General features: G+C 39.5%; 1 protein-coding gene across 2 annotated transcripts; it reads right to left on the bottom strand.

Annotated features, from left to right (window-relative positions):
* Positions 1 to 51,408: 51,408 nt before the first annotated feature.
* LOC128660001 (oocyte zinc finger protein XlCOF6-like) lies at positions 51,409 to 118,640 on the bottom strand. 2 transcript variants are annotated; one of them, XM_053713592.1, is made up of 4 exons: positions 118,624 to 118,640; positions 81,265 to 81,356; positions 60,769 to 60,935; positions 51,409 to 54,246 (listed from the first exon to the last, which is right to left on the bottom strand). In XM_053713592.1, exons 3-4 carry the CDS (start codon positions 60,785 to 60,787, stop codon positions 51,800 to 51,802), a joined length of 2,466 nt encoding a protein of 821 aa, XP_053569567.1. In that variant the 5' UTR covers positions 60,788 to 60,935; positions 81,265 to 81,356; positions 118,624 to 118,640; the 3' UTR covers positions 51,409 to 51,799. The 2 variants fall into 2 exon arrangements, with proteins under 2 accessions (XP_053569567.1, XP_053569568.1); XM_053713593.1 differs by lacking the exons at positions 81,265 to 81,356; positions 118,624 to 118,640 and having other exon boundaries at positions 60,769 to 60,949.
* Positions 118,641 to 144,179: the final 25,539 nt, after the last annotated feature.

Here is a 144,179-nt window from a genome sequence, read left to right as displayed (position 1 = left end):
ACACTTATACATGCAGATACACACACACACTACATAGCATACACTTACACATACAGATACATGCACACTACATAGCATACATTTATACATGCAGATACACACACACTACATAGCATACAGTTACACAAAAAGATACACACACACTACATAGCATACACTAATACAGGAAGATACACACACACACACACACACAGATTACATAGCATACACTTATACATGCAGCATACACTTATAATTGCAGATACACAGACACTACATAGTATACACTTATACATGCAGACACACACTACATACCATACACTTATGCCGATACACACTTATACATACAGATACACATACACACACTACATAGCTTACATTTATACATACAGATACACACACACAGTTATGGATACAGATACACACAGATTACATAGCATACACTTATACATGCAGCATACACTTATAATTGCAGATACACAGACACTACATAGTATACACTTATACATGCAGACACACACTACATAGCATACACTTATACATGCAGATACACACTTATACATACAGATACACATACACACACTACATAGCATACACTTATACATGCAGCATACACTTATAATTGCAGATACACAGACACTACATAGTATACACTTATACATGCAGACACACACTACATAGCATACACTTATACATGCAGATACACACTTATACATACAGATACACATACACACACTACATAGCTTACATTTATACATGCAGACACACACACACACACTACATAGCATAAACTTATACATACAGATGCACACACACAGTTATGGATACAGATAGACACAAACACTACATCATATATGGGTATCTGTAATTCATTGTATGGGGTCCTGGGGTTGGCAAGCACATTAGCTGGCAGTCTGCGGCTGCCACTGTTCGTTACCCTGGTGTTAGCACTGCTCATTGTATAAAACTGAAGGCATGCTAGTATTATCACCAGGGGTTACACATTATCACTACCAGAGGTAGGTTAGAGAGGTCACCATTACCCGTGGTCAGAGTGTATACAGCCTTCTTACCCCTGCTTAACCCACACACCATTCCTTTTCCACAGGGAATGTAACAGGTATCTAACCCTGTGAAAGCAAAGCCAGCTGCTTCTGAGTATGGGCCCAATAGAATTTAAAAATTTTTTTTTATTTTTTTTAAATGCCTGGGGCAAATCGGGACAGATGGCTAGCAACCCGGGACAGGGGGACAGACCTCTAAAATCGGGACTGTCCCGCGAAAATCGGGACAGTTGGGGGGTATGCATTCACTAGCACAGAGAGCTGCACAGTGTGTATTAACCCTTCACTAGCACAAAGAGTAGCACAGTATGTATTAACCCTTCACTAGCACAAATAGTAACACAGTGAGTATTAACCCTTTACTAGCACAGAGAGTAGCACAGTGTGTATTAACCCTTCACTAGCATGGAGAGTAGCACAGTATGTATTAACCCTTCACTAGCACAGAGAGCAGCAGTGTGTATTGACCCTTCACTAGCACAGAGAGCAGCACAGTATGTATTAACCCTTCACTAGCACAAATAGTAACACAGTGAGTATTAACCCTTTACTAGCACAGAGAGTAGCACAGTGTGTATTAACCCTTCACTAGCATGGAGAGTAGCACAGTATGTATTAACCCTTCACTAGCACAGAGAGTAGCACACTATGTATTAACCCTTCACTAGCATGGAGAGTAGCACAGTATGTATTAACCCTTCACTAGCACAGAGAGCAGCACAGTGAGTATTAACCCTTTACTAGCACAGAGAGTAGCACAGTGTGTATTAACCCTTCACTAGCATGGAGAGTAGCACAGTATGTATTAACCCTTCACTAGCACAGAGAGCAGCAGTGTGTATTAACCCTTCACTAGCACAGAGATCAGCACAGTGTGTATTAACCCTTCACTAGCACAGATAGCAGCACAGTGTGTATTAAACCTTAACTAGCCCAAAGAGCAGCACAGTGTGTATTAACCCTTCACTAGCACAGAGAGCAGCCATTTTGTATTAACCCTTCACTAGCACAGAGATCAGCACAGTGTGTATAACCCTTCACTAGCACAGAGAGCAGCACAGTTTTTATTAACCCTTCACTAGCACAGAAAGCTGCAAAGTGTGTAATAACCCTTCACTAGCACAGAGAGTAGCACAGTGTGTACTAACACTTCACTAGCACAGAGATCTACACTGTGTATTAACCCCTTCACTAAGACAAAGAGCTGCACAGAGAGCAGCACACTGTGTAATAATCCTTCACTAACACCAATAGAAGAATAGCACTTCGTATCCCATTGCCTGGCACAGGTAGATGAGTAACATGCATTAAAAAAACACCATTTATAACAATGACTAGTCCTAAAGCCCGTGCACACAGGCCATTTTTTGTAGTACAGCGGCCCCACCCCTTGCTCTCTCTCTTCCCCCTCTCTTTAGTGCTCTCTCCCCCCTCTCTTATGTGCTCTCTTTACCCCTCTCTTTTGCGCACTCTCTCTCTCCCCTCTCTTTTGAGCTTTCTCTCCCCCCTCTCTTTTGCTTTCTTTCTCTCTCCCACTCTCTCTTAAGGAATTTAAACTTTATTAACTGTATATAAATGGATTTCATTAGCTATCACCTTCTGCTTCCAAATCCTGATGCCATTAAAACTTCTTAGGAAATGGGGGGGCGGAGCTATCTAGCAGAGAGAGCAGACGTGTTTGTCTGTAGCTCTGCTATCAATGCAAAAGATTCAAAATTTATAGCAATACCACAAAAAAAATTAACAAGCCCTATCTGCCTTTCTACGAGGTATACCCTTAAATAGTGGGACATTTCTTATTTTTTTTTGCCCCTTCAAATCGGACCTTACTTAGGAGCCTGCTGATTTCCCTGGAGGACTCCCCCGAACATCCTGCCACTGAAGCTTCGGGATCAGTGAGCAATTTCACTTTGCAGGGAGCTCGGAGCCCTCTCAGCAGCGTTGTGCAACAGGGGACCTGGTGGAGATCGACAGTCTGCTGCATCCGCTGGCAGGTCTTGCTTAGAACACCAGAGCCTAGAGAACTTGAAGGTACTTATCCCAACAAACAGCCAGGGTGCTACTTTGGACGTGGCTGCAGTCCATCTCAACTCTACTCACCTTAGATCATCACTCTCCAACTTTCCAGCTAGCAGGGGGACCTCTCAGCTGCATCTAGTCCCTTGGAGAGAGCTCCGGTCACCCTCGGTGTCTACGGGAGAGGCCTGTTCTTTTGGCGTGGGCCGCCATCTTGCCTAACTTAGTAAGTGCGCAATTCCTCCAGCCCACACCTGCACAAGGCCTTCACTAATTTACACTTACCTGGGCCTCTGGGTCTACATTAAATCAGTTGGGTGCGGGAGTGGAACAACTGTATGGGAATTAAAGGAGGCTTCACATATCTAAAATTAATAGAAATGTAAATTACTAGCCCTGCCTTCACTTCAGAGGCCTACAATCATTTCTACAACTATAGTTCTGAAGTATACGTCCTTTGACTGTCACTTGTTGTTAACAGATTAAGAGACACAGGGAGCTTGCGGTAAATCTACTTCTTTACTAAACTCCTCCTGCCAGTGGACAAAAAGTTCTCTTCCCTACATTTATACTGCAGCAGATGCAGGCCTATTAGTATCCGTACTATATCCTTGGCTTATGGTACCTTCTGACTGACTCTTCTCCTCCCTTTTCCACTGGCACTCTTGCCTGTGGGTCATATCCACACCCCTTCACCCACATTGCTCTGAGGGAGCATCTCCCCAGGAGAAGAGGTCTAAACATCTTTGTCACCAGGCTGCTCCCCCCTATCATTACATCCCTTGTTTATCTGTCTCACAGTGGACATTTAATTATGCTGGAGTAGACCACATAAATACGGGGTACCGGGTACACTCTCCCCCTTCAACCTAGTCTGCTATTTCATGGAATTAGCAACCAGCAGTTCCCATATTCAACTTACTGTTATAACTATCCACATTTCCAAATGGTGCATTCTCAAAAGAAAAAAACAGAAACAGACAGACAAACCTTAGAGGACCCTAGCGGATCATTTCAACAGTAAAATCCTGCCAGATCAAGAGGGATCAGATGAGGATTCCAGGTAATCAACATTCTCACTTAAGGGTACCCATAAAACGGATTATCACTCTATGGACAGATCTATATCCTCACACTCTTCCATTATGGAGTCTATTAAGGCCTTATTGGATAAAATGGACACACATTAAACATCCTTAAAGCAGGATCTTAAGGCTTCTGTTAGAGCTTAAAAGGGACATTTCTTCCTTGGGTGTCATGCATATACCTTTAAGGAGATTTATCACCTGCTTGCATCCTCCCTATAAAGCCTTACCTTTCCCATAATTCATTGCTTGGTAATTTGAATCCTTGCTAGATTCACTAGCTGCTCTTTTGCCCAGCCGTTTCCTGAATTGAGGATTATCCTTTTGTATCTTTATCTCCCATTCGGATACAACATATCATTTCTTGCTAATACTGTGAGTATTTTGGGACTTCCACTCAGAAAGACTTTTACTCTAACTGCATAATTCTACAAATATGTGTAACTACGAACTAAAGGAATCATTCTAAACTTGTTGCAAATGTTACCTATCTTCATCAGCTAACCCCCTGGTTCAACTTCACAGCTTCAGTTGCAATTACCATTGTTTTTCAGTCTCACTATTTCCTTCCACTGTAGTGCCGGATCTACTTTTCTGTGTTGCAGTCACACAGCGTGCTCTCTCCACTCTGTCTCAGAGCAGCACCGGAGCATAACGTTCCTCTCACTCTCTCTCAATCTGTTCAAGTCTCCAAGTTATAAATTAACAAAAGTAAGTACCGGACTTACAGTTATTCTTATCACTCTGTCATATATGCAGACTTAAGTTATGTGTACACATTGGTTAACCATTTCAGAAATGTTCACTCTTAATTACCTTTACAATGTAACTTACCTTGTAACAATTGTTGCTGTTAAATAGTGTGCTGCCAGAAGTGATTTACCAGTAGTTCTTATAAACACTTCTAAAACACTACTTATATAGTAATTGCTTGCTTCACAAATTCTGTCATATTTCAGATCTGAATCAAGCTACAAAAAACATAATTTGAAAGCATAAATATATTATGTTAACCAAGTTCTTTGTATCTCTCATCTGCAAAAATAGATCCAACACTGCTGCTTAGCATTACATATTGCCAAGCCTAAAAAATGGATCCTGCAGATATCACTACACACATGCAAAACCTTTCACAGAGAGTTGACCAATTAGGACAAGGTTTAAGGGAATTGCAGATACAAAATGAAACATTGAGAACAGTAATTAAAGATACTGTAACTACAAAATCTGCTACTACAGATTCACATCCTGAACCCATTGTAAGCCCCCCAGACAAGTTTTATGGGGATAGATCTCAATTTCGTAGTTTTACAAATGCATGTTATTTGTTATTTGATTTAAAACCCAGATCTTACTATAATGACAGACAAAAGGTTCTCACAGTTATTTCTTTTTTACGTGCTGAACCAAGAGCATGGGCAAATACATTCTATGAGACGAATGACCCTATTCTAAATTCATTAGACTCCTTTTTTGCAGCCATGTCAAATCTGTATGATGATCCACAAAAACAATTAACCGCTGAAAATAATTTGCGATCATTAAAACAACTAAAAAGGCCAGTAGAGGAGTATATTTCAGATTTCAAAAGATGGGCTATGGATAGTGAATGGAACAATATAAGTTTAAAAAACCAATTTCGGTTAGGCTTGTCTGAAGCTTTAAAAGACGAGTTAGCTAGAACAGAGCTCCCTGAAACTTAAAAAAACCTTATGACACTATCGATATCAATTGATAGGAGATTGAGAGAGCGGAAAAAAGAGAGGGGGATAGTAGACATACCCAAACATAAACAGTATATACCCACACAAAAATCCTCAGAAGAACCAATGGATATTGGCGTGGTTAGAGGACCACTTACACCAGAAGAAAAGGCCAGAAGGAAGCTGAACAATCTATGTCTGTATTGTGGATCAAAAGCACATGGATTGAAAGACTGTCCTAATCTCTTAAAGAATAAAAGAGGTAAAATACACCAGAATTATTCAATGTTCAATTCTCATATTGCTACTTCCCATTACTGTTCTCTTTCTGTTATTTTACAGTGGGACCATCATCAGATTAAGGTTCAAGCCATCATTGATTCTGGCGCATCTGGTGCTTTCATTGATTGTTCTGTTGTTAACATTAATAAAATACCCACTATAAAAAAATCTTCTCCGGTTGTTTTGCGGGTTTTTGATGGCACTTCCTCCTCATACGGACCTTTCACTACACATACCATACCACTTCTTGTTTCAACTCATGAAGGGCATAGTGAGTATTTATCCTTTGATGTTACTACCTCACCTCTATTCCCTATAGTACTAGGGTTGAATTGGTTGCGTACACATCAACCCCATATACAATGGTCTGACCTATCACTCACATTTCCTTCACAATATTGCAAAAAGCATTGTTATTCTCACTGTAATTTATCGGTAACTAATATTGAGACCATTCCTAAAGTATACCATAACTATCTAGATGTGTTTGATAAAAAGGAGGAGACACTTCCTCCGCATAGGAGTTATGACTGTCCAATTGAACTCCTACCTGGTTCCCCAATTCCGGTTGGACGTATTTACCCTCTCTTACAGCCTGAGTTAAAAGATTTAAAGCAATATCTTGATGAAAACCTCAAAAAAGGGTTTATCACACCCTCAACCTCTCCAGCAGGGGCTGGGATGTTCTTTGTTTGGAACAAAGATGATACACTAAGACCTATTATAGATTACAGGGCTCTGAATAAAGTTACTAGGAAAAACAGGTACCCCCTCCCACTCATCCCTGAATTACTGGAAAGACTATCCTCTGCTAAAATATACACCAAATTAGATCTCAGAGGTGCCTATAATTTGGTTAGGATACGTAGTGGGGATGAATGGTTAACAGCGTTCCGTACCAGGTATGGCCTATTTGAGTACAGGGTCATGCCATTCGGGCTTTGTAATGCCCCTGCGACTTTTCAGTTTTTTGTTAATTATATTTTTCATGACCTTCTAGATGTATATATGATCATCTACCTAGATGATATCTTGATCTATTCACAAACTTTAGATCAACATATTCAACATGTCAGGACTGTATTGGAGAGGTTAAGAAGGCATCAATTATTCACAAAGCCCGAGAAGTGTTTATTTCATGTCACAGAATTGTCCTTTCTTGGTTATCGGATTAGTCCACAGGGTATTAAAATGCAAGATGACAAGGTGTCCACCATCACCAATTGGCCAACACCCACATCTAAAAAACATGTCCAAAAATTTCTTGGATTTTCTAATTTTTATAGGAAATTCATCGGTGGATTTTCCTCCATTGTGAAACCACTCACTAGATTAACAGGAAAAAATACAAAATTCATTTGGACCACTGAAGCTGAAGACGCCTTTCAGTTACTAAAAAACAAATTCACTACTGCACCTATATTGCACTTCCCGGATAATACTTTGCAATATGTTCTCGAAGTTGATGCAAGTGACTACGCAGTCGGTGCTATCTTATCACAGAGACAGTCTATAGAGTCACCTCTACATCCAATAGCCTTTTATTCCAGAGCTATGACAACTTCTGAATTAAATTACCCCATAGGGGAAAAAGAGCTCCTTGCCATAAAAACCTTCTAGAAGGCACAGAGAAACCGATAGTAATCTATACTGATCACAAGAACATCGAGTATCTACAAACAAATAGAACTCTCTCCGCGAGACAAGTTCGTTGGAGTCTATACTTCGCTAGATTCCATTATATCATCGTTCACCGTCCAGGTTCTCGTAATGGAAAGGCTGACGCTCTGTCTCGACTGCCTGTCTCTCTAGCATCACTTTCTAAACCCTCAACTGTAATACCGACAGAACAAATCATTGCCTTAAATAGCACCATTCAGGACCAAATACGTACTGCCCAAGAAAATGATACCGACCTTCCTCGTTTGTCCCTGAGAAAGGATACTGATAATCTGCATTATTATGATAATCTCTTATATATTCCTCCATCTGAACAAGACAAGGTAATCCATCTAGTACATGATACACTACTTGCTGGACATCCTGGCATTAAGAAAACAGCGGAACTTCTACAACGCTCTTTTTGGTGGCCTAGGATGATTGACAAGATTTCTGCTTACATTAGATCATGTCCTACCTGTGTTCAAACTAAACCTCAGAAACATAAACCATATGGGCTGCTTCTATCTTTACCCATACCCTCTTCACCATGGTCTGAAGTAGCTATGGACTTTATCATCGAATTGCCTAAATCCTCTAATCACACCACAATCCTCGTTGTCGTAGACCATTTCACTAAAATGGCACATTTTATTCCTACGTCTAAATTACCTTCAGCTTCTTTAACTGCTCAATTGTTCCTCACCAACATTGTAAAACTGCATGGACTTCCTAAATCAATTACTACAGACTAATAAGGTATACCAAAGCGCCAACTATACGAAGGCTGGGTCTGGACCTAATGCAATATTGTCAAACGATTACAATAAACAATTTATTGAGTACACAAATAAGTTAAAAACATGGATCCATGTATAAACAATCAAATTTATACAACAATAATAGCTAAATGAATAGTTAAAACAAATAGTTATGTAACGGATATAGCATTTAAAATTGTGCAAACATTGCTCTTAAAAATATTCATAAAAAATTCCAAATTTAGTATAAGGCTCACAACAGAAATTCAACTTTGTGTTTACCATATACACATACACAAATTTGTACAGCAATAATAGCTAAATGAATAGTTAAAACAAATAGTTAAATAGCAGATATGGCATTTAAAATTGTGCAAACAATGCTCTTAAAAAATATTCCTAAAAAATTCCAAATTAAGTATAAGGCTCACAACAAAAATTCAACTTTGTGTTTACCACATACACATAATAGGTGAAATATATTAATCAGTTATATAATATTATCTAACCAATAATGTTCTCGATTCTATGCAATACTAAATATTGCCAATAGTGACTAATGTGTAAGGCTCTGAGTAAAACCTTTAACTGTGTGTTTACCACATACGCATTGTCAAGTAAAAAATATTGTGACAGCAATAAGTCAATGTAAAGAATGTGTATCAAAAAAGTTGTGTGCAAAAATTAGTCTACAAAAGATATTAATGGTCAAAAAATAGGTTGATCTTCAAAAACCGTGAATTAAGAACAAAGATTGTGGAAAATGAAAAACCAAAAATTTACAAAAACATTGTGGTTCCAATAGTAACTTATATACATGTAAATAATAGTCCAAAAAATAGTCCAACAGTGAAAACTTAATAGAAAAAATAATCCAACAATAAATTATAATAAGTAGTGTGTCTCTTTAAGAAAAAACAATAATCCTTAAAGTGTTGTGAATCCTAACAGCAATAGTAATGGTGATTTTCCAAGTGTTTTATACTGAATAGCAGTGTCAGTATTTGCTAGCCGTTTTCCAACCCAAAATTCTATCTTCTTGGCAAATATTTTGTTATAATCCCTGGATGATCCTTCTGTAAAAGAAAGATATGATGGTGTAGATTGTTTTTAGATCAATAGAAAATGAAATTGTGCTTACCAGTCGACGCGTTTCGGTCACAAAGAGACCTTTATCAAGACTCTATGTCCTAATTAATCTATTAACATCTAGTAGTGTTGAGAACAAATTAAAGTCTGCTGTGGGGACAAAATTCAAACCTTTGTTCAAAACCTTTATTTCAACCTCTGTTAATATATGTTTAGATAAATTGATAACATTTTCACCTGCTTTTATTGATATTTTGTGTGATACCCTCTTTTCTACTACTAGATGTTAATAGATTAATTAGGACATTAACACTAAAAAAACACTTTAAACAAGACACACAGGATTCAACAGATGAAAATGTTAATCCACCAATTGAATCTGATCTCACTTTCAGTGAAGATTGTGACGTAGTAGCTCTTGATGAACTATATGCACAAGGGGCTGTGGGGCAAACTAACAATATTTCTTTACCCAAATTTAAAGGTAATTCTACGTTTTATCCTATACAAAGCAGGGGACACATACTAGAAATTTTCCAGAAAAGGACCTCACAACACTCGCCACCACAACTAGTTTTCAGGGCAAGAAAAAAGCAAATTTATCTTTGAAAGAAAAAGAGGCCCTGATAGGGTTACAGAAAAATGAAAATTTAGTCATAAGAGCCGCAGATAAGGGCGGCTCAGTTGTAGTGATGGACAAAGACCAGTTCATCAATGAGGCCAAAAGACAGTTGCTAGATGAGAAACAATATATCCAATTGAGGAAAGACCCCACAGATGAATTCAGATTTGAATTGGAACATCTGTTAGACGAAGGCAGGGAAATAGGATTATTTGATGATGATACCTTCAATTATCTACAAGTAAAATTCCCCATCAGGCCTACTTTCAATCACTTGCCTAAGGTACATAAACCTGGAGCAGAGATCCAAGGCAGACCAATCATTAGTGGGATTGGTTCACTCACAGAAAGACTCTCACAATGGCTGGATGCAATACTCCAACCTTTTGTGGAAAATTTGCAGAGCCACCTAGCAGACACAAAACATCTACTCAACCTTCTAAAAGATGAAGGTTGGAATGAGAACAATGTTTGGTTAACCATAGATGTTAAATCGCTCTACTCTTCCATACCTCATAAAGAAGGGATAAAAGCAGTTAGGCATTTCCTGGTAAGATCAGGCCAGTTTGAAGACGAACAAATTAGCTTTATACTACGGGTTACTAACTTTCTTTTAACTCACAATTATTTCAACTTTGATGGTGTATTCTACCTCCAGAGATGTGGGACTGCTATGGGGGCCAAGTTTGCCCCCTCCTATGCCAACCTTTACATGGGTTGGTGGGAGCAGTCCCACATCTATGGAGATAGGAACCAATACAGACCAAATATCACCTTTTACAAAAGATTCATTGATGATCTTTTGGTAATCTGGCAGGGTGACACAACAGTAATTAATCAGTTTATTGAAGGATTAAACAACAACACCCTAGGACTAGGTTTCACGTTTGAGTTTAATACCAAAAGCATTAATTACCTAGATGTAACATTGGTTGGGGAACCAGACAAAGAGAAAGGAAGTATAGCAACTAGTGTTTTTAGAAAACCCTCAGCAAAGAATACCATCTTGCACGCTAAAAGCAATCATCCAAACCGGGTCTTCAAAGCAATAGCTAAGGGTCAGTTCGTTAGGACCTTTAGGAATTGCTCTACAAAATCTACCTATGAAACACAAGCAAATAAACTGGTAGGCAGATTAGTCTCTCGAGAATATCCCAAATCTATGGTTACAGCCATAAAAAAAGGAGGTGAGCAAAAGAGATAGAGTTACTATGCTAACACAAGATAATAGAACCAAACAAAAAGGGGAGATTCAAAAAGTCACTTTTCTAACTAAATACAGTGACCAATTTGGGGAAATTTGTGACATTGTCTCCAAACATTTCCCACTACTAATGGCGGATGAGGGCCTTGTTGACACAGTAAAAAATGGCTCTCGGTTTGCTTTTAAAAGGGGCACTACCGTTGGTAATAAGATTGCTCCCACACAACTCCGTAATACAAACATCAGAGAACAAAACACATGGTTAACTACAAGGGGAGTTTTCAGATGCTATTACTATGACTGCATAGCTTGCAAACATCTTTCCCCCGGTAGTGAGTTCACCAGTGTAAAAACAGGTGAACAATTTGCACATGACAGATGTTACAACTGTAGAGCCACCTATGTGGTTTATGTTTTGACGTGCTCTGAATGTAACCTACAATATGTAGGTATGACCACACGGGAGGTCAGATCAAGAATACGGGAACACGTCAACAACATAAAACAGGGCACACTCACAACGCCACTAATAACACACTTCTGCCAACTGCATGATAAAAGTCCAAAAACTCTTAATTGGACCATTGCAAAACACATCCTACCCCCAATCAGGGGTAGAGATAGGTTGACCCTTTTGGCAAGGGAAGAAGTCTATTGGATTTTGAAACTAGGCACTAGATGGCCCTCAGGACTAAATAGTGAATTTGATTTAATCAATTTCTGGAAATAAACTCATTGAAACTCAAGTCAGAGTATCAATTAAATATAGTGATTTAATATGTCATCAGTGTCATTAATATTGGCATTAGTCGAGGTTTTGTTCACCAGTGCACACTCTAAATGGGGTTTCCCACTAAACTTAAGGATATTAACATTTATTAATAATCAGCCTAGACACTTTCAAACTTAGTTTAGACTTGGAAATACATCTATACTGTGAGTTCACTTAAAATCTTTTAATCACACAGATCTATAATAAAAATAATAATAACTAATAAGCTCAACATCTATTACAGTCACAGACCAAAGTCACTATGTCAAATACAGGTTAGTGTGTAAAAATTAATTTTAATTTTGAGTTCCAAAGGGGTTTCAAAACTAGTCTCGTATCGATTGGAATTTGGTCAAATTATGACACACTCTCTCAAACACAAAACAATCCTAGTACACACCTAATTATCCCTAGAAAGAAAAGGGAATACGTTTCTAACATGTAACAATTAGCTAGTTTCCAACAATGGAATCAAGTAAACAAACTAATAATTATCTAAGCTGTTTTTAAGGTGAAAAACATATTAACCTAACTTTTGAGAACAGACAATATCTACAATTCAACTTGTTAGCAACAAGAATATCCATTTCAAATCTAGTATAAAAAAATATATAAAAATATAATTAATCAAGGGAGAGTTCGAACCTCTTAGTCTACTTTTAGACACAATCATCCTAAACTTCTTTAGTAACTATTCTATTTCTATCTCTAATATATTCCTTAATATCTCATATCAGAATTAGTCAGACGAGTTTATATGCTATATGTTTTTTGTTTAATGCACATCAATGTTTTGCAGCTTTAATAAGGGTGTGTTTTTGTTTTACCCAATAGGAGGCAACCTTTGCCTTTTTAAACTCAGAGCAGTGGTCACTAAACATGCTATGACTACGGCGGACAAGGCCGAAACGCGTCAGCCGCAGTGACCACTACCCTGAGCTGCAGCTTTGTATACTCTGTAACACAAGAGTTGTTGCCTTTTTGTTTTAAACAAATAAAAGCCTTCAGATTTATTCACAAGATACCGGGACTCCTGACTCCTTCTTGTCAAATTATCAAAGCCAGAGGTCTTATTTAGTAGGCGCTAGGTGTACTCCACTATCAATTACTACAGACAGAGGATCCCAATTTACATCCAGATTCTGGAGACAATTGTGCACAACTCTTGGGATCACAAGGAACCTATCCTCTGCCTACCACCCACAATCCAACGGCCAGACAGAAAGGGTAAATCAGGTACTTGAGCAATATTTAAGATCTTATTGTTCTCACCAACAAACATCCTGGTTTGATTACCTACCCTATGCTGAGTTCACATATAATAACACAATCAACTCATCTACTAAATACACTCCATTTTTTGCGAATTATGGATTCAATCCTGCCTTTCATCCATTTTCAAATCATTCAAGCAACTTAGTGTCTGTTCAAGAACTCACTAACAGCCTCTCGCAGATCCACACCAACCTCAAAACTAATATCGCTGAAGCTCAAGGACAACAAAAACATTACTACGATCTTAGACATAGTAAACCACCTGAGTACAAAAAGGGTGATAAAGTTTGGTTGTCAACCAAACATCTACGATTAAATGCTCCCAGTAAGAAAATGACTTCCTTATTCATTGGTCCCTATCAAATTACTCGTGTAATTATCAGTAATGCTGTTACATTGGATCTCCCTAGTGAATTACGAATTCATCCGACGTTTCACGTCTCGTTACTGAAGCCCTATACTCTCATTAGGGGTGAACCATTACCACTCAAACATTCTGTTATCACTGATCAACTTGACTATGAGGTCGCTGACATTTTGGACTCAAGGAAACGAGGGAGACTTCTTGAATACTTGGTTCATTGGAAGGGTTACTCTCATGATGAGGACTCCTGGGAACCCTCCATGAATCTTTCTGCCGATCGCTTGGTTGCCTTGTTTCATAACAGACACCCTGATAGACCCTCTCCTTGAACCCCGGAGGGTTTCCTTTTGAGTGGGGGTACTGTCATGCATATACCTTTAAGGAGATTGATCACCTGCTTGCATCCTCCCTATAAAGCCTTACCTTTCCCATAATTCATTGCTTGGTAATTTGAATCTAGATTCACTAGCTGCTCTTTTGCCCAGCCGTTTCCTGAATTGAGGATTATCCTTTTGTATCTTTATCTCCCATTCGGATACAACATATCATTTCTTGCTAATACTGTGAGTATTTTGGGACTTCCACTCAGAAAGACTTTTACTCTAACTGCATAATTCTACAAATATGTGTAACTACGAACTAAAGGGATCATTCTAAACTTGTTGCAAATGTTACCTATCTAACTTCATCAGCTAACCCCCTGGTTCAACTGCACAGCTTCAGTTGCAATTACCATTGTTTTTCAGTCTCACTATTTCCTTCCACTGTAGTGCCGGATCTATTTTTCTGTGTTGCAGTCACACAGCGTGCTCTCTCCACTCTGTCTCAGAGCAGCACCGGAGCATAACGTTCCTCTCACTCTCTCTCGATCTGTTCAAGTCTCCAAGTTATAAATTAACAAAAGTAAGTACCGAACTTACAGTTATTCTTATCACTCTGTCATATATGCAGACTTAAGTTATGTGTACACATTGGTTAACCATTTCAGAAATGTTCACTCTTAATTACCTTTACAATGTAATTTACCTTGTAACAATTGTTGCTGTTAAATAGTGTGCTGCCAGAAGTGATTTACCAGTCTAGTTCTTATAAACACTTCTAAAACACTACTTATATAGTAATTGCTTGCTTCACAAATTCTGGATTATTTCAGTCATATTTCAGATCTGAATCAAGCTACAAAAAACATAATTTGAAAGCATAAATATATTATGTTAACCAAGTTCTTTGTATCTCTCATCTGCAAAAATAGATCCAACACTGCTGCTTAGCATTACATTGGGTGAGCGCACAGAAACCCTTGAACGAAAGCACGAGGACCTTGCAGTGGACCACGCTAATTTACTATCATATACCCAATCCTTATCTGAGATAACAGACCTAGAATCTAAACTGGCTGACCTTGAGGACAGGGGAATACCGGAGGATGTGAGTTCTGCTGACCCAATTTTTTGTTAGGCCTTTTCAAGGAACTCTTGGGATCCCTGCAGGATCATGATCCCCTTATTGATAGGGTTCATAGAGCTCTCCGTCCACGGAATTCTAACTCAGATACCCCAAGAGACGTCATCATCCATCTGCATTATTATACCTTTAAAGAGAAGTTGTTGAGGGCTTCATATCTAAACAAAAATTTGAAGGAGCCCTATCAGGCAATTCAGATCTTCCATGATCTTTCCCCACACACGCTCGCAAGAAGGCGCTCCTTCCAACAGGTCACACAGTCTCTTCGAAAGAATAGTGTCAAGTATTGGTGGGGTTTTCCTGTGGTTTTCTTTCAGCATGAAGACCATTCCTACATCATTTCCACTCCAGACCAGGGGATGAAACTTCTTTAATCTCTAGGCCTGTCTCCTTCTTCGGAATAAAACAGAAAACTTTCAGACACCCCCAGACAACTCAGCACTGAAGCTCCAGAATGGCAACCTTTACCTAAAAGGCCTCAACAACAACCAAAGAGGAAAGATAGACCAGAACCTAGAGAAGACATTTGAGTAAAAAAATAATGATATCTCCCCATATCGGGGAAAGTCCCAAGGACTGGGGACCACATGTATCCTTTTGCTATGTGGTTTCTTATGTTTCATGTTCAATGTTTTTTGTTTCTGGCCTGACTTTTTCTTTTTTCAGAAACTAACAGTTATACAGGCACTTCCAGGAGTGCTGGTCCAGAGGAGATCATTGATCATAGAACATTTAATGGACTATGGGGCTGGCCTGCAGGATCCACAACTCTTAAGGAGATGAACTGTAGTACTTTCATAATCATAAGGGCATTTGTCAGAGTCAGCTGTCCAGATGATCTTGAAGGTCAAGAGCACAGACGAATAAGCCTCCCCAGGGAAATTATTTCATTTCATACCATAAATCTATTAAGCTAACTTATTGGAAATGTTTCATTGTTGTTTGGATGTTATGTTATATCTTGTTCGGTCTTTGATAATGGTTATTTGCATGTAGAAGCCTTTTTGTGGGTCCCTCTCTTCCTACTCTCATTCCTTAGACCTATCGAGTTTGGGTCCCTCCTGCTAAATTCTCCTCCTTACAAGATGCGATACACAACAATATGGCCTGTTGGCCAGCTGAGCATACAGTCGTCTGGTCCCAGGTAAAGGTATCATATGTCCTTCCCCCAGCCCCTTGGACTACAAATAACTCCACCATCTTTTTAAAAAAACAAAACACTTCACCCCTTTAATTGGCTTATCCCACTCTAAGTCCTACAGACCTTTCACTATTCCTCTGACCCCCAACCTACTCCCTCCCACAAACAGGCTCTATATGGTCCTTACTTATGTGAATTATGTACTTGTTAGGATATATTCTTTATAGCGTTTAATTTTTATTCCTTTCAGTATATTGTAACTAGAAGGTTATGTATAATAGCTTGCACGCTGGATGGTATCAAGAGCCTTTAACCAATAAGCAGTTGGCTTAGAACTAGAACCTACAGGTTAGAACATTAAAGACCATATTGCACTATGCACACAACTCAACAACTCCTCATGGGAGTCCAATGGAAATTCATTATTTACCTCATTGGACTCACACCTTGTAGCTTACTAGTCCCCTTGCCCCCCCTCCAACTGTCCATTTGGATTATCATACTTCTGTTTCCTAGGTGTCTAGTCAGGTCCACTTAATTTAAGACCTGTTCTATGACGCATTGTAGCCATAACTCTCTTTAGATCTTAGAAATCCATTGGATTTGACAGACCCTCCATATGGTCCTCCCTCTGCACTAGTGTTACTCATTTCACACATACTAGGGGTGGGTGTCCACCCCTGTTGGGGCGGCACCCCCATTCTCTTATTACTAACACTACTAAGGTACTTTCATTAGATCTTCAAAACACCTCAAGCATTACAGGTGTCGGCTTCCCTTGAAGCCTTCGTAGACTCCTTTCTCTCACCCCTTCCTCCGCCCCCACATAGCATAATTAAGTGTGTTTGAAGGATTGTTTATACTATGTTTAATTAGAATCTGGAGCTTTATCTGCAGGACATAGTGCCTCACAAGGACAGCCAGCAATGGCTCAGGCTAGTTGGTATCAGTCCATAACCTATGTCATGTCTATACTAAATATTATAGACTAGTAATGTATAATATCCTGCACTGTTATTAGATACTGCCTCTAATTGTATAAATAGCATGTTTACTTACCTATCTAATTTTTATTTAGATGGCGCTCTTATAGTTTGTCAAAGGCTTTCTTTATTACACTGTATATTCCAGATCTCACTGTTTGTTTTGGGTGGAGGTTTGTAGAATATTGATAATTAATAATGGCCTTCAAATATCGCCAAACAGAGGGTGCCACGCATAGGGGAGGTAGATACACTACTCACTGATCAACATAGTATCTTACACAGCTAGCAACATTAACCGTTGTAGTGGTTAATTTCACTATTATCTTATACAGGGGATAATGCTAGATTATACACATATAACCTACTTTTAGACCATTACCTAGGACCATATACTCCTTTTACTTAATTGATGGTCTCTCACTACCCTGATCTATGATATCCCCAACTGAGACCTTAAAGCGTACTCTTGCCCTTATTTAAACACAACAGTCCTTGTCCTATGGACAGCGGCCGAGTCTGTGGGATAGGACAAGTCAATCCCTTCACAGGATTAATACATATAGGTGAAGGAGAGACTAATATATCTGTTATATATTCATACTATGGAGCTAACTGTAACTATTTTAAAGATTTCACATTGATCTAATACTTATATTCAAACAGTTACATCGGGTAGTTTTACCAGCAGCACATACTTATCTCTAGGAGATGTTCTAAGCTTTATTTCCGTTCAGCCATGACAAGCTCCTATCATCCTAGCCCCTTGATAACAATGTGTATACAATAGCTCCCTACTCATTTGTAACAATTTCTGTGAGTATGTGCCCCTCTATAGATAGGACCCCTATAGTTACTACATTTCATTATACGCAGTGACTGATTATTATGATACCATACCTCCCTTGGCTATATATCATCTGTTGTGTACTAATGCCCTTGGTTTAATAGTAGGGTATACTAATATGCTTGGTTTAACCGTGGTCTCTCAGTTTTTATATGTCAATGATGCTGGATATTTTGTTGTATGTTATTCACCCATGCCACTCAGGTTTTATTTTACAGGTACTTTTGTATTAATTTTAGCTAGGTAGTTATTAAATAGATAATAACTATTTAGTTAAGTTAGGGGGTGTTAGGGTTAGACTTAGATTTAGGGGTTAATAACTTTAATATAGTGGCAGCGACGTTGTGGGCAGCAGATTAGGGGTTAATAAATGTAGGTAGGTGGCGGCGATGTTAGGGACGGCAGATTAGGGGTTATTGATATTTAACTAGTGTTTGTGATGCAGGAGTGCGGCGGTTTAGGGGTTAATATATTTATTATAGTGGCAGTGATGTCCGGTTTGGCAGATTAGTGGTTAAAAAATTTCTGTTAGTGTTTGCGATGTGGGAGGGCCTCGGTTTAGGGGTTAATAGGTAGTTTATGGGTGTACTTTTTAGCACTTTAGTTAAGAGTTTTATGCTGCGGCGTTGTACCATAAAACTCTTAACTACCGACTTTAAAATACCAGTCTTGACAGGAGAGGGTGTACCGCTCACTTTTTGGCAGACTCGTAATACCGGTGCTATGCAAGTCCCATTGAAAAAAAGAGGATACGCAATAGACGTAAGTGAGCGGTACACCTGTACCTGCAATACCAGCGAGCATTAAAAAGCAGCGTTAGGACAGGCTAACGCTGCTTTTTAACCCTAACGCAAAACTCATATTCTAGCCGAAAGTTTTTTCACAATTTCTTAGCAATTACCCTGTTCCTTGGAGCCATTTCTGCAACAAAGAAAAACTGCTCTGCTCTGAAACAAAGAAAAAAGGTTAGTGATCCCTTCTTCCTGTCTCACCCTTATCAAAAAAGACAAAATTATTTTTCTGCCTTGGCATGGTGTTCATCAGCTTATATCCCCTATGCAACCCCTCCTTTTTGTGACATCACGCATATTAATTCATCAATCCAGTAGAAGCATGAAACTGTACACCTGGCTTATTCCCCCACCCCTTATCTGGCTTACCTAGCTTCTAAACAATGACCTAGCTTAAAACAACTATGAAAAGGGGTGGGTATATGGTGCGCAAATCTGCCCCTTGCAATACACACTAATCTGCTCCCATAAAGCAGATTATAAGGGAACTAGTGCAAAGAAAAAAGAGAGAAGTGTGTGTATGCGCTAAACAGCTACGGGGATAAGAAATAATCTACAAATAATATATTATAAAAACACTTTGTGTGACATACAAATATAATATAGGTGTATTATCTTAGCAACTGAGATAAATAAATAAATAAATATCAGAGCAACTGAAATGAATAAAATATCAAAGCAATAAGTATATCAAGATAAAATTTATTTATCACATATAAAATAACACGAAAATAATATGACCGGTCATATACAATATCAAACACTACGCTAAAATTATGTAAATTATACTAAAAGTAGCTAAAAGAAGTTGAATATTGGTAGAGACCTCTAGGTCTGATAAGATATTAGGATGGTTGCCCTATATACAAAGTTGTAAATCCACCTGTGGAATACTGGCTCATGTGAGACTATATCACAGTAAAAGTTCCGTTTGGAGTTAGGTAGGTATAAAAAGTTCTGCCTAGAGTTGAAATAAATGTTAAGGCTCCGTAATAGGAATAAATGGGTGTAAAAACACCGTATGGAGATATTTGTAATTCCGTTAGATGTAGCAAATCAAACAGGGGTAATTAGCAGTTTCTATGATGATCACAAAACGATGTCTCCTTTGCGGAATATAAGAATACCCTCTGACTACCACGCTGTTGGGCCCCTACACCTCTATCGTGCCTACCTGCTCCTTCTCGAGCTGAATCCTCCGTTAAGGTACGGCACAGGTGTCCAGCGCGGCTCACAACAGCTGGTGACGTCAGGAATGCTGGATGCGTGTCGAATATAGGTCCGGTCAGGAAAAGAAACTCTGCGCAGAGTAATAATTAGAACTGGGTCAAGTAGTCCCAACGAATCCTTTGCAATCCTTGCAGATAGTAATGTATTATCACTTTGTGATTAATCATCTAGGTCCATCAACGCGTTTCACCACATAACATGGCTTTATCAAGATGGTTTAAGCTGGTTCTGAGATCCTTTATAAACGTATAGTTCATCTGTGATTGGTCATGGTTTAATTAATGATTCCTTAAGGACATACCTTACTTAAGGTGGATTTACTTAAAGGTGGATTTACTTAAGGTGGATTACCTAAGTTCTTATTTGGTATTATATAGAGCTATCTCCTTCTATCATTTGATACATTTTATCTGGAAAAACTATTGTATATAAACAACTCCTTCTAGTAAAAACCCAGTTCTAATTATTACTCTGCGCAGAGTTTATTTTCCTGACCGGACCTATATTCGACACGCATCCAGCATTCCTGACGTCACCAGCTGTTGTGAGCCGTGCTGGACACCTGTGCCGTACCTTAACGGAGGATTCAGCTCGAGAAGGAGCAGGTAGGCACGATAGAGGTGTAGGGGCCCAACAGCGTGGTAGTCAGAGGGTATTCTTATATTCCGCAAAGGAGACATCGTTTTGTGATCATCATAGAAACTGCTAATTACCCCTGTTTGATTTGCTACATCTAACGGAATTACAAATATCTCCATACGGTGTTTTTACACCCATTTATTCCTATTACGGAGCCTTAACATTTATTTCAACTCTAGGCAGAACTTTTTATACCTACCTAACTCCAAACGGAACTTTTACTGTGATATAGTCTCACATGAGCCAGTATTCCACAGGTGGATTTACAACTTTGTATATAGGGCAACCATCCTAATATCTTATCAGACCTAGAGGTCTCTACCAATATTCAACTTCTTTTAGCTACTTTTAGTATAATTTACATAATTTTAGCGTAGTGTTTGATATTGTATATGACCGGTCATATTATTTTCGTGTTATTTTATATGTGATAAATAAATTTTATCTTGATATACTTATTGCTTTGATATTTTATTCATTTCAGTTGCTCTGATATTTATTTATTTATCTCAGTTGCTAAGATAATACACCTATATTATATTTGTATGTCACACAAAGTGTTTTTATAATATATTATTTGTAGATTATTTCTTATCCCCGTAGCTGTTTAGCGCATACACACACTTCTCTCTTTTTTCTTTGCACTAGCTTAAAACAACAAATCACACCTTACTTCCCTTTGCTAACAAACGGCCAGATTCTGAGTTTTGCGGTAACAGGGGTGCGTTGTAAACTTGCACTTTATTCTGACCCCTCACTTACATGCAGCGCTGGTTATTATAACCATATATATATGGTTTTACAGGTTTTTATAAACCCGGCGTTAAAAGACAAGAAGTGAGCGTAGGGCAAAATTGAGCTCCACACTTAACTCCAATACCAGCGCTGCTTAAGTCAGCGGTGAGCTGGTTATACATGCTTGTGCACGATTTCCCCATAGACGTCAATGGGGAGAGCCGGCTGAGAAAAAGTCTAACACCTGCAAAAAAAGCATCGTAAAGCTCAGTAACGCCCATAATCTTACACTTATTAACCCCTAATCTGCCGCTCCGGACATCGCCGCCACCTACATTATACTTATGAGCTTGCATTCTATTGACTGTTCCAATCAGCCAATAGAGTGCAAGCTCAATCCAATTGGCTGATTGGATTTTTTCAACCTTAATTCTGTTTGGCTGATATAATTCTATCAGCCAATCGGAATCTAAGGGACGCCATCTTGGATGATGTCTCTTAAAGGTACCTTCATTTGTCGGGTAGTCGTTGTTGGAAAAGGATGCTCCGCGCCGGATATCTTGAAGATGGACCCTCTTATTTAATTGCAATTTGGGTTTAGGTGTTAGTGTAACTTAGGTTAGGTTTTATTTTACAGGTAAATTTGTATCTATTTTTGCTAGGTAGTTATTAAAGTTTATAACTATTTAGTAACTATTCTACCTAGTTAAAATAAATACAAACTTGCCTGTAAAATAAAAATAAACCCTAAGCTAGCTACAATTTAACTATTAGTTATATTGTAGCTAGCTTCGGGTTTATTTTACAGGTTTTTTTAACTAGGAATCATTTATGTAATAATTGTAGGTTTTATTTAGATTTATTTAAATTATATTTAAGTTAGGGTGTGTTAGGGTTAGACTTAGGTTTAAGGGTTAATAAATATAATATAGTGGCGGTGGCGATGTTGGGGGCGGCAGATTAGGGGTTAATAAATGTAGGTAGGTGGCGGCGATGTTAGGGACGGCAGATTAGGGGTTAATAATATTTATCTATAGTTTGTGACGCGGGAGTGCAGTGGTTTACGGGTTAATATGTTTATTATAGTGGCGGCGATGTCGGGAGCAGCAGATTAGGGGTTCATTTTATTTTAGTGTTTGCAATGCGGGAGGGCCTCAGTTTAGGGGTTAATAAGTAGTTTATGGGTGTTGGTGTACTTTTTAGCACTTTAGTTATGAGTTTTATGCTACGGCTTTGTAGTGTAAAACTCATATCTACTGACTTTAAAATGCGTTAGGAATCTTGACGGGATAGGGTGTACAGCTCACTTTTTGGCCTCCCAGGACAAGCTTGTAATACCGGCGCTATGCAAGTCCCATTGAAAAAAAGCCTTTACGAAATTTACGTAAGTTGCTTTGCGGTAAGGCCAAAAAAGTGTGCGGTGCCCCTAAATCTGCAAGACTCGTAATACCATTTGGAGTGAAAAAGCAGCGTTAGGACCTGATAACGCTGCTTTTTCACCTTAACGCAAAACTCGTAATCTAGCCGATAGTAAATTCCTTAAGCTGTTACATTCCTAGACTGTCAGTACACTGTACTTTGCTCTCATTCACTCTCCCCCTTTCTTTTGCTCTCTCTCTCTCCCCCTTTCTTTTGCTCTCTCTCCTCACTCTCTTTTGCTCTCTCTCCCCCCTCGTTTGCTCTCTCTCCCCCCTCGTTTGCTCTCTCTCCTCCTCTTTGCTCTCTCTCCCCCCCTTGTTTGCTCTCTCTCCCCTCCTCTTTTGCTCTCTCTCCCCCCTCTTTTGCTCTCTCTCCCCCCCCTTTTGCTCTCTCTCTCCCCTCTTTTGCTCTCTCTCCCCCCTCATTTGCTCTCTCTCCACTCTCTTTTGCTCTCTCCCTCCTCTCCTTTTTTCTCTCTTCAGGGTTTTTTCCTGCTTTGTTTGCCATGTGCTGCTGGCAGCCATTTTACTCACCTCTCTTGCTGACTCTGGTACATTCTGTGTGATGCTGCTCATTTCCTGCACTTCCTTTTATGGCCAGACTGGTGTACATCATCCGTGTGAGACAGGATGCAGTCTCAGAATTGTGATGTCATCACTTATTATTTAAAGGGCTTTTTGTTCAGTATGCTTTGCCCTTGCGTTGTCTCAGACCTGTTTGTGAGAGCTCCTGTGTATTACCTGGCTGTCTGATGTCCCTCCTGGTTCCTGATCCCTGGCTTGTTCCTGACTCTGCTGCTCTCCTTGTTCCTGATTCCGGCTCGTCTGACTACTCACTTTGGCTCCTGACTCGGCACATCTGACTACCAGCTCTGGTTTTGATTCCTGGCTTGTTATTTGACTTGTGGACATTTTATTATTTTTTGCTATTAATAAAGGTGTGATTATTTTTGCAGTTCTCCTCTCAGTCTGATTCCTGGCACCCTGACATTACGCAAGGGCCATGAATACTGATGGTGCTAATAATCCACCTTTACCTGCCATAATTTCCAGGATGGATGAACAGGATCACCACTTGGATCAATTTTCACTAGCCCTGCAAACCCTGCTGACTCGCACTGCACATTTGGACCAAAGTGTCCCGCAAATTCTGGCTGCTCCTGTTTCCGCTGCTGCACCTAGTCCTACCAGGAGCATGTCCGGTTCTGCACCTCTACCTCAGCGATATGGAGGCTATCCTAATCAGTGCTGAGGTTTTTTGAAACAGGTGGGCATTTACTTTGAGATTTTACCTCAGGCGTTTCCCTCTGACAGAGCTAAGGTGGGATTTCTCACCTCGTTACTCTCTGACAAAGCTCTTGCCTGGGCTAATCCCTTGTGGGAGACTAATAAACCTGTGATTTCCAATTACACTGAATTTGTGGCCTCCTTTCGAAGGGAATTTGATGTTCTGGCTCACTCCTCCTCTGCTGCTAAACGACTCATGTCCATTCAGCAAGGTACAAGATCTGTTGCTCAGTATGCCATTGAGTTTTGTACGCTTGCTGCAGAGGTAGGTTGGAACAATGAAGCCCTTGTTGCCGCCTTCGTTCATGGGCTCTCTGATGTGATTAAAGATGAAGTTGCTGCCAGAGATTTACCAGAAGATCTCAAGGCATTGGTGTCTTTTTTTATCCTAATTGACATCAAAGTGAGAGGCCCTCTTTCAAGGAGTGCTTGTGGAAGCCTCCTGTTTCGTTGTCTCCTACATGTTTGTTACCACCCATGCCTCCCTCTCCTCCCATGCCTCATGGTCACTAGGTACTGCTGAGCCAATGCAGTTGGGATTCACGCATCTCTCAGCGGTGGAGAGGGCCTTTAGGAGGAGGGAGGGGCTCTGCCTCTATTGTGGGTTACAGGGCCACCTTTTTAAGTCTTGTCCTACACGGCTGAGAAATGCTCACACCTAAGGTCCTGTCGGGGGCAGACCTTGGGTGGATTATCCTCATCCCCGGAACCGCTAAAGGAGAAACCTTTGGTCATGGTTGTCCTTTCCTGGTGGACTCCTGCATAGTCACCCAGGCTCTTGTTGACTCCGGTGCTGTGGGTTATTTCATTGACAGTGCTTTTGTATCAAAGCACTCCATTCCTGTATTGCCTCAGTCTGTTCTGTTTGCTATTGAGGCCATTGATGGCAAGCCCTTTCAGCCCACACTCGTTACTCACGAAACTGCTCCGTTATCCTTGCTGTCGGGGCTCTCAATTTTGAAACCTTCCAGTTCTCGACTGGCGCAGGTCTGAAATTTTGTTGTGGTCTCCGCAATGTATTTCCACTTGTCTTCGGAAACTAGTTAAAGTCTTGTGTGCTTCTTCGGTATCTTAATTGCCAGAGGAGTACCGAGAGTTCCTAGACGTTTTTGACAAGGTGCGTGCCGGTACGTTGCCTCCTCACCGGTCTTACGATTGTGCCATAGACCTGCAACCTGGAGCCATTCCTCCTCGGGGCCAGGTTTACCCTCTGTCTGTTGCGGAAAATTGAGCTATGGAGGAGTATGTTGCCGATGCTCTGTCACGGGGGATCATCCGCAAATCCTGCTCTCCTGCAAGGGCTGGCTTCTTCTTTGTGATGAAAAAGGGTGGCGAGTTCAGACCATGCATTGATATAGTGGTCTTAATAGTCTTACCATTAAGAAGGCTTACCCTATTCCGCTCATTACGGAACTCTTTGACCGCCTCAAGGGATCTACGGTCTTTACTAAACTTGATTTGAGAGGAGCGTACAATCTCGTTAGGATCAAGGAGGGCCACGAATGGAAAACAGCATTTAACACCAGGAGCGGGCATTATGAGTATCTTGTAATGCCCTTTGGCCTATGTAATGCTCCTGCTGTTTTCCAGGAATTTATTAATGATATCCTATGAGATATGTTGCAACAGTGTGTTGTGGTGTACTTAGACGACATCCTCATACACTCAACCTTGAGGCTCATCGTTCTGATGTTACACAGGTTCTTCAGAGACTACGAGATAACGGCCTGTTTTGTAAACTCGAGAAATGTGAGTTCCATCAGACTTAAGTAACCATCCTAGGTTATGTTATTTCTGTTGCAGAGTTCTCCATGGACCCAGACAAGTTGTTTGCAGTTATGCAGTGGCCTCGCCCAGTTGGTCTTCGGTCTATTCAACGTTTTTTGGGGTTCGCAAATTACTATAAAATGCTGACTCTTGCTGACTCTGGTACATTCTTTGTGATGCTGCTCATTTCCTGCACTTCCTTTTATGGCCAGACTGGTGTACATCATCTGTGTGAGACAGGATGCAGTCTCAGAATTGTGATGTCATCACTTATTATTTAAAGGGCCTTTGTTCAGTATGCTTTGCCCTTGCGTTGTCTCAGACCTGTTTGTGAGAGCTCCTGTGTATTACCTGGCTGTCTGACATCCCTCCTGGTTCCTGATCCCTGGCTTGTTCCTGACTCTGCTGTTCTCCTTGTTTCTGATTCCGGTTCATCTCACTACTCGCTTTGGCTCCTGACTCGGCTCATTTGACTACCAGCTCTGGTTTTGATTCCTGGCTTGTTATGTGGACTTTTTATTATTTTTTGCTATTAATAAAAGGTGTGATTATTTTTGCACTTCTCGTCTCAGTCTGATTCCTGGCACTCTGACAGACAGACAAACCTGTGATGTAAACATATAAAAATACACACACACACACACACATATATATATATATATATATATATATATATATATATATATATCACAATGTTGGGGACATGTATTACCATATAATCCATCACAGGTGCCATACTTATACTTATCTTTATACCCTTATTAATTTTTTTTTTAGCCAGTGTTATAATAAAATAAATAGCAATCAATAATGATAAACTAATTCATCTGATATTGAGATCTTGAGGTTAATTTGAAAAAATGTATATATTACTGCGTGAAGTGCAATCCTCCTGTGATTACGATTATAACATGTTATGCTCTGTTCTAATCCCTCTGATTATCAGGATTCAGATCGTATATTTCTTGTAATGTTCCATTATTGTATCATTTTCCAAATAAATGTATCTCATAACCGAAGATAAAGACACTATAAAGGGCATATAATGTTGAGCCGATACTGGCTAATAGTAGCCAAACAGATGAGACTCCTCCGTTTTCCAAAATGGATCCAATCCGGATTTCCTATTCATAATGATGTCACTCTGATTAGCCAATGGTGTGATTCGCTAAGAGTGACGCATGACAAGAGTCGTGTAATGTGAGGACTGAGTCGGTTGCGTGTCTGTCAATCTCCTATCTGATGTTGACCCAATAGAGTAGTGTCTATTCCTAATGAATGAATGGAATTAATAACACCTACACTAGCAGTGACCTAATCCTATGAGACAATAAATGGGCTATTGTACATGTTATAATGATATGATGGTGTCTATATCACTCCGAAAAGATATATATTAAAGTTACTATAAGTATACATGTCGATAAGTGCCCGTCGATATGTGAAATATTGTCTAGGCTTGAAAACATAATTCAAAATCTAATATATGACAACTTGATCTTTAGTGTAGTGTGTGATCAAATATTTATATATAATAGTTATAAAATAGACATATGTCTCCCAATGGATGTGAAACTACGTGCCTACATCTAAAGTATGTGAATGTGTATAAACGATTATAATTAAGAAATACAAACTAAAGCTATTACCAAGTGTCTGTATTTGTGATTTAAGTATGTGACAAGAATAGCTTCTTATGTTCTAATTATTATTACTGTGCTGTCCATAATCCAGAACATAGAGTGTACTATTCTAACTAATAATGTACTAATAATGGAAGGTGTTTGTGTACTTTATATAGAATATATATTGTAAAGTTAAAACTAATATCTGTTAACAAGTGTATCTAATACAAATTAAGCTAATCTATAATGAATGTCTGAGATTTATCTATAGGTGTATAATGGTATATAATGGCGATGTACCTAAAATGTTTGTCCTCCTATATGTTAACTATATAACATCTGAGATTTATCTATGGGTATATTTGGTATTTATCTATAGGTATATAATGTGATGTAATGACAATATACTTAATATGGTTGTTATCCTATGTGTTAACTGTATGTGATGATTAACTAATATAAAACATAATTTATGCTTACCTGATAAATTTATTTCTCTTGTGGTGTATCCAGTCCACGGATCATCCTTTACTTGTGGGATATTCTCCTTCCCAACAGGAAGTTGCAAGAGGATCATCCACAGCAGAGCTGCTATATAGCTCCTCCCCTAACTGCCATATCCAGTCATTCGACCGAAACAAGCCGAGAAAGGAGAAACCATAGGGTGCAGTGGTGACTGTAGTTTAAATTAAAATTTAGACCTGCCTTAAAAAGACAGGGCGGGCCGTGGAATGGATACACCACAAGAGAAATAAATTTATCAGGTAAGCATAAATTATGTTTTCTCTTGTAAGGTGTATCCAGTCCACGGATCATCCATTACTTGTGGGATACCAATACCAAAGCTAAAGTACACGGATGAAGGGAGGGACAAGGCAGGCTTAAATGGAAGGAACCACTGCCTGTAGAACCTTTCTCCCAAAAATAGCCTCCGAAGAAGCTCTACAGGGAGTGCAGAATTATTAGGCAAGTTGTATTTTTGAGGATTAATTTTATTATTGAACAACAACCATGTTCTCAATGAACCCAAAAAACTCATTAATATCAAAGCTGAATAGTTTTGGAAGTAGTTTTTAGTTTGTTTTTAGTTATAGCTATTTTAGGGGGATATCTGTGTGTGCAGGTGACTATTACTGTGCATAATTATTAGGCAACTTAACAAAAAACAAATATATACCCATTTCAATTATTTATTTTTACCAGTGAAACCAATATAACATCTCAACATTCATAAATATACATTTCTGACATTCAAAAACAAAACAAAAACAAATCAGTGACCAATATAGCCACCTTTCTTTGCAAGGACATTCAAAAGCCTGCCATCCATGGATTCTGTCAGTGTTTTGATCTGTTCACCATCAACATTGCGTGCAGCAGCAACCACAGCCTCCCAGACACTGTTCAGAGAGGTGTACTGTTTTCCCTCCTTGTAAATCTCACATTTGATGATGGACCACAGGTTCTCAATGGGGTTCAGATCAGGTGAACAAGGAGGCCATGTCATTAGATTTTCTTCTTTTATACCCTTTCTTGCCAGCCATGCTGTGGAGTACTTGGACGCGTGTGATGGAGCATTATCCTGCATGAAAATCATGTTTTTCTTGAAGGATGCAGACTTCTTTCTGTACCACTGCTTGAAGAAGGTGTCTTCCAGAAACTGGCAGTAGGACTGGGAGTTGAGCTTGACTCCATCCTCAACCCGAAAAGGCCCCACAAGCTCATCTTTGATGATACCAGCCCAAACCAGTACTCCACCTCCACCTTGCTGGCGTCTGAGTCGGACTGGAGCTCTCTGCCCTTTACCAATCCAGCCACGGGCCCATCCATCTGGCCCATCAAGACTCACTCTCATTTCATCAGTCCATAAAACCTTAGAAAAATCAGTCTTGAGATATTTCTTGGCCCAGTCTTGACGTTTCAGCTTGTGTGTCTTGTTCAGTGGTGGTCGTCTTTCAGCCTTTCTTACCTTGGCCATGTCTCTGAGTATTGCACACCTTGTGCTTTTGGGCACTCCAGTGATGTTGCAGCTCTGAAATATGGCCAAACTAGTGGCAAGTGGCATCTTGGCAGCAGCACGCTTGACTTTTCTCAGTTCATGGGCAGTTATTTTGCGCCTTGGTTTTTCCACACACTTCTTGCGACCCTGTTGACTATTTTGAATGAAACGCTTGATTGTTCGATGATCACGCTTCAGAAGCGTTGCAATTTTAAGAGTGCTGCATCCCTCTGCAAGATATCTCACTATTTTTGACTTTTCTGAGCCTGTCAAGTCCTTCTTTTGACCCATTTTGCCAAAGGAAAGGAAGTTGCCTAATAATTATGCACACCTGATATAGGGTGTTGATGTCATTAGACCACATCCCTTCTCATTACAGAGATGCACATCACCTAATATGCTTAATTGTTAGTAGGCTTTCGAGCCTATACAGCTTGGAGTAAGGCAACATGCATAAAGAGGATGATGTGGTCAAAATACTCATTTGCCTAATAATTCTGCACTCCCTGTAGTATCAAATTTGTAAAATTTTGAAAAGGTATGAAGCGAAGACCAAGTCGCCGCCTTGCAAATCTGTTCAACAGAAGCCTCATTTTTAAAGGCCCAGGTGGAAGCCACAGCTCTTGTAGAATGAGCTGTAATCCTTTCAGGGGGCTGCTGTCCAGCAGTCTCATAGGCTAAGCGTATTACGCTCCGAAGCCAAAAAGAAAGAGAGGTTGCCGAAGCTTTTTGACTTCTCCTCTGTCCAGAGTAAACAACAAACAGTGTAGATGTTTGGCGAAAATCTTTAGTAGCTTGTAAGTAAAACTTTAAAGCACGGACCACATCCAGATTATGTAAAAGGCGTTCCTTCTTTGAAGAAGGATTAGGACACAATCTCTTGATTGATATTCTTGTTAGAAACTACCTTAGGTAAAAACCCAGGTTTTGTATGCAGAACTACATTATCTGAATGGAAAAACTCTCCGAGCCGAGGAAATAGCCATCAAAAACAGAAATTTCCAAGATAAAAGTTTGAAATCAATGGAATGAAGGGGTTCAAATGGAACCCCTTGAAGAACTTTAAGAACCAAGTTTAAGCTCCATGGGGGAGCAACAGGTTTAAACACAGGCTTAATTCTAACCAAAGCCTGACAAAAAGCTTGAACGTCTGGAACTTCTGCCAGACGCTTGTGCAAAAGAATAGACAGAGCAGAAATCTGTCCCTTTAAAGAACTAGCTGATAATCCTTTTTCCAAACCCTCTTGGAGAAAGGACAATATCCTAGGAATCCTAACCTTACTCCATGAGTAATTCTTGGATTCACACCAATAAAGGTATTTACGCCATATCTTATGGTAGATTTTCCTGGTGACAGGCTTTCGTGCCTGTATAAGGGTATCAATGACTGACTCGGAGAAGCCACGCTTTGATAAAATCAAGCGTTCAATCTCCATGCAGTCAGTCTCAGAGAAATTAGATTTGGATGATTGAAAGGACCTTGTAGTAGAAGGTCTTGTCTCAGAGGCAGGGTCCATGGTGGAAAGGATGACATGTCCACTAGGTCTGCATACCAGGTCCTGCGTGGCCACGCAGGCGCTATCAAGATCACCGATACTCTCTCCTGTTTGATTTTGGCAATCAGTCAAGGGAGCAGAGGAACGGTGGAAACACATAAGCCAGGTTGAAGAACCAAGGCGCTTCTAGAGCATCTATCAGTGCCGCTTCTGGGTCCCTGGACCTGGATCCGTAACAAGTTAGCTTGGGGTCGAGATGCCATGAGATCCAGTTCTGGTTTGCCCCAACGATGAACCAATTGAGCAAACACCTCCGGATGGAGTTCCCACTCCCCTGGATGAAAAGTCTGACGACTTAGAAAATCCGCCTCCCAGTTCTCTACACCTGGGATATGGATTGCTGATAGGTGGCAAGAGTGAGTCTCTGCCCAGCGAATTATCTTGGAGACTTCGAACATCGCTAGGGAACTCCTGGTTCCCCCTTGATGGCTGATGTAAGCCACAGTCCTGATGTTGTCCGACTGAAATCTGATGAACCTCAGGGTTGCTAACTGAGGCCAAGCTAGAAGAGCATTGAATATTGCTCTTAACTCCAGAATATTTATTGGGTGGAGTTTAATATTTATTGGGAGGAGTTTCTCCTCCTGAGTCCACGATCCCTGAGCCTTCAGGGAATTCCAGACTGCACCCCAACCTAGAAGGCTGGCATCTGTTGTTACAATTGTCCAATCTGGCCTGCGAAAGGTCATACCTTTGGACAGATGGACCCGAGATAGCCACCAGAGAAGAGAATCTTTGGTCTCTTGATCCAGATTTAGCCGAGGGGACAAATCTGTGTAATCCCCATTCCACTGATTGAGCATGCATAGTTGCAGCGGTCTGAAATGTAGTCGCGCAAATGGCACTATGTCCATCGCCGCTACCATCAAGCCGATTACTTCCATACACTGAGCCACCGAAGGGCGCGGAATAGAATGAAGAACACGGCAAGATTTTAGAAGCTTTGATAACCTGGATTCTGTCAGGTAAATCTTCATTTTTACAGAATCTATCAGAGTCCCTAGGAAGGAGACTCTTGTGAGTGGGGATAGAGAACTCTTTTCCTCGTTCACCTTCCACCCATGTGACCTGAGAAATGCCAGAACTATGTCCGTATGTGACTTGGCCATCTGAAAGCTTGACGCCTGTATCAGGATGTCGTCCAGATAAGGGGCCACTGATATACCTCGTGGTCTTAGGACCGCCAGAAGCGATCCCAGAACCTTTGTAAAGATTCTTGGAGCTGTAGCTAACCCGAAGGGAAGAGCCACAAATTGGTAATGCCTGTCCAGAAAGGCAAACCTTAGGAACCGATGATGATCTTTGTGAATCGGTATGTGAAGGTAAGCATCCTTCAAATCCACTGTGGTCATGTACTGACCCTCCTGGATCATAGGTAGTATGGTCCGAATAGTTTCCATTTTGAACGATGGAACTCTGAGGAATTTGCTTAAGATCTTTAGATCCAAAATGGGTCTGAAGGTTCCCTCTTTTTGGGAAGCACAAACAGATTTGAATAAAAACCCTGTCCCTGTTCCGACTGTGGAACTGGACAGATCACTCCCATAACTAGGAGGTCTTGCACACAGCGTAAGAATGCCTCTTTCTTTATCTGGTTTACAGATAATCTTGAAAGGTGAAATCTCCCTTGAGGAGGGGAAGCTTTGAAGTCCAGAAGATATCCCTGAGATATCATCTCCAACGCCCAGGGATCCTGAACATCTCTGCCCCCTACTAGATCCGTTACCGGATAGGGGGCCGTTCCTTCATGCTGTCTTAGAGGCAGCAGCAGGCTTTCTGGCCTGCTTGCCTTTGTTCCAGGACTGGTTAGGTTTCCAGCCCGGCTTGGATTGAGCAAAAGTTCCCACTTGTCTTGTAGCAGAGGAAGTTGATGCTGCACCTGCCTTGAAGTTTCAAAAGGCACGAAAATTAGACTGTTTGGCCTTTGATTTGGCCCTATCTTGAGGAAGGGTATGACCCTTACCTCCAGTAATGTCAGCAATAATTTCCTTCAAACCAAGCCCGAATAGGGTCTGCCCCTTGAAGGGAATGTTAAGTAATTTAGACTTTGAAGTCACGTCAGCTGACCAAGATTTAAGCCATAGCGCCCTACGCACCTGGATGGCGAATCCAGAATTCTTAGACGTTAGTTTAGTCAAATGAACAATGGCGTCAGAAACAAAAGAATTAGCTAGCTTAAGTGTTCTAAGCTTGTCAAGTATTTCAGTCAATGGAGTAGCTGTCTGAAAGGCCTCTTCAAGAGACTCAAACCAGAATGCCGCAGCAGCAGTGACAGGCGCAAAGCATGCAAGGGGCTGCAGGATAAAACCTTGTTGAATAAACATTTTCTTAAGGTAACCTTCTAATTTTTTATCCATTGGATCTGAAAAAGCACAACTCCTCGACAGGGATAGTGGTACGCTTTGCTAAAGTAGAAACTGCTCCCTCCACCTTAGGGACCGTCTGCCATAAGTCCCGTGTGGTGGCGTCTATTGGAAACATTTTTCTAAAAATAGGAGGGGGGAAAACGGCACACCGGGTCTATCCCACTCCTTATTAATGATTTCTGTAAACCTTTTAGGTATTGGAAAAACATCAGTACACACCGGCACTGCATAGTATTTATCCAGTCTACACAATTTCTCTGGTACTGCAATTGTGTCACAGTCATTCAGAGCAGCTAACACCTCCCCAAGCAATACACGGAGGTTCTCAAGCTTAAATTTAAAAGTAGAAATATCTGAATCAGGTTTCCCCGAATCAGAAATGTCACCCACAGACTGAAGCTCTCCTTCCTCAGCTTCTGCATATTGTGACGCAGTATCAGACATGGGCCTTAAGGCATCTGCGCGCTCTGTACTACATCTAACCCCAGAGCTATCGCGCTTTCCTCTGATTTCCGGCAGTCTGGCTAATACAGCTGACAGGGTATTATCCATGATTGCCGCCATGTCCTGCAAAGTAATCGCTATGGGCGCCTTTGATGTACTTGGCGCCATTTTAGCGTGAGTCCCTTGAGCGGGAGTCAAAGGGTCTGACACGTGGGGAAAGTTAGTCGGCATAACTTCCCCCTCGCCAGAATCCTCTGGTGATAAATTTTTTAAAGATAAAAGCTGATCTTTATTGTTTAAAGTGAAATCAATACATTTAGTACACATTCTCATATGGGGTTCCACCATGGCTTTTAAACATAATGAACAAGGAGTTTCCTCTATGTCAGACATGTTTATACAGACTAGCAATGAGACTAGCAATCTTGGAAAACACTTTCAAGTTAAACAAGCAATATAAAAAACGTTGCTGTGCCTTTAAGGGAAACAAATTTTGCTAAAATTTGAAATAACAGTGAAAAAAGGCAGTTAAACTAACAAAATTTTTACAGTGTATGTTAGCAGAGCATTACACCCACTTGCAAATGGATGATTAACCTCTTAATACAAAAAACACATTGAAAAAAACGTTTTTTAAACAGTCACAACAACTGCCACAGCTCCACTGTGGCTTTACCTTCCTCAATATATGACTTTTGAAGCCTTTTGAGCCCTTCAGAGATGTCCTAAAGCATGCAGGGGACTGCTGAGGGAAGCTGAATGTCTCTGTCTGTAATTTTAACTGCGCAAAAAAGTGCTAAAATAGGCCCCTCCCACTCATATTACAACAGTGGAAAGCCTCAGGAAACTGTTTCTAGGCAAAAATCAAGCCAGCCATGTGGAAAAAACTAGGCCCCAATAAGTTTTATCACCAAAGCATATATAAAAACGATTAAACATGCCAGCAAACGTTTTATATTGCACATTAATCAGAGTATATACCTCTGATAGCAAGCCTGATACTAGTCACTATTAAATCACTGTATTTAGGCTTAACTTACATTAATCCGATATCAGCAGCTTTTTTCTAGCAAATTCCATTCCTAGAAAAACTTAAACTGCACATACCTTATTGCAGGATAACCTGCACGCCATTCTCCCTCTGAAGTGACCTCACTCCTCAGACATATGTGAGAACAGCAGTGGATCTTAGTTACTTCTGCTAAGATCATAGAAAAACGCAGGCAGATTCTTCTTCTAAATGCTGCCTGAGATAAAATAGTACAACTCCGGTACCATTTAAAAACAAACTTTTGATTGAAGAAAAAACTATATTACACCACTTTCCTCTTACTACCTCCAGCTATGTTGAGAGTTTGCAAGAGAATGACTGGGTATGGCAGTTAGGGGAGGAGCTATATAGCAGCTCTGCTGTGGGTGATCATCTTGCAACTTCCTGTTGGGAAGGAGAATATCCCACAAGTAATGGATGATCCGTGGACTGGATACACCTTACAAGAGAAATCTATATTTGTGATTTAAGTATGTGATAGTAATAGCTTCTTATGTTCTAATTATTATTACTGTGCTTTTCAAAACCAGTGCAAATAAATAGAATTATTTGAGTGCACTATTCTAACTTAATAATAGACTGGATAATAATGTGTGTTTATGTACTTATATAAAATATATACTGTTAAGAAAAAACTGATGTCTGATAAGACAAGTGTATCTAATTCAAATTGAACTAATCTATAATAGATAGATGTCTCTATACTATTGGATAGAGAATGTTTGAGATTTATCTATAGGTGTATAATGGTACTTATATAAAATATATACTGTTAGGATAAGACCAATGTCTGATAAAACAAGTGTATCTAATTCAAATTGAGCTAATCTATAATAGATAGATGTCTCTATAATACTAAATAGAGGACGTCTGAGATTTATCTATAGGTGTATAATGGAATATAATGATAATATTACTAAATTAGTTGTCCTAATATGTGTTAACTCTATAACATTTAAGGTTTATCTATAAGTGTATTTGGTATTTATCTATAGTCGTATAATGGTATATAATTACAATGTACCTAAAAATGGTTATCCTCCTGTGTGTTAACTATATGTGGCAATTTACTATTATAAATCAATATGCGAGATATATCACCCATATTTTAGAACCTCTATGATGGTATTTTCCTATATTAAAATCTCTATGAATTAGATTAGTAAAGGATGGTATCAGAATGAGCCGAATATAACACTGGCTAATATGCAAATAATTAAAGTGCTAGCCACACTTATATAATAGTCAATAAAATTGTTCTACATTATCATATAGGCAAAAAATAGACAATGAATCAAACCAAATGGTCAAAAGGTAGGCCATTAGTATGTGACCAACACTGATATATGCTTATAAATAACAAATATGGAATACAGACTACTAGAGGGGAATAGACTTCCCTTATAAACTAGTAGGTAAGTAGTAGCCTCTTCTCTAAGTGCAAAAATATACAAACATATCAAAAAGCAGCTAGATCAATTACCTCATTTAGACCAGAGGGAAAGAGGGACTGGAAACGATAAATCCAGTATGTCTCACTCTGGCGTAAATGAGTGTATCTGTTGCCCCTATTGGAGCATGGTATGCTCTCTAATGGAGTGATCACAAATGTATTTTGTTTGTCATCTTGTAGGACACTGTGTCTTGAGACACTATGTTTCAGTGAACCAATTCTTACATTCCTGTTGAGCTCACTCCATCTTGTGCGCACCTTCCTGCACGTATGGCCTATATATTGTATTCCACACTCACATGTGAGAACATAGATAATGTGGGTTGGTGAAGGTTGGGGGTTAATTTGATAATATTTTATGTACTGTTAAAGAGACAGTAAAGTAAAAATTAAACTTAAATGGATTGAATAGAACATGACATTTCAAACAATTTTCCAATTTACTTATATTATCATTTGTAGGATGAAAGAAAGAGACAGCGCAACCCCACATCAAGGTAGTAGTTTCACAATTTTAATTCACACACAAAAGTAATGCACTTACAGACAGACAGTAAAGATGTCGCATTAATCCCTTTATAGGGAACAGCAAGAAACAAGTCCCAGTTCTTTCAGGAATCTTATTCAGCTCCACGGCTATCGATACTGCCGCTTCGATATTGCTTGCTGTCACACAGTCTCAATGAATCAGAGCCGTCCTTGGCTCCGCCCCCAACGCGCTTCGTCTGCGCTATCCAGACTTTCTCAAGAGGAAGTGATGCTATCTTGCATGCTCCCATGAGTCACTATTTACATCCGCTTGTGGATTCTGATTGGACGATCACTGACCTATCCGGTATTAGTATACGGACAAGCCTCTCATGCTGTACGTGACAAATTCCGCTTAGACTAAAGCAAACATCTAATCTCTCATAACAATATATGGCTGTTCAATCTTAAACATTTACAATTTAATAGACAATGTAAAATACAAAATACAAAAAACAAATTGATATAAACAGCGTAAAAATATAAAAATATAAAACTTCAACATTGCCTAAATCACAAATTGCTATAATAATATTAAAAATATTATTAATATTAAAAACCACGATTTTTGCATATTGTACAGGAAAACTAAAACTTATAATGGATGTTTTGCACACATTTTAAAATTACTAGAATTAATAAGAATTCATTTTTCTTTATTCTTAAAAGGAACCTATATAATGAAAAAGAGAGTTAGTACACAAGTGAAATAAAACTAAAACAGGGGATACTGGTTTAGAACATAAAGGCTTGTAAGTCTATATCAACATTTAACCCTTTTGGGGCCATACAATTAAGTAGGTGAATCCATTTGGTTTCACATTTTCTAAGGTGCATTAGTCTCTGTTGCTCATTACCCACTGTCTGTGGTATGGTCTCTAGAATTTTCACCTTTAAACTATTTGGATTTTTATTGTGCACCTTTCTGAAATGTTCAGACAGACTATGGTTCTCATATCCTTTTGTTATGTTCTCTATGTGTTCATATATGCGGCGTTTGACTTTCCTTTTCGTTCTTCCTACGTAAATCAAATTACAATCACACATGAGATAATACACCGCATATATGGATACACAAGAAGCTTTGTCTTTAATCTTGAATTCCTTGGAACGATCCCAATTGTACACACTATCACCCTTACTGATGAGATTGCACATGCAACAGTTAAGTCTACCGCATTTAAAGGTACCTCCTTTATTCATACACCAATCTGAGAGTGTCCCTTTCTTTTTGTTATTCACTTCTCTCAGCTTTGATGGTGCTAAAATATTTTTGATATTCTTGTTTTTCTTAAAGATGGTTACTGGATAAGGCTCTAAATGGGGTCCTAATACAGGGTCAGCCTGCAGGATATTCCAATGCTTATTAAGTGTGGTTTTAATAAAGTTAGCACCTAGATTGTATGTGGTTATAAATTTAGCTCCCAATTTTTTATCTACATTTTGGGATTTTATAGTAGTTTTTATTTCATTACTGCTAAGCAGGAGATCCTCTCTAACTTTGCTTCTACTTTCAGTTCTTGCTTTCTTAACTAGGCCACTGTCATATCCTTTCATTAGAAATTTCTCTTCTAACTGATCCGCTTCTATTTCATAATCTTCTATGTTGGTACAATTTCTACGGATCCTCAAAAATTGGCCATAAGGAATGTTTCTTTTCCATTGAGGTAGATGGCCACTTCCTGCATTTAAGAATCCATTGCTATCAACTTCTTTCTTGAAGTTTTTTACCGCTGTTTTATTAGTAGTTGGATCAATGTAAAGACATAGATCTAAGAATTCTATTTCTTTCCTATGTAATTTGCTAGTAAATTCTAAATTGAAGTTATTATTATTGAGATGGCTAATGAACTCCATGGCTCTACTGTCACTACCATTCCATACAATGAGGATGTCGTCGATGTAGCGCCGATACATCACGACACTCTCACTGTATGGATTGTTGTTCCACACATAATTCTCCTCGAACGCAGCCATGTAAATATTTGCATAGGAAGGGACCATGGGCGTACCCATGGCCGTTCCTTGTATTTGCTGATAAAACTTCTTTTCGAAAGAGAAGAAGTTGTGGAACAAGATAAACTCTATCCCTCTGGCTAAATAACTTACTTGTATTGGTGGTAGATCACTAAATCTGTTAAAAAACTCCTCAAAGGCTTTTACTCCCTCTGCATGAGGAATATTTGTATATAAAGAAGTGATATCACAAGATATCCATAAAAAGTTATCATCCCAAGTTATGCCTTCAAATAATTTAATAGTTTGGGTGGTGTCTTTTAGGTAGGATCTAGTCTTTCTAACAACTGGCTGTAAATACCAATCCACATAACTGGAAAGATTACTAGTTAAGGACCCTACCCCAGAGACTATGGGTCTCCCTGGTGGGTTTTCTTTGTCCTTGTGCACCTTTGGAAGGTGATAAAATAAAGGTACAGAAGGACATGAAATCAAAATAAAGTTCGCTTCCTCAGTTGTCAATACACTTTCTTCCCTTCCTTTTAGTACAAAGGCATGTAGCTCTAAACTGTATTGGGAGGAGGGATCTTTTTCGAGTCTTTTGTATGTTTTAGTACAATTTAATAGTCTATGTGCCTCATTGACATATGTATCTCGATCTTGGATAACGATCTCTCCTCCCTTGTCTGCTTGTCTTATGGTGATAGTTAAATCTGATTTAAGTTCATCTAAAGCCTTTCTTTCTTGCTGGGTTAAATTGTCTTTATACCTATAATTTTCTTTCTTTTTCACTGTTTCAAAATAACTTCTAAATTCTTCTTTTACAATTTCGTTAAAAACAGGGATATAGTTCCCTTGTGCAAAAATGGGGTTAAAACTTGACTGTTTTTTAAAATTACTATGCTTAATAGGAATTTCTTCCTCATATACACTCATATTAAACAACTCTTCCTCATCTTGTTCTACTTCTCTGGTGTATGTATTAAGTGAACTACTTTCCTTCAAACTTACTAATGTATTTAAAACTTTGGTGTCCTGCTGGTTGACTTGAGAATGATTAATATCCTTTCTTCCTTCTCTGGACTCAATTTTTAAAAAATAGCGCTGCAAAGTAAGCTTACGGATATATTTCTGTAGATCTATAAAAATTTCAAAGCTGTTGGGCAGGCTATGGGGCGCAAATTTTAATCCTTTACCTAATAATTTATATTCACTTGTAGATAGAATTCTCTTAGATAAATTAAAAACATCTTTTTTCTCTTGTTCTAATACCTGCCTCTTGATCTTACATTCTCTAACTCGTATCCCTGCTCTGGATCCTCGTCTTGTTCCCACCTTCTTTTTGTGCCCTGTCTCCTCTCCTCTCTCTTCTCCTGCGGCTGATAGTTTGGGTAATGGTCCCACTGTCTCTCTTGCTGGTTGTAATTGTATTGGGTTTTCTGTGGCCAAGTTTGTTGCGGCCTGTCCCTCCATAAAAAAGAAGAAGATGAGGGAGCACCATAAGCATGAGGATTATTATTATGTTTAAAGTGTTGTTGATCTCTTTGTACATAATTATTCGATTCTTTCCTAAAATGTACATTTGGTTTGGGTTTTGCCCCCTGCTCATTCCATCTAGGAGGTAAGGGTGATTCACTAAGGGCTTGGAAGCGATTCTGAGTCTCTATTCCATTATCACTCTTCTTGCCTACCTTGACCCCATTACTGTTATTGCTATTATGTGTACCATTTGTTGTTTGGGGTACAGATTTTACTTCTCTATTGGGATGGTTCCCTTCTATATATTTGGGCTGCTCTCTATCTTGCGGATAATTGCCCCTTTTATTGTTACCTCTTCTTTCTATATGGTTCCTATTGTGTATTCTATCATTTTTATAATCATCTTGATCTCTTTTTAATTTTTGTGTTTTGTGTGCAATCAGCTCTTTTTCTAAAATATCTATCCTATTCTTGATGTCACTATTGATTTTTTTCCATTTCTCCATATCATTAAATTTATTAATTTTTGGAGTTAGATGTAAATAGTGACTCATGGGAGCATGCAAGATAGCATCCACAAGCGGATGTAAATAGTGACTCATGGGAGCATGCAAGATAGCATCACTTCCTCTTGAGAAAGTCTGGATAGCGCAGACGAAACGCGTTGGGGCGGAGCCAAGGACGGCTCTGATTCATTGAGACTGTGTGACAGCAAGCAATATCGAAGCGGCAGTATCGATAGCCGTGGAGCTGAATAAGATTCCTGAAAGAACTGGGACTTGTTTCTTGCTGTTCCCTATAAAGGGATTAATGCAACATCTTTACTGTCTGTCTGTAAGTGCATTACTTTTGTGTGTGAATTAAAATTGTGAAACTACTACCTTGATGTGGGGTTGCGCTGTCTCTTTCTTTCATCCTAGGATTTTCAATTAAAGAGAGCGTTTGGAAACAAGCCTCTGGAACCAGCTGCACCTCATTTTCAAATTTGTGAATAGGAGTTGGCAACACAAAAATTCTTGCAACCAATATAGCCATACAAGTGTACTCCTAAGACTACTTCCCTGCAGTGGGTAATATCATTCTTAAAAACACAGCCGTGTTTTTATTTTCCTGTGGTTTGATTCACTTGTGGTTTTTATTTACCTGTTTTGTTATTTTTAATCTACTTTTACTTACTTATTTACTCATTCTTTTTTTAGCATTAACAAATGTATTTATGAACATATATGAATATTTTTATTGATCTACTAGTGTGCAATATCTATCTATTTAACAACTGAAAATTGTTCATAGCTATTTGCCATATCATCTAAAGCATTTTATTTTTACATCCACCACTCTACCTAGCTGCGCTGTTAATACTTTCAGTGTAGTATATTATCATTTGTGCTTAGTTCTCCCAGTATCCTTTGTCAAAGAGTAATTATAGGTGAATTCAGACAGCAGAGCTTGCAAGAACATTTATAGCTGTTATACATATAGTTACAAACACAGCTGCACAGAGTGCTAAATACACGTGCACGCCCCTAAGCTCATATAACATCAGCCTCCTAGGTTTATTCTATAACAAAGGATACCAAAAGAACAAAGCAAATTATATAATAGCAGAAAGTTGGGTAAAATTACTGCTTTAGCTGAATTATCAGTGTTTAACTTTCAGTCATTTTTGGTTTCTGTTTTTGATGATGTTTTCCTAATAATTCTGTGATATACTGGTCTGGATTACAATCACTTTTTATTTGCAGGGAAAAAAAACATTGTATATATCATTATATAGTAAAAAGCAGCATTACATGATATATGCACACAATGGTATAAATATACCCAACACTTGCTCTTGATACAAAGGGTTTTATCAGATATATAATGTCCCCTTTAGTTATAGTTGCCATTTAAATTAAACTGATTATGATCATGTATTTTACTTATATTGTGTCTCATGAAATAAAATCAGTTTCCCCTCAGTAATTCCTCTGGTATATAACATGTACAATGCTAAGCATCTATTGCTATAAGAAAAGGTGTATCCACATGATATGCACATTAAATAAATCTCCCAGATGTCAATCATTTCAAATGTTATGTACAAAATTAAGGTGGCGCAATGTGTAATTGCTAATTCCCAATTCTTGGTAGCCAATAGAAAAAGAATATATATATCGATCGTCTGGGGTTGCTGTGTTCCTTGTTCAGAGAGGAGTTGCCTGGTATTTCGGCGCTGGACTGGCCGTAATGGGCGGGGTCAGACTGATATACTACAGGAGAATTCTACTCTGTGAAAAGCATTACTGGGCTAAAAGAAGTTGCACCCAGGTGGTGAATCGCCATAGAACAGGCTAACAATGGTATTGAGCTGGTTGTTCGTTCCTGTGAGTGCATTTCTCTCTAGTCTCCCTATGTAAAAAAGGGTAACCCAGACGTGGACCCCTTGCTCAGTGTGCTTAGAGGAATACTGCTACACCTCACTGACGAGGCCCAATGAAGGCCGAAACGATCGTCTGGGGTTGCTGTGTTCCTTGTTCAGAGAGGAGTTGCCTGGTATTTCGGCGCTGGACTGGCCGTAATGGGCGGGGTCAGACTGATATACTACAGGAGAATTCTACTCTGTGAAAAGCATTACTGGGCTAAAAGAAGTTGCACCCAGGTGGTGAATCGCCATAGAACAGGCTAACAATAGTATTGAGCTGGTTGTTCGTTCCTGTGAGTGCATTTCTCTCTAGTCTCCCTATGTAAAAAAGGGTAACCCAGACGTGGACCCCTTGCTCAGTGTGCTTAGAGGAATACTGCTACACCTCACTGACGAGGCCCAATGAAGGCCAAAACGATCATCTGGGGTTGCTGTGTTCCTTGTTCAGAGAGGAGTTGCCTGGTATTTCGGCGCTGGACTGGCCGTAATGGGCGGGGTCAGACTGATATACTACAGTAGAATTCTACTCTGTGAAAAGCATTACTGGGCTAAAAGAAGTTGCACCCAGGTGGTGAATCGCCATAGAACAGGCTAACAATGGTATTGAGCTGGTTGTTCGTTCCTGTGAGTGCATTTCTCTCTAGTCTCCCTATGTAAAAAAGGGTAACCCAGACGTGGACCCCTTGCTCAGTGTGCTTAGAGGAATACTGCTACACCTCACTGACGAGGCCCAATGAAGGCCGAAACGATCATCTGGGGTTGCTGTGTTCCTTGTTCAGAGAGGAGTTGCCTGGTATTTCGGCGCTGGACTGGCCGTAATGGGCGGGGTCAGACTGATATACTACAGGAGAATTCTACTCTGTGAAAAGCATTACTGGGCTAAAAGAAGTTGCACCCAGGTGGTGAATCGCCATAGAACAGGCTAACAATGGTATTGAGCTGGTTGTTCGTTCCTGTGAGTGCATTTCTCTCTAGTCTCCCTATGTAAAAAAGGGTAACCCAGACGTGGACCCCTTGCTCAGTGTGCTTAGAGGAATACTGCTACACCTCACTGACGAGGCCCAATGAAGGCCGAAACGATCGTCTGGGGTTGCTGTGTTCCTTGTTCAGAGAGGAGTTGCCTGGTATTTCGGCGCTGGACTGGCCGTAATGGGCGGGGTCAGACTGATATACTACAGGAGAATTCTACTCTGTGAAAAGCATTACTGGGCTAAAAGAAGTTGCACCCAGGTGGTGAATCGCCATAGAACAGGCTAACAATGGTATTGAGCTGGTTGTTCGTTCCTGTGAGTGCATTTCTCTCTAGTCTCCCTATGTAAAAAAAGGGTAACCCAGACGTGGACCCCTTGCTCAGTGTGCTTAGAGGAATACTGCTACACCTCACTGACGAGGCCCAATGAAGGCCGAAACGATCGTCTGGGGTTGCTGTGTTCCTTGTTCAGAGAGGAGTTGCCTGGTATTTCAGCGCTGGACTGGCCGTAATGGGCGGGGTCAGACTGATATACTACAGGAGAATTCTACTCTGTGAAAAGCATTACTGGGCTAAAAGAAGTTGCACCCAGGTGGTGAATCGCCATAGAACAGGCTAACAATGGTATTGAGCTGGTTGTTCGTTCCTGTGAGTGCATTTCTCTCTAGTCTCTATATATATATATATATATATATTTACGTGGAAAGTGTACTATTTAGTACTGTTACTGACAGGAAATATGACCAATATTTGTAAGTATAAAACAAATATGTTTAATGGTGATGATATTAAAATCCCATATGGGTAGACAACCTAAAAAACAATAATTAAAAACTTAGTAAAAGCTTTTATCTAGACACCAGTGTCAGTATGTATCAGATATTTGTAAATAAAAAAATAATAAAAACAAATAAAAACACTAGAAGTCGTATTATAACTGTGATACTAAATAGGAGGAACACTTTGTATAAAGTTGTCTACAACATATATAAACTTCTAGCAGCTATAACATTAAGATTCTTCAAATTTGTTTAGATCATATTGTGAATATAAATCTGAAGTTAAATGTAATCTGCACTTAAACCAAATGGTTTTCAGGTGTTGCTATCGAGTTAGATGACATTAGAGATGCGTGATACTTCGCCTCTACGGCCAAATAGTACCTTATATTCCAGTTAATAGTCCACTGTAAAAGATGTCGTTATTTGGTGGTGGGGGTGAATCTCCGGTATTTCAAATGGAGTTCAAGCGTAAAGTCTCACCTATGTAAAGTGATCTGGAGAGATCTCCAATGCCGGATGCTGGTCACTTCACCTTTATTTCCATTTTGTGAATCCTTTCATTGAGGTAGCAGTTCTGCTACACAGGCTTCTTAGCTGTTTGAGACGGGTCTTTGGAGTGTCATTGTGGGACCTCTATGGATGCGGTCTTTACCTTATGTCCGTACTCTGTGTTCTTGGATTTATTTGTCCAGTTCTTTGCTGGGGTAGCAGTTCTGCTATACAGGCTTTTTTGCTGCTTAAGACGGGTCCTTGGAGTGTCAATGCGGGACCTCTGTAGATCCGTTTTTTACTCCTCTCCGTGTTCTGTATCTTTGAATCGATATATCAGGTTTTAACGCGTTTCGGCTGGGGAGCCTTTCTCAAGATACCTGATATCATTGATTTCTTGCCTTTTATAGCTCTGTTCGTTTACGTCTTCTGTTCTCTTAACTCCTTAATTGCCATTCTTATATGCTTGTGCAGTGCAGTTAATATATACTAATATAATTCTCTCTTAAAGGGACAGTCAACCTAAATTTTCACATAGGTAATTCCTATACAGTTGCTAACGAATTTTTGTTTGCAGTGTAGCCTAATCTATTAGCCTTAATCGTTTCTAAGAATTACCACTTACTTATTTCTTCCTTGCAGTTTAAAATGCCCACCAGCCCCCTCCTATATTTTGTCATCATGATCCTCTGGTTTTGTTCAGTGTCCTGCTGTAACTCTGCAAGTCTCGTATTTCCACGCTCCGGATTTAGCGCATGCACATTGCGCCGCTAACACTGCATGGGGACTGTGAACTTAGTCTCCGGCAGTCATTGTATTCTGTGAAGAAGTGTGCAGTTCAGTTTCTTCTCTTCTATCCGTAAGTAATGCTGGTAGTGCAAAGGTTTTCCTTTCTGTGTACCCCCTCAAAGAAATCCGAGCTGGTGGTTTATTTTATTTGTTCAGACTGACCAATCTAATTTGTCTGTAACGTTCTCTGTAGACTGACAGTTTAGGCTGGGGTACACAACAGATTGCAAGCTATGTCTGGGTGAACTGAATATACTTATGTAACGTTACATAAGTATATTCAGTTCACCCAGACATAGCTAGATTGGTCTGGGTAGTTAGATTGGTCAGTCTGGTAATTCTTAGAAACGATTAAGGCTAATACATTAGGCTACAGTGCAAACAAAAAATCGTTAGCAACTGTATAGGAATTACCTATGTGAAAATTTAGGTTGACTGTCCTTTAAAATGTATTTTATTTTTATATACTATTAATTCCTATTGTTGGTAGTTTTTACAGGAGTACGCAGTACTGGATAAGAATTGTTTACAATATCCAGATTTATATTATAATTGTGTATATTTAAGAACGTGTTCTTAATAGTTATAACCTACTACACATTCAACGAGATTACGAGTTTTGCCTTAGGAGCTGTGCGGTGCTAACGAGCAGTTTATTGTCATCGTTTACTTACCCGCAGCACTGGTATTACAGGTTTTCTAAAACCCGGCGTTTAAAGACAAATAGTGAGCGTAGAGCAAAATTGTGCTCCATACCGCACTCCAATACCAGCGCTGCTTAAGTCAGCGGTGAGCTGGTTGTACGTGCTCATGTACGATTTCCCCATAGACATCAATGGGGAGAGCCGGCTGAGAAAAAGTCTAACACCTGCAAAAAAGCAGCGTAAAACTCAGTAACGCAGCCCCATTGATTCCTATGAGGAAACACATTTTATGTTTACACCTAACACCTTAACATGAACCCCAAGTCTAAACACCCCTAACCTTACACTTATTAACCCGTAATCTGCCGCCCTGACATCGCAGACACCTGCATTATATCTATTAACCCCTAATCTGCCGCTCCGGACATCGCCGCCACCTAGATTATACTTATGAACCCCTAATCTGCTGCCCCCAACATCACCGCCACTAAAGTAAATGTATTACCCCTAAACCTAAGCCTAACCCTAACACCGACCTAACTTAAATATAATTTAAATAAATCTAAATAAAATTACTATCATTAACTACATTATTCCTATTTAAAACTAAATATTTACCTGTAAAAGAAACCCTAAGCTAGCTACTATATAACTAATAGTTATATTGTATCTAGCTTAGGGTTTATTTTTATTTTACAGGCAAGTTTGTATTTATTTTAACTAGGTAGAATAGTTATTAAATAGTTATTAACTATTTAATAACTACCTAGCTAAAATAAATACACATTTACCTGTAAAATAAAACCTAACCTTACACTATAATTCAATAAATTCCCTTAATTAAATGCAATTAAATAAATTAAATTAGCTAAATCACAAAAAACACTAAATTACAGAAAATAAAAAACAAATTACAAGATCTTTAAACTAATTACACCTAATCTAAGAGCCCTATCAATATAAAAAAAAAACCTAGCCTAAACTAAACTACCAATAGGGCCATTTGCGGGGCATTGCCCTAAAGAAATCAGCTCTTTTTCCTGTAAAAAGAAATACAAACACCCCCCCAACAGGAAAACCCACCACCCGCACAACCAACCCCCCCAAATAAAAAACTAACTAAAAAAAAATAAGCTCCCCATTGACCTGAAAAAGGCATTTGGATGGGCATTGCCCTTAAAAGGGCATTTAGCTCTATTGCGGCCCAAAGTCCCTACTCTAAAAAATAAACCCAACCAATACAGTCTTAAAAAAATCCTAACACTAACCCCCAAAGATTCACTTACTGGGAGAAGTCTTCCTCCAAGCGGCAAGATGTCCTCAAGGAAGCCGGCAGAAGTGGTCCTCCAGTCAGGCAGAAGTGGTCCTCCAGACGGGCAGAAGTCTTCATTCAGACGGCATCTTCTATCTTCATCCTTCCGGCGCGGAGCGGGTCCATCTTCAAGACATCCGACGCAGAGCATCCGCTTCAAACAACGGCTTCTTCGTAATGAATATCACTTTAAGTGACGTCAATCAAGATTTCGCTAGAATTCAGCCAATGGGAATTAAGGTAGAAAAAAATCCTATTGGCTGACATTGGGGAAGGCAGATTAGGGGTTAATAAATGTAGGTAGGTGGCGGCGATGTTGGGGCAACAGATTAGGGGTTAATAAATATAATGTAGGTTGCGTCGATGTCCAGAGCGGAAGATTAGGGGTTAATAAGTATAATGTAAGTGGCGGCGATGTTAGGGGCGGCAGATTAGGGATTAATATAATTTAACTAGTGTTTGCGATGCGGGAGTGCCGTGGTTTAGGGGTTAATATGTTTATTATAGTGGCGGTGATGTCCGGAGCGGCAGATTAGGGGTTAAAATTTTTATTATAGTGTTTGCGATGCGGGAGGGCCTCGGTTTAGGGGTTAATAGGTAGTTTATGGGTGTTAGTGTACTTTTTAACACTTTAGTTATGAGTTTTATGCTACGGCGTTGTAGTATAAAACTTATAACTACTGACTTTAGAATGTGTTAGGGATCTTGGAGATAGAGGGTGTACCGTTCACTTTTTGGCCTTCCAGGACAGACTCGTAATACCGGCGCTATGGAAGTCCCATAGAAAAAAGACTTTACAAAGTTTATGTAAGTCGGTTTGCGTTAAGGCCAAAAAAGTGTGCGGTGCCCCTAAACCTGCAAGACTCGTAATACCAGCGGTAGTGAAAAAGCAGCGTAAGGACCTGTTAACGCTGCTTTTTCATCTTACCGCAAAACTTGTAATCTAGCCGATTATTAGGGTGACAGTACTTCCTATATGCCAGATGTGTTAATATGTTATCTCTTTGATATCATAAAAAATATATAAATATATATATATATATATATATATATATATAATAACTCTACATTAATGGATAGCTTTATCTATTCATGGGATTGGGTAACTATAGTTATTGCTATCCCCATGATATGAATTATGTTGTTATTGGCCAAGCTCATTATTCTATCCTTATTCATAGGACTAGTATGTATGTTGGTCTATATACATATTCCTATATCAGTGAAATTTATTTTTACTTAAAATGTATATATGTTAACCCTATTTAATGGCATTTCTGTTATTGTCACCATAGTAGTACCATTATTTAATTTATCAGGTTTATTTTAATTTAGATGATTGCATTAAGGTCGAGTTCACTATTTAGACCTTTGGGGTATAGGGTTACCATCTTGAAAATAAGTTCTGCTTCTTGATGGAGCAGTCTCTTTTCTATCTTCCCCCCCTTCCATCTGTCCTGACCTTCCTAATACCCCAATATACACAATTATAAAATCAATCTGGATATTTTAAACGATTCTTATCCAGTACTGTGTACGCCTGTAAAAACTACCAACAATAGGAATGAATAGTATATAAAAAATAAAATACATTTTAAGAGAGAAGAATTATATTAGTATCTATTAACTGCACTGCACAAGCATATAAGAATGGCAATTAAAGGGACACTGAACCCATTTTTTTTTCTTTCGTGATTCAGATAAAGCATGCACTTTTAAGCAACTTTCTAATTAACGCCTATTATCAAATTTTCTTCATTCTCTTGGTATGTTTATTTGAAAAGCAAAAGTGTAAGTTTAGATTCCGATCCATTTTTGTTGAAGAACCAGGGTTTTCCTTGCTGATTGGACAGCACCAATAAACAAGTGCTGACCATGGTTCTGAACCAAATATTTGCTTAGCTTAGATGCCCTCTTTTTCAAATAAAGATAGCAAGAGAATGAAGAAAAAATGATAATAGAAGTAAATTAGAAAGTTGCTTAAAATTGCATGCTCTATCTGAATCATGAAAGAAAACATTTGGGTTCAGTATTCCTTTAAAAGGAGTTAAGAAAACAGAAGACGTAATTGAACAGAGCTATAAAAGGCAAGAAATCAATGATATCAGGTATCTTGAGAAAGGCTCCCCAGCCGAAACGCGTTGAACTTGATATAATGATTCAAAGATACAGAACACGGAGAGGAGTAAAAAACGGATCCACAGAGGTCCCGCATTAATACTCCAAGGACCCGTCTTAAGCAGCAAAAAAGGCCGTATAGCAGAACTGCTACGCCAGCAAAGAACTGGACAAATAAATCGAAGAACACAGAGTACGGACAGGAGGTAAAGACCGGATCCATAGAGGTCCCACAATGACACTCCAAAGACCCGTCTCAAACAGCAAAGAGGCCTGTGTAGCAGAACTGCTACCCCAACAAAAGGATTCACAAAAGGGAAATAAAGGTGAAGTGACCAGCATCCGGCATTGGAGATTGCTCCAGATCGCTTTCCATAGGTGAGACTGTACACTTGAACTCCATTTAAAAATACTAGAGATTCACCCCCACCACCAAATAACAACATCTTTTATAGTGCACTGTGAACTGGAATATAAGGTACTATTTGGCCGTAGAGCCGAAGATTTGTATTTATTAACTGCTTACAATCAACTTACACTCATAAATGTGTTAATCGTGATAATCATGACAAATTGAGAAAACTAACATGACTGTGATACAAAATTTACTGCATAACAATTCAAACAGGAAAAGAAAACAATCTAAGTAACACCATTGCAGCTTGCTTCTTTTATTGGTACAGTTAGAGACTTTATCTTCTTAATATCTGCAAGTTTGTGATTAATATTCATTGGATTTAGACTTTATTACCAGAAATATCATCTCCGATTTAAACAAGTATCACGCATCTCTAATGTTATCTAACTCGATAACAACACCTGAAAACCATTTGGTTTAAGTGCAGATTACTTTTTGCTTCAGATTTTGTATTCACAATATGATCTAAACAAATCTGAAGAATCTTAATGTTATAGCTGCTAGAAGTTTATATATGTTGTAGACAACTTTATACGAAGCGTTCCTCCTATTTAGTATCACATCTATAATACGACTTTTACTGTCATCATATATAAGTGAATAAGGATTGCTATTTTTATTATTTTTATTTACTAATATCTGATACATATTGACACCGGTGTCTAGATAAAAGCTTTTACTACATTTTTAAGTAGTTTTTTAGATTGTCTACCCATATGGGATTTTAATATAATCACCATTAAACATATTTGTTTTATACTTACGAATATTGGTCATATTTCCTCTCAGTAACAGGAGTACATAGTACACTAAATGTAAATGTAATTATTTTCTCCCCTATGTGAATCAAATGTACAACTCCTAACACTGTCATATTAATAAACAACACTGGGGGTGTTTTGGTAATGAATAGTTGTCTAAACTGGTCAGTATGAGGGCAGATTTGTATATTCCTGTGTCGTTTTTGGATTCTATCACATTTATATGAGAGAAACTGAAGTGCACATATATAGAGGCACAAAGGACAGCAGGAGAGCACTTCCAATCCGAGGCTTCTATAACTAGGATTTAGAAAGTATTATTACAATAACATCTCTTTTGATGCTTCTATTTAGAGAGTTTGTCCTCTTTAGGATAATTGTAAAAACGTTTGTACACTGTGCAAATAAAGTTTATTTATGTATAAATATTTGGTGTTTTGTGATACCTGATTAAATAAAAACCTTTTTCCACTTTCTAAACGTGTGGAAGGTTTCTTCCCTTGTGAATCCTTTCATGTTTTCTCAGATTACTCATTTGTGTAAAGCTATTTCCACACTCTGTACATGTGAAAGGCTTCTCCCCTGTGTGAATCCTTTCATGTTTTCTCAGACTACTCTTTTCTGTAAAACTTTTTCCACACTGTGTACATGTGAAAGGCTTTTCTCCTGTGTGAATCCTTTCATGATTTGTCAGACTACTTATTTGTGTAAAACTTATTCCACACTCTGTACATGTGAAAGGCTTTTCTCCTGTGTGAATCCTTTCATGATTTGTCAGACTACTTATTTGTGCAAAACTTATTAGACACTCTGTACATGTGAAAGGCTTTTCTCCTGTGTGACTCTGTTCATGCCTTTTCAGATTACACATTTGTGTAAAACTTATTCCACACTCTGTACATGTGAAAGGCTTTTCTCCTGTGTGAATCCTTTCATGTTTTCTAAGACTACTCTTTTCTGTAAAACCTTTTCCACACTCTGTACATGTGAAAGACTTTTCTCCTGTGTGACTCCTTTCATGCTTTTTGAGATTTCTCTTTTCTGTAAAACTTTTTCCACACTCTGTACATGTGAAAGGCTTTTCTCCTGTGTGACTTCTTTCATGATTTTTCAGATCACTCTTCCATGTAAAACTTTTTCCACACTCTGTACATGCAAAAGGCTTTTCTCCTGTGTGACTTCTTTCATGTTTTCTCAGATTACCCTTATCTGTAAAACTTTTTCCACACTCTGTACATGTAAAAGGCTTTTCTCCTGTGTGACTTCTTTCATGATTTTTCAGATCACTCTTCCGTGTAAAACTTATTCCACACTCTGTACATGTAAAAGGCTTTTCCCCTGTGTGAATCCTTTCATGCCTTTTCAGATCACTCTTTTCTGTAAAACATTTTCCACACTCTGTACATATGAAAGGCTTTTCTCCTGTGTGAATCATTTCATGTTTTCTCAGATTACCCTTATCTGTAAAACCTTTTCCACACTCTGTACATGTGAAAAGCTTTTCTCCTGTGTGAATCCTTTCATGATTTGTCAGACTACTTATTTGTGTAAAACTTATTCCACACTCTGTACATGTAAAAGGCTTTTCCCCTGTGTGAATCCTTTCATGATTTGTCAGACTACTTATTTGTGTAAAACTTATTCCACACTCTGTACATGTAAAAGGCTTTTCTCCTGTGTGAATCCTTTCATGATTTGTCAGACTACTTATTTGTGTAAAACTTATTCCACACTCTGTACATGTGAATGGCTTTTCCCCTGTGTGAATCCTTTCATGCCTTTTCAGATCACTCTTTTCTGTAAAACTTTTTCCACACTCTGTACATGTGAAAGGCTTTCCTCCTGTGTGAATCCTTTCATGATTTGTCAGACTACTTATTTGTGTAAAACTTATTCCACACTCTGTACATGTGAAAGGCTTTTCTCCTGTGTGAATCCTTTCATGATTTGTCAGACTACTTATTTGTGTAAAACTTATTCCACACTCTGTACATGTGAAAGGCTTTTCTCCTGTGTGACTCTGTTCATGCCTTTTAAGATTACACATACGTGTAAAACTTTTTCCACACTCTGCACATGTGAAAGGCTTTTCTCCTGTGTGAATCCTTTCATGTTTTCTCAGACTACTCTTTTCTGTAAAACCTTTTCCACACTCTGTACATGTGAAAGGCTTTTCTCCTGTGTGAATCCTTTCATGCTTTTTGAGATTTCTCTTTTCTGTAAAACTTTTTCCACACTCTGCACATGTGAAAGGCTTTTCTCCTGTGTGAATCCTTTCATGTTTTCTCAGAGAACTCTTTTCTGTAAAACATTTTCCACACTCTGTACATGTGAATGGCTTTTCTCCTGTGTGAATCCTTTCATGCTTTTTCAGATCACTCTTTTGTGTAAAACTTTTTCCACACTCTGTACAGCTAAATGATTTCTCCCCAATGTGGGTCCTTTCATGAGCTAGACGTTTTGTCATTTGTATAAAACATTTGACACCCTCAGTATATGTGTTTGGCTTCTCACCTGTGTGAATGCTGTGGTGTTCTAGGAGATGAGACTTATATCTAAAGCTTTTCTCACATTCTGTACATTTGAAATGTTTCTCCTTTGTATGAATCATTTGGCTAGACTGTAGACTTTTCTCTTCTTCAAAATGTTTTAAAAACTCAGTAAATGTTTGTGGCTTATCCTCAGGGATAATAATTTCACTAGATAAGGCATAATTCTTGTCCTCTTGTTTGATGACTAAATTACTCTCTGTACATAATGATTGCTGCCCAGTTCCTGCCAATTCACCATCTTCTTTAAATATCTGCTGTGATTTCCCCAATGTTTGTGAATAATCATTAGTGTCTAAACATTTTGGAGTCTGTGGTATCATTCTGATGCTTGCTGTAGTGAAGGGTTGATATGAACTATTCATGTGTTTGTCTACATAAAAAGAAATTAAAGAAAGAAAAATAAGAATATGTATTCTTTATAATATAATCCATTTAAATAAAAAAATCATATTATTAGTTTATACACAAAACAAAATGTCTTCCATTTTTTTTTTTTTACATTTATTTACATATAAATCATAAATTAAAAAATGATGACAAATAATGTTGCATAATGTTCTCAGCCAGGGAACAAGTACACCTGTATTCCGCGCAAGAGAGGTGGCATCCAACATCCTCATTTAACATTGCACAAGCAAGCGCACATACAGTCATGCACGGCTCATGCTCAACCAGTTAGATGAGAACATGATTTCTTAATCATCAGTTTGAGATGTTTTGAGAGGGTAAGAAGCAGTGATTTTAACAATACTTTTAAGCTTCAGCTGTGGTTGTTTAATTTATATAAACAGCCAAAGCCTTTATTAGTTTAATAATATTTACTGCAAAATTAAGCACACAAATCAGGGGCGGTTCTAGGGTGGTGTAAGGAATCTATATCCTTTTCCCTTTAGGACCACGCTGTCACACTACTGTGTGTTAATCCAACCCACTCTCCCTACTTAACTGCTACCTTGATGTTTAACAGGTGCTTTGTTATTTTGTTTAAGCAAGGAACACAGCCATAGAAATTCTCAGAACGAGTTTTCTATATTTTGTTCTACCTGGATTTATTAGTTACCTCTCAGGAATTAAGAACTTTGGATTTCGCTGTTCAACACTTTTTACATTCCTGGTTGCAGAGTAATTGACATAATTCCGGTTTCCCTCTAACGGAGTTTCATTTCCATATAGGAATCCTGTTTCCAATTTATTGACCTATCCTCTACAACTTACCATAATCCTATGTAGTTGTCGATTACAGCTATACATTTCTACAGAGATAAATCTTTGAGATTACAACTACCACTCTGTGTTATCATAACTATGACACACCCACTGGCTCGTCATCATCCTCTCAGCTAACTCCGGGTAAACCACCTACATCCCCAGTATCGAGGATTCCTGGTCAGCCGCAGCATTAGTGATAGCCATAGTGTAAACAGCATTCAAGCAGTGTTGCTTCCTCTGAGCTCCATAACAAAAGTTCTATACTATACTCTGCTACCTATTATTCAGTTTCTCAAGTACTTCTCTTGCTGTATCATGTATTATCAAGTAGTTGATACATGTTAACACTTGATCCAATCATTACGTATTAATTTCACTTAAGGCAGCCAAAAATCTTTTGGATATATCTGATCTATTGCCATGTGATACATTAACCAACTTTGGTCTGCAGTTGCAATCCACAGATGTTCAGGATTTCAGAGATTCCAAGGTCTATTCTTACATAATAACAAAGCCATAACATGGATCCAGCAGACCTCCCTCAAATAGTTTACAATCTGTCTCAACGTGTGGATCAGGGCCTAAGGGATCTACTGTACAAGTAGAAAATGACACTCTCAGGAAGGTCATCAGTGAATCACTTTCCAGTAAGCCTGTATTATCTGATAACACACCAGAATCACAGCTATCCCCTCCAGATCTGTTTTATTGTGACAGAAAGGCATTTTGCCAGTTTAAAAATGCTTGTTTGCTGACATTCAACCTTAAACCAAAGACTTATTCTAATGACAGGATTAAGGTTTTAACATTGATTTCTTTTTTAAGAGAAGAACCCAAGGTCTGGGCTGACTCATACTATGAATCAGATAATCTGATACTGCCTTCATTGGATGACTTTTTGTCTGTAATGGATAAATTGTATCTCGACACCAATTTGCTAATTATTGCAGAAAGCAAAATGAGAGCACTGAAGCAAGGGAACAGACCAGTTGAAATGTATATAACAGAGTTTAAACAGTATGCAACCGACTCCCAATGGAATACTGTGGCATTGAGAAAATCAGTATAGGCTAGTAGTCTGACTTGGTAAAGGACAAATTAGCTAGGACTGAATTACCAGACACTCTAGAGGCATTAATCAAGCTTACTATGCAGATTAATAGAAGACTCTGAGAAAAAAAGTGAACATCTGCATAGAGACTCAGGATATAAAAGAAACGTAAATCCTATACCACATGTCCAGCAACCAAGACAAAGCTATTCAGTAAACAGCTCAGAACCTATGGAAATTGGAATGCTAAGGGGACGTTTAACTGCAGAAGAAAGGTACAGGAGGAAAACCAAAGCTTTGAGCATGTATTGTGCTAACCCAGCACATACAGTTAAGGACTGTCCTATACTGGACAAGAATAAGAAAAGTAAGTGTCGCCAATGTTCAAAGGATCATTCCTTCCCCATTATTCCCTTTAGTTTTAGGTCTTCAATGGTTACGCATTCATGAACCCACACTTGATTGGAAAACTCTCCAAAAAACTCTCCAAATAACCTTACAATCTTCATACTGTCAACAAACCTGTTATACAAACTCTCCTATTATGCAAATATCAAAAGTATTTAAAGATCAACTTAATATTCCTAAGGTATATTCAGAATTCGCTGAAGTATTTAGCAAACGTGAGGCAGAAAAACTCCCTCCGCATAGATCTTACAATTGTCCAATCGAATTGAAGCCAGGAACTACACCTCCATATGGACATCTATACCCTTTAAGTCAGCCGAACTTAATCATCTAAAGATTTATTTTGAAGACAACTTGAAAAAGGGGTTTATATGACCAACTGTATCACCAGCCGCTGCTGGTATGTTCTTCGTTAGGAATAAGGATCAGTCACTTCGACCTATAGTTGATTACAGGGATCTCAACAAAATCACAATCAAAAATAGGTATCCTCTCCATTGATTCCTGAATTGATTGAACGACTACATCAAGCTAAGTGGTTCACAAAATTGGATCTCAGGGGAGCCTATAATTTAGTCCGCATAAGGGAGGGTGATGAGTGGTTGGCCGCATTTAGAACCAGATATGGGTTATACGAGTACCTGGTGATGCCCTTCAGCTTATGCAACGCCCCAGCCACCTTTCAGCACTTTATTAATGATGTCTTCAGGGAATTGCTGGATATATGTGTAGTAGTTTACTTGGATGATATCTTAATCTATTCTCAGTCTATTGACGCACATATCAAACATGTTAGGTGGGTGCTATCAAGACTTCAAGTGCACTGATTATATGCCAAAGCTGAAAAGTGTGTTTTTCACACTCAGAATATATCCTTTCTTGGTTATACCATTATACCATTAGGGTCCCAAAGGAATTCAGATGCAGGAGAATAAGGTAGATGCCATGAAGCAATGGCCTCAGCCTACCACCAGGAAAGAACTACAACAGTTCCTGGTTTTCAGCAACTATTATAGGAAATTTATAAAAGGGTTTTCCAAAATCGCTAAACCCCTCACCCAATTTACGAGTTCTACCACTCCATTCCATTGGAATAACGAGGCTGCACACTCTTTTGAATATCTAAAAGAATATTTCACTTCAGCATCCATTCTTCGCTTCCCTGACCCTTACATTACAGTTTATATTAGAAGTCGATTCCTCTGACTATGCCCTGGGAGCTGTCCTCTCACAAAGGAAGAATCTTCACAAACCTCTACATCCTGTGGCTTATTAATCCAAGGTTATGTCACCTCCAGAGATGAACTACCTCATAGGGGAAAAGGAACTTTTGGTAATAAAAAGATCCTTTGAACATTGGAGACATTTGCTTGAAGGCACTGAACTCCCGATTATCATTTATAATGATCACAGGAACCTTGAATATACAGGAACCTCGAATATGCCCAGAAAAACAAAACTCTATCAGGTAGACAAGTAAGGTGGAGTCTGTATTTCAGTAGATTCAACTACCAAATCATTTACAGACCAGGATCAAAAAATGGGAAGGCTAACGCTCTATTTCGAAAAGAACAAAGAGCATTAACATCTCTATCACCTGCCTCCATCATTCCTCAAAAGAATTTCCGAGGATTGTTACCAGTATTCTCCTCACAACTTTAATCCGCCTTAAGTACAGATAAGGATCTGCCAATCAAAGACCTCAAAAAGGTCAAAACTCTACATACCTGAAGAACTTAGATCTGTAGTACTCACACAGCATCATGACTCTCCCCGCTCTGGACACCCTGGAATCAGGAGAACTAAAGATCTTTTAGATAGACTTTATTGGAGGCCTAATATGTCTAACGATGTCAGAGAATATATTCAAAATTGTACAACTTGCACAACATCAAAACCAGAGAAAAAATCTCCTTACAGTCTACTGATGCCCATACAGATACCAGACTAACCTTGGAATCACTTGGGATCGGACTTTATCGTTGATCTACTGCTCAGTTCAAGAAATAATACGATCCTTGTGGTCATCGATTTACTTACTAAGATGCCTCATTTCATCCCATAAACTCCCTTCATCAGCACAAACAGCACAGCTTTTCCTATATCATGTAGTCAAATGCCATGGTATTCCCTCAATATTGACTACTGACAGAGGTAATCAGTTCACTTCTCATTTTTGGAAACATCTGTGTCAGGTTTTACAGTTAGATCATCGATTCAGCACTTCTTACCACCCACAAACTAATGGACAATCAGAACGCCTGAACCAGTGGTTGGAACAGTATCTGAGGTGTTATTGTTCCTATCATCAAAATGAGTGGATGAACCATCTATCCATGGCAGAATTTGCCTATAACAATATACGTTAAACTCATCATCTACAATGACTCCGTATTTTGCGAACTACGCATATCAACCTAGGATGTCTTTACTAAGTGCTGATGGATCACCTTGTCCATGTATAGATGACCTGACACATAAAATTACAGAAAACTTCCAAATGTTACGAAATAATATCCAAAACGCACAAAGCAACCAAAAGAGATATTATGGTCTCAGAAGAAGAACTCCCATCAATACACTGTAGGTGATTTGGTTAGGCTTTCCACCAAGAACCTAAAAATAAAGGTACCGAGTAAAAAACTTGCAAGTTTATTCATCACTCCGTATCCTATTTCTAAGCTAATCAACCCAAATGCTGTCAGCCTTGACTTACCAACTTCCCTCAAGATACATTCCACATTCCATGTGTCTTTGTTGAAACCAGCCAAAGGAAAAGTATGGAACACTATATTACCACCTGCACCGATACTCTTGGACACTGAGGAGTTTGAGATTCAAGATCTATTGGATTTTTGGACGGTGAACTACAATATTAAGACCGCTGGAAGGGGTACTCTCCAGATGATGATACGTGGGAACCCCATACTCATGTAAATGCTCCAAGGCTTGAGTCACGGTTCCACAGGAGGTATGCGTGTCGTCCTAGACTTCAAGCCTTGGGACGGCTTGTTTGAGGTGGGGGTCATGTAAGGAATCTATATACTTTTCCCTTTAGGACCACTCTGTCACACTACAGTGTGTTAATCCAACCCACTTTCCCTACTTAACTTCTACCTTGATGTTTAACAGGTGCTTTGTTATTTTGTTCAAGCAAGGAACACAGCCATCGAAATTCTCAGCCCGAGTTTTCTATATTTTGTTCTACCTGGATTTATTAGTTAACTCTCAGGAATTAAGAACTTTAGATTTTGCTGTTCAGCACTTTTTACATTCCTGGTCGCAGAGTAATTGACGTCATTCAGGTTTCCCTCTAACGGAGTTTCATTTCCATATAGGAATCATGTTTCCAATTTATTGAACTATCCTCTACAACTTACCATACTCCTATGTAGTTGTCGATGACAGCTAAAAATTTCTACAGAGATAAATCTTCGAGATTATAACTACCACTCCGTGTTATCATAACTCTGACACACCCACTGGCTCGTAATCTTCCTCTCAGCTGACTCTGGGTAAACCACCTACATCACCAGTATCGAGGATTCCTGCTGAGCCACAGCATTACTGATAGCCATAGTGTAAACAGCATTCAAGCAGTGTTGCCTCCTCTGAGTTCCATAACGGAAGTTCTATACTATACTCGGCTACCTATTATTCAGTTTCTCAAGTACTTCTCTTGCCGTATCATATATTATCAAGTAGTTGATACATGTTACAACTTGATCCAATTATTACGTATTAATTTCACTTAAGGCAGCCAAAGATCTTTTGGATATATCTGATCTATTGCCAAGTGATACATTTACCAAGTTTTGTCTGCAGTTGCGATCCACAGATGTTCAGGATTTCAGAGATTCCAAGGTCTACTCTTACAGGTGGGGAACACACACTGGAAATAAGGTAGTCATTCAAGTGTAGTAATGGGTGTTCCATGAGCGAGGTCAGGGCAGGGGAAGGTGGAGTTGCCGGTGTTATGAGTACAGAAGTCTGGGGGTGAGGTTAGGCAGTTGTTAGACATGATCTATCTAAAAGGACAGAGGGGGAGGAGTATTTTTTACCCTGATCCTCATCCAAATGGGAGTTGCTCCTTCTTCATAACTTTCACTGACACAAATGTACTTAAAAGATGCAGATATAAATATAATAGTTTATATTTGTTTAATGAATGATTTACTCTATTTTCCCAGTAATTAAAGTCAGCATAATATCTATTTTACTCACCTAACACATAGGAGTTCATGCTGATAACAGGCTCCAATGTCTGTGTTCAGGAAGAAGGTTCCCTTATTCACTCCAGTTACATCAATACCCAATATTATTATTATTGGTTATTTGTAGAGTGCCAACAGACTGTGCAGCGCTAATATCTCTCAGTGCTCTGGCCGTGTCTGTAAAAAGTATATTAAATGGTTTAAAGGGATAATAATACATAATGGTTCTGATTAATTGTACGTATGTTATAATTAAAGGCACGCATAACAATTTATGTGATACAGATCAGCCGATTAGGTTATTACATATGTGGTATTGATTCACCACAAGCATTTAGTACAGTTAATACTGTGTGTGTTATAATTGCCCCTTAAAGGGACATTAAAGTCCAAATTAATCGTTCATGATTCAGATAGGACATGTCATTTTAAATAACTTTCTAATTTACTTTTATCATCAAATTTGCTTTGTTCTCTTGGTATTCTTAATTGAATGCTAATTCTTGGAGGTTCCTTTGCTAATTTCTAAGCCCTAGAAGGCTGCCTCTTATCTAAATGTATTTGACATTTTTTCACAGCTGGAGGATGTTAGTTCACGGGTTTCATATAAATAACATTGTGCTCATGCATGTGGAGTTATTTAAAAGTCAGCACAAATTACTTGAAATGTGTCTGTCAGAAATATCTGAGATAAGGAGGCAGTCTGCAGAAACTTAGATTCAAGGTAATTACAGAGGTGAAAAGTATATTTCTATAACAGTGTTGGTTATGCAAAACTAGGGAATAGTAAATAAAGGGATTATCTATTTTATCAAACATTAACATTTGGGGTGTTTACTATCACTTTAAATATGAATCTTCCTAGATTTATACAGCAGAATGGTAGAAAATCTATTTATGAGGGAGGCCATATCACAACTTTACAAATATATAATAATCTTTGTATTCTGTCATTTATATGAAACAATATTTTCTCCTGAAATAAATGTTAAATATAATTTGTTTTAATATAAGTTAAATTGGATACTGCAGTATGGGTATTTTACTTCCTACTAATTCTCACTGTCAGACATTTTGTATTTGTAATGTGCTCCACCCCCCGTCCTTTAAAGGGACACTGAACTCAATTTTTTTCTTTGTGATTCAGATAAAGCATGACATTTTAAGCAACTAATTTATTCCTATTATCAAATTTTCTTCATTCTCTTGGTATCTTTTATTTGAAATGCAAGAATGTAAGTTTAGATGTCGGCCCATTTTTGGTGAACAACCTGAGTTGTTCTTGCTGATTGGTGGATAAATTAACCCACCAATAAAAAAGTGCTGTCCAGAGTTCTGAATAAAAAACAGAATTTATGCTTACCTGATAAATTACTTTCTCCAACGGTGTGTCCGGTCCACGGCGTCATCCTTACTTGTGGGATATTCTCTTCCCCAACAGGAAATGGCAAAGAGCCCAGCAAAGCTGGTCACATGATCCCTCCTAGGCTCCGCCTACCCCAGTCATTCGACCGATGTACAGGAGGAAATATGCATAGGAGAAACCATATGATACCGTGGTGACTGTAGTTAGAGAAAATAATTCATCAGACCTGATTAAAAAAACCAGGGCGGGCCGTGGACCGGACACACCGTTGGAGAAAGTAATTTATCAGGTAAGCATAAATTCTGTTTTCTCCAACATAGGTGTGTCCGGTCCACGGCGTCATCCTTACTTGTGGGAACCAATACCAAAGCTTTAGGACACGGATGAAGGGAGGGAGCAAATCAGGTCACCTAAATGGAAGGCACCACGGCTTGCAAAACCTTTCTCCCAAAAATAGCCTCCGAAGAAGCAAAAGTATCAAATTTGTAAAATTTGGCAAAAGTGTGCAGTGAAGACCAAGTCGCTGCCTTACATATCTGGTCAACAGAAGCCTCGTTCTTGAAGGCCCATGTGGAAGCCACAGCCCTAGTGGAGTGAGCTGTGATTCTTTCAGGAGGCTGCCGTCCGGCAGTCTCATAAGCCAATCGGATAATGCTTTTAAGCCAAAAAGAAAGAGAGGTAGAAGTTGCTTTTTGACCTCTCCTTTTACCAGAATAAACAACAAACAAAGAAGATGTTTGTCTGAAATCTTTAGTAGCCTCTAAATAGAATTTTAGAGCACGGACTACGTCCAAATTGTGTAACAAACGTTCCTTCTTTGAAACTGGATTCGGACACAAAGAAGGTACAACTATCTCCTGGTTAATATTTTTGTTGGAAACAACTTTCGGAAGAAAACCAGGCTTAGTACGCAAAACCACCTTATCTGCATGGAACACCAGATAGGGCGGAGAACACTGCAGAGCAGATAACTCTGAAACTCTTCTAGCAGAAGAAATTGCAACCAAAAACAAAACTTTCCAAGATAATAACTTAATATCTACGGAATGTAAGGGTTCAAACGGAACCCCTTGAAGAACTGAAAGAACTAGATTTAGACTCCAGGGAGGAGTCAAAGGTCTGTAAACAGGCTTGATTCTAACCAGAGCCTGAACAAACGCTTGAACGTCTGGCACAGCTGCCAGCCTTTTGTGAAGGAGAACAGATAAAGCAGAGATCTGTCCCTTCAGAGAACTTGCAGATAATCCTTTCTCCAAACCTTCTTGTAGAAAGGATAGAATCTTAGGAATTTTTATCTTGTTCCATGGGAATCCTTTAGATTCACACCAACAGATATATTTTTTCCATATTTTATGATAAATCTTTCTAGTTACAGGCTTTCTAGCCTGAATCAGAGTATCTATTACAGAATCTGAAAACCCACACTTTGATAAAATCAAGCGTTCAATCTCCAAGCAGTCAGTTGGAGGGAAACCAGATTCGGATGTTCGAATGGACCTTGAAGGATAAAAACTACATTTAAACACCAAAAAACTCTTAACCATCTCCGTGGAGATGTTGCCGGTGCAACGGCAAAGAGAATGACTGGGGTAGGCGGAGCCTAGGAGGGATCATGTGACCAGCTTTGCTGGGCTCTTTGCCATTTCCTGTTGGGGAAGAGAATATCCCACAAGTAAGGATGACGCCGTGGACCGGACACACCTATGTTGGAGAAAAACATAATTTATGTAAGAACTTACCTGATAAATTAATTTCTTCCATATTGGCAAGAGTCCATGAGCTAGTGACGTATGAGATATACAATCCTACCAGGAGGGGCAAAGTAAAAACAGCCATTTTTCACTGAAAAAGATTAATCCACAATCCAAAGTAAAGTAAAGTAAGTTTATTCTCATAAATGAAAGGAAAAACTTAAAACATAAGCAGAAGAATCAAACTGAAACAGCTGCCTGAAGAACTTTTCTACCAAAAACTGCTTCAGAAGAAGCAAATACATCAAAATTGTAGAATTTAGTAAATGTATGCAAAGAAGACCAAGTTGCTGCTTTGAAAATCTGATCAACTGAAGCTTCATTCTTAAAAGCCCACGAAGTGGAGGCTGATCTAGTAGAATGAGCTGTAATTCTCTGAGGTGGGGCTTGACCTGACTCCAAATAAGCTTGATGAATCAAAAGCTTTAACCATGATGCCAAGGAAACGGCAGAAGCCTTCTGACCTTTCCTAGAACCAGAAAAGATAACAAATAGACTAGAAGTCTTCCTGAAATCTTTAGTAGCTTCAACATAACATTTCAGAGCTCTCACCACATCCAAAGAATATAAAGATCTCTCCAAAGAATTCTTAGGATTAGGACACAAGGAAGGGACAACAATTTCTCTATTAATGTTGTTAGAATTCACAACCTTAGGTAAGAATTTAAATGAAGACCGCAAAACTGCCTTATCCTGATGAAAAATCAGAAAAGGAGATTCACAAGAGAAAGCAGATAATTCAGAAACTCTTCTAGCAGAAAAGATGGCCAAAAAAATAACACTTTCCAAGAAAGTATTTTAATGTCCAAAGAATGCATAGGCTCAAATGGAGGAGCCTGTAAAGCCTTCAAAACAAAATTAAGACTCGAAGGAGGAGAGATTGATTTTATGACAGGCTTGATATGAACCAAAGCCTGAACAAAACAGTGAATATCAGGAAGCTTAGCAATCTTTCTCTGAAATAAAACAGAAAGAGCAGAGATTTGTCCCTTCAAGGAACTTCCAGACAAACCCTTATCCAAACCATCCTGAAGAAACTGTAAAATTCTAGGAATTCTAAAAGAATGCCAAGAGAATTTATGAGAAAAACACCATGAAATATAAGTCTTCCAAACTCGATAATAAATCTTTCTAGAAACAGATTTACGAGCCTGTAACATAGTATTAATCACTGAGTCAGAGAAACCTCTATGACTAAGCACTAGGCATTCAATTTCCATACCTTCAAATTTAATGATTTGCAATCCTGATGGAAACACTGACCTTGAGACTGAAGGTTTGGAACTTAATGGAAGTGGCCAAGGTTGGCAACTGGACATCCGAACAAGATCCGCATACCAAAACCTGTGAGGCCATGCTGGAGCCACCAGCAACACAAGCAATTTTTCCATGATGATTTTGGAGATCACTCTTGAAAGATGAACTAGAGGTGGGAAAATATAAGCAGGATGATAACACCAAGGAAGTGTCAATGCATCCACTGCTTCTGCCTGAGGATCCCTGGACCTGGACAGGTACCTGGGAAGTTTCTTGTTTAGATTAGAAGCCATCAGATCTATTGCTGGAAGACCCCACATCTGAGTAACCTGAGAAAATACATCTGGATGGAGGGACCACTCCCCCGGATGTAAAGTCTGACGGTTGAGATAATGCGCTTCCCAATTGTCTATACCTGGGATATGAACAGCAGAAATTAGACAGGAGCTGGATTTCGCCCAAGCAAGTATCCGGGATACTTCTTTCATAGCTTGGGGACTGCAAGTCCCACCCTGATGATTGACATATGCCACAGTTGTGATATTGTCTGTCTGAAAACAAATTAACGGTTCTCTCTTTAACAGAGGCCAGATCTGAAGAGCCCTGAAAATCGCACGGAGTTCCAAAATATTGATTGGTAATCTCGCCTCTTGAGATTTAAAAAACTCCTTGTGCTGTCAGAGATCCCCAAACAGCTCCCCAACCTGAAAGACTTGCATCTGTTGTGATCACAGTCCAGGTTGGATGAACAAAAGAGGCCCCTAGAACTATATGATGGTGATCTAACCACCAAGTCAGAGATAGTCGAACATTGGGATGTGAAGGATATTAATTGTGATAGCCTTGTATAATCCCTACACCATTGGTTCAGCATACAAAGCTGGAGAGGTCTCATATGAAAACGAGCAAAAGGGGATCACGTCCGATGCTGCAGTCATGAGACCTAAAACTTCCATGCACATAGCTACTGAAGGGAATGACTGAGACTGAAGGTTCCGACAGGCCGAAACCAATTTTAAACGTCTCTTGACACTGAATCTATCTGAAAACCTAAAAAGGTGACCCTTGTCTGAGGAATCAAATACATTTTTGGTAAATTGATCCTCCAACCATGTTTTCGAAGAAACAACACTAGTTGATTCGTGTGAGATTCTGCAGAATGTAAAGACTAAGCTAGTACCAAGATATTGTCCAAATAAGGAAACCCGCAATACCCCGCTCTCTGATTACAGAGAGTAGGGCACCGAGAACCTTTGAAAAGATTCTTGGAGCTGTCAACAGGCCAAAAGGAAGAGCGACAAATTGGTAATGCTTGCCTAGAAAAGAGAATCTCCGAAACTGATAATGATCTGGATGAATCGGAATATGAAGATATGCATCCTGTAAGTCTATTGTGGACATATAATGCCTTTGCTGAACAAAAGGCAGAATAGTCCTTTTAGTCACCATTTTGAAAGTTGGCACTCTTACATAACGATTCAACATTTTTAGATCCAGAACTGGTCTGAATGAGTTTTCTTTCTTTGGAACAATGAATAGATTTGAATAAAACCCCAGACCCTGTTCCTGAAATGGAACCGGCATGATTACCCCTGAAAGCTCCAGGTCTGAAGCACACTTCAGGAAAGCCTGAGCCTTTACTAGATTTGCTGGGATGCGTGAGAGAAAATATCTTCTCACTGGAGGTCTTACTCTGAATCCTATTCGATACCCCTGAGAGACAATACTCAGAATCCATTGATTTTGGACAGATTGTGTCCAAAACATCCTTTAAAAATTTTAATCTGCCCCCTACCAGCTGAGCTGGAATGAGGACCGCACCTTCATGTGGCCTTGGGGGCTGGCTTTGGTTTCTTAAATGGCTTGGATTTATTCCAATTTGAAGAAGGTTTCCAATTGGAAACAGATTCCTTGGGGGAAGGAATAGGCTTCTGTTCCTTAATTTGTCAAAAGGAACGAAAATGGTTAGAAACTTTAGATTTACCCTTAGGTCTTTTATTCTGAGGCAAAAAACTCTCTTCCCCCCAGTGATAGTTGAAATAATTGAATCCAACTGAGAACCAAATAACTTATTAACTTTGAAAGAAAGAGATAGCAATCTAGACTTAGAAATCATGTCAGCATTCCAAGAATTTCAGCCACAAAGCTTTTCTAGCTAAAATAGCTAAAGACATAGAATTAACATCAATTTTGATGATATCAAAAATGGCATCACAAATAAAATGATTAGCATGTTGAAGCAAGCGAACAATGCTAGTCAAATCAGAACCTAATTCTTGTTGCGCTAAATGTTCCAACCAAAAAGTTGGTGCAGCTGCAACATCAGCCAAAGAAATTGCAGGCATGAGAAGATGACCAGAATATAAATAGGCTTTCCTTAGATAAGATTAAAAATTCCTATCTAAAGGATCTTTAAAAGAAGTACTACCTTCAATAGGAATAGTAGTACGTTTTGCAAGAGTAGAGACAGCCCCATCAACTTTGGGGATCTTTTCCCAAAACTCAAATGTAACTGCTGGCAAAGGATACAATGTTTTAAACCTTGAAGAAGGAAAAAAATAATTACCAGACCTATTTCATTCCTTAGAAATCATATCAGAAATAGCATCAGGAACTGGAAAACCCTCAGGGAGTAACCACAGGAGGTTTATAAACAGAATTTAAACGTTTACTAGTTTTAGCATCAAGAGGACTAGTTTCCTCAATATCCAATGTAATCAACAATTCTTTTAACAAAGAACAAATATACTCCATTTTAAATAAATAAGTAGATTTGACAGAGTCAATATCTGAGAAAGGATCCTCTGAATCAGATAAATCCTCATCAGAGGAGGATAATTCAGTATGTTGTCGGTCATTTGAAATGTCATCAACTTTATGAGAAGTTTTAAAAGACCTTTTATGTTTATTAGAAGGCGGGATGGCAGACAAATCCTTCTGAATAGAATCAGCAATAAAATATTTTAAATTCACAGGTATATCTTGTACATTAGATGTTGAAGGAACAACAACAGGCAATGTACTATTACTGATGGACACATTCTCTGCATGTAAAAGTTTATCATGAAAACTATTACAAACCACAGCTGGAAATATAATCTCCACAAGTTTACAACAAATGCACTTAGCTTTGGTAGAACTGTTATCAGGCAGCAGGGCTCCAACAGTGATTTCTGAGACATGATCAGATTGAGACATCTTGCAAAAGTAAGAGAAAAAACAACATATAAAGCAAAAGTATCAATTTCCTTATATGGCAGTTTCAGGAATGGGAAAAAATGCAAACATCATAGCCCTCTGAAAGAGAAAAAGGCAAGAGGCATATAGGTATGGGGTTTTAAATAATGAAAACATTTGGTGCCAAGTATGATGCACAACACAAGCAGAAAAAAAAATTTGACACTAACAACATCCGGAAATGACACACTTGCGTCATTGAAGACGCAACCTTGTGAAAGGACTCGGCATCGACTAAGATGCTGGAAATGACGAATTTGCGTCATCGAACGTAACTTCGCACCAAAAAAAAAAACAAAATTTATGCTTACCTGATAAATTTATTTCTCTTGTGGTGTATCCAGTCCACGGGTTCATCCATTACTTGTGGGATATTCTCCTTCCCAACAGGTAGCTGCAAGTGGACACCCACAGCAGAGCTGTCTATATAGCTCCTCCCCTAACTGCCACCCCCAGTCATTCGACCAAAGACAAGCACGAAAAAAGGAGAAACTATAGGGTGCAGTGGTGACTGTAGTTTAAAAATAAAAACACCTGCCTTAAAATGACAGGGCGGGCCGTGGACTGGATACACCACAAGAGAAATAAATTTATCAGGTAAGCATAAATTTTGTTTTCTCTTGTAAAGGTGTATCCAGTCCACGGGTTCATCCATTACTTGTGGGATACCAATACCAAAGCTTTAGGACACGGATGAAGGGAGGGATAAGGCAGGCACTTAAACGGAAGGCACCACTGCCTGTAAGACCTTTCTCCCAAAAATAGCCTCCAAAGAAGCAAAAGTATCGAATTTGTAGAATTTAGAAAAAGTATGAAGCGAAGACCAAGTCGCCACCTTACAAACCTGTTCAACAGAGGCCTCATGTTTAAAAGCCCATGTGGAAGCTACCGCTCTAGTGGAATGAGCTGTAATTCTTTCAGGAGGCTGCTGGCCAGCAGTCTCATAAGCTAAGCGGATTATGCTTCTCAGCCAAAAAGAAAGAGAAGTTGCCGAAGCCTTTTGGCCTCTCCTCTGTCCGGAGTAGACAACAAACAATGCAGATGTTTGACGAAAATCCTTCGTAGCTTGTAAATAAAACTTTAAAGCACGAACCACATCAAGATTGTGTAAAAGATGTTCCTTTTTTGAGGAAGGATTAGGACATAATGAAGGAACAACAATCTCCTGATTGATGTTCTTATTAGATACTACCTTAGGAAGAAACCCAGGTTTGGTATGCAAAACTACCTTATCTGCATGGAAAATCAGATAAGGGGAATCACATTGTAAAGCAGATAACTCCGAAACTCTTCGAGCCAAGGAGATAGCTACTTGAAACAGAACTTTCCAAGATAAAAGTTTAATATCTATGGAATGCAGAGGTTCAAACGGAACCCCTTGAAGAACCTTAAGAACTAAACACAGGCTTAATTTTAACTAAAGCCTGACAAAACGCCTGAACGTCTGGAACCTCAGCCAGACGTTTGTGCAAAAGAATAGACAGAGCAGAAATCTGTCCCTTTAAGGAACTAGCAGACAATCCTTTCTCCAATCCCTCCTGGAGAAAGGATAAGATTCTAGGAATCCTGAGTTTACTCCATGAGTAACCCTTGGATTCACACCAATGAAGATATTTACACCATATCTTATGATAGATTTTCTTGGTGACAGGCTTTCGAGCCTGAATTAAGGTATCAATGACCGACTCGGAAAAACCACGCTTTGATAGAATCAAGCGTTCAATCTCCAAGCAGTCAGACGCAGAGAAATTAGATTTGGATGTTTGAAAGGACCTTGAAGTAGAAGGTCCTGCCTCAGCGGCAGAGTCCATGGTGGAAAGGATGACATGTCCACCAGATCTGCATACCAAGTCCTGTGTGGCCACGCAGGAGCTATCAAAATCACTGAAGCTCTCTCCTGCTTGATCTTGGCAATCAGACGAGGGAGCAGAGGAAACGGTGGAAACACATAAGCCAGGCTGAAGGACCAGGGCGCTGCTAGAGCATCTATCAGAGCTGCCTTGGGATCCCTGGACCTGGACCCGTAACAAGGAAGCTTGGCGTTCTGACGAGACGCCATGAGATCCAGTTCTGGTTTGCCCCATAGTTGAATCAACTGGGCAAATACCTCCGGATGGAGTTCCCACTCCCCCGGATGAAAAGTCTGCCAACTTAAAATAATCCGCCTCCCAGTTCTCTACTCCTGGGTTATGGATTGCTGAGCGATGGCAAGAGTAAACCTCTGCCCATAGAATTATCTTTGAAACCTCCAACATCGCCAGGAGGCTCTTTGTACCCCCCTGATGGTTGATATAGGCTACAGTCGTGATGTTGTCTGACTGAAATCTGATGAACCTGACCGCAGCTAGCTGAGGCCAAGCGTGAAGAGCATTGAATATCGCTCTTAGTTCCAGAATGTTTATCGGAAGGAGGGCTTCCTCCTGAGTCCACAAACCCTGAGCCTTCAGGGAGTTCCAGACTGCGCCCCAGCCCAGAAGGCTGGCATCTGTCGTCACTATAGTCCATTCTGGTCTGCGGAAGCTAATTCCCCTGGACAGATGGACCCGAGATAGCCACCAGAGAAGAGAATCTCTGGTCTCTTGATCCAGATTTAGCAGAGGGGACAAATCTGTGTAATCCCTATTCCACTGATTGAGCATGCAAAGATGCAGTGGTCTGAGATGTAGGCGGGCAAACGGAACTATGTCCATTGCCGCTACCATTAAGCCGATTACTTCCATACACTGAGCCACTGACGGCTGAGAAGTGGAATAAAGAGCATGGCAGGAAGTTAGAAGCTTTGACAACCTGACCTCTGTCAGAAAAATCTTCATTTCTACTGAATCTATCAGAGTTCCTAGGAAGGAAACTCTTGTGAGAGGGGAGAGAGAACTCTTTTCTTCGTTCACCTTCCACCCGTGAGACCTCAGAAAGGCCAGAACAATGTCCATATGGGACTTGACGATTTGAAAAGTCGACGCCTGTATCAGAATGTCGTCTAGGTAAGGGGCCACCGCTATGCCCCATGGCCTTAGAACCGCCAGTAGGGACCCTAGAACCTTCGTAAAGATTCTTGGTGCCGTGGCTAACCCAAAGGGAAGAGCCACAAACTGGTAATGCCTGTCTAGGAAGGCAAAACCTGAGAAACCGATGATGAGCTCTGTGTATCGGAATGTGGAAATAAGCATCCTTTAAGTCCACGGTAGTCATATATTGAACCTCCTGGATCAAAGGTAGGATGGTTCAAATAGTCTCCATCTTGAAGGATGGGACCCTGAGAAATTTGTTTAGGATCTTGAGATCCAAGATTGGTCTGAAAGTTCCCTCTTTTTTGGGAACTATAAACAGATTTGAGTAGAATCCTTGCCCCTGATCCTCCCTTGGAATTGAGTGGATCACTCCCATGACCAGAAGGTCTTGAACACAACGTAAGAATGCCTCTCTCTTTATCTGGTTTGCAGAAATCTCCCTTTTGGAGATGAGGCTTTGAAATCCAGAAGATATCCCTGGGAAACAATCTCCAGAGCCCAGGGATCCTGGACGTCTCTTGCCCAAGCCTGGGCGAAGAGACAAAGTCTGTCCCCCACTAGATCCGGTCCCGGATCGGGGGCTACTCCTTTATGCTGTCTTAGAGGCAGCAGCAGGCTTTTTGGCCTGTTTCCCCTTGTTCCAAGTCTAGTTAGGTCTCCAGACTGGCTTGGATTGGGCAAAATTTCCCTCTTGTTTTGTAGAAGAGGAAGATGAAGCTGCGCCACTCTTGAAGTTTCAAAAGGAATGAAAATTAGTCTGTTTGGTCCTTAATTTGTTGGACCTATCCTGGGGAAGAGCGTGGCCTTTTCCTCCAGTAATATCAGAAATGATTTCCTTTAGTCCAGGCCCGAATAGGGTCTGCCCTTTGAAGGGGATGTTGAGAAGCTTAGACTTTGAAGTAACGTCAGCTGACCAGGATTTAAGCCATAGCGCCCTACGCACCTGAATGGCAAAACCTGAATTCTTAGCCGTTAGCTTAGTTAAATGAAAAACAGCATCAGAAATAAATGAATTGGCTAACTTAAGAGCTTTAAGCCTGTCTAGGATATCATCCAATGGGGTCTCCACCTGTAGAGCCTCTTCAAGAGACTCGAACCAGAAAGACGCTGCAGCAGTGACTGGGGCAATGCATGCAAGAGGCTGGAGAATAAAACCTTGTTGTATAAAGATTTTCTTAAAGGAAACCCTCTAATTTTTTATCCATTGGATCTAGGAAAGCACAACTGTCCTTGACTGGGATAGTTGTACGCTTAGCTAGGGTAGATACTGCTCCCTCCACCTTAGGGACCGTCTGCCATGAGTCCTGTGTAGCGGCATCTATGGGAAACATCTTTTTAAACGCAGGAGGGGGAGAGAACGGTACACCTGGTCTATCCCATTCCTTCGTAATAGTTTCAGAAAACCTCTTAGGGATTGGAAAAACATCAGTGTAAACAGGCACTGCAAAGTATTTGTCCATTTTACACAATTTCTCTGGGACTACAATGGTGTCACAGTCATCAAGAGTTGCTAAAACCTCCCTGAGCAACAAGCGGAGGTGTTCAAGCTTAAATTTAAATGCTGTCATTTCAGAGTCAGACTGAAGTAACGCCTTCCCTGAATCAGAAATGTCACCCACAGATAGAAGCTCTCCTGCTTCGGCTTCTGTACATTGTGAGGGTATATCAGACATAGCTACTAAAGCATCAGAAAGCTCTGTATTTGTTCTAGCCCCAGAGCTGTCTCGCTTTCCTTGTAACCCTGGCAGTTTGGACAATATCTCTGTGAGGGTATGATTCATAACTGCCACCATGTCTTGTAAGGTAAACGCTTTGGACGCGCCAGATGTACTTGGCGTCACTTGCGCGGGAGATATAGGTTCTGACACATTGGGAGAGCTAGGTGGTTTAATCTCCCTTTGGTCAGTCTGAGAAACCTCTGGTGATAAATCCTTAAAACCCATAATATGGTGTTTATAACTTATAGAAAGGTCAGTGCATTTGGCACACATTCTAAGAGGGGGTTCCACAATGGTTTCTAAACATAATGAACAAGGAGTTTCCTCTATGTCAGACATGTTTAACAGACTAGTAATGAGACCAGCAAGCTTGGAAAACACTTTAATAAATGTGAAAAAGCAATTAAACAAAAACGGTAGTGTGCCTTTAAGAGAAAAAAACTATCACATAAACTGCAAAACAGTGATAAAAAGTAGTAAACTCTATGAAATTTTTACAGTGTGTATAAGAGACTAAAGCAGCATTGCACCCACTTGCAAATGGATGATTAACCCCTTAGGCCCTAAAACGGATTAGAAAAATGGTAAAACCGTTAAAAAAACAGTCAAACACACTACCACAGCTCTGCTGTGGCTCCTACCTGCCCTTAAACACGATTTTTGCAGGAAAAAAACCCTCTATAGTTGTCCTAGATGCCAGAGGACTCCTTTAGGGAAGCTGGATGTCTCAGTCTGAATATCAACTGCATAAAGTGCACGAAAATAGGCCCCTCCCACCATGCACTGAATGTCAGAGGGCCTTAAAAAAACATAATTTATGCTTACCTGATAAATTTATTTCTCTTGTAGTGTGTTCAGTCCACGGATCATCCATTACTTATGGAATATATTCTCTCCCTAACAGGAAATTGCAAGAGGATCACCCAGCAGATCTGCTACATAGCTCCTCCCCTCACATGTCATATTCAGTCATTCGACCAAAACAAGACGAGAAAGGAGGAACCATAGGGTGCAGTGGTGACTGAAGTTTTAATTAAAATTTTGATCTGCCTTAAAAAGACAGGGCGGGCCGTGGACTGAACACACTACAAGAGAAATAAATTTACCAGGTAAGCATAAATTATGTTTTCTCTTGTTAAGTGTGTTCAGTCCACAGATCATCCATTACTTATGGGATACCAATACCAAAGCCAAGTACACGGATGATGGGAGGGTCAAGGCAGGCACTTAAACGGAAGGAACCACTGCCTGTAGAACCTTTCTCCCAAAAACAGCCTCCGAAGAAGCAAAAGTGTCAAATTTGTAAAATTTTGAAAAAGTGTGAAGCGAAGACCAAGTAGCAGCCTTGCAAATCTGTTCAACAGAGGCCTCATTCTTAAAGGCCCAGGTGGAAGCCACAGCTCTAGTGGAATGAGCTGTAATTCTTTCAGGGGGCTGCTGTCCAGCAGTCTCATAGGCTAAACGTATTATGCTACGAAGCCAAAAAGAAAGAGAGGTTGCCGAAGCTTTTTGACCTCTCCTCTGTCCAGAGTAAACGACAAACAGGGAAGAAGTTTGACGAAAATCGCAAATAGAATTTCAGGGCACGGACTACGTCCAGATTATGCAAAAGTCGTTCCTTCTTTGAAGAAGGATTAGGACATAATGATGGAACAACAATCTCCTGATTGATATTCCTGTTAGAAACTACCTTAGGTAAAAACCCAGGTTTAGTACGCAGAACTACCTTGTCTGAATGGAAAATCAGATAAGGAGAATCACAGTGTAAGGCCAACAATTCCGAGACTCTTCGAGCCGAGGAAATAGCCATCAAAAATAGAACTTTCCAAGATAAAAGTTTAATATCAACGGAATGAAGGGGTTCAAACGGAACTCCTTGAAGAACTTTAAGAACCAAGTTTAAGCTCCACGGAGGAGCAACAGCTTTAAACACAGGCTTAATCCTAGCTAAAGCTTGACAAAATGCCTGGACTTCTGGAACTTCTGCCAGACGCTTGTGCAAAAGAATAGACAGAGCAGAAATCTGTCCCTTTAAAGAACTAGCTGATAAGCCTTTTTCCAAGCCCTCTTGGAGAAAAGACAATATCCTCGGAATCCTAACCTTACTCCATGAGTAACTCTTGGATTCACACCAATACAGGTATTTACGCCATATCTTATGGTAGATTTTTCTGGTAACAGGCTTTCGTGCCTGTATCAAAGTATCAATAACTGACTCGGAGAAGCCTCGCTTTGATAGGATCAAGCGTTCAATCTCCACGCAGTCAGTCTCAGAGAAATTAGACTTGGATGATTGAAAGGACCTTGTATTAGAAGGTCTTTCCTCAAAGGTAGAGTCCATGGAGGACAGGACGACATGACCACTAGGTCTGAATACCAGGTTCTGCGTGGCCATGCAGGCGCTATCAGAATCACCGATGCTCTCTCCTGTTTGATCTTGGCAATCAGTCAAGGGAGCATAGGAAACGGTGGAAACACATAAGCCATGTTGAAAAACCAAGGAGCTGCTAGAGCATCTATCAGCTTCGCTCCCGGGTCCCTGGACCTCGAACCGTAAAGAGGAAGTTTGGCATTCTGGCGAGACACCATGAGATCCAGATCTGGTTTGCCCCAACGATGAACCAGTTGAGCAAATACCTCCGGGTGGAGTTCCCACTCCCCCGGATGAAAAGTCTGACGACTTAGAAAGTCCGCCTCCCAGTTCTCCACTCCTGGGATGTGGATCGTTGACAAGTGGCAAGAGTGAGACTCTGCCCAGCGAATTATCTTTGAGACTTCCAACATCGCTAGGGAGCTCCTGGTTCCCCCTTGATGGTTGATGTAAGCCACAGTCGTGATGTTGTCCGACTGAAATCTGATGAACCTCATTGTTGCTAGCTGAGGCCAAGCTAGAAGAGCGTTGAATATTGCCCTTAGCTCCAGGATATTTATTGGGAGGAGTTTCTCCTCCTGAGTCCAGGATCCCTGAGCCTTCAGGGAATTCCAGACTGAGGCTGGCATCTGTTGTTACAATCGTCCAATCTGGCCTGCGAAAGGTCATGCCCCTTGACAGGTTGACCCGAGATAACCACCAGAGAAGAGAATCTCTGGTCTCTTGATCCAGATTTAGTAGAGGGGACAAATCTGAGAAATCCCCATTCCACTGACTTAGCATGCACAATTGCAGCGGTCTGAGATGCAGGCGCGCAAATGGCACTATGTCCATTGCCGCTACCATTAAGCCGATTACTTCCATGCATTGAGCCACTGACGGGCGTGGAATTGAATGAAGAACCCGGCAAGCATTTAAGAGTTTTGATAACCTGGCCTCCGTCAGGTAAATTTTCATTTTTACAAAATCTATCAGAGTCCCTAGGAAGGAGACTCTTGTGAGTGGTGATAGAGAACTCTTTTCCACGTTCACCTTCCACCCATGCGACCTTAGAAATGCCAGAACTATCGCTGAGACTTGGCAATTTGCAAGCTTGGCGCCTGTATCAGGATGTCATCTAGATACGGAGCCACCGCTATGCCTCGCGGTCTTAGAACCGCCAGAAGAGAGCCCAGCACCTTTGTAAAGATTCTCGGGGCCGTAGCCAACCCGAAGGGAAGAGCTACAAACTGGTAATGCCTGTCTAGGAAGGCAAATCTTAGGAACCGATGATGATCTTTGTGAAACGGTATGTGAAAATAGGCATCCTTTAAATCCACCGTGGTCATGTACTGACCCTCTTGGATCATGGGTAGAATAGTCCGAATAGTTTCCATTTTGAATGATGGAACTCTTAGGAATTTGTTTAAAATCTTTAAGTCCAATATTGGCCTGAAGGTACCCTCTTTCTTGGGAACCACGAACAGATTTGAGCAAAACCCCTGTCCTTGTTCCGTCCGCGGAACTGGGTGGATCACTCCCATTACTAGGAGGTCTTGAACGCAACATAGGAATGCCTCTTTCTTTATTTGGTTTTCTGATAACCTTGAAAGATGAAATCTCCCTAGAGGAGGAGAAGCCTTGAAGTCCAGAAGATATCCCTGAGATATGATCTCCAACGCCCAGGGATCCTGGACATCTCTTGCCCACGCCTGGGCGAAGAGAGAAAGTCTGCCCCCCACTAGATCCGTTTCCGGATAGGGGGCCCTCCCTTCATGCTGTCTTAGGGGCAGTAGCAGGTTTTCTGGCCTGCTTGCCCTTGTTCCAGGCCTGGTTAGTTTTCCAGGCTTGTCTGTAGCGAGCAACGGTTCCTTCCTGTTTTGGGGCGGAGGAAGTTGACGTTGCTCCTGCCTTGAAGTTTCGAAAGGCACGAAAATTAGACTGTTTGGCCTTCGATTTGGCCTTGTCCTGAGGAAGGGTATGACCCTTACCTCCTGTAATGTCAGCGATAATTTCTTTCAAGCCGGGCCCGAATAAGGTTTGCCCCTTGAAAGGAATGTTAAGTAATTTAGATTTAGAAGTCACATCAGCTGACCAGGATTTAAGCCATAACGCTCTGCGCGCTTGAATGGCAAAACCGGAATTCTTAGCCGTTAGTTTAGTTGGATGTACAATGGCATCAGAAACAAATGCATTTGCTAGCTTAAGTGCTTTAAGCTTGTCCATAATTTCATCCAATGGGGCTGAGTGAATGGCCTCTTCTAGAGACTCAAACCAAAATGCCGCAGCAGCAGTGACAGGCGCAATGCATGCAAGGGGCTGTAAGATAAAACCTTGTTGAACAAACATTTTCTTAAGGTAACCCTCCAATTTTTTATCCATTGGATCCGAAAAAGCACAACTATCTTCCACCGGGATAGTGGTACGCTTAGCTAAAGTAGAAACTGCTCCCTCCACCTTAGGGACCGTCTGCCATAAGTCCCGTGTAGTGGCGTCTATTGGAAACATTTTTCTAAATATAGGAGGAGGGGAAAAGGGCACACAAGGTCTATCCCACTCCTTGCTAATAATTTCTGTAAGCCTTTTAGGAATAGGAAAAACGTCGGTACACACCGGTACTGCATAGTATCTATCCAGCCTACATAATTTCTCTGGAATCGCAACTGTGTTACAGTCATTCAGAGCCCCTAAAACCTCCCCTAGCAATACACGGAGGTTCTCAAGCTTAAATTTAAAATTAGAGATCTCTGAATCCGGTTTCCCTGGATCAGATCCGTCACCTACAGAATGAAGCTCTCCGTCCTCATGTTCTGCAAACTGTGACGCAGTATCGGACATGGCTCTCGAAACACCAGCGCGCTCTATTCTTACCCCAGAGCGGTCATGCTTGCCTCTTAATTCTGGCAATTTAGATAATACTTCTGTCAAGGTATTATTCATAATATTAGCCATGTCTTGTAATGTGATTTGTATGGCCGTCCCTGATGCACTTGGCGCCACAATATCACGCGCCTCCTGAGCGGGAGGCAAAGGTACTGACACGTGAGGAGAGTTAGTCGGCATAACTTCCCCCTCGTTGTCTGGTGATAACTCCTTTATAGATAAAGACTGACCTTTATTATTTAAAGTGAAATCAATACATTTGGTACACAAATTTCTGTGGGGCTCCACAGTGGCCTTTAAACATAGTGAACAAACAGGTTCATCTGTGTCAGACATGTTTAAACAGACTAGCAATAAGACTAGCAGAGTTGGAAAACACTGTAAATAATTTTACAAGTAATAAAGAAAAACGACACTGTGCCTTAAGAGCACAGAAAACTGTCACAGTTGAAATAACAATGAACCAAATCAGTTATGGCAATTAAATTTTTACAGTAAATGTATTAAGTTAGCAGAGCATTGCACCCACTTGCAAATGGATGATTAACCCCCTACAATCCAAACGGTCTTTATATACAAAAAAACGTTTATTAAATACAGTCAAAAACCACTGTCACAGGTCTGCTGTGACTGATTACCTCCCTCAAAATGACTTTTGAAGTCCCTTAAGCTGTCTGGACACGATCCGTGTCAGGCAGAATGAAGCAAGGAAGACAGAGCCTAAATTTTTGCTGCGTCAAAAGAGCGCTAAAATAGGCCCCTCCTACTCAGTATAACAATATTGGGAGTTTCAGTTAACGGTTTCTATGCATAAATAATATCAGCAATGTGGAAAAATTTTATGCCCCAACAAGTTTATCACCAAAGTACCTCACAAAACGATTAAACATGCCAGCAAAATCGTTTTAAACATCCCTTTCTTAAGGAACATGTATCTCTATAGATAAGCCTGACAGTCATCCTACTGCATTAAAGGCTTATAACATTACTTCAGTATTAATAGCATTTTCTCAGTCAAATTCCATTACTTAGAAAATTACTTTACTGTATATATTTAAAACAGTCTGCTAACAGTCACTCTCACTGTATTAAAGGCTCTTACTTACATTACATCGGTATCAGCAGTATTTTCTTAGTCAATTCCATTCCTTAGAAAAATAATCTACTGCACATACCTTGTTTGCAGGGTTTCCCGCACGCCATTCCCTTCTGAAAGTTACCTCACTCCTCAGAATATGCGAGAACAGCCAGTGGATCTTAGTTACTGCCGCTAAGATAATAGAAAAACGCAGGCAGATTCTTCTTCCAAATACTGCCTGAGAATAAACAACACACTCCGGTGTCATTTTAAAATAACAAACTTTTGATTGAAGAATAAACTAAGTATAAAAAACACCACAGCCCTCTCACAACTTCCTATCTGTTAAGTTGCAAGAGAATGACTGAATATGACATGTGAGGGGAGGAGCTATGTAGCAGCTCTGCTGGGTGATCCTCTTGCAATTTCCTGTTAGGGAGAGAATATATTCCATAAGTAATGGATGATCCGTGGACTGAACACACTTAACAAGAGAAAATACTCCTAGGAGTGATCTAACAAGCCATTTGGAAAACTAGGCCCCAAATAAAGATTTATCACCCTCAGAGAAAAAACGTTTTTACTATAAAACATGCAAACGTTTTTACACTAAGTAATATGAGTATTAACATGAATATTATCCTTTTTTGCAAGCATGATCCCAGTTGTTGTTAAATCACTGTATCAGGCTTACCTTAAATATACCAGGCACTGTCAGCATTTTCTAGACCTTATCATCTCTCTAGAAAAAAATATACTGAACATACCTCAAAGCAGGCAATCTGCAGACCGTCCCCCCAACTGAAGTTTTCTTTCCATACTCTTCAGTTATGTGTGAGAACAGCAATGGACCTTAGTTACAAACTGCTAAGATCATCAAACCTCCAGGCAGAATTCTTCTTCCAATTTCTGCCTGAGAGTAAAACAGTACAACGCTGGTACCTTTTAAAAATAACAAACTTTTGATTGAAGGTAAAAACTACACTGTCACCACATCTCTCTTGATACTTCCTTTCTTGTCGAGAGCTGCAAGAGAATGACTGGGGGTGGCAGTTAGGGGAGGAGCTATATAGACAGCTCTGCTGTGGGTGTCCTCTTGCAGCTTCCTGTTGGGAAGGAGAATATCCCACAAGTAATGGATGAACCCGTGGACTGGATACACCTTTACAAGAGAAATCTCGCAACAAAAATGGTGCAACATACTTTGGCATTTTGTGCCCTCGCAAGCCTAATTTTGCCCGCAAATTTAAAATAACAGTCAATTTGAAAAAAAGACTATACCCCAGGTAAGAAAAAAAAAAATCCTAAAAAATGCATTTCCCAGATATGAAACGGACAGTCTGCAAAAGGAAATATATTTAAACCTGACTCATGGCAAATATAAGTACAATACATATATTTAGAACTTTATATAAATACATAAAGTGCCAAACCATAGATGAGAGTGTCTTAAAGGGACACTGTACCCAAAATGTTTCTTTTGTAATTCAGAAAGAGCATGCAATTTTAAGCAACTTTCTAACTTACTCCTATTATCAATTTTTTCTCGTTCTCTTGCTATCTTTATTTGAAAAAGAAGGCATCTAAGCTTGTTTTGGGTTCAGTACTCTGGACAGCAACTTTTTTATTGGTGAATGAATTTATCCACCAATCAGTAAGGACAACCCAGGTTGTTCAACAAAAATGGGCCGGCATCTAAACTTACATTCTTGCATTTCAAATAAAGATACCAAGAGAATGAAGAAAAATTGATAAAAAGGAGTAAATTAGAAAGATGCTTAAAATGTTATGCTCAATCTGAATCACAAAAGAAAAAATTTGGGTACAGTGTCCCTTTAAGTAATGAAAACATACTTACCAAAAGACACCCATCCACATATAGCAGATAACCGTTTCAGTATTGGTTTGGCTATCAGTAGAGGTAATGGAATATGAGAGTATATCGTAGATCTGAAAAGGGAGGTAAGAGAGGAATTAACAGAGAACCTATGAATAGTGATGTCGCGAATAGTTCGCCGGCGAATAGTTCCCGGCGAACATAGCTTGTTCGCGTTCACAGCGGCGGGCGAACATATGCGATGTTCGATCCGCCCCCTATTCATCATCATTGAGTAAACTTTGACCGTGTACCTCACAGTCAGCAGACACATTCCAGCCAATCAGCAGCAGACCATCCCTCCCAGACCCTCCCTCCTCCTGGACAGCATCCATTTTAGATTCATTCGGAAGCTGCATTCTTAGTGAGAGGAGGGACAGTGTAGCTTCTGCTGATTTAATAGGGAAATCGATAGCTAGGCTAGTGTATTCAGTATCCACTACAGTCCTGAAGGACTCATCTGATCTCTGCTGTAAGGACAGCACCCCAAAAAGCCATTTTTAGGGCTAGAACATCAGTCTGCTTTTTTTTTTTTTTTCCTGTGTAATCTAATTGCAGTTGCCTGCCTGCCAGCGTGTGTGTCAAACTCACAGCGTATACTGTGCCCACTTGCCCAGTGCCACCACTCATATCTGTTGTAACAGTAGTGTACGTTTAAAAAAAACAACACTTTTTTGACTGTGAAAAAATAGCAGTCAGTTTCCTTCACACGTGTGCGTTTCAGTGCCTGCCAGGGCACAGTGTCACACCAGTGCAACTCATATCTGGTGTAACAGTAGTGTACATTAACCCCTTAATCACCACAGCACTTTTCCATTTTCTGTCCGTTTGGGACCAGGGCTATTTTTACATTTCTGCGGTGTTTGTGTTTAGCTGTAATTTTCCTCTTACTCGTTTACTGTACCCACACATATTATATACCGTTTTTCTCGCCATTAAATGGACTTTCTAAAGATACCATTATTTTCATCATATCCTATAATTTACTATAAAAAAATTATAAAATATGAGTAAAAAATGGAAAAAAAACACACTTTTTCTAACTTTGACCCCCAAAATCTGTTACTCATCTACAACCACCAAAAAACACCCATGCTAAATAGTTTATACATTTTGTTCTGAGTTTAGAAATACCCAATGTTTACATGTTCTTTGCTTGTGCAATTATGGCATAAATGGTTGTACATTTTTCTCTGGGATCCCCTTTGTTCAGAAATAGCAGACATATATGGCTTTGACGTTGCTTTTTGATAATTAGAAGGCCGCTAAATGCCACTGCGCACCATACGTGTATTATGTCCAGCAGTGAAGGGGTTAATTAGGGAGCATGTAGGGAGCTTTTTGGGGTAATTTTGTCTTTAGTGTAGTGTAGTAGACAACCCAAAGTATTGATCTAGGCCCATCTTGGTATATTTCATGCCACCATTTCACCGCCAAATGCGATCAAATTAAAAAAAAAAAGTAAAATTTTTCCAAATTTTAGGTTTCTCACTGAAATCATTTACAAACATTTTGTGCAATTATGGCACAAATGGTTGTAAATGCTTCTCTGGGATCCCCTTTTTTCAGAAATAGCAGACATATATGGCTTTGGCATTGCTTTTTGGTAATTAGAAGGCTGCTAAATGCTGCTGCGCACCACACGTGTATTAAGCTCAGCAGTGCAGGGGTTAAATTAGGGAGCTTGTAGGGTTAATTTTAGCTTTGGTGTAATGTAGTAGACAACCCCAAGTATTGATCTAGGCCCATTTTGGTATATTTCATGCCACCATTTCACCGCCAAATGCGATCAAATTAAAAAAAATAGTCAACTTTTTCACAAACTTTAGGTTTCTCACTGAAAATATTTACAAACAGCTTGTGCAATTATGGCACAAATGGTTGTAAATGCTTCTCTGGGATCCCCTTTGTTCAGAAATAGCAGTGCCACTCATATCTGTTGTCACAGTAGCTTGCACGCATAGTACCACTAATCGAAAAAAAAAAATGACAGGCAGAGGCAGGCCACCCCGCAGGGGCCGTCGTGGTCGTGGTGCTGTGATTCCCTTTGGCCCTAAAATAATGCAGTGCGGTGCATTAAACGGGGAGTTTGGTCTGTCACTGTGAAGCGGGCGTAACCCTTACACTACCTGATCGATACAACATCATACCTGATGTTTTAAAGCACGTTATTCCAAACAATTTAGGAATGTTAGGTGATTTATGCCCTTTATCAGACTCTGCATCAACTATGTAATTTTCCATGGGAGTTTTGCCATGGATCCCCCTGCGGCATGCCACAGTCCAGGTGTTCGTACCCTTGAAACAACTTTTGCATCATTATTGTGGCCAGAAAGAGTCCCTGTGGGTTTTAAAATTTGCCTGCCTATTGAAGTCTATGGCAGTTCGCCCGTTCGTGAACATTTGAGGAAGTTTGCGTTCGCTGTCTGCGAACTCAAAATTTTAGGTTCGCGACATCACTACCTATGAAATAGATCTCCCGTGAGGAAAACCATTGCATTCAATAGGAGATACTCCCTTCACAGCCCTCTGACATTCACTGTACTCTGAGAGGAACCGGGCTTCAAAATGCTAAGAAGTGCATTTCAACATAGAAATCTTAGCACAAACTTACTTCACCACCTCCATAGGAGGCAAAGTTTGTAAAAACTGAATTGTGGGTGTTGTGAGGGGTGTATTTATAGGCATTTTGAGGTTTGGGAAACTTTGCCCCTCCTTGTAGGATTGTATATCCCATACGTAACCAGCTCATGTACTATTGTCCAATTACATGAAAGAAAAAAGCTTAGATGCCTTCTTTTTCAAATAAAGATAGCAAGAGAACAAAGAAAAATTGATAATATTAGTAAATTAGAAAGTTGCTTAAAATTGCATGCTCTATCTAAATAACGAAAGAAAAATTTTCAGTGTCCCTTTAACTTCTCTTGGTCAATACTGTGTTGTCTTAAATCACACTGCAATTGGGTATGAGAGAGATGGGCACTAAAATGTTCATTTCAATTGCTATCTTAGATATAGAAAAGAAAAGGAAGTATTTGTGTTTACATAGAGTAATAACTTACGCCTAGATTTAGAGTTCTGCGTTAGCCGTCAAAACCAGCGTTAGGGGGTCCTAACGCTGGTTTTTACCGCCCGCTGGTATTTGGAGTCAGTCAGGAAAGGGTCTAACGCTCACTTTGCAGCCGCGACTTTTCCATACCGCAGATCCCCCTACGCCATTTGCGTATCCTATCTTTTCAATGGGATCTTTCTAACGCCGGTATTTAGAGTCGTGGCTGAAGTGAGCGTTAGAAATCTAATGACAAAACTCCAGCCGCAGGAAAAAGTCAGGAGTTAAGAGCTTTCTGGGCTAACGCCGGTTCATAATGCTCTTAACTACTGTGCTCTAAAGTACACTAACACCCATAAACTACCTATGTACCCCTAAACTGAGGCCCCCCCACATCGCCGCCACTCTATTAAATTTTTTTAACCCCTAATCTGCCGACCGCACACCGCCGCCACCTACATTATCCCTATGTACCCTTAATCTGCTGCCCCTAACACCGCCGACCCCTATATTATATTTATTAACCCCTAATCTGCCCCCCTCAACGTCGCCGACACCTACCTACACTTATTAACCCCTAATCTGCCGACCGGACCTCGCCGCTACTCTAATAAATGTATTAACCCCTAAAGCTAAGTCTAACCCTAACCCTAACACCCCCCTAAGTTAAATATAATTTAAATCTAACTAAATAAATTAACTCTTATTAAATAAATTATTCCTATTTAAAGCTATATACTTACCTGTAAAATAAATCCTAATAAAGCTACAATATAAATTATAATTATATTGTAGCTATTTTAGGATTTATATTTATTTTACAGGCAACTTTGTATTTATTTTAACCAGGTACAATAGCTATTAAATAGTTAATAACTATTTAATAGTTACCTAGTTAAAATAATTACAAAATTACATGTAAAATAAATCCTAACCTAAGTTACAATTAAACCTAAACACTACACTATCAATAAATTAATTAAATACAATACCTACAATATCTACAATTAAACCTAACACTACACTATCAATAAATTAATTAAATACAATACCTACAAATAAATACAATGAAATAAACTAACTAAAGTACAAAAAATAAAAAAATATTTACAAACATTAGAAAAATATTACAACAATTTTAAACTAATTACACCTACTCTAAGCCCCCTAATAAAATAACAAAGCCCCCCAAAATAAAAAATGCCTTACCCTATTCTAAAATTAAAATAGAAAAGCTCTTTTACCTTACCAGCCCTTAAAAGGGCCTTTTGCGGGGCATGCCCCAAAGAATTCAGCTCTTTTGCCTGGAAAAAAAAAACATACAATACCCCCCGACATTACAACCCACCACCCACATACCCCTAATCTAACCCAAACCGCCCTTAAATAAACCTAACACTAAGCCCCTGAAGATCTTCCTACCTTATCTTCACCACACCGGGTATCACCTATCCGTCCAGGCTCCGATGTCTTGATCCAAGCCCAAGCGGGGGGCTGAAGACGTCCATCCTCCGGCTGAAGTCTTGATCCAAGCGGCGGCTGAAGAACTCCATCTTCGGGCAGAAGTCTTCATCCTATCCGGGCAGAAGAGGACATCCGGACCGGCAAACATCTTCATCCAAGCGGCATCTTCTATGTTCTTCTATCCGATGACGAGCGGCTCCATCTTCAAGACCTCCGGCGCGGATCCATCCTCTTCTTCCGACGACTAGACGACGAATGAAGGTTCCTTTAAGGGACGTCATCCAAGATGGCGTCCCTCGAATTCCGATTGGCTGATAGGATTCTATCAGCCAATCGGAATTAAGGTAGGAAAATTCTGATTGGCTGATGGAATCAGCCAATCATATTCAAGTTCAATCCGATTGGCTGATCCAATCAGCCAATCAGATTGAGCTCGCATTCTATTGGCTGTTCCGATCAGCCAATAGAATGTGAGCTCAATCTGATTGGCTGATCCAATCAGCCAATCGGATTAAACTTGAATCTGATTGGCTGATTCCATCAGCCAATCAGAATTTTCCTACCTTAATTCCGATTGGCTGATAGAATCCTATCAGCCAATCGGAATTCGAGGGACGCCATCTTGGATGACGTCCCTTAAAGGAACCTTCATTAGTCGTCTAGTCGTCGGAAGAAGAGGATGGATCCGCGCCGGAGGTCTTGAAGATGGAGCCGCTCGTCATCGGATGGAAGAACATAGAAGATGCCGCTTGGATGAAGATGTTTGCCGGTCCAGATGTCCTCTTCTGCCCGGATAGGATGAATACTTCTGCCCGAAGATGGACTTCTTCAGCCGCCACTTGGATCAAGACTTCAGCCGGAGGATGGACGTCTTCAGCCCCCCGCTTGGGCTTGGATCAAGACATCGGAGCCTGGACGGATCGGTGATACCCGGTGTGGTGAAGATAAGGTAGGAAGATCTTCAGGGGCTTAGTGTTAGGTTTATTTAAGGGCGATTTGTGTTAGATTAGGGGTATGTGGGTGGTGGGTTGTAATGTTGGGGGGGGGTATTGTATGTTTTTTTTCCAGGCAAAAGAGCTGAATTCTTTGGGGCATGCCCCGCAAAAGGCCCTTTTAAGGGCTGGTAAGGTAAAAGAGCTTTTCTATTTTAATTTTAGAATAGGGTAGGGCATTTTTTTATTTTGGGGGGCTTTGTTATTTTATTAGGGGGCTTAGAGTAGGTGTCATTAGTTTAAAATTGTTGTAATATTTTTCTAATGTTTGTAAATATTTTTTAATTTTTTTGTAAATTAGTTCTTTTTTATTTTTTGTACTTTAGTTAGTTTATTTAATTGTATTTGTAGGTATTGTATTTAATTAATTTATTGATAGTGTAGTGTTAGGTTTAATTGTAACTTAGGTTAGGATTTATTTTACAGGTAATTTTGTAATTATTTTAACTAGGTAGCTATTAAATAGTTCTTAACTATTTAATAGCTATTGTACCTGGTTAAAATAAATACAAAGTTGCCTGTAAAATAAATATTAATCCTAAAATAGCTACACTATAAATATTCGTTATATTGTAGCTATATTAGGGTTTATTTTACAGGTAAGTATTTAGCTTTAAATAGGAATAATTTATTTAATAAGATTTAATTTATTTCGTTAGAATAAAATTATATTTAATTTAGGGGGGTGTTAGTGTTAGACTTAGCTTTAGGGGTTAATACATTTATTAGAGTAGCGGTGAGGTCCGGTCGGCAGATTAGGGGTTAATACTTGAATTTAGGTGTCGGTGATGTTAGGGAGGGCAGATTAGGGGTTAATACTATTTATTATAGGGTTATTGAGGCGGGAGTGAGGCGGATTAGGGGTTAATAACTTTATTATAGTAGCGGCGAGGTCCGGTCGGCAGATTAGGGGTTAATAAGTGTAGGTAGGTGTTGGCGACGTTGAGGGGGGCAGATTAGGGGTTAATAAATATAATATAGAGGTCGGCGGTGTTAGGGGCAGCAGATAAGGGGTACATAGGGATAACGTAGGTGGCGGTGGTGTACGGAGCGGCAGATTAGGGGTTAATAATAATATGCAGGGGTCAGCAATAGCGGGGAAGGCAGATTAGGGGTTTATAAGTGTAAGGTTAGGGGTGTTTAAACTCAGGGTACATGTTAGGGTGTTAGGTGCAGACTTAGGAAGTGTTTCCCCATAGGAAACAATGGGGCTGCGTTAGGAGCTGAACGCTGCTTTTTCGCAGATGTTAGGTTTTTTTTCAGCTCAAACTGTCCCATTGTTTCCTATGGGGGAATCGTGCACGAGCACGTTTTTGAAGCTGGCCGTGTCCGTAAGCACCGCTGGTATTTAGAGTTGCAGTGTCGGTAAATTATGCTCTACGCTCCCTTTTTGGAGCCTAACGCAGCCATTCTGTGAACTCTAAATACCAGCGGTATTTAAAAGGTGCGGGGGGAAAAAAGCACGCGTAGGTAACGCACCCCTTCTAATGCAAAACTCCAAATCTAGGCGATAATGAGATATGTTTTTTGACAAGTTCAGTCCATTTAAAAGGACCATAACATATAGAATTACAAAACTACAGAAGCATAGTAAAAATACAATGCAATAAAACTTACTATGAATTTAAAAAGAGAAATAGATTGTTTTATGATAAACGTAGTTCTGCACCTGTACCATGTGACAGCTATCAGCCAATAACAGACTCATATTTTTATATAATGTGAACTCCTGTATATGCTAAGTAGGAGCCGCTGCCTCAGGTCATTTAAAAGGCTGTGTACAATTTAAATGAAATATATTTTTATTATTCACACTCCTCCAACCACAACCGTAATAGAAAAAGTACAGACATTTGGTCATTAACAAACATCAATCCTCAAAGAGTAGTCATCACCTTACATAATATAATAACTTTCCGGAGCGCTTCTGGTAACAAAAAGCTCCTCTTTTAACTAGAGATTCGACCCAGTCCTTGATTAAGTTGCTGTAGGAGTCATCGAAAGGGCCTCCTTGAGCTTACTGTCGTGAGATAAATCCCACTCAGTCTGTTCAGTCCATTACACAGCTTCTGGAGAGAGTGTTTAATTTAAACATATGGGGCGCGATCCGATATACGGCGTAGTTTTCGGCGCAAGTGAGGGAACCCGCGTCGCCCGCAGTTTCAGCTCGCAACTCAAGCTATCCTATAAACGGCGCCGTCAGATGCTAAAGTGCCGTAAGTCTCACAAACCAGCGATGTCCAGAAATCTGCGTAAGTACAAATTTCTGGAGTCGCCAGTAACTTACGGCACATTAGAAACTGCCGGCGCCTACAAAACCTGACTAAAGTCTAAATCTCCCGTAACTGTCTAACACGCCTCCCCCAAGTAAGCCCGACACGTCTAACCCTCTATCCGCTATCCCCCCTCACTATCCTAACAATAAAAAATGTATTAACCCCTAAACCGCCGCTCCCGGACCCCGCCGCCACCTAATAAAGTTATTAACCCCTAAACCGCCGCTCCCGGACCCCGCCGCCAGCTATATTAAACTATATTAACCAGTATCTAATCCCCCTACCCCGCCGCCAGCTATAGTATCTATATTAACCCCTAATCTAATTACCCTAAAATAATTATCTCTATTACCAGCCCTTAAAAGGGCCTTTTGCGGGGCTTTGCCCCAAAGTAAACAGCTCTTTTGCCCTATAACCTGCCCTCCCTACACTGCCGCCACCTAGATTAATAGTATTAACCCCTAATGTAAGCACCTTACACCGCCGCCATCTATATTAAAATTATTAACCACTAATTTAAATCTACCTACCCCGCCGCCAGCTATATTATCTATATTAACCCTAAGTATATTATAGTTAATATAGTTATTACATTATATATATTAACTATATTAACCCTAATTATATTAGAGTTAATATAGTTACTATAGTATTTATAGTAACTATATTAACTCTATCTAACCCTAACACCCCTAACTAAATTCTTATTAAATAAATCTAATTCATATTATAAACTAAAATATTCCTATTTAAATCTAAATACTTACCTATAAAATAAACCCTAAGATAGCTACAATATAATTAATAATTACATTGTAGCTATGTTAGGGTTTATATTTATTTTACAGGTAAATTGTTAATTATTTTAACTAGGTATAATAGCTATTAAATAGTTATTAACTATTTTATTTTTTTTATTTAATAATTTTTTATTGAGGGTTTTTCATAATGACAACAAAAAACTATGGCATATACATATTTCAAAACATAGCAATGATTGTCACAATAACAATATAACAGGCAAAGAAAATATATAATGAATGCCAAAATGCATCTGAAAACCTCCTTTTATGTTTTTATATGATAATGTGGGTAGCTATTATTCCAGGCCATAATGTTAAAAAGGCGCTCTGAAAGAGCACTGTAGCTACCAGATAGACCCATTTTATTCTGAACTAATTCGTCCTATACTTGAATGCTTCTTATTGTTAAAGTCAGGGTCATAATATAAAGAGCTTTATAAAAAACAGGGGGGGAATTAGGGAATTGTCAGCGGGTAAGTACCGCTTATACAAACAATTTTTCTATATAGGAATATTATAGCGTACCTAAGTTATTTGATGAAAATAATAATAATAGCAATATAAATAGCTATGGTCAACTACAGTGGGGGGGGGGGGGGAGTGGAAGACTATAGGAATGTAAATGGACAGGGTCACTTAGTTATTATTACATAACATGTAGTGTGTAACACTGCGCTATACGGGAGTTAAATGTAATTTGTAATGAGTAACAAGGAAGGGTAGGTATAGCTCCAGTCTGGTTAGGATGAGACCTATGTTTCATTATTGGAGCATTTATGCAGTATCTCCCCTCAGGGATATTGTCACCACTGGACAGAGACGGTTAGGGGATAGTGGATATGACCCGCTCGCAGATATAGAGCGGGAAAGGATGAGGGGAGATACAGTCTGTAAAGAAATGTCATGGGAGCTAGCGGCTCTATAGATAAGAAGCCCGGGAATATTAGCATTGATAAAAAGTTAAAATATATTGGGAATAATAAACATCATGTAATGTTGGGTGTAATTTTATATTAATCCTTTAACATCTGGGGTATATGGTATATCTAAGAAAAATGAGTATAATGAAATCATACTAAACATTAGGTATATATATAGCTATCCCCTTTCCATCATAGTAGCATAGGGTCTAGCATGTATAGGTATATAGTTGAAGCTATTACTCTATGCGTAAGTGGGTGGACAATAGAGCTCCAGATGAAAGAGAATGCTTTGATATTAGACTGTAGCATGCAAAACAATAAACTATCTAACTAATCTAGGTCAGACTAATAAACTAACTGCAGATACCATAACTTCCCTATCATGGCTAGGCATATAAACAAGTAACAAATAGTATAATAGGCAGTATTACAGATAGGCATAAACCTATTCAGTAGCCATGTTAATGTTAGAGACCCATATTGCTATATAGATGTTAATAAGTGTTGCCTTACTTATAGAGATTTCAATAGTTAAATAGTATAAACAACAAATTATAACCAACATAGACGTGAAATGTTTTAAACAACACAACCTCCTTTGCTGCAGAGTAGGCTAATATGAGGACAGGTATAATCTATTTTAAAAACACTTAGAGAGTATTAGTGGCATCTAAAGAGTAGCTAGCCTACACCAGCTTTATCTGCGGCTGGAAAATATTGCGGGCTAATATAGTCCTGTCCGTGTAGCAGAACAATAACTATACTTTAGAGTTAGAATTGAGCTTGTCTAAATTCTGATAAAAGATTAGGTAACTATGACTAAAAAATTTAACTAATCGCATCCTGCTTCTCTGTAAGATCACATTCATACTAGTGAGGACTGTCTTAAGCTAGGGTGATAGGCTATATTAGAATTCTAAGTAGGAAATAAGGGTCTGAGTTGCCTTACTTGCATAGTTTATAACATCATAAATAGTTAGCTGTCGATTGCAGTTCTCAAAACCTGATAAAAGTACAAAAGTGTGTTCCACAGAGAAACATCGTGCACTGAGGCAAAAAACAAAGCAATATGTGTAAATATATAAACTCAATAAGACACTCAAATATTTGCGGTAGTATCCAGGCTTCCATATTAAAGTCAATTAACATCATAGCGGGTCTGTCTCTTTACTATTACCCAAGGCAGTCTGTCGATGGTAAAGTAAAAAGGGTCACTAAAGACCTACGTGGCATTTCTGCAGAGGAAAGAAAAAACTATTTTACCCAGCAAGCTGTAATACTTGGTATCCGTTTATTAATACCGTCCGCTGAAGCCTAATGGACATTGTAGTGTTAAACTTTATACCCCACTCCGGTTTCTGGGGCAGCAGGAGTATTCCTAAGAGGTAAGGAGGAAAGTGTCACTAGCACTGTATCTCTCGATGAGGTGAGGGATAATGTGTGGGCTCTGATGCACACAGATCGGCAGCTTCCTCCTTATAAAAACTCAGTGCGCCTCTTACGCCTGACAGCTCACTGGGGTCCAAGTTTTCCTGTATAGGCAGCAGGAAGGGGTCCGCTAAGTGCGTCTTGGTGCAAACAACAAGGGCTCCGTTCGTGTGGTTTAAGGTTCTCTCTGTAAAGCTTAAGACATCCGGTGCCGTCAGTAGCGCTACTTGTTCTACCCTGTAGCTCTGAAGGCTAAGAGCCGCCTGCAAGTCATTATCATGATCCGCCGTATCTCCAGTCTCTGTGCCTTGCGGGTCTTGGGCGGGTAGAGAGTTCGTGGGAGCAATAGGTAGAGACGACTCCGGTGGCTGACTATTTGTAATACCCACTAGTATTGAGGGAGTAGTTTCCCGAGCGGTCTCCTGACGTCTGACAACCGGTCTCTCCTTAAGGTCGTTACTGCTACCTGTCAGCATATGGTCAGTGCGCCTAAACTCCTGGATTGTTAGGGAAGCAAGAAGCGATAGTATATCATCATTCATATCTTGAAAATGTTTCTCCAAGAGTAGTTGTATACGTTGCTCCCAAGTTTGTAAGGCCTCCATGTTGGCCGTATCTGTAGAGTGTATATATTATACGGCAACTCCGCGTGGCGTATGTGAAGAGGGTATACTAGCGAGAAATACCCTATACGGCACTCTTTCCCTCTCTTAAAGCTTGAGATAGTCAGCATGTACTTCCAGAAAAATAGTAGTAAAGTCTAGATCATTTTAATCCAATATATAGGCAATTTGTATAGTTATGGCCTAGGAGTTCAGGGAATATGCGACTGACTCCATCGGCTACTGGCTCCGCTCCCCAGTTATTAACTATTTAATAGCTACCTAGTTAAAATAATTACCTGTAAAATAAATTCTAACCTAAGTTACAAATACACCTACACTATCAATAAATTAAATAAACTACAAATATCCATCTAAAAATACAATTAAATAAACTAAATTACAAAAAAAACAAACACTAAATTACAAAAAATAAAAAAAGATTACAGCAATTTTAAGCTAATTACACCTATTCTAAGCCCCCTAATAAAATAATAAAGCCCCCCAAAATAAAAAAATTCCCTACCCTATTCTAAATTATAAAATACCCAGCTCTGTACCAGCCCTTAAAAGGGCTTTTTGCGGGGTATTTACCCCAAGTTAACAGCTCTTTTGCCTGTAAAAAAAAAAAGAACATAACACCCCCCCAACATTACAACCCACCACCCACATACCCCTATTCTAAACCCACCCAAACCCCCCTTAAAAAAACCTAACACTACCCCCCTGAAGATCTCCCTACCTTGTCTTCACCCAACCGGGCCGAACTCCTCATCCGATCCGGGCGATGTCTTTATCCAAGCGGAAAAGAAGAAGTCCTCATCCCGGTGATGTCTTCATCCAAGCGGCGGCAAAGTCTTCTTCCATCCGGCCTATGTCTTCATCCAAGCGGCAGCGAGGTCTTCATCCATCCCGGCGATGTCTTCAAGCAACCGGAATTTTCAATCTTCTTTCTTCGCTCCGCCGACGCGGAGCATCCATCCAGGCCGACGGACTAACGACGAATGAGGTACCTTTAAATGACGTCATCCAAGATGGCGTCCGTCGAATTCCGATTGGCTGATAGGATTCTATCAGCCAATCGGAATTAAGGTAGAAAAATCTGATTGGCTGATTGAATCAGCCAATCAGATTCAAATTCAATCCGATTGGCTTGAAGACATCGCCGGGATGGATGAAGACCTCGCCGCCGCTTGGATGAAGACATCGGCCGGATGGAAGAAGACTTTGCCGCTGCTTAGATGAAGACATGACCGGGATGAAGACTTCTTCTTTGCCGCTTGGATAAAGACATCGCCCGGATCGGATGAGGAGTTCGGCCCGGTTGGGTGAAGACAAGGTAGGGAGATCTTCAGGGGGGTAGTGTTAGGTTTTTTAAGGGGAGTTTGGGTGGGTTTAGAATAGGGGTATGTGGGTGGTGGGTTGTAATGTTGGGGGGGGGTGTTGTGTTCTTTTTTTTTACAGGCAAAAGAGCTGTTAACTTGGGGTAAATACCCCGCAAAAAGTCCTTTTAAGGGCTGGACAGAGCTGGATATTTTATAATTTATAATAGGGTAGGGAATTTTTTATTTTGGGGGGCTTTATTATTTTATTAGGGGGCTTAGAATAGGTGTAATTAGCTTAAAATTGCTGTAATCTTTTTTTATTTTTTGTAATTTAGTGTTTGTTTTTTTTTGTAATTTAGTTTAGTTTATTTAATTGTATTTTTAGATAGATATTTGTAGTTTATTTAATTTATTGATAGTGTAGGTGTATTTGTAACTTAGGTTAGGATTTATTTTACAGGTAATTGGGTAATTATTTTAACTAGGTAGCTTAACTATTTAATAGCTATTATACCTAGTTAAAATAATTAACAATTTACCTGTAAAATAAATATAAACCCTAACATAGCTACAATGTAATTATTAATTATATTGTAGCTATCTTAGGGTTTATTTTATAGGTAAGTATTTAGATTTAAATAGGAATATTTTAGTTTATAATATGAATTAGATTTATTTAATAAGAATTTAGTTAGGGTTAGATAGAGTTTATATAGTTAATATAAATACTATAGTAACTACAGGGAGTGCAGAATTATTAGGCAAATGAGTATTTTGACCACATCATCCTCTTTATGCATGTTGTCTTACTCCAAGCTGTATAGGCTCGAAAGCCTACTACCAATTAAGCATATTAGGTGATGTGCATCTCTGTAATGAGAAGGGGTGTGGTCTAATGACATCAACACCCTATATCAGGTGTGCATAATTATTAGGCAACTTCCTTTCCTTTGGCAAAATGGGTCAAAAGAAGGACTTGACAGGCTCAGAAAAGTAAAAAATAGTGAGATATCTTGCAGAGGGATGCAGCACTCTTAAAATTGAAAAGCTTCTGAAGCGTGATCATTGAACAATCAAGCGTTTCATTCAAAATAGTCAACAGGGTCGCAAGAAGCGTGTGGAAAAACCAAGGCGCAAAATAACTGCCCATGAACTGAGAAAAGTCAAGCGTGCAGCTGCCAAGATGCCACTTGCCACCAGTTTGGCCATATTTCAGAGCTGCAACATCACTGGAGTGCCCAAAAGCACAAAGTGTGCAATACTCAGAGACATGGCCAAGGTAAGAAAGGCTGAAAGACGACCACCACTGAACAAGACACACAAGCTGAAACGTCAAGACTGGGCCAAGAAATATCTCAAGACTGATTTTTCTAAGGTTTTATGGACTGATGAAATGAGAGGGAGTCTTGATGGGCCAGATGGATGGGCCCGTGGCTGGATTGGTAAAGGGCAGAGAGCTCCAGCCCGACTCAGACGCCAGCAAGGTGGAGATTGAGTACTGGTTTGGGCTGGTATCATCAAAGATGAGCTTGTGGGGCCTTTTCGGGTTGAGGATGGAGTCAAGCTCAACTCCCAGTCCTACTGCCAGTTTCTGGAAGACACCTTCTTCAAGCAGTGGTATAGGAAGAAGTCTGCATCCTTCAAGAAAAACATGATTTTCATGCAGGACAATGCTCCATCACACGCGTCCAAGTACTCCACAGCGTGGCTGGCAAGAAAGGGTATAAAAGAAGAAAATCTAATGACATGGCCTCCTTGTTCACCTGATCTGAACCCCATTGAGAACCTGTGGTCCATCATCAAATGTGAGATTTACAAGGAGGGAAAACAGTACACCTCTCTGAACAGTGTCTGGGAGGCTGTGGTTGCTGCTGCACGCAATGTTGAACAGATCAAAACACTGACAGAATCCATGGATGGCAGGCTTTTGAGTGTCCTTGCAAAGAAAGGTGGCTATATTGGTCACTGATTTGTTTTTGTTTTGTTTTTGAATGTCAGAAATGTATATTTGTGAATGTTGAGATGTTATATTGGTTTCACTTGTAAAAATAAATAATTGAAATGGGTATATATTTGTTTTTTGTTAAGTTGCCTAATAATTATGCACAGTAATAGTCACCTGCACACACAGATATCCCCCTAAAATAGCTAAAACTAAAAACAAACTAAAAACTACTTCCAAAAATATTCAGCTTTGATATTAATGTTTTTTTTGGGTTCATTGAGAACATGGTTGTTGTTCAATAATAAAATTAATCCTCAAAAATACAACTTGCCTAATAATTCTGCACTCCCTGTATATTAACTATATTAACCCTAATATAATTAGGGTTAATATAGTTAATATATATACAGGGAGTGCAGAATTATTAGGCAAGTTGTATTTTTGAGGATTAATTTTATTATTGAACAACAACCATGTTCTCAATGAACCCAAAAAACTCATTAATATCAAAGCTGAATATTTTTGGAAGTAGTTTTTAGTTTGTTTTTAGTTTTAGCTATTTTAGGGGGATATCTGTGTGTGCAGGTGACTATTACTGTGCATAATTATTAGGCAACTTAACAAAAAACAAATATATACCCATTTCAATTATTTATTTTTACCAGTGAAACCAATATAACATCTCAACATTCACAAATATACATTTCTGACATTCAAAAACAAAACAAAAACAAATCAGTGACCAATATAGCCACCTTTCTTTGCAAGGACACTCAAAAGCCTGCCATCCATGGATTCTGTCAGTGTTTTGATCTGTTCACCATCAACATTGCGTGCAGCAGCAACCACAGCCTCCCAGACACTGTTCAGAGAGGTTTACTGTTTTCCCTCCTTGTAAATCTCACATTTGATGATGGACCACAGGTTCTCAATGGGGTTCAGATCAGGTGAACAAGGAGGCCATGTCATTAGATTTTCTTCTTTTATACCCTTTCTTGCCAGCCACGCTGTGGAGTACTTGGACGCGTGTGATGGAGCATTGTCCTGCATGAAAATCATGTTTTTCTTGAAGGATGCAGACTTCTTCCTGTACCACTGCTTGAAGAAGGTGTCTTCCAGAAACTGGCAGTAGGACTGGGAGTTGAGCTTGACTCCATCCTCAACCCGAAAAAGGCCCCACAAGCTCATCTTTGATGATACCAGCCCAAACCAGTACTCCACCTCCACCTTGCTCGCGTCTGAGTCGGACTGGAGCTCTCTGCCCTTTACCAATCCAGCCACGGGCCCATCCATCTGGCCCATCAAGACTCACTCTCATTTCATCAGTCCATAAAACCTTAGAAAAATCAGTCTTGAGATATTTCTTGGCCCAGTCTTGACGTTTCAGCTTGTGTGTCTTGTTCAGTGGTGGTCGTCTTTCAGCCTTTCTTACCTTGGCCATGTCTCTGAGTATTGCACACCTTGTGCTTTTGGGCACTCCAGTGATGTTGCAGCTCTGAAATATGGCCAAACTGGTGGCAAGTGGCATCTTGGCAGCTGCACGCTTGACTTTTCTCAGTTCATGGGCAGTTATTTTGCGCCTTGGTTTTTCCACACGCTTCTTGCGACCCTGTTGACTATTTTGAATGAAACGCTTGATTGTTCGATGATCACGCTTCAGAAGCTTTGCAATTTTAAGAGTGCTGCATCCCTCTGCAAGATATCTCACTATTTTTGACTTTTCTGAGCCTGTCAAGTCCTTCTTTTGACCCATTTTGCCAAAGGAAAGGAAGTTGCCTAATAATTATGCACACCTGATATAGGGTGTTGATGTCATTAGACCACACCCCTTCTCATTACAGAGATGCACATCACCTAATATGATTAATTGGTAGTAGGCTTTCGAGCCTATACAGCTTGGAGTAAGACAACATGCATAAAGAGGATGATGTGATCAAAATACTCATTTGCCTAATAATTCTGCACTCCCTGTAATGTAATAACTATATTAACTATAATATACTTAGGATTAATATAGATAATATAGCTGGCGGCGGGGTAGGTAGATTAAATTAGGGGTTAATAATTTTAATATAGATGGCGGCAGTGTAAGGGGCTTACATTAGGGGTTAATACTATTAATATAGGTGGCGGCGGTGTAGGGAGGGCAGGTTATAGGGCAAAAGAGCTGTTTACTTTGGGGCAAAGCCCCGCAAAAGGCCCTTTTAAGGGCTGTTAATAGAGCTTATTACTTTAGGGATATTAGATTAGGGGTTAATAATATTAATATAGCTGGCGGTGGTATAGGGGGATTAGATTAGGGGTTAATAATTTTTATATCGGTGGCTGCGGTGTAAGGGGTCAGATTAGGGGATAGATAAGGTAGATGGCGGCGGTGTAAGGGGTTAACATTAGGGGATAGATAAGGTAGATGGCGGCGGTTTTAGGGGTTCACATTAGGGGATAGATCAGTTAGATGGTGGCGGTTTTAGGGGCTCACAGTAGGGGGTTAGTTTATGTAGATGGCGGCGGGGTCCGGGAGCGGTGGTTTATGGGGTTAAATACTTTATTAGGGATTTCGGCGGAGGAACGCGGTTGACAGGTAGATAGACATTGCGCATGCGTTAGGTTTTATTTAGCAGATCGCGGTTGACAGGTAGATAGACATTGCGCATGCGTTAGGTGTTAGGTTTAATTTAGCAGGTATTTTAGGTAGTTACGGGGCTCCAATAGTCAGCGTAAGGCTTCTTACGGCTGCTTTTTGTGGCGAGGTGAAAATGGAGTAAGATTTCTCCATTTTCGCCACGTAAGTCCTTACGCTGTATATTGGATACCAAACTGCGCTGGTTTGGTATACCTGCCTATGGCCCAAAAAACTACGGGCGACGGCAGAAATATACGCGCGTAACTTCTAAGTTACGCCGTATATAGGATACCAAACCAGCGCAAATATTGGCGTCGCCAGCTTTTGCGGGCGACGATTTTTATCGGATCTGGCCCCTGATCCCCCAAACATTTTCCTAGCAATCTCCATCAAATATAGCTTACTGGGGGAAACACACAGTATATAGGGGGCATACTTCTCAAACCTTTCTAACTTCTATAACAATAGCATGAAACTAGAACCATAAAAACAAGAACCAGAAACCAAACAAAAAAAAACAAAAAAAAGGACAAAGTCAAAAACGCAACAACAAAAAAGAATTATGCACGATTCAAGATTGTACATTAATATTTTAGCATTGTAACTTGCATCTTTATGAGTTTTAAGAATTACGTGCTCATCGTATCTCACCTCCAGAGTTGGCACCCAGGGCTGCTCGCCTTTTCTCTCTCTCCCCCTCTTCTCTAACACTACCTTCCTCTCTCCTCAGCACCACATCCCACTCAGTTACAGCATTAATTGTCCTATTATCTCCTTCTAGCATCCAGTAAAACCAAACTTTCTGGAACTGGGCTTCTGTATCTTGTACTTTTGCGGCTGACTCATACATTGAGTATACCAATTTGAATCTAGCTAATACTTCTAACCACAACGGAATTTCCATCTTCCAGTATTTAGCAATCACTATTCTTGTAGTGGTACATAGTATTCTAATAAAAGTATTAATGTGCTTATTCAATCCAGGAATGCGTTCATGTAGTAAAGCTTGAGCTGAGGTAAGAATAATTTGCTCATCTAATAGTTTTCCTAGTAATAAGGATAATTCTTGCCATATTCTATTAACCTTGGGGCATTCCCACCACATGTGAAGATATGATCCTATCATCTTACACCCTCTATAGCAAAAGTTAGAGCTCAATTTCCCCATGTGAGCTGTTTTTGCCGGGGTTAAGTACCACCTGAAAGATGTTTTTATTACGTTTTCTCTTAAATCAGCGCTAATAAGGCCTCTACTGGCCTGATGCAAAGTCTCCTGCCAGTTATTGAGTTCCATCTCTTTAGCAATATCCACTTCCCATTTTACCATAAACGTGGGTTTGGTGTCATTTCTGGCTTCCTGGATTGAAATGTACAATCTAGATATTGCCCTTTTGGGTCTAGTTACTGCTGTACATAGTTGCTCAAGTTCGGTTTGTCTAATCTGTGTCGGGGATTTGTCTATATATGTGCGTATAGCTGAGGTTACTTGAAGGTATAAAAACCATTGTAGTTTAAGTGGTTCGAGTTTCTGCTGAAGCTGAGTGAAAGTCAGTACTTTGCTCTGGGAGCATATGTCCGCCACTCTATATAACCCTTTATTCTCCCATTTACTAATGTGGTGTTTAAATTCTTCGTTAATAATATATTTTAAGGGAAGTATTTTTGAATATGTGGGAAGGATTTTCTCTGAGTGCCGTGACGATAGCCACTGTCGCTTAGAGAGTAGTGTGGTTTTGTTCTGGTATGCATTATGCCCCTTAAACAACTCACTACACCAGAGGATGCCATCCGGGGTCTCCTGCCCCGCCATTTCTGCCTCTAAATGAGGCCATAAAATGTCTCCCTGTTGTCTGCTTAGTAAGGAATCTTGAGCCAGTCTTGCTGCTTTGTAGTAGTCTAATAGGTTGGGGACCCCTACCCCCCCAATTGTCTGTGTCTATTCAGAGTGTGATGAGGGATTCTCGGGTGTTTATTATTTTGTAGGAAACTATGTATGTCTTTCTGAAGACTAGAAATGTCAGCAATATTAATCTTAATTGGGAGCACCCTAAACAGATATAAGATTCTAGGTAGTATTGTCATTTTTATCGCGGACAGCCTCCCATACCAAGAAAAACCCATTTTCTTCCATTTCCCCAGATCAGATCTAATCATTTTAAACATGGGGGTGTAGTTTGCTCCATATAGTTTGGAGGAGTGTGGCATTAACTTTATGCCCATATATTTTAATCCGTCCGGGGCCCATCTAAAATTTGTTTCGATTAATTTGATAGTATGTTTTGGGATAGCCAGAGGTAGCGCTTCACACTTATCTACATTAATTTTGTACCCGGAAATCTGAGAAAATAAATGTATTGCTTGATATACATAAGTTAATAAGTGCAAAGGTCTCGAAACAGTCAGCAACACGTCGTCCGCAAAGAGGGTAATTTTGTGGTGGAGTTTTCCTACCTCTAAACCAATTATGTCGGGGCAATTGCGGATGTAGGCCGCCAGTGGTTCAATGCAAATAGCAAAAATCAAAGGGGAGAGTGGACAGCCCTGTCTGGTTCCATTACGTATATGGAAATTCTCTGATTGATGCCCTATCGCTCTAACAAATACCGTGGGTGTCGAATATAACCCCTTAATAGCTTTTAAAAAGTTGCCATCAAACCCCAGCCGTGACAGAAGTTCTAACATATATTTCCAATCGACCCTATCGAATGCCTTCTCCGCATTCAGAGATAAGATCAGAGAAGGCACCCGTCGGTCTCGTAATAAATCTATTACCAACACCATTCTGCGTATATTGTCTGGGGCTTCCCTATCTTTAATAAAACCTACTTGGTCCGGGTGAATAATACTGGGTAAAATGTGTTTTAGTCTGTTGGCCAAAATTTTCGTCACTATCTTAACATCTTGGTTAATAAGGGATATGGGTCTATAACTACTGCATGAACTGAGATTTTTTCCTTGTTTTGGGATTACCACTATCTTTGCTCTAAGGAGTTCCTCTGGTATCTGTCCTCCTTTCATAATATGATTTGCAAACACTACTAAGTGTGGCACCAGGACTTCCCTATACGCCTTATAGTATTCGCCCGGGAACCCGTCAGGTCCCGGGGCTTTACCAGGCCTAAGGTCTTTTATAGCTGCTATTACTTCTGCTTTGGTAATCTCAGCATTCAGAGCAGCTCTGTCTTCATCAGTTATAGTCGCCAAGTCTGCCTTATGCAAAAAGGAGTCAAATATCTCCTTTGTCTCAGGTTTATGTTGCACTTTCGTGCAGTCATATAGTTGTTCGTAGAACCTGGCAAATGCGTCAACAATTTCCTGTGGATGGGTAGTCGTCTGACCTGTAGGTGTCTGAATGCATGGTATAGATAGGGATTGGTAATTATCTCACAATTTTTTTGCTAGGTATTTATCAGGCTTATTGGCAAAAATAAAGTATTTTGTCTTCAGTCTATGAGCAGCTCTTATAGAGTGTTCGTTCAATATAGATTGCAGGGTCTGTTTTTTGTCAACGAGCCTGGCCAGCGTAGTTTTTGAATGGTTTATTTTATGTAATTGTTCTAAAGAGGTGATTTCAGTGGTTAGTTGTGTGATTAGGTTGTCATTCTTTTTTTGTATATCGTTTTCTCCTTGATTAGGATGCCTCTAATCACCGCCTTATGCGCTGCCCAGGGCGTAATAGGATTTTCAGTGCAGACTACATTAATTTGCCAGTACAGGTAGCCCTCAGTTTACGCCGGGGTTAGGTTCCAGAAGGAATGGTTGTAAATTGAAACTGTTGTAAATTGAAACCTAGTTTATAATATAAGTCAATGGGAAGTGAGGGAGTTAGGTTCCAGGCCCCTCTCAAAATTGTCATAAGTAACACCTAATACATTATTTTTAAAGCTTTGAAATGAAAACTTTAAATGGTAAACAGCATTATAAACCTAAAAATATACTGTAGATATAATCACACAACAGACTGTATCATCAACAAACTGTTTAATGTAGAAAAACGTTTTTTTTACTTGCATTTTTCTGCAGCTAAGGGAAGTGTGGCTGCTAGATCTTGTTCCTTCAAAAACGGCTCCATTGCTCAGGTCTGGTTATACACTGATTAGCCTGCCTGTGTTTAATCACACAACAGACTGTATCATCATCAAAAAGTTTAATGAACAAAAACGTTTTTTACTTGCCTTTTTCTGTAAACATTTCTCTGCATTGAGTCTGCAGCTAAGGGAAATGGCTGCTAGATCTTGTTCCTTTGAAAGCTGATCCATTGATCATGTCTGGCTTGCTTTTCTTTGCATGTGTTTGCTGCAACACAAGCGGACAGCTCCACCTACTGGCTATTTTAATGTATGCATGTGCTAATGCTTTTAATAGCAGTCAATGGTTCTCAATAGCAAAAAAAAGGGCGTTATTCTGAAACGGCGCAAATTGAACCGTCGTAAACCGAGGGCCACCTGTATTCTTTTAAGTTATGCAGTATCCTATCTTTAATGAGTGGGTGTTTGGCATTAGATGTATCATATGTCCACGTCTTAGTTCTCTTGGGATCTGTTAGGTCACCTAAAATAAGCGCTGTCAAAGAGTGGTCTGACCAAACACAAGGATGTATATCTAAGGAATGTATTGCTGGTTGTAGTATCTGGCTGGTGAACACATAATCTATTTTAGAGTAGCTATTATGTGGCGCTGAGTAATATGTAGTGCCCTCCAGCCCCCCGTTCAATACCTGCCATGTGTCCTGTAGTGTATGTTGGTCTAACAGTCCCAGAATGTTTCTAGCAATGTTTTTCTGTCTCAATTTTTTCTTAGAGTGTTGGGTAGTTGCTTGTCTAGTCAGTGTCTGTAGATCAATGTTAAAGTCCCCCACCAGAATAATTCTTAACCTAGATCAATTAGTCAACAAGTTGGAAATTGTATCAAAAAATTTGTCTTGCTGTTCATTTGGAGCGTAAATATTACACAAAAGTACCTCTATGTTTCCCAAACGACCCAATACCAGAAGGTATCTCCCCTCCCTATCAGATATAGTTTCTTTATGGACAAATGGTATTGAGGAGTGTATTAAAATAGAAACTCCTCTCTTCTTGGAGTCTAAGACAGAGTGAAACTACATTGAGTAGTCTCTTGCCCAATATTTGGGGATAGAGTTTTTCAAAAAATGAGTCTCCTGAAGATAAATAATTTTGGCCTTCAAACGTCTATAATTTGACATGGCTGTCCTCCGTTTTATATCAGTATTTAATCCTCTCGCATTATGCGAGATCAAAACTATCTTAGGTAGTATCATTGTTGTAGTTATACCAATAGTGCATCTTAATCCTACCTGTGGCGGCAAGGACCCCGGACGGCAAACCTCTTTCTGGGTGCACGAGCTGTCCCCCAGGACCTAGAAGTGCAAGCGTATCTGTTTCCCTTTCCCTTCTTAATAATCTGAGCTGTGTTACAAACCTCCTACAGCCCTGTAGAACAACTCCAGAGGAAGAACATAGTTTGAGCATACAACATTTCGTGCAATGATATAGTAAAAATAGAAACAAAAACAAAAAACATAACAATAGATAACAATCAGATATCTAAGTACAGTTATGTCAAGATCAGCACATACTGCCTGTGCTGTACAGTCCTAACATGAATTTTCAGCCTTACAATACTTGCAACATATAAAGAATCCAGGCCTTAATTGAGAGTCTAGCCTCTAAGCGGCTCAACAGCCTTTTTTAGTATCATCTGGGGCAAAAAAGTATTCCTAATGTTGTGAAAGAAGGTAGAAATATTTCAAATGTCTCAGGTTTTGCTTTTCTTTTTACTTATCACCCTCTTCCGTTTCGCTCTCTGGGGCTTCGCCTGTGATGAAGACATGGCAGAAGAGGTAGAGGCCGACTCCGTCTCCAAAAGGTCAGGTAGCTCCAGGCCTAGGAATTTACAAATGTCTGGGGCCTCCTTGATGGTTTTAATAGCGGTCATTCTACCATTTTGCATCACTTGCAGTGCAAAAGGGAAGCCCCATCTATAAGGGTATGTTATTTTTCCTGAGGAGAAGAGTAAGAGGTCTCAGCGCATATCTTTTTTGCAATGTTTTGACACAGAGGTCCTGATAAAATTGGATAATATTACCCTGGAATTTGAATGTAGGATTTTGTCTTGCGGCTAGAAGAAATCTTTCTCTATCAGGGAACCGTAAGAGTTTAATAATAACATCTCTCGGTGGTTGATCCGCTTTGGGTTTCGCCTTGAGGGCTCTGTGTGCTCTCTCGATTGGGTATTCAGATTCTGTTGATCCCCCTATAATAGCGTGAAATAGCTGTTGAAGATAGCGATGTAGATCTTCTGCTCCTATTGATTCAGGGATACCTTCGAGTCCCCAACTCCAGAATTTCTGTTTTAATGTCCGTAAGACTATTGGTGACTGTGGCTTGGAAGCTATCCATCTTTTAAAATATTGAAAAGGAGCGCTCAAAATGAGCTAAAGTGCGGCTATATTGGACAGAAGTGTAAAGTGCATAGAATACTGGACAATGGTAGTAGTAAACTTAAGCAAGCGCAGAAAATAAACCACAAATGCCTAACAATACTACAATCTAAATATCCTAGATATGCACTAAAAAACGCTACAAATGCATGAAATACGTGTATTCAATCATGAAAAGCTGTATATAAATTTGATATACAATTTAATAAAGTGTAATTCATATAAATCAAAATTCATAAAACATTCATAAAAAAATACATAAAAAATAATCATAAAAGAGGAGAGACCGGAAGGGGAGGAAGCACGGCGATCCAGTGCTGCAGCTCAGGTGGGACAGAGCCGCTCTCCCTGTAATTACACAGGCAATTTCCTAGGCAGCCGCACACCAGACACCCCGGCTGCCGGATTTCAGCACACTTAGTGCAGCCTGTTACCAGCCCCCCGGATATTCAGGGGCTGCACCATATCCCCGGTTCACGTTCTTGGTGACTAAGAGGCCTTTCACCCGGGCCTGTCTGGGCAACATTACCCAACTCCTGACCCGACTGGGTGTGAGCAAAGATTACCGCTGGACGCCGGACCAACACATGATACAAGAGGATTCCACTACACGCCGGCAATTTCTCCAGGGCGAACGCGCTGCTGGACCGGGAAAAAGGCTCTGACCGGTGTTCCTGTCTGGAGTGGGACCGGTAAGAGAGTCACGCCTGGCAACTAGTTCGACTATACCCACAACCAACCTATGCTGTCCGGTGAGCGGAAATACGCACAGCACATACAGCCTGGTCCTGTATGAGAGGCCCGCTCTCTGAAATTTCTACACCGGGGCCTATATAGGTCACCGCTCATAAGGTCTGCTTACAGATACCCTGGAAGTACCTAAGAGTAGCCCCAACGGACCAAGCCTTCTCTGCCCGGACCAAATTGATTCACCTAAAAGCAGCTATATCTTCAGTGTCTATTGTCCGGGCCGGATCCTGAATACTGATTGTAATCGGAGTTGCCTGCACTCAGATGGATTACAGTTAGCCTGCTATCGTAGAAGGCACACAAAGTGATGCTGTCAACGTACTGGTAAGGTTGTCAAAGACTAAAATTATATGAACCTGCTTGCTTCAACATGTTTCTGACATTTGACTAAGGATATATAATTTTAAACTTCACAAACCACCCAAGCTTGCTAAATTAATAACGCTGGACACTCTGCCTACTTCCTTTATGCTTTTTGCGCTCCACTCTGCACTATTAAGGCTTAAATTAAAATACTGGCAGGCTTGTGACTTTGGACAACTTGCTACCGCATATGTGAATGTTGCTACTAAAATTTCTACCCTTCTGCTTGACATAAGCTCATGTATAATTAGCTGAACTCTTGCTTGCTGGACACTAAGCCCCCTCCTCACGGGCCTGACTTAAGACTTTTTTTGCTCATTTTTTTTTTGCCTTTTTCTTCTATTTTTCTTGTTGAGTTTGCTTTTCTTCTTTTCTTTTTTTTTTTTTTTTTCTTGCAGGTTGTTTTTTTTGTTATACCATTGCATCTCGATTGTTGTTAGCTGCAGATTGTAGCTGGCTTTTTTTTTTTTTTTTTTTTGTAATTTTTTCTTTAATTTTAGCTCAGTTTTTCATTTTTTTCACTTATTTTTGAGCCTGCAACTAACGCAGGCCCTAACACATGGCTACAACCTAGCAAGGGAGACAGTCTTAATAAGATTACCTAAGGTATAAAATGTACTTGCTGGTCTGTTGCTATTTTTTTTAAGCTCCTATGGTCCAACCTTGATTACCTTGTTACTCTGAGATTGTTTTTGTTTTTCTGCCTCCCTACTATTACTTGTCATTTTGGATTTAAAAGAACCCTACTTACCTGGATAAATATACTACTCACCTATTATAGACCTGGTTACAGGAGCTGAAAGGTCCTTATACACCCCCCATTAAACAAAATTGATTGAATTATCCCCTCACTTTTTCACCACTAATAAATAACACCCATTAGATCTACCTCCACATCCACAGCATCTACAATATACTATCACTGTTTTTTTTTTTTTGTTTTTTTTTGCAACACATCACTTCTTTTCTTTTTTTTTTTTTTTGTGTTACACCTACACTATCACTATATGGATAAATTTATTACTAATCACAAATTAAACACTCTAGTTATGCCACCCAAAACAAGAGATAAAAAGTCCAGGACTAGTACAGACAATTTAGTAAATGTAACACCACCAAGTAACATGGCAGACATAGTTAGGGAGCCTCAAGACATAGTCAAGCAAATTTCAGATCTTATGATCCCCCAATTTGACTATCTCAAAGCCGAGATTGCAAACCTTACTACTGAGGTAAAGCTTTTCACAAATAGGTTAGACGACTTAGAACAGCGCACTTCAGATCTAGAAGATACAAATGCACAGCAAGCAACTACTATACGAGAACAAGCAACACAACTGGCTAATGTCCAGTGCAAACTGAATGAGCTCGAAGACCGGAATAGACGTAACAATATCAGAATAATTGGTCTACCTGAGACCGCAGATTTCACCGATCTCATTCAGTTTGTATCAAGGACATTACCACTGGCACTGGGTATAGACCTTAACATCCTCCCGCTGGCAGTTGAAAGGGCACACCGTATAGGGCCATTAAAAAATCTATCTGACGGCTCATACAAGAGCAGACCAATAATTGCAAGATTCCTGAACTTTCAGGACAAGCTCAAAGTCATGCAGCTCTATAAAAAAAGAATCCCCTTTTCAATCCAAGATAAGTCAATACTTATTTTTCAAGACTTTTCGTCTGAAACAATGATTCAGCGTAAAGAGATGACACCCCTCTGTTCCAAACTCATTGCTAGTGGCATTAAGGCTACTGTTGTATACCCAGCCAAAATAAGAATATTTTCGGAAAGCGAACCCATGACTATGAGCGACCCCAGGGAGGTCAGAGAATTTGCACATAAAAAAGGTATTACCCTGTAAAGATAGAAAACATATTGTATATTGATTTATGTTATTTATAATTATAATTATGATGCTGATAGGTGGCAATGTTAACCCAGCCGAGGGTTTTCTTTTCTTTTCCCTTTTTTTTTTTTTTTTTTTTCTTTCCTCTGCTTTCCGTTTTCTCTTACCCTCGCGTGCTTTCCCCCTCACAACACGCTACTGGACATACCCCCACGACATAGGTTCAAATAAGACCCCATCTTAATTTAGCTTCGTGGAACGTTGGTGGCATTACGTCACCGCAAAAACGAAAAAAAATCTTATCACAACTTAAACGCTATAAGCCAGATATAGTCTTCCTACAGGAGACTCACCTGAGGGAAGCGGAACTTTTGAAACTTAAGATGGGATGGGTAGGGGAGGTCAAAGGGACTTCATGTCAGAATAGGAAGAAGGGGGTTGCATTCCTTATTAATAAAAATCTCCAATATAAGATAATAGATCTAGTATTGGACCCAGAGGATAGATATATGATCCTACAAATCTTAATCAACGGTATAGTCTTCAACCTATGTAATCTTTATGCCCCCAATAAAATAGACCGAGCATTCTGGGACAAATTACAGACCCTTCTCTTTAATTTATACGCAAAGAACCTTGTTATAGCTGGCGATTTTAATTTAACTATATTCCCGACGCTAGATAGACTTAAACCAGCCCTAAATAGAAACAGTAAACAAGAATCAAAAATATTTAAAAATTTTATGAATTTCCTTCATATGAAAGATATATGGAGGATACAGAACCCTGACATAAGGCATTTCACATGCGAGTCACACTCATATCAAACAATGTCAAGGATAGACTATTTTCTTGTAGCTGAAAATATGCTGGGGCTAGACATGTTAGCAGACATAAAAGAGGTGGTTATTTCAGATCATGCGATCCTCACTTTAAAGATCACATTAAGGAATACACCAGAAGGCACTATTAACAGGCTATTCTTCCCTAGATATTTGTCGGAGAATGTTAAGTTTAAAGCATGGTTGAGATTAAAATGGCAGGAATTTTTTGAAATAAATTTTTCCCCGTCTATTCAGGCAGAAACCTTGTGGGAATCTTTTAAAGCCGTAATCAGGGGGGAAATTAAGGCCTACCTAGTAATTCAAAAAAAGATCATGACAAAGAATGATATACATTTAGCGAACCAATTGCGCAACGCCTATAACTCATATGTTAGTGATCCCTCACAAAAATTTTGGCAGATCTACCAACACCGTAAAAAGGAAAGAGAAACCTTCCTTACACAAAGGGCTGCATTAGACACCCTTAGAACTAGATCATTCTTTTATAGACATGGGGGGAAAGCTGGGAAACTCTTAGCAGGCCTTACTAAAGTCAAAAATAAGAAAGTCATGACTGAGGCTCTTATTACTCCTTCAGGTAGAATTACTAAACCTAATGAAATTACTAATTATGTTTCAGAATACTTTCAAGAGCTCTATGCAAAAGACAAAACAGATCAGGCTGCTAAATATAAATTCTGGCAAAATATTCAAACTCCAAAACTAAATATAGATCAACAAGAGGCGCTAAACGCCCCTATTACCCATAATGAAGTAATTAAGGCAATAAAAAAAACAGCAACAAATAAAGCAGCAGGCCCCGACCAGATTCCCATAGAGCTCTATAAAATTCTGTCAGAAGATATAGTACAGACACTAGTATTACTTTTTAACAGTTACTACTCCGATGCAAAACCCCCCTCTAGATATTTCTCAGCCTCGCAAATAGTTCTAATTCTAAAAAAAAATAAAGACCCGGAACTGATCAGCTCATATAGGCCCATCTCTCTTTTAAACAGTGATAACAAAATATTAATGAGCATACTTGCTGAAAGACTTAAGCTATTAATAGGCCCCCTCATACATAAAGATCAGGTTGGTTTTATGCCTGGGCGGAATGCAACACGTAATCTGAGGAGGCTTCAATTGATATTAAATAAATTTTTCTCAGAAAAGAACGGTCCATTAGAAGCACCTGATGCTGCAATAATATCAATTGATGCCGAGAAGGCCTTCGACTCCATTTCCTGGGATCATCTATTTTCCACTCTTCCCAGGTATGGAGTCGAGGGTACCTTTCTAAACTTTGCCAAATTAATCTATAAATCCGCTAACACCTCTATTTTGATTAATAATTCTCATACCTCGAATTTCCCACTTCTTAAAGGCTCGAGACAGGGCTGTCCACTCTCCCCCTACCTTTTTAACTTAGCGCTTGAACCTTTAGTAATATATATAAGAAAAGAAATAGAGGGGATCAAAATAGGGAAGAGGAGAATTACCACTTTACTGTACGCCGACGACCTTTTAGTTTTGACAGCCAATACAGCGAGTAATATACCAATATTAACACAGATTCTCCAAGAATTTAGCAGTTTCTCTGGGTATAAAGTTAATATGCTAAAATCAGAGATCTTCTGGCTCAAAAAACTCAAAGACTCGGCGCAGGCATATTACTTTAAGGAAGCAAATTCCACTTTTGTTTATCTGGGGATAACGTTGTCACTGGATAGTAAGGAATGGTATGACTTAAATTATAAGCCAATTATTACTAAAATTAAACGTGATCTAGGAAATTGGGCCAAATTCTACCTTACGTTATCTGGCAAAATTAATTTGTTTAAAATGGTGACGTTCCCCAAAATTTTACATCTGATGCAAAATCTCCCAATTATAATAAAACAAGCAGACATAAAAATAATCAAGCACCTAATCACACAATTCATATGGGACGGGAAAAGAAAGGCCATTGCATATAATAAACTAGTATTACCCAGACATGACGGGGGATTAGCATTGCCAGATATAGAGTGTTATAATCTAGTGTGTATTTCTAAAATAGCTCTGGACTGGCTAACAGGGCCAGATTATTACACAGATTTAGCCACAGAAGAAGCGTCTGTTCAGCCATATTCCTTGAAGGCCTTGCTTCATTGTATCCCTGATAAATGTCCAAGGAAAATTAAGAAGATGCCAGTTATCTATAATGTAATTCAGGCCTGGTATAAATTATCTAAAAAGTTAAATTGTTCTCATCGTTATTCTAAACTTCTGACTATAACAGGTAACCCAAACTTCACACCAGCTTTAAACTCGAAAATCTTCAATGATTGGGCAAAAAAGGGTTTAAGATATATAGAACAGTTAAGGGATCCCGCTACTGGAGTTTGCCGATCAATGCAAGAGTTAATCGTAGAATATGGAATCTCTAATAAGGATTTCTTTTCCTTTTTTCAGATACGGAACTTCTTACAGGTCCTGTTACAGGACACACGAGAGGTCACAATTTCCGAAATAGTAGAGCCCGCATTTATACTTTTTAAAGCAGGGAAATATAACATAACTACATTATACAAACTAGCTTTGAATCAGAGAGGCTTGGATAATGTTAATAAATTAGCAGTCTGGTGGAAAGTTTCAGTTGATACCATACATAAAAGCTATAGGCGTGCAGATGCATCAACACTTGCTGCTGCATGGAGAGAATCACATACGAAAATCATCAACCACATTTATATCACAGCGCATATGAAAGCATCGTGGGGTAACTTAGGTTCTCTTTGTCCTAAATGTAGACAAGCTAAAGCGGATATAATTCATTACTTTTGGGGATGCCCCAAGGTCAGGAAATTTTGGAATAAGATTAATTTTTGGACAAATAAAATTAATAAAGCACACGTACAATTAAATGAAGATCATATTTTTTTCTTTATAGATTTCCACAAAGAAGGATTGAATAAATACTTAACATATTTAAATACGGTAATAATGACAGCTAGGCTGTTGATCCTTAAATATTGGAAATCGTTTAAAGCTCCTACTCTCTCAGAATTTATTCAAAAACTTCAAAACCAACTCATAATGGAACAAATGGATACCTCGATAAATTCGGAGGCACAAGTTAAACACTTTCTAACCAAATGGAAGAATGTAATTAACAGTATGCCTAAAGAAATCCAACTGATACTTATTTCACCCTTTAGAGGTACAGAATCTTTAGAATTGGCCCTATTGAGTAATGATTTTCCGGATCTACAGCCGAATTAATGCTATTTCACCGGAAGTTTATTAGTGGCCTGAGTGATGGGGGGAAGCAACTCGAGGGAAAGTCAAATTTTGTCAATTTTTTTTTTTTTTTTTTTTTTCTATCTCTCTTTCTTTCTTTCTTTTTTTCCTTTTTCTTATCTCGTTCTTCTGAGAAATTAAAATGACAAAAACTACCAACATATGGTGTGGGAACAAGTTACTATGAGAAATATAGAAATTCAGGATTCAAGTGTGAATTTATCATTTACATGACTAAATGTAAATTTGGAACCCTGTAGAAGAGCGACCTTAATTTATGTATTGGCGCTTCTTCTTTGATGATGTTATTGGTCATCTTTGTTGTTTTTTTCTGTATGTCTCGCTTCTCATAATATTGTCTTACAAATGTGTTGGTTACAAATAAATAAAAAAAAAAAAATAAAAAAATAATCATAAAAAATACATTTAATACAATTGATTTAAGGTCGACCTTATAATATCAAATAACAATGTGTCTATATAAAACTGATACAAAAACAAAAATAAAAATCACATTAGCCAAAACGAAATTGTGAGTGATAATGTGTGTCCATTAAACGATGATAACAAATGTCCTCAAAATGCCAAAAGAGTCTATATGAGAGTCTTTGTATCCTTGGTGCTTGCAAACTTGAAATCCGTGTAGACGACAAGCCTCCTGATAACAAAGAACAATCTCCTTAAGGCAGTGTGAAGAGCCTTGTGTGAAATATATAATCTGTACTCACAGTGTCAGAAAGCGGATGCCTGCGATGGTATATTGCCCAGAGGTATAATACTGTATAGTTCTTTCAATAGTCCCAGATACTCTCCACAATAAACGTACAATAAGTTAATAAAATAGAGTGAAATAAATTAAAAGTAACTGATATTAACGTTAGAATATCAATAATGTCTACTCGCAATCCTGGAGCCTTTAACCCTACAAACGGCTGCTAACTGAATATCCCCCTAAACTGACAGGCTAAATGTCAATCAGCCCGAACAGTCAGAGGTGCCGTTGGCCAAAATTCAGAAGCGCCATTAAACACAGGTACACCGGCTCTATGCGAGATCAGAAGTAACTCCGTCAAAGGAGTATGTTAGAGCAACGCGTTTCAATTAAAATCTTTGTCAAGCTCGTTACCGGGGGGTTCCCTTCCGGGTAATTATATACCTATATCTAAAAAATGATTGGATGGTTTCATAACCAATCAGGAAGGTTAAGTCCGCTACTTGTCAATCAAATCCTTAGTCTATGCCGCGGCTAAAGTAAAAATTACAATGCCAACACTATATGCACCAATTGATAACGTGCTAATTTAACAGTTCTAAAAAGCACAAACTAATAGTTCTACAACAAATATATTCGATTATATAAACCTCTGATATCACAGTATGTATAGCGCTAAATCTTCGCTTAAGAATTGACACAAATTGTTCAATACCTAACAACGCTATTGTTTAAAAACCTTGTAATAAATTAATGTAAGAAACCTTATTTATATAAAAGAAGACAAAGCATATGGGGATTGCAGATAAAACTGCCAGAGGATATCTCAATACCTAATGAAAAATTCCTACTTAAAAAATTAAAAATAGTACTAATATATTTAATTGGCCATAATATAGTGTAAAATAGTGATTGATAATAGAACTTCTCAGATGTGAAACCAAATACAGATATTTTTAAATTCATGATATAATATATAAAAAAATTCTGATATAATATATAAAAAAAATTGACATAATTTGTAAAAATGTGTTTTTTGTATTTTTATAATTCATAAATATATATATATATATATATATATATATATATATATATATATATATCAAATTAGATAAAAAATCAGATTGAATAAAAAATCCTCAAAACTTTTACACAATACCTAAAAAATCCCTATAAATGTTTTATATTAAAAAATTCATAAAAAGCAACCTAAGTCAAACTCAAGGTTTAGACCATTTGGAGTTAGTGTTCTAAGCTCAAAAATCCACTTGGCTTCTAATTTGAGAAGTTCATTATATACATTACTCCCTCTCCAATTTGGTTTTACTTTATCAATCACTGTATAACTAAGGTGGTTAGTGTTCCCATTGTTACATATTTTAAAATGCCTAGGGACAGGGAGATCTTTGTTCCTTTCAAGATTCATGTTTTCAATAGAATTTAAGTGTTCCCTAATTCTATCACGTATAGGCCTTGTCGACTCACCTATGTACTGAATAAGGGATATAATGTAGAATTAATAAACAATGCAAGAGCTGAGGCCTCTAATATGAATAGGGATCTTTTATTAAGTAAAAAACAAAGTAAAATTAATGTTGCCACTACATTAGAGAATAGTGAATTAAAAGTCCCGTTTATCACACAATACAATGAGGATAATAAAAAATTAGAAAAAATTCTCAAAAAACATTGGCATGTTTTGAAGTCTGATGAAGTGATAGGCCTGTGTTTGCCAAATCAGCCTAGGGTAGTATATAAGAAATGCAAACATTTTAAAAATTACCTAGCGCCGACCAATTTAAAGGAGAAAACTAGTCCTCTTAGTGATATAGATTTAACAGGTGAGAAAATTGTTGGTTTTTACCCATGCCTGAGCTGTAAGGCCTGCAAACACTCAATTAAGAGAAAAGAATTTAAATCAACAGTTACAAAGAAGGTTTTCAAAATTAAAAACTTATATAGATGTACTGATTCTAATGTCGTTTATTTACTAGAGTGTTCGTGTGGGATTCAGTACATAGGTGAGTCGACAAGGCCTATACGTGATAGAATTAGGGAACACTTAAATTCTATTGAAAACATGAATCTTGAAAGGAACAAAGATCTCCCTGTCCCTAGGCATTTTAAAATATGTAACAATGGGAACACTAACCACCTTAGTTATACAGTGATTGATAAAGTAAAACCAAATTGGAGAGGGAGTAATGTACATAATGAACTTCTCAAATTAGAAGCCAAGTGGATTTTTGAGCTTAGAACACTAACTCCAAATGGTCTAAACCTTGAGTTTGACTTAGGTTGCTTTTTATGAATTTTTTAATATAAAACATTTTTAGGGATTTTTTTAGGTATTGTGTAAAAGTTTTGAGGATTTTTTATTCAATCTGATTTTTTATATGATTTTTTTTTATCTAATTTGATATATATATATATATATATATATATATATATTATTTTTATGAATTATAAAAATACAAAAAACAAATTTTTACAAATGATGTCAAATTTTTTTTTATATATTATATCAGAAATTTTTTATATATTATATCATGAATTTAAAAATATCTGTATTTGGTTTCACATCTGAGAAGTTCTATTATCAATCACTATTTTACACTATATTATGGCCAATGAAATATATTAGTACTATTTTTAATTTTTTAAGTAGGAATTTTTTAAGTAGGAATTTTTCATTAGGTATTGAGATATCCTCTGGCAGTTTTATCTGCAATCCCCATATGCTTTGTCTTCTTTTATATAAATAAGGTTTCTTACATTAATTTATTACAAGGTTTTTAAACAATAGCGTTGTTAGGTATTGAACAATTTGTGTCAATTCTTAAGCGAAGATTTAGTGCTATACATACTGTGATATCAGAGGTTTATATAATCGAATATATTTGTTGTAGAACTATTAGTTTGTGCTTTTTAGAACTGTTAAATTAGCACGTTATCAATTGGTGCATATAGTGTTGGCATTGTAATTTTTACTTTAGCCACGGCATAGACTAAGGATTTGATTGACAAGTAGTGGACTTAACCTTCCTGATTGGTTATGAAACCATCCAATCATTTTTTAGATATAGGTATATAATTACCCGGAAGGGAACCCCCCGGTAACGAGCTTGACAAAGATTTTAATTGAAACGCGTTGCTCTAACATACTCCTTTGACGGAGTTACTTCTGATCTCGCATAGAGCCGGTGTACCTGTGTTTAATGGCGCTTCTGAATTTTGGCCAACGGCACCTCTGACTGTTCGGGCTGATTGACATTTAGCCTGTCAGTTTAGGGGGATATTCAGTTAGCAGCCGTTTGTAGGGTTAAAGACTCCAGGATTGCGAGTAGACATTATTGATATTCTAACGTTAATATCAGTTACTTTTAATTTATTTCACTCTATTTTATTAACTTATTGTACGTTTATTGTGGAGCGTATCTGGGACTATTGAAAGAACTATACAGTATTATACCTCTGGGCAATATACCATAGCAGACATCAGCTTTCTGACACTGAGTACAGATTATATATTTCACACAAGGCTCTTCACACTGCCTTAAGGAGATTGTTCTTTGTTATCAGGAGGCTTGTCGTCTACATGGATTTCAAGTTTGCAAGCACCAAGGATACAAAGACTCTCATATAGACTCTTTTGGCATTTTGAGGACATTTGTTATCATCGTTTAATGGACACACATTTTCACTCACAATTTCGTTTTGGCTAATAATTTTTATTTTTGTTTTTGTATCAGTTTTATATAGACACATTGTTATATCCTATTGTTATTTGATATTATAAGGTCGACCTTAAATCAATTGTAGTAAATGTATTTTTTATGATTATTTTTTATGTATTTTTTATGAATATTTTATGAATTTTTATTTATATGAATTGAACTTTATTAAATTGTATATCAAATTTATATACAGCTTTTCATGATTGAATACACGTATTTCATGAATTTGTAGCATTTTTTAGTGCATATCTAGGACATTTAGATTGTAGTATTGTTAGGCATTTGTGGTTAATTTTCTGCGCTTGCTTAAGTTTACTACTACCATTGTCCACTATTCTATGCACTTTACACTTCTGTCCAATACAGCCGCACTTTAGCTCATTTTGAGCGCTCCTTTTCAATATTTTATTATATTAACGTCCTTTATAGAATTAGAGAGACTTCTATTTTATTTGGAGTTTGTGTAGTAGTTTTATTTTGGCGCAGTCTCACACAATTATTGTTTTCTTGAGCTATCCATCTTTTCCCAAAGTTTTTCAAAATTAGAAGCTATATCTTGTTTGGATACCAAGGCCTGCAGATCTGCTTTAGTTGCGAGAGTTAGTTTCTCAGACCCCTCTTCATTGTCGGATTCCATGGTTTCTTCTATTTCCGCCAGGGTGAGGTCTTGGGATTTAGTAATCTTGGATGCTTTAAAAAAGGTATCAACTGATAAAGATTTAAGCCCTTTGTCTCCTTTAGAGCCCTTCCTTGTAGCCATAATGGGTGTGGTGAAAGTTCAGCAATTCTATACTAATTATGTCTCAGTGGAGATCTGTATTCAATAAGTGTTCCTAAACTTCCTCACCTCTCACTGTAAAAGAATTGTGTCCGTCAGGACCTCTGTTGTGTATTCCTGTATGCTTTATTGCCGCTATAGACTCTCTATCTCTCCTCAATTGTGTGGATCAGTACCTTGGCCTTCATTCAATATATTGCTCTTCATAGAGCATGAGTGCATTTCAGCAGCTGTAGCTTCCTGAGAGTAAGGGCAAGTGAAAGGTAGTAGGGTTGCAAGCACTGTTGCAAAAGGCTAGAGGCTATACAAAAGCATCCATGTTAGGCTGCTCCAGCCCAGGAAATTTCAAGCAGCTACTGTATCTCCAGTGTCTAACTGCAACACTCTGTCCAGTATGCAAGGGAAAATCAGAGATCACCTCCGGCAGCAAAATACATATATTTATAGGGGCACTCTCTCTCCCCTAGGGAAGATGTCCTCACTGGACGAAGTCGGGCAAAGGAGTTGGGATATGAGCTGCTGATGTTTCAGTCAGCAGGAAAAGGAGGGGAGAGAGAGCAGTCCAGCAACCCAGAAAGGATAGAAGAGATTTTGCCTCAGGAGTTTCCTTCTCCTTCCTCCTTTTTAGCTCTTGTTTTTTCTCCCTCCTCCCCTGTCCCCTTTCTTTCCTCTTTCCCTGTGTCTGTTTTTGCCTTTCTGACAGACCCTTCAGTTTAGATCAACAAACCAAGGACAGTGCAATCAGGTCTTTCAAAATCTGCAGCAGATCACTAAGCCTACAGCCATATTGTGTGGATTAGTAGTTGGTATATGTGAGGTTACCAGTGGTAGCAGTTGTGGCAGATTGGATTTGGTGGTGTCAGCCCCTCACAAAGTATCTCCATATATGGCTTGGGTACTCAGGCTGCTAGGGGAATCCCTGCCTGTTCCTTATGTGTGGTAGACTAATATGCAGCAAATTTGCAAAGGGGGTATGAGAGGCTGTGATATTTAGTGGCTGAGAGGATCTTGCTGCAGCAGTTCTGGAATGTGCTCAGTCTATAGGGTTAATGGAAGCATAAGGTGTAAGGATGAGGATAGAATTTATGTTTATAGCCCCTTATAATGATTTTGTAACATCTGAGATATCCCAAAGAAAATGTCTCTCACCTGGAGCTCCCTCTCCTCTGCTGCCACGGTCCGATTTTTGTCCCTTAGCTCTGATCTACCTGGGGGGTCTTAACTCTGTTCCCAGGCAGAAGCGTTCATCTGGGCCGGTCCTGTGTAGTGCTGCGGCAGCCTTAGTGTGCTGTATGTGTGGTGTTTCTCCTGCAGGCCGCAATATGGCCGCCGTTCGCGCCAGAAGTGAGAGAAGGAAAAAAGCCCCGATGCAGCCAGTCCAGGTATACACTATGTCTGCTGCCTCCTCACCGCTCCCCGCTCACTTACTACTTGTAGGGGCTAACCGGAGAGCGGGGGCCTCTTAGTATTGAGTTTGGGCTTCGCGTTTGGGCTCTCCAGCGGTAGCTGTGCCGCAAGACTCTAAACGGGATTACTATGCCCGCTCTCCTCACCGGCTCACCCCCGCAACTTCCAGCAGGCTCAGTGGTATCAAGGGAGCGCTCTCCTATCAAAGCTGCACCAGTACAGGACCTCAGCGTTCCGATATCTGAGGTGCAGATGCTCCGTGAGTTTAACACCTCTCCTAGGGCCTGTATTGCAAATAAAGTTTTTCACAGGCAAATCAGTCAGGTCCCTCCAAAAATAGAAACTTTCAAGTTTCAAATAGGGCATGTCATTTTAAACAACTTTCCAATTTACTTTTATCACCAATTTTGCTTTGAATGAAAGTCAATAGATAATAAATAAAATGTCATGTGATCAGGGGGCTGTCAGAAGATGCTTAGATACAAGGTAATCACAGAGGTTAAAAGTATATTAATATAACTGTGTTGTTTATGCAAAACTGGGGAATGGGTAATAAAGGGATTATCTATCTTTTAAAACAACAAAAATTCTGGTGTTGACTGTCCCTTTAATAATGAAAATAAATTACAAACAGCAAACAGTTATTTTACATAAAAACTAAACCTAAAGGTGAAATTTCCCATACACTTTATACTATTTTATACATTGGTAAAACAAGTCATTAGAAACACATTAAAGCAGGGGTGCTCACACTTTTTGTGTTGGGATCTACTTTTCAAATGAGCAGCGCAAATAAAGATAATGAATAAAAACTGATAATAGGAGTAAATTATAAAGTTGTGTGAAATTGCTTGTTCTATATCTGAATCAAGAAAAAAATAAAATGTGTTTCATATCCCTTTAAGGTTGCATGATTTAGCAACACATGGATATGCAAAAGCATAAAGATACAACAGATTAATCCTGAGGACAAAAGTAGCACTAACTTTAATTTGGGTTAACAGGAGCAGCCCCTTGTGCCTTGTTACAAAACACTGCATTCAAATGACTGCCACTGACCCCCTTTACTTTGTGCCGTGGGCTTGGCCTGATATGACCCAGTGAGGCTCACACAAATAAATCTCAATAGCGCGCCATGCAGACCATTTCTTACTGGGTCAACACGTTCATTTGCCAGAAGTCAATCAGATTTGTTCCTTTAGCAGAGCACAGCAGCCTCCGCTTACCCTCCTAACGATACTATATGGCCATATCCATTGACTGAGTATTCACTCAACCATGCTTTTGATAGGCCAAATGTGTTGTCGTTCAAAAATCATCTACATTAATTGGTTGAAATTGATATTCCTCAAGATCCAATCCTGTAGCACTTTTAATGTCCGACCATCAGACTGTTTAATGACCTGCCCCTCACACACTGCGGTAGATAAAGCGGTATCCCTAGCAACCATACTCTACTCACGCCCCAGTGTTGAGATTGTGTAACTTGACCACATCATTTTCATCACATCAGCCGTGATCAACCAGCAGTGCCTTTGGGATCTACTGATAAATCCTGATCTACCTATTGGGCACCCCTGCAATTAAAGCGACAGCAAAGTTAAAATTAAACTTTTATGATTCAAATTTAAACAACTCTACAATGTCCTTCTATTACCAAATCTGCTTTATTCCCTTTGTGGCAAATGTGCTGATTAGTGGTTGCACATACAAGCCTCTTGCCATTGTCTCACCTTATGTGCTCAGCTAGCTCCCAGTAGTGCATTCCTGTTGCTTCAATAAAGGATATCTAAAGAATGAAGCAAAATATCATAATTTAAGTAAAATGGAAAGCTGTTTAAAAATATATGTTCTATTTAAAAAATGAAAAACATTTGGGTTTTCTTGTTCTTTTAAGCGAAAAACAAATGTACAGGACACTGTCCCTTTAAGTCTGTGATCATGTGACATAAACAGCAGCAGCTGAAGGTGCAGAATACACTCACTAAGGTCTTTACTAACAACAAGAATCAGTCACAGATCAGTGGGATAAACGTTCTGATGATAAACAGGTGCAGCTAATAGAAATAAGAAATGTATTATAAAATAACCTCATTAGAAATAAAATAATATGCAGATCACAAGATATTTATGATTAGATCAGTAAATGTGATGAGACTGATACAACAGGGCCATAAGCTGAGTGATATTTATTACTGGAGCAAATAGCAGCTTCACACTAATATTAAATGAAAATGGTTTATCTGGGCTCTACAGTTAATTATAAACCTATAGGGAAATACAGGACTCTAATTGGCTGATACTTAAAAATCTATTGCTCACTGGATAACAGGAACAAACCCCACAAATGTATTAATGGACAGACTTCCTCAAGCTTCAAAATATTGTTTGGTTTTGCTACAAAGATTCATTTTACAAAGTGCTACAAATTATTATGTATTCAATTGGGCTTTTTAATGGAAACCCTAAACAATAAATTAATTTACACAGCATGAAAAATATAGAAAACAAATTAAATAAATAAATAAATACAGTTGAAGTTTTTTTTTAATATAAACTCAGTTTCTTACATAAAGTGAATTATTTTCTCTTTATCATAACAAAATACAGAACAATATTTCTCATCATTATATAAAACACACCAGTGTGAAGATTTATGTCAGGTTTTGCATATTACCGTTTAGCAGAAGCTCTGTAAGTATAAAGTCTCTCTGGTTCCTCCTGTGATATCACTGAGTGTTACACAGATATTTATACTAATGTGGGAGTGTCACCTTTCTCTGTGTGACTCACATGAATACAACTTGTCAGTTGGGAGACAATGAGAGGGTCACACCTAGACCTTTGTTCTCTTATAGGATGTCTATTGTCCCCTCTGGTGTCAAATGAACACAGAGTCCCTGCCTCCCCCTCAGGGTGTGATTATCATATGGATAATTAAGGAGGAAACAAATGGTTTAATTTAAATGTGAGAGATTTTTCTGTTGTGTCCTAAAATATCTCAGGATACAGCATTATATTATGTTTTTATTTTTGGAAATTGTTATTTTAAAAGAACTTAGTTGCAAACAGATGTATAATATTAACATGTTATTAGATACATATGAGATACAATGCTAAGTATTTCAATACTAATAATGTGACCCTTTCAATCAGCTAGATTACAAGTTTTGCGTTATGAGTGAAAAAACATAATTTATGCTTACCTGATAAATTTATTTATCTTGTGGTGTATCCAGTCCACGGATCATCCATTACTTGTGGGATATTCTCCTTCCCAACAGGAAGCTGCAAGAGGATCACCCACAGCAGAGCTGTCTATATAGCTCCTCGCCTAACTGCCACTACCAGTCATTCGACCAAAGACAAGCAAGAGAAAGGAGAAACTATAGGGTGCAGTGGTGACTGTAGTTTAAAAATAAAAAACACCTGCCTTAAAATGACAGGGCGGGCCGTGGACTGGATACACCACAAGAGAAATACATTTATCAGGTAAGCATAAATTATGTTTTCTCTTGTAAGGTGTATCCAGTCCACGGATCATCCATTACTTGTGGGATACCAATACCAAAGCTATAGGACACGGATGAAGGGAGGGACAAGGCAGGCGCTTAAACGGAAGGCACCACTGCCTGCAAGACCTTTCTCCCAAAAATAGCCTCCGAAGAAGCAAAAGTATCAAATTTATAGAACTTTGAAAAAGTATGAAGCGAAGACCAAGTCGCCGCCTTACAAATCTGTTCAACAGAAGCCTCATTTTTAAAAGCCCATGTGGAAGCTACCACTCTAGTAGAATGAGCTGTAATCCTTTCAGGAGGCTGCTGGCCAGCAGTCTCATAAGCTAAGCGTATTATACTCCTTATCCAAAAAGAAAGAGAGGTTGCCGAAGCCTTTTGGCCTCTCCTCTGTCCAGAGTAGACAACAAACAATGCAGATGTTTGACGAAAATCTTTAGTAGCTTGTAAATAAAACTTTAAAGCACGAACCACGTCAAGATTGTGTAAAAGACGTTCCTTCTTTGAAGAAGGATTAGGACACAGTGACGGTACAACAATGTCCTGATTGATATTTTTATTAGATACCACCTTAGGTAAAAAACCAGGTTTGATACCCTTGAAGAACCTTAAGAACTAAATTTAAACTCCAAGGCGGAGCAACAGGTTTAAACACAGGCTTGATTCTGACTAAAGCCTGACAAAATGCCTGCACGTCTGGAACCTCAGCCAGACGTTTGTGCAAAAAAATAGACAGAGCAGAAATCTGTCCTTCTAAGGAACTAGCTGACAAACCTTTCTGCAATCCTTATTGGAGAAAAGATAATATCCTAGGAATCCTTACCTTACTCCATGAGCAACCCTTGGATTCACACCAATGAAGATATTTACACCATATCTTATGAAAGATTTTCCTGGTGACAGGCTTTCGCGCCTGTATTAAGGTATCAATGACCGACTCGGAGAAACCACACTTTGATAAAATCAAGCGTTCAATCTCCAAGCAGTCAGACACAGAGAAATTAGATTTGGATGGTTGAAAGGACCCTGAAGTAGAAGGTCCTGCCTCAGAGGCAGAGTCCATGGTGGAAAGGATGACATGTCCACCAGATCTTCATACCAAGTCCTGCGTGGCCACGCAGGTGCTATCAAAATTACCGATGCTCTCTCCTGTTTGATCTTTGCAATCAGACGAGGGAGCAGAGGAAACGGTGGAAACACATAAGCCAGGTTGAAGGACCAAGGCGCTGCTAGAGCATCTATCAGCGTTGCCTTGGGATCCCTGGACCTGGATCCGTAACAAGGAAGCTTGGCGTTCTGGCAAGACGCCAGGAGATCCAGTTCTGGTTTGCCCCAACGTTGAATCAACTGTGCAAACACCTCCGGATGGAGCTCCCACTCCCCCGGATGAAAAGTCTAACGACTTAGAAAATCTGCCTCCCAGTTCTCTACTCCTGGGATATGGATAGCTGATAGATGACAAGAGTGAATCTCTGCCCATTGAATTATCTTTGAAACCTCCAACATCGCTAGGGAACTCCTTGATGGTTGATGTAAGCTACAGTCGTGATGTTGTCCGACTGAAATCTGATGAACCTCACTGCCTTTGGCTGAGGCCAAGCCTGAAGAGCATTGAATATCGCTCTTAGTTCCAGAATGTTTATTGGAAGGAGTGCCTCCTCCTGAGTCCACGACCCCTGAGCCTTCAGAGAGTTCCAGACTGCACCCCAGAAGGCTGGCATCTGTTGTTACTATTGTCCAATCTGGCCTGCGGAAGGTCATACCTTTGGACAGATGGACCCGAGATAGCCACCAGAGAAGAGAATCCCTGGTCTCTTGATCCAGATTTAGTAGAGGGGACAAATCTGTGTAATCCCCATTTCACTGACTGAGCATGCAGAGTTGCAGCGGTCTGAGATGTAGGAGGGCAAACGGAACTATGTCCATTGCCGCTACCATTAAGCCGATTACTTCCATACACTGAGCCAGGGCGAGAAGTATAATAAAGAACACGGCAGGAATTTAGAAGTTTTGACAACCTGTCCTCTGTCAGGTAAATCCTCATTTCTACAGAATCTATCAGAGTTCCCAGGAAAGAAACTCTTGTGAGAGGGGATAGAGAATTCTTCTTTTCGTTCACTTTCCACCCATGAGACCTCAGGAATGCCAGAACAATGTCCGTATGGGACTTGGCAATTTGGAAATTCGACGCCTGTATCAGAATGTCGTCTAAGTAAGGGGCTACTACTATGCCCCGCAGCCTTAGGACCGCCAGAAGTGACCCCAGAACCTTCGTAAAGATTCTTGGTGCCATAGCTAACCCAAAGGGAAGAGCCACAAACTGGTAATGCCTGTCTAGGAAGGTGAACCTAAGAAACCGATGATGATCTTTGTGTATCGGAATGTGAAGATAAGCATCCTTTAAGTCCACGGTAGTCATGTATTCACCCTCCTGGATCATAGGTAGGATGGTTCGAATAGTCTCCATCTTGAAAGATGGGACCCTGAGAAATTTGTTTAGGATCTTGAGATCTAAGATTGGTCTGAAGGTTCCCTCTTTCTTGGGAACCACAAAGAGATTTGAATAGAAGCCGTGCCCCTGTTCCTCCTTTGGAACTGGGTGGATCACTCCCATAACTAGGTCTTGAACACAATGTAAGAATGCCTCTCTCTTTATCTGGTCTGCAGATAATTGTGAGAGGTGAAATCTTCCTTTTGGGGAAGAAGCTTTGAAGTCCAGAAGATATCCCTGGGACACAATTTCCAATGCCCAGGGATCCTGGACATCTCTTGCCCAAGCCTGGGTGAAGAGAGAAAGTCTGCCCCCTACTAGATCCGTTACCGGATCGGGGGCTGATCTTTCATGCTGTCTTAGAGGCAGCAGCAGGCTTCTTGGCCTGCTTACCTTTGTTCCAGGCCTGGTTAGGTCTCCAGACCGGCTTGGACTGGGCAAAATTTCCCTCTTGTTTTGCATTAGAGGGAGTTGATGCCGCGCTCGTCTTAAAGTTTCGAAAGGCACGAAAATTAGTTTGTTTGGTCCTTAATTTATTAGACCTATCCTGAGGAAGGGCATGACCTTTTCCTCCAGTAATATCAGAAATGATCTCCTTTAGTCCAGGCCCGAATAGGGTCTGCCCCTTGAAGGGAATGTTGAGAAGCTTAGACTTTGAAGTAATGTCAGCTGACCAGGATTTAAGCCATAGTGCCCTACGCGCCTGTATAGCAAAACCTGAGTTCTTAGCCGTTAGTTTGGTTAAATGAACAACGGCATCAGAAACAAATGAATTGGCTAGCTTAAGCGCTTTAAGCTTGTCAAGTATATCATCCAATGGAGTTTCTACCTGTAAGGCCTCTTCCAGAGACTCAAACCAGAAGGCCGCAGCAGCAGTGACCGGGGCAATGCATGCAAGAGGATGGAGAATAAAACCTTGTTGAATAAACATTTTCTTAAGGTAACCCTCTAACTTTTATCCATTGGATCTAGAAAAGCACAACTGTCCTCGACGGGAATAGTTGTATGCTTAACTAGGGTAGAAACTGCTCCCTCCACCTTAGGGACCGTTTGCCATAAGTCCCGTGTAGCGGCATCTATTGGAAACATTTTCTTAAAAATAGGAGGGGGAGAGAACGGTACACCTGGTCTATCCCATTCCTTAGTAATAATTTCTGAAAACCTTTTAGGTATTGGAAAAACATCAGTGTAAACAGGCACTGCATAGTATTTATCCAATCTACACAATTTCTCTGGCACTATAATGGTGTCACAGTCATCCAGAGTAGCTAAAACCTCCCTGAGCAACACGCGGAGGTGTTCAAGCTTAAATTTAAATGTAGACATATCAGAATCAGGTTGAAGCATCTTCCCTGAGTCAGAAAAATCACCCACAGAAAGAAGCTCTCCTGCCTCAGCTTCTGCATATTGTGAGGGGATATCAGACATAGCTACTAAAGCGTCAGAGAGCTCTGTATTTTTTCTAGTCCCAGAGCTGTCTCGCTTTCCTTGTAACCCTGGTAGTTTGGACAATACCGCTGTAAGAGTATGATCCATAACTGCCGCCATGTCTTGTAAAGTAAACGCCATGGGCGCGCTAGATGTACTTGGCGCCACTTGAGCGGGAGTCAAAGGTTCTGACACGTGGGGCAAGTTAGTCGGCATAACTTCCCCCTTGTCAATTTCCTTGGGTGATAAATCTTTTAAAGACAGAATATGATCTTTATAACTTAAAGTAAAATCAGTACATTTGGTACACATTCTAAGAGGGGGTTCCACAATGGCTTCTAAACATAATGAACAAGGAGTTTCCTCTATGTCAGACATGTTTAAACAGACTAGCAATGAGACCAGCAAGCTTGGAAAACACTTTGATAAATGTAAACAAGCAAAAAATTAAAACGGTACTGTGCCTTTAAGAGAAACAATTTTTGTCAGAAATTGAAAAACAGTGATAAAAAGCAGTAAATCTTACAAAAAATTTACAGTGTGTATAATAGACTAACAGAGCATTGCACCCACTTGCAAATGGATGATTAACCCCTTAGTTTCAAAACCGGATCAAAAAAACGATATAAACGTTTTTTAACAGTCACAACAAACTGCCACAGCTCAGCTGTGGCCCTACCTGCCCATACAATGACTTTTGAAGGCACAAAAACCCTTTGTAGAGGTCCTAAGTGTTCAGGGGACTCCTTCAGGGAAGCTGGAAGTCTCAAGCTGCAAAAACTACTGCACGATTTAGGCCTGAAATTAGGCCCCTCCCAACCTGTACTCACAGTGAGAGGGCCATAAAAAAACTATCCCTAGGCAAAATCTAGCCAGCCATGTGGAAAACACTGGGCCCCAATAAAGTTTTATCACCAATATGTAGAAAAAAACGTTTAAACACTTCCAGCAAACGTTATCTTATTTTCAGTAATGTGAGAAAGTAATAAGAATATTTCCTTTTACAGCAAGCATGATACTAGTCGTTATTAAATCACTGTAATCAGGCTTACCTTAAATAAATCCGGTATTAACAGCATTTTCTAGCATATTCATTTCTCTAGAAAAATTTAAACTGCACATACCTCATAGCAGGAGACCCTGCACGCCATTCCCCCAACTGAAGTTACCTCATCTCTTCAGTTATGTGTGAGAACAGCAATGAATCTTAGTTACAACCTGCTAAGATCATCAAAAACCACAGGCAGACTCTTCAACTTTCTGCCTGAGGCTAAAACAGTACAACTCCGGGACCATTTGAAAATAATAAACTTTTGATTGTAGATAAACTACATAAATTCACCACATCTCTCTAGCTACTTCCTATGTTGTCGAGAGCTGCAAGAGAATGACTGGTAGTGGCAGTTAGGGGAGGAGCTATATAGACAGCTCTGCTGTGGGTGATCCTCTTGCAGCTTCCTGTTGGGAAGGAGAATATCCCACAAGTAATGGATGATCCGTGGACTGGATACACCTTACAAGAGAAAGCAGTGTTATGGCTCTTTTTCACTACCGCTGCTATTACAAGTCTTGTAGGTATAACAGTACTGCACACCTTTTTGGTCGTAACGCAAAGTAACTACCACACCTTTCAAAAAGTCCTTTTTCAATGGGACTCCCATAGCGCCGGTATTACGAGTTTGCCTGTCTGCCTAAAAAGTAAGCGGTACAGCCTATAACTACAAGATCTGTACCGCCATCTAAAGTCAGTAGTTATGAGTTTTATGTTACAAAGCTGTAACATTAAACTCATAACTAAAGTGTTACAAAGTACACTAACACCCATAAACTACCTATTAACCCCTAAACCGAGGTCCTCCCACATTGCAAACACTAAAATAAAATGATTAACCCCTAATCTGCCGCTCCCAACATCGCCACCACTATAATAAACATATTAAACCCTAAACCGCCGTACTCCAGCATCGCAAACACTAGTTAGATATTATTAACCCCTAATCTGCTGCCCCCAAAATTGCTGCCACCTAACTACACTTATTAACCCCTAATCTGCTGCCCCCAATGTCGCCGCCACTATACTAAAGTTATTAACCCCTAAACCTAACCCTAACACCCACTAACTTTAACATAATTAAAATAATTCCAAATAAAAATTACAATTAATACCTAAATTATTCCTATTTAAAACTAAATAAATACTTACTTGTAAAATAAAACCTAAGCTAGCTACAATATAACTAATAGTTATATTGTATCTAGCTTATGTTTTATTTTTATTTCACAGGTAAGTTTGTATTTATTTTAACTAGGTAGATTAGTTATTAACTAGTTATTAACCTATTATCCTTTTAAGTCAGGGCTGCCCTCTGCTCTACTTACTGTGCGCCCCTCTGCGCTAATTCCCGTGCGCCCCTCTGCGCTAATTCCCGTGCGCCCCTCTGCGCTAATTCCCATGCGCCCCTCTGCGCTAATTCCCATGCGCCCCTCTGCGCTAATTCCCATGCGCCCCTCTGCGCTAATTCCCGTGCGCCCCTAGATAAAGCAGGACTGATAATGTGCATTTTGGAGATTTCTGGTAGGTCAGGAAAAAAGAGCCATAGAACTTGCCCTGTGCAGCTGGAAATTTGTTGTAAATATTATTATTTATGTGTTTAACAGACAAAATGTATACACAGCCCATAAATAACCTAAACACTAACCTGCGGCTCCTGTGAGTTAGGACCCATCACTGCCCTGTGCTACTCTGGGCAAATCTGACCATAATGCAGCTAATCATTCCCATACATTCATATCTACACATATATTTATTTATAATATAACACTTTAGCTGTTGTCTGATTACAAATGAATAAACTACACCTGTGTGATGACACGTGAGCTGCACATTATACACATTACATGATACTCAGTGTCTAATACTGATTTATATAACGTTTTATCTTATTCCCCTGCCCTGTGTGTAGCTGCTGTAAATGACTAACTCATAAACATAACTTGTGCTACAGTTGTGCTTCAGTGTGTATTAACCCTTCACTGGCACAGAGAGCAGCACAGTGTGTATTAACCCTTCACTGGCCCAGAGAGCAGCACAGTGTGTATTAACCCTTCACTGGCACAGAGAGCTGCACAGTGTGTATTAACCCTTCACTAGCACAGAGCAGCACAGTGTGTATTAACCCTTCCCTGGCACAGAGAGCAGCACAGTGTGTATTAACCCTTCCCTGGCACAGAGAGCTGCACAGTGTGTATTAACCCTTCCCTGGCACAGAGAGCAGCACAGTGTGTATTAACCCTTCCCTGGCACAGAGAGCTGCACAATGTGTATTAACCCTTCACTGGCACAGAGAGCTGCACAGTGCGTATTAACCCTTCACTGGCACAGAGAGCTGCACAGTGTGTATTAACACTTCACTGGTACAGAGAGCAGCACAGTGTGTATTAACTCTTCACTAACACGGAGCAGCACAGTGTGTATTAAACCTTCACTGGCACATAGAGCAGCACAGTGTGTATTAACCCTTCACTAGCACAGAGAGCAGCACAGTGTGTATTAACTCTTCACTAACACGGAGCAGCACAGTGTGTATTAACCCTTCACTAGCACAGAGAGCAGCACAGTGTGTATTAACCCTTATTATTATCATTTATTTGTATAGTGCCACAAAATTCCGTAGCGCTGGTGCAGTGATAGGGGTATACAATGACAAGGATTTGTGATAAAATACAAAACTAAACAAATCTAGTACAGGAAGAAGGGGGCCCTGCTCCGGAGAGCTCACAGTCTACAGGTTTAGGTTGCAGAGACATAAGGTTGGGGGTAGTTTTTCACATCAATTGTAGTTGCAGCAGTGTGTCAGGCAGTTCATGTATTAGTTTGGTTAAGATGAGAGATGGTGAGCCTCTCTGAATAGGTGGTTTTCAAGGAGCGTCTGAAGCTACACAAGGTTTGAGACATTCTTATGGAGCGGGGTAGAGAGTTCCAGAGGACAGGAGCAGCACGTGTGAAGTCTTGGAGACAGGATTGGGACATAGAGATAACAGGAGTGGAGAGACGTAGGTCAGAGGTTGATCAAAGAGGACGGCATTGGGAATATTTCACGATGAGAGAGGAAATATAGTTGGGAGTTAGACTGCTGAGTGCTTTGTAAGTTAGGGTTAATACTATAAATTCTATTCTGGAGTGTATGGGGAGCCAGTGTAGAGACTGGCAGAGCGGAGCAGCTGATGTAGATCGGTGACTTAAGTGGATGAGTCTAGCAGAAGCATTCATAATAGATGGGAGGGAGGAGAGGCAGTGTTTTGGAAGTCCATTTAGAAGTAGATTGCAATAATCAATGCGTGGTGACAAAATGAGAGAATGAATAAGTATTTTTGTAGGTTTTTTTGAGTAAGGAAGGGACGAATTCTGGAAATGTTGTGTAGGTGTGAACAGCAGGATTTGGTAAGCGCTTGTATGTGTGGGTTGAATGTGAGTTCTGAGTCAAGTGTAACCCCAAGACATCGGACCTGGGGTGAGGTGTTGAGAATAGAGTCTCCAACCATCAGAGAAATGTCAGGTGTTGGATGTCTCGAAGAAGGGGGAATAAGAAGCAGCTTAGTTTTGGACAGATTGAGTTGGAGGTAGTGTGAGAAGCACAGCGTGTATTAACCCTTCACTAGCACAGAGAGCAGCACAGTGTGTATTAACCCTTCACTAGCACAAAGAGCAGCACAGTGTGTATTAACCCTTCACTAGCACAGAGAGCAGCACAGTGTGTATTAACCCTTCACTAGCACAGAGAGCAGCACAGTGTGTATTAACCCTTCACTAGCACAGAGAGCAGCACAGTGTGTATTAACCCTTCACTAGCACAGAGAGCAGCACAGTGTGTATTAACCCTTCACTAGCACAGAGAGCAGCACAGTGTGTATTAACCCTTCACTAGCACAGAGAGCAGCACAGTGTGTATTAACCATTCACTAGCACAGAGAGCTGCACAATGTGTATTAACCCTTCACTAGCACAGAGAACTGCACAGTGTGTATTAACCCTTCACTAGCACAGAGAGCAGCACAGTGTGTATTAACCCTTCACTAAAACAGAGAGCTGCACAGTGTGTATTAACCCTTCACTAGCACAGAGAGCAGCACAGTGTGTATTAACCCTTCACTAGCACAGAGCAGCACAGTGTGTATTAACCCCTTATTAGCACAGAAAGCAGCAGTGTGTATTAACCCTTCACTAGCACAGGTAGCTGCAGTGTGTATTAACCATTCACTAGGACAGGGATCAGCACAGTATGTATTAACCCTTCACTAGCACAGAGAGCAGCACAGTGTGTATTAACCCTTCACTAACACAGAGAGCTGCACAGTGTGTATTAACCCTTAACTAGCACAGAGAGTTGCTCAGTGTGTATTAACCTTTCACTAGCACAGAGAGCTGCAAAGTGTGTATTAACCCTTCACTAGCACAGAGAGCTGCACAGTGTGTATTAACCCTTCACTAACACAGAGAGCTGCACAGTGTGTATTAACCCTTCACTAGCACAGAGAGTTGCTCAGTGTGTATTAACCCTTCACTAGCACAGAGAGCTGCAAAGTGTGTATTAACCCTTCACTGGCACAGAGAGCAGCACAGTGTGTATTAACCCTTCACTAGCACAGAGAGCTGCACAGTGTGTATTAACCTTCACTGGCACAAAGAGCTGCACAGTGTGTATTAACCCTTCACTAGCACAGAGAGCTGCAAAGTGTGTATTAACCCTTCACTAGCACAGAGAGTTGCACAGTGTGTATTAACCATTCACTAGCACAGAGAGCTGCACAGTATATATTAACCCTTCACTAGCACAAAGAGCAGCACAGTGTGTATTACCCCTTCACTAACACAGAGAGCTGCACAGTGTGTATTAACCCTTCACTAGCACAGAGAGCAGCACAGTGTGTATTAACCCTTCACTAACACAGAGAGCTGCACAGTGTGTATTAACCCTTCACTAGCACAGAGAGCAGCACAGTGTGTATTAACCCTTCACTAGCACAGAGAGCTGCACAGTGTGTATTAACCCTTCACTAGCACAGAGAGCTGCACAGTGTGTATTAACCTTCACTAGCACAGAGAGCAGCACAGTGTGTATTAACCCTTCACTAACACAGAGAGCTGCACAGTGTGTATTAACCCTTCACTAGCACAGAGAGTTGCTCAGTGTGTATTAACCTTTCACTAGCACAGAGAGCTGCAAAGTGTGTATTAACCCTTCACTGGCACAGAGAGCAGCACGGTGTGTATTAACCCTTCACTAGCATTAACCCTTCACTAGCACAGAGAGCTGCAAAGTGTGTATTAACCCTTCACTAGCACAGAGAGCAGCACAGTGTGTATTAACCCTTCACTAGCACAGAGAGCTGCAAAGTGTGTATTAACCCTTCACTAGCACAGAGAGCAGCACAGTGTGTATTAACCATTCACTAGCACAGAGAGCTGCACAGTGTGTATTAATCATTCACTAGCACAGAGAGCAGCACAGTGTAATAACCCTGCACAAGCACAGAGAGCTGCACAGTGTGTATTAACCCTTCACTATCACAGAGAACAGCACATTAGGTATTAACCCTTTACTAGTACAGAGAGCTGCACAGTGTGTATTAACCCTTCACTGGCACAGAGAGCAGTATAGTGTGCATTAACCCTTTACTAGTACAGAGAGCTGCAAAGTGTGTATTAACCCTTCACTAGCACAGAGAGCAGCACAGTGTGTATTGACCATTCACTAGAACAGAGAGCAGCACAGTGTTTATTAACCATTCACTAGCACAGAGAGCAGCACAATCTGTATTAACCCTTCACTAGCACAGAGAGCAGCACAGTCTGTATTAACCCTTCACTAGCACAGAGAGCAGCAGTCTGTATTAACCCTTCACTAGCACAGAGAGCAGCACAGTTTGTATTAACCCTTCACTAGCACAGAGAGCAGCACAGTGTGTATTAACCATTCACTAGCACAGATAGCAGCACAGTCTGTATTAACCCTTAACTAGCACAGAGAGCAGCACAGTGTGTATTAACCCTTCACTAGCATAGAGAGCAGCACAGTTTGTATTAACCCTTCACTAGCACAGAGAGCAGCACAGTGTGTATTAACCATTCACTAGCACAAAGAGTTAAACAGCACTAAGTATCCCATTGCCTGGCACAAGCAGATGAATAACATGCATTAAAAGAACAACATTTATAACAATTATAAACTTTTTAAGCAGACTAGAAAGTGACTAAAACGTTTTATCACACAATACACACAGCCTGACTCACTCACCCAGCAGCAGCTGCACAGGAAGTAAATGGGAGGGGAACAAAGAGCAGTTCAATACTGAACTACATCTCCCAGAATACATGCAGATAAGTCACATGTTAAGCAGCAGCCAATCAGAAAAAAAAGAAAAAAATGTAAACATTTCAAAAACAAATTGGATGCTAACATTGTTTAAATGCTGCTGCAAGTTCATAAAATTAGTAACTGCAGACATCCCAACTCTCCCTGAAGTTCAGGGAGTCTCCCTGATTGTAACAGTGGCTCCCTGATGCCAGCAAATGGAATGCAATCTCCCTGAAACTCCAAGTACTATGATCCAATGTGGCCCAAATCCAGAAAAGTGTTTCTTTAAGGAATGCCTTTAGTTGCTGGGACATTATAGAACCCTCTAAGCATGCATCAGTAACCAAAAGCCCCCACTTATTCTAATAAAATAAAACACAAATATTACCTTATTTACTTCACGTAATTAAACTTTGTATTCTAAGAGTTATGACAGAATGAAAATGTTACGTTTTTTTAAAGACATCTTGGTTTAACATTGATGTGGTTGCATGGCGATAATCGCGATGTACTTTTTTTCTATTTTTTTCCCCCTTTTTTTTTTTTTTTTTTTTTCTCTCTCTCTCCCCTATTCTTTCCTTTTTTCACTCGTTATTTACATGTTGGTGTTAAAGTGTGGTTTTATTTCTTGTTACGCTACAGGGCACCGCCAGCGGCCTTGAACACCCGATCCCGTTTGATCTCGGAAGTGGAACGGGCCCGAGTTTGGTCAGTACCGGGATGGGCAACCGCCGGGGAACACCAAGAGCGGCAGCCATGACCATGCAAATGGATAGGTTGAGTTTATTCCTTGACAGAGAGGTAGGAAAAGTTTTAATTTCTTATGTATATCCTTGATCACGGTTTTTAATACAAATATTGAAATGTTATGTTGAAGTTTGTTTCTTGGAATGTGGGTGGTATCACCTCCCCCATTAAAAGAAAGAATGTGTTAAAATTGTTAAAACAGCATGCGCCAGATATCATATTTTTACAAGAGCTACATCTGAAATCAGTAGAGATACAGAAATTGCAAACTAACTGGATCACGGAGATCGTGGCAACTCCCTGCAACAACAGAAAGCGCGGCGTTGCCATAATGTTCAGTAGGAAGCTGACATATGTGGTAAAAAGTCAAATTATAGACCCTAATGGGAGGTTTTTGGTTGTAGAAATTGAAATCAATAATCAAATTTGGATACTATGTAACATTTATGGTCCAAATGAAACTGAGCCAGAATTCTGGGTGACAATTACAAATAAATTGAAGAAGTATTTGGGTCAAAACATAGTAATGGCGGGTGATTTTAATGCTACAATGTGGCCGGAGATCGATAGATTACGATTTAGAGCTATAAGAAAACACAATAGAGAGGCTAAGCTTTTGAGGAATATGGCTAAGACGTTAAAACTGCAGGACATCTGGCGTATACAGCATCCGGACGAGCGTGAATTTACATGCGAATCAAAAGCATTTAACAATTTTTCACGTATAGACATGTTCTTGGTAAATGAAGGATTATTGATATTAGAAACTACGTCACAAATAAAAGAAATACTTATCTCAGATCATGCGATAATTACATTGCAGATTGAGGATGCTAACATAAAAGGTCGTAATAGGAATACGTTTTCTTTCCCCAAATATATGTATTCAGACGAAAAGTTTAGAAACTTTCTGTCAGAAAAATGGAAAGAATACTATAGGCTGAACAGTATAGGCAGGTTGCGTCCAGAAGTATTATGGGAAGCAGGGAAAGCAGTTTTGCGCGGCAAAATTAAAAATTATATGGTCAAGAGGAAGAGGAAGCTAACAGCAAGGGAAACCCAGTTGGGTAGTCAACTTAACAACACATATAGAAGTTACGTAAATACTCCAAACAGTTATGCATGGAAAAGATATAGAACTGCTAAAGATGAGTATGAGTCTTTTCTTAGAGAGAAATGGGCAAGAGAGGAGATCCGCACAAGAGCATTTTGTCAGGGTTATCAGGGGATTGCTTCAAAACAGCTTGCTAAATTAATAAAACATAGGAAAAGTAATAACCTGATACCATTTATCAAAGAAGGGAATAAAGTGTTGATTTCGACATCTGAGATAAGAGAAGCTTTTTATAGATATTATCAGACACTATATGCCAAGGAGGAAATAGATCAGACAAGAATGATAGAATTCTGGCAAAAAATTCAAGTCCCCGTAATTGACTCAGCTGAGTTAGAACAGCTAAATGCCCCGATAACTGAGAGTGAGGTTAAAAGCATGATTGATAGAATCAAAACTAATAAAGCTCCAGGGCCTGACGGACTTCCGTCAGAATTTTATAAAATTATTAAAGAAGATATTGTAGGCATATTAACAGAACTATACAACGATTATTTTATACAGGGCAATTCAAATTCACTGTATTTTACGGACTCAATAGTGACATTAATACACAAGAAAGGGAAATCTTTAGATGAAATGGGATCCTATTGTCCAATATCACTCCTGAATCAAGATTATAAAATTTTAACAGCAATCATTGCAGATAGGTTGAAGAAGGGAGTGAGTAAATTAATTCACCAGGATCAATCTGGATTTATTCCGGGGAGGAATCCCGTACGGAACATGCGGAGAGTATTAGTAATTTTAGATCACTGTTTCAACACGATACAAAGACCGATTAATAAATCACAGGCAGACATGGCGATGCTCACAATAGACGCAGAAAAAGCGTTTGACTTTATAATTTGGGAACATCTATTTATGACGCTTAAGAAATTCGGTCTTAACGGTAATTTGGTGCAGTTGATTAAAAAGATTTACACTGCTCCTCGTTCTCAACTACTAGTCAATGGTGAATTATCCCAATATCTAACCTTACAAAGAGGTACCAGACAAGGGTGCCCTTTGTCGCCCTTGCTTTTCGATCTTGCATTAGAACCTTTGGCTGTACAAATTAGGCAAGAACTCAAAGGTATAGAACTGGGGGGGCACAACGCTGTAATTTCATTATACGCGGACGACATCATGTTATTATTACAGAACACAAAAAAAAATATCCCTAAATGTTTGGCAATTATCAATAATTTCACAACTTTTTCGGGATACAAAATTAACAAAGAAAAGTCAGAATTGTTATGGATAAATCAAACAAAAGAGAGCCCTTTACAACATGGGTTTATAGTTGTAAAATCATTAAACTATTTAGGCATTAAGATAAGCAAAAATCCCAACGACTGGTATAGTCTAAATTACTCAGATTTCTTTGATAAGTTAGAGGATAGATTAAGTAAGTGGAATATAAGATACTTATCGCTCTCCGCGAAGATAGCACTGATAAAATCAATTATCTTTCCCAAGTTACTATTTCTAATGCAAAATTTACCCATTTTAATCAATAAACGGGATATTGCTAGATATAATAGAGCATGTGCGAACTTTATCTGGGGGAAAAAGAGAAGCCGCATAGCAACAAAGAAATTGGTTCAAAGCAAAAGATGGGCGGGACTGGCTTTGCCAGACATCATGAGATACAACATAGTTTCGCTTTTGAAATTCGGATTAGATTGGCTAACAGAAGCCAATTATGTTACGTATTATGATTTAGAAAATAAATTAATAGAACCTTTTGATCTCAAGGCTATTTTGCATTACCCATTTAAGAGTTTGCCTAGTAATGTGTGCAATCATTTAACCTACGTGAACGTGGTATGGGCATGGCAGATATTTTGTGGATTAGTAGGGCAGGAATTTCATCTGTCAAAATATTTACCGTTTATTGGTCCCCCGGATTTCACACCCGGATTTTATGATAATATGGCATTTAAAATTTGGCATAAGAAAGGGCTGAGATATTTTTATCAGCTAGTCCAGGGTGAAGGACAAGACATGCAAACGTTTGAAGCATTGGCTAATCAATATCAGTTGCCGAGAAAAACCTTCTACGCTTATTTGCAAGCCAGAAGCTACTTATCTAAACCGCTGCAAACATATCGATTTGTGTGGGATCCTGGGATTGAGGCAGGAGTGAAATTGTACGTGGGCGGGAAAAGATCAATATCATACTGGTATACACTCTTAATAAATATAACAGGGCAAGTACATGTGAATGAAAGGGAACTGTTTTTAACCAAATATATTAATGATTTTCAAGTTGAAGAAATTGGTAGGAGTATAAGACTGGCAAATGCAGCTTCGAGTGTAACTAGTTGGAAAGAATCTCAATTCAAGCTCCTAAATAACTTCTATCTTACTCCCACGAGGATCAGCAAATGGGGACGAAAAGGCAAAAAGGGGAATTGTTTTAAATGTCAGAGAGAGGGAGCAGATTTACTACATTGTATATGGGAGTGCCCTAAAATACATCAATTCTGGAGCAAAATCCAATTTTGGGTGAATAGATTTTTAAGGACGGAGTGGGTCCCCCTACCACGGCATATTTTTCTTTTAAAAGAATATGGGCGGTATAAAGGTGAGGGTCAATTAATTAATATGGCCATTCTAGCGGCGAGGCATATGATATTTTTGAAATGGGGAGCCCCTGTGGTTCCGACAATAGCGGAATTTGTGCACACCATCAAGTTACAAATGATTATGGAAAGACAGTATCTGGCTGGAGGATCAGAAAAGGTAATAAGGCACTTCTTTGATAAATGGAAGAGGGTAATTCTAGCTTGGCCATTACAGGCCCAGATCCAATTTGTTTCACCACTTAAGCAGAACGTTAATTTTTTGGCACTGGTAGTTGGTGAGGTCCTTCCGTTATCATGGCTTTAGTACCTCTCTGCCAGGGACGTATTAGCAGTTGACTTTAAACTGTGATAAGAAACAGTGCAAATAACGAGGGTTTGGGTGTTTGTTTGTTTTTTTTTTTTTTTTTTTTGTCTGTGTTTTGTTTTTCCTCTCTTTCTTCTATTTCTCTTTTTTTCCTTTCTTCTTCTTTTTTCCTTTCTTCTTGCCAATGAGGTAATATATATTTATATAATACATAGCTGTAATATTTGGATCGGATAGTAAGACAGCAAGACATGTTAGCAAGCAACAATGCGGAAAATGTATGTTTTGTATTGAATGCTGTTTTCTCTTTTTTGTGAATTTGAGGACTTTGGCTGTTATGATTTATGAAGCTGAATAAAGAAAATTTCAAGTATAAAAAAAAAACAAAAAAAAACAAAAAAAAAACTTTGTATTCTAAAATATTTAAGCATTCAACAAGCGTGTGATCACTGGAAAATAGGTTTATTGTATGTGGTTGTGCAATAAAGCTACTTTTTTTTAAATGTGACTTTAGTGGGAAGCTACTTTAATGATAAGTCTCTATCTTATTTAGGGTTTCAAGGTGTCCAATATATAACTGGGAGGGGTGGGGGGTGGGGGGTGGAGGCGCAGTAGCGGGTGAAGCCACCTCCCTGAAATGAGGTTTTGCAGGTTGGGATGTCTGTAACTGAGCAGATTGTCACTGTCATATCCTCTACTAGAACATTAAAGCTACACAATATATATTAGCACTTTCACAAGCACTGAGAAAAGCTGCAGTTTGTATTAACCCCTTCAATAGCAGAGAGAGCTGTGCAGTTTGTATTAACCCTTCACTAGCACAGAGAGTAGCACAGTGTGTATTAACCCCTTCCCTAACACAGAGAGCAGCACAGTCTGTATTAACCCTTCACTAACACAGAGAGCAGCACAGTGTGTATTAACCCTTCCCTAGCACAGAGAGTAGCACAGTGTGTATTAACCCCTTCCCTAACACAGAGAGCAGCACAGTGTGTATTAACCCCTTCACTAGCACAGAGAGCTGCACAGTGTGTATTAACCCTTCACTAGCATAGAGAGCAGCACAGTCTGTATTAACCCTTCACTAGCACAGACAGCAGCACAGTGTGTATTAACCCCTTCACTAGCACAGAGAGCAGCACAGTCTGTATTAACCCTTCACTAACACAGAGAGCAGCAGTGTGTATTAACCCTTCACTAGCACAGAGAGCAGCACAGTGTGTATTAACCCTTCACTAGCACAGAGAGCTGCACAGTATGCATTATCCCTTCACTAGCACAAAGATCAGCACAGTGAGTATTAACCCTTCACTAGCACAGAGAGTAGCACAGTGTGTATGAACCCTTAACTAGCACAAAGAGCAGCACAGTATGTATTATCCCTTCACTAGCACAGACAGCTGCACAGTGTGTATTAAGCCTTCACTAGCACAGAGAGCTGCACAGTGTGTATTAACCCTTCACTAGCACAGAGAGCAGCACAGTGTGTATTAACCCTTCACTAGCACAGAGAGCTGCACAATGTGTATTAACCCTTCACTAGCAAAGAGAGCAGCACAGTGTGTATTAACCCTTCACTAGCACAGAGAGCTGCACAGTATGCATTATCCCTTCACTAGCACAAAGATGAGCACAGTGAGTATTAACCCTTCACTAGCACAGAGAGTAGCACAGTGTGTATTAACCCTTAACTAGCACAAAGAGCAGCACAGTATGTATTAACCCTTCACTAGCACAGAGAGCTGCACAGTGTGTATTAACCCTTCACTAGCACAGAGAGCTGCACAGTGTGTATTAACCCTTCACTAGCACAGAGAGCTGCACAGTGTGTATTAACCCATTCACTAGCACAGAGAGCAGCACAGTGTGTATTAACCCTTCACTAGCACAGAGAGCTGCACAATGTGTATTAACCCTTCACTAGCAAAGAGAGCAGCACAGTGTGTATTAACCCTTCATTAGCACAGTGTGTATTAACCCTTCACTAGCACAGATAGCTACACAGTGTGTACTAACACTTCACTAGCACAGATCTACACTGTATATTAACCCCTTGACTAAGACAAAGAGCTGCACAAAGAGCAGCACACTGTGTAATAATCCTTCACTAACACCAATAGAAGAATAGCACTTAGTATCCCATTGCCTGGCACAGGTAGATGAGTAACATGCATTAAAAAACACCATTTATAACAATGACTAGTCCTAAATCCCGTGCACACAGGCCATTTTTAAAAAAAAATATTTATTTATGCCCAGTAGTGTACAATACAATCAGCAGAATAACGTAGCAACAAACAACAATACATTTCTTGTTTTGCGCCACGCAGGGCCATTAATACAATTTCAAAGAGAAAAATAAAATACATGAAAAAACAAAAAGAAAAATTTAGATTATTTAACAATCTATACTCTTTGATCATTCACCAGGGCCCTTCATTCTTTATAAACACTACTGTTTTTATACCATTTTTAACACACACCTCTACACACACACCCCAGACACACACAGATACCACAAAAAAAAAAAAAAGGGGAAAAAACCCCAAAACACCCCCCCCCCCCCCCAAAGAGTCTGTTTATGTACCTTTTATATGGTCCTGACTTAATTAGCTCCTTCCCTAACCTCCCCCCACTGGTAAGGTATCCTCTCTTCTGCCACCAAAGTTAAGAAGGGTACTACATTTTTTAGAGGGGAAATAAATTGCCTTTGCATATCTAATGGTCATTCCAAGAGTACTTTTAACCATTTATTGAAATACTTCCTGAGCTTTGTCTCCTTTCTTAAATTATTGTCATAAAGTTCAATTCTCATTTGTAAGTAAATTAAATTAATAAACTCCCCTAACACAGGGGCTCTTCTTCTTTTCCAATTTCTAACTATTAAATTTCGAGCTAACATTATACCGGTGTTTACTAACTGACTCTCTCCTGGCTCTAGCGGACCTTGATACAAGAAAAAGATTATACATGAAGTAAATTCAATCCGTGACCCCACATATTTGTTCAACCAATAGTTTACCTTAGCCCAAAATTGTCTGATTTTGGGACACAACCACAAACAATGCAGTAGGTCTGCTCTCCCTGCACTACACTTATAACAACAGATATTCAAGTCTGCACTAGCCCATTTATTTAACCTATCCGGCGTTAAATAATAATTGTTAATGATTCTCCAATGAGTTTCCCTCCAACTAATTACTGTTGTCGCTGACATACTTAAGCTAATACTTTTCACTACCTCTTCTTCCTGAACATTTGGGACATATTTTTGAAGCTTCTGTGTGATTACCCTGATATGTTTAGACCCTAATTTTTCAAATAGAATATTATACCAGTACGTTAATGATCTAATGCCTGCTTTATACAAAGTGAGTCCTGCCTCCATCTCTTGTAAATCCCAACCTGGCTCACTTAGAAACATAGAAACATAGGTATTGACGGCAGATAAGAGCCATAGGCCCAGCAAGTCTGCCCGACCTTACCTAACAGTATAAACTTATCTAGTTCGTAGGATAGCCTTTTGCTTGTCCCATGCATTTTTAAAGTCCCCCACAGTGTTTGTTGCTACTACCTCTTGAGGAAGTTTATTCCATAAATTAATCACTCTTTCTGTAAAGAAGTGCTTCCTCAAATTACTCCTGAATCTACTACCCTTTAGCTTGAGCTCATGACCCCTTGTTCTTGAATTTTCCATTTTATGTAAAATACCCACAGCCTCAGTTTTACTAAACCCTTTAATGTACTTGAAAGTTGCTATCATATCACCTCTTTCCCTTCTGTCCTCTAAGCTGTACATATTTAGGTCATTGAGCCTATCCTGGTAAGTTTTATTTTTTAGACCATGTACCATTTTGGTAGCCCTCCTTTGCACAGATTCAAGTTTGTTAATATCCTTCTGAAGATATGGCCTCCAGAACTGCACACAATACTCAAGATGAGGCCTAACTAATGATCTATAAAGTGGCATAAGAACCTTACTATTTCTGCTGCAAATACCTCTACCAATACATCCAAGCATTCTGCTAGCCTTACTCGCTGCATTACTACATTGTTTACTAAATTTTAAATCATCTGAAATAATAATTCCCAAGTCCTGTTCCTCATCTGTAACAGTCAGTAAAGTGTCATTGAGTCTGTAATTAACATTTGGATTTTTCTTCCCTAAATGCATTATTTTATACTTTGCTGTGTTAAACTTTAGATCCGAGTCGTTTGTCCAATCCTCCAATTGTTGTATATCACTTCTCATTTTGTCTACCCCCCCTGGAACATCCACTCTGTTGCAAATTTTTGTATCATCTGCAAAGAGACATACTTTCCCCTGTAGCCCTTTGCTGATATCGCAGATAAATATGTTAAACAAAACAGGCCCCAGAACTGACCCCTGAGGAACACCACTAGTAACAGCCCCCTCTGCTGAATGAACTCCATTTACTAAGACACTTTGTTTTCTGTCCTTAAGCCAGCATTCCACCCAGTTCACAATTTTTGAATCTAGACCAAGGAGATATAGTTTGTGAATTAGTTTATTGTGTGGGACGGTGTCAAATGCTTTGCTGAAATCTAGATATGCTACATCAACTGCTCCACCCTTGTCTAATACTTTTGTTACATAATCAAAGAAGTCCCCCCATTTACTAACACTTGTGATGTTGGTGATTTGTATATCAAGTTCACCAAATTTACTAGATTACCCGAGAACCTGAACTATAATAGAGAAGTCGTCAAATGATCCCAGATTATTGAATCAAACGCCTTTTCCGCGTCTGTTGTAATTAAGGCATGATCTACTTCATCATATTTCCCTGTTCTGTGTAATTTATTATAGTAATGCTCAATTGTTAATAATACCCTACGTATATTACTCGCTACATTCCTCCCCGGCATAAAACCCGTCTGATCGGGATGAATTATATCTCCAATCACATTTTTAAGCCTCTCAGCAATGATATTCATTAACAGCTTATAATCGTTGTTGAGTAAAGATATGGGTCTATAGGAACCCATATCCTCTGGTAGTTTACCCTTTTTATGAATCAGCGTAATTACTGAATCCGCAAAATATACAGATTTCATTCTATTTTGAACAAAATATAGATTAAATAGTTCTGTTAAGATGTCAGCTATGTCTGTTTTCAATATTCTATACCACTCTGCCGCAAGACCATCTGGACCTGGTGCTTTCCCGATCTTTATTCTATCAATAGCACCCTTAACTTCCTCAGTATAAATTGGTAGATTCAATTGCGCCAATTTCTCGCTATTGATCTTTGGAAGCTTAATCTTTTCCCAGAAGGTCTCTTTTGCTTTAACATCTAAATCCCCTAAAGCATAGATATTCTGATAGTATTTAAAAAAAGCCTCCCGGATTTCATGCGATTTGGTATATACTTTATTATCCTGCCTTATCGATATAATCAGGTTTTTATTTTTCCTGAAATTTCTAATTTTAGTCAGATTTTTGGCTGATATGCCCTGCAGGCCCTGCCAGTAATGCCTATTCTTAATATCCTCCATTGCCCATTTTTTTTTCATAAAGAAGTCTTGCTCTTCTCTAGCCTTTCTATATTTATCCCATGACGACCTATCTGACTTTAAGATATATTTTCGGTATGCGTTTTTCAACTGATTTGCGAGTTGTAATTCCCTACTAGCCATCTTTCTTTTCATTCTTACCATATATTGTTTAATTTCGCCTCTCATGACCGCTTTACCTGCTTCCCAAAAAAATTCTGTCTTATTCCTATATGTATTATTTAAGTTAGAAT

The sequence above is a fragment of the Bombina bombina genome, chromosome 5 (assembly GCF_027579735.1).
Source record: "Bombina bombina isolate aBomBom1 chromosome 5, aBomBom1.pri, whole genome shotgun sequence".
In the NCBI taxonomy this organism is placed as follows: Eukaryota; Metazoa; Chordata; class Amphibia; order Anura; family Bombinatoridae; genus Bombina; species Bombina bombina.
Note: the sequence above shows the minus strand (reverse complement) of the source record. Positions and strands in the feature narration are given on the sequence as shown.